General features: G+C 42.9%; 5 protein-coding genes and 1 pseudogene across 12 annotated transcripts in view; 4 read left to right on the forward strand and 2 right to left on the reverse strand.

The window, feature by feature from the left end:
* Window positions 1–16,176, forward strand: part of TMEM59 (transmembrane protein 59) — a 26,437-nt gene extending 10,261 nt beyond the window's left edge. The window contains exons 4-8 of one of the 2 annotated variants that reach the window (XM_039237830.1): window positions 598–750; window positions 2,301–2,382; window positions 3,197–3,281; window positions 6,454–6,562; window positions 15,538–16,176. In XM_039237830.1, the coding sequence (XP_039093761.1) occupies window positions 598–750; window positions 2,301–2,382; window positions 3,197–3,281; window positions 6,454–6,562; window positions 15,538–15,693 (585 nt within the window). In that variant the 3' untranslated portion in view covers window positions 15,694–16,176. The remainder of the gene's footprint in view (window positions 1–597; window positions 751–2,300; window positions 2,383–3,196; window positions 3,282–6,453; window positions 6,563–15,537) is intronic. The other variant, XM_039237838.1, reaches the window with a different exon arrangement.
* Window positions 11,038–14,574, forward strand: LOC120236230 (annotated as a pseudogene).
* An 8,500-nt stretch (window positions 16,177–24,676) lies between the features above and the next one.
* LDLRAD1 (low density lipoprotein receptor class A domain containing 1) lies at window positions 24,677–33,702 on the forward strand. 3 transcript variants are annotated; one of them, XM_039237905.1, is made up of 6 exons: window positions 24,677–24,697; window positions 25,379–25,439; window positions 28,245–28,370; window positions 30,368–30,505; window positions 32,214–32,342; window positions 33,554–33,702. In XM_039237905.1, exons 1-6 carry the CDS (start codon window positions 24,677–24,679, stop codon window positions 33,700–33,702), a joined length of 624 nt encoding a protein of 207 aa, XP_039093836.1. The 3 variants fall into 3 exon arrangements, with proteins under 3 accessions (XP_039093836.1, XP_039093845.1, XP_039093854.1); XM_039237914.1 differs by lacking the exon at window positions 28,245–28,370; XM_039237923.1 differs by lacking the exons at window positions 28,245–28,370; window positions 30,368–30,505.
* Window positions 33,703–48,932: 15,230 nt separating this feature from the next.
* LRRC42 (leucine rich repeat containing 42) lies at window positions 48,933–71,030 on the reverse strand. Its single transcript, XM_039239087.1, has 8 exons — window positions 70,849–71,030; window positions 64,821–65,307; window positions 59,195–59,326; window positions 57,910–58,028; window positions 56,263–56,351; window positions 55,979–56,092; window positions 52,417–52,501; window positions 48,933–49,431 (listed from the first exon to the last, which is right to left on the reverse strand). Exons 2-8 carry the CDS (start codon window positions 65,291–65,293, stop codon window positions 49,157–49,159), a joined length of 1,287 nt encoding a protein of 428 aa, XP_039095018.1. The 5' UTR covers window positions 65,294–65,307; window positions 70,849–71,030; the 3' UTR covers window positions 48,933–49,156.
* An 81-nt stretch (window positions 71,031–71,111) lies between these two features.
* On the forward strand, window positions 71,112–98,981 carry HSPB11 (heat shock protein family B (small) member 11). Of its 3 annotated transcripts, none has more exons than XM_039239110.1 (6): window positions 71,112–71,190; window positions 81,719–81,831; window positions 90,808–90,914; window positions 92,566–92,634; window positions 96,540–96,583; window positions 98,761–98,981. In XM_039239110.1, the coding sequence occupies exons 2-6, from the start codon at window positions 81,734–81,736 to the stop codon at window positions 98,872–98,874; spliced, it is 432 nt and encodes a 143-aa protein (XP_039095041.1). In that variant the 5' UTR covers window positions 71,112–71,190; window positions 81,719–81,733; the 3' UTR covers window positions 98,875–98,981. The 3 variants fall into 3 exon arrangements, with proteins under 3 accessions (XP_039095041.1, XP_039095032.1, XP_039095049.1); XM_039239101.1 differs by lacking the exon at window positions 71,112–71,190 and adding an exon at window positions 71,654–71,711; XM_039239118.1 differs by lacking the exon at window positions 71,112–71,190 and adding an exon at window positions 80,097–80,404.
* A 7,935-nt stretch (window positions 98,982–106,916) lies between these two features.
* The window catches only part of DIO1 (iodothyronine deiodinase 1), a 17,384-nt gene continuing 9,046 nt past the window's right edge, over window positions 106,917–115,254 (reverse strand). For all 3 annotated transcript variants that reach the window (XM_039239020.1, XM_039239011.1, XM_039239005.1), the window contains 2 exons: window positions 109,652–109,851; window positions 106,917–107,657 (listed from right to left, as the gene is read on the reverse strand). In XM_039239020.1, coding sequence (XP_039094951.1) covers window positions 107,589–107,657; window positions 109,652–109,851 — 269 coding nt within the window. In that variant the 3' untranslated portion in view covers window positions 106,917–107,588. The remainder of the gene's footprint in view (window positions 107,658–109,651; window positions 109,852–115,254) is intronic.

Raw genomic sequence — 115,254 nt, forward strand, 5'->3', positions numbered from 1 at the left:
CCTTTATTTTTCAGAGAGAGCGCACGCGCGTGCATGCGAGCGTGAGGGAGGGGCAGAGAGAGAGGGAGACACAGAGTCTGAAGCAGGCTCCAGGCTCTTAGCTATCAGCAGAGAGCCCGATGTGGGGCTCAACCACACAAACAGTGAGATCATGACCTGAGCTGAAGTCAGATGCTTAACTGACTGAGCCACCCAGATGTCCCTAGAATGATTTATTTTACATGAAAACATCAAAGATGAGGATGGTATAATTTGTCCCTCCCCCCTTCTACCTCTTGAGGCCTTGTTAATCCTTATTTACTCAAATCTTAAGATTCTCTACCTTTTTGGACCTGATTCAAAAGCCTGATAGAAGTGACAAGTAGTTTATATGTGTGTTTGGTGGCAAATTAAGGTAGCTTGGGATCTTAAGCTTTATCAGAGTTAATTTGCATAGATAACTATGTTTAATGCTAGTGATTGTGGTAGACTCACTAACTTTATTCTCTGTCTCAGTCAGGATCTGAGGCATCTTGATTAAGTTTGTTCTCTTGAATATACATATATAAAAATAATGTATTTCTTATGGTTTTTTTGTTTTGTTTTATTTTTTTTAAGCTCATGTCCCTGATGCCAAAAATGCATCTACTCTTCCCTCTAACTCTGGTAAGGTCATTCTGGAGTGACATGATGGACTCTGCACAGAGCTTCATAACCTCTTCATGGACTTTTTATCTTCAAGCTGATGATGGAAAAATTGTGATATTCCAGGTAATAACTGTGCTCCATAGATTCACCTAAATACTGACAACAGTAAATGTACATGTCTTAAATGAACGTCTTGGCATAGAGCCATATACATCATCGAATAATAATTACTGATTTGACCTACGTTAAAACATTGGGCATCAGGACACAGTGTGACTTACTCTTCCCTCTGCCCACTGGAAGCCTGTGGAAGCCCCATTGATCCTTATCTAATAAGAACTCTGAGTCTTCTAAATTTTTTTGTGGTAGATGAAATGAAACCACTAGATATGAGAGATCAGAATAATAAATATTCTTTAAATATAAATAATGGCATGTGTATATGTATCACATACAGATATTAAAGAAAAAATATGACACAATTTTTGATTTTTTGTAGTGTTTTTTCTCATAATTCTTATAAAATCTTGTTGAAGAAGCATATTGCCTCCTAGAGAAGTAACTTTTCTCCTACCTCATTATTTACCATGTGATGTGATGATTGTAACTGCTTTTCTTGAAGGTTCTTAGGTACTAGGCATTTACACATGTTATCTCAGATCTTTACATGCCTTCAAGAGGTTGTATTATCCCTACTATATTGATGAGGAAACTAAGAGTCTAATTTTTAAGATCACCCTGCCAGGAAGTAACAGAATTAGGCTTCAGACAGGTCACTTTTCACTCCCAAGCACATATCCCACAACCATGCTATCATGCTTTTAATCTGGTAGTTAAATTCCTCAAATGTACCACAAACTATGTTGTGGCACTTTATCCCAGGTAATAATTAAAGTAAACCTTTTAATATTGCTAATAGAATGGCTCACTGTAAGGCTAGTATGTGGTTTTTAGCACTATCCTGAGTCTTGGGTCCTCTGTACATAATTTGGTAATAAGTAAAATACAGAAGGACTTTTTTCTCTTTTAAATTCGTGAATAAGTTCTGTGTCCTAAAGCTAATTAGCTTAAAGTTTGAGTTGACTCTGAGAGTGGAGCCCTCATTCATTCCTGATTAGATGTGGGATTAGCTTTGTTTCTCTCTTTGTATCAATTTTAGTGTAACTAGAATGGAGAAACCCCCACTCCAGAGGGTCTGTGCTAGAGGATGTAATGGAGTATTTAGCTATAATGTATGAATTACTCATACTGAGGGAAGAATGGAATGTTTCAGATGAGAAAAATAGAGATAATACGTGTTTAGCCTGAAATTTCAGCAGTCTGCTAAAGTATTCTTTTTTCAACTAGAATTAGAACTCATTTTTGCAGGGTATGATATTTAATGCAGTGTGTTATCATTTGTCCCTGCTTTTTAATTTTTTTAATGTTATCAGAAAGTTAAACTGACTAAATACTTGACGATGCCAGAAATCTGTCTCTTTTGCAAGGCACTGGATCTGATGTTTAGGAAGTGCAATTAAAATATATTGTAGTTAATGTGTTTTATTTTTTATACCATACTTCTGTTACTTTTTCTCAATTCGAATGTTTATACAGATGATGTGTTATAGAACTCGTTACTAAGAAAAGCATAAGAAGGACAAATGGCTTAATTGCTTTCATTATCATTTTAGTCTAAGCCAGAAATCCAGTATGCACCACAGTTGGAGCAGGAACCTACAAATCTGAAAGAATCGTCACTAAGCAAAATGTCCTGTAAGTTTTATTTCCAGTAGCTCAGCAACAACATTAGCAAATCTGGTTGTGGGCTGAAATTGGTTGTATGATCATTCTTACACTAAGAGAAAGTGAACAAATAATTCCTAAACAGTGGTTCTCAAACTCTAGCCCGCATTAGGTTCTGGAGAGCTTGTTAGAACAGATTTCTGAGCCCCACTTCCTGAGTTTCCAATTTACTAGATCTGGGATAGGACCCGAGAATTTGCATTACTAACAAGTTCCCAGATTTTGTTGATGGTGCTGCTCAGGGAATCACACTTTGAAAACCAGTAGTTATAAAAACAAACATGTAGCTTACTTTGCAAACATAATATTTTGACTATGAACTAGTAAGATATTCTGATATTTCCTAATATGCTAACCAAATAGTGAAACTACCTCAAAAGTGTGAGTTCCTGTTCTATTTACTTATATACTAGAAATAAATTTTAACTTACAGGAATATAAAACATCCACCTAAAGCTGAGCTCACCTTTTAAAATATACTAGTTCAGACCTTATTTTAGATACTGATTTAATTAACTTTCTAATTATTTTGTAATTAGAATTAAACAGAATGTAATTAGAAAGCAATGTCAATAAGAATTTGAAAATAAAATAGGAAATCCATAATGTGGTGGAATGTCCATTTGGTTTTTAATGTGCCAGAGGAACTTGTATTCATTATCAGTGCATCAGATTACACTTACAAAAGCAACTGGGTGTCTGTACAGTGAATATATCTAGGAATAGTCATCTGAGACCAGCTTTTGGAATATAGGATATCATCAATTGTACCTTGTTATTTCAGCAGATCTGCAAATGAGAAGTTCACAAACACATAGGAATTATCTTGAAGATGGAGAAAGTGATGGCTTTTTGAGATGTCTTTCTCTGTATGTATTCCTCTTCATTTATATGTATAGGAGATAAAAGCTGGCTTGTATCAGAGAGAAGCATTCCTTTTTATTATTTTGAAATTATATTAGGGGTCCCTGGGGGCTCAGTCAATTAAGTGTCTGATTCTTGATTGCAGCTCAGGTCATGATCTCATAGTTCGAGAGATCGAGCCCCACATTGGGCCCTGTGCTGACAGCACAGAGCCTGCTTGGGATTTTCTGTCCCTCTGCCTCTGCTCCTCCCCCACTTATATGCACGGGCATATACTCTCCTTCTCTCTAAAAATAAATAAACAAAATATGAAAAAATAAAATTATATAAGATGCTCAAAAGTAAAAAACTTTTTAAACCTTTTAAAACTTTTGTTTTGATCTACATAGCCACACAGGCTAGTGAAAGTAGATAAGGGGTGCAGATTAAAGAGGACTTCGTGTTCTGTACTAAGGAATGTCAGCTCTGTGCCAAGGATCCTTAAAGATGGCTCGGGAAAGTGGGCAGGTGGGAGTAATGGGGACCTTATGCCCTCCTAGGAAGGAATATTATGCCTTCTGCAGATAAGGAGGGTTTTATTAAAATATGTCCCTTCTCCTCCAAAGAGTTCTGATAAGAGCTCTCCCCTATACCCACCTCTACCTCTCCAAAAAAAAAAAAAAAAAAAAAGAAGAGAAAGAGGCCCATAGCACTTACTGATAATTATGTACTGTGTCAGACAGCAGGCCAAGCATTTGAGTGAAGGTGATAAGCCACTGCTCGCCCTCACCCTCACAGCATGTATACTCGAGTACGCCGTTCTGTCTTAAGGGTAACAGTGCACGAGTCCAAACTGCCCTGTCATTTCTTACAATAGAAATAGTTTCTCGACAGGTTTTATCAGGTATCAGTAGGGCTGTTTGGCACCTAAAAATTAATACCTTTTACCAAATTCTTTAAAGACTGGGTAAGAAAATGAGGATTTAACTTTAAATATCCCCTTCCTTTCATCTCTAAACCTGCTTTTGACCTTGGCAGAATACGGACAGTTTTTCCTCTCTCTAATGTTTAGGATCTGTGTTGTAGTTTGCTGGTCTTATGAGACCTTAGTTATCACCTGACCTTGAGTTACAGTTTATCCTCACTAGTATACTACCTGGCAGCTTATTGGTGACTTATTACCCTTCAGCATTTTGTCATTATATTTTATGTTGTTCTATTAAATCTAACATTTTAGAAGTAATTGTTTATGTACGTAATTGTTTAATTTAGGAAATAAGTAACTTTATAACTAGAATTTTAATGCCTAGAAGTTTCTGTCCACAAACATGAATTATAATAGTATTCTACATTTTAATAAAAAATACTTTTTTTTAAATGCTTTTTTCCCCTCAGTGAGCTCATTTGGCTCTTAGAACAGTACACTGTGATAAGTAGGTGAATCAGACGTGAATTGCCCACCCCTGAGGTTATATACATCCACCAAGTTAAAGTTCAAACCTCGCTTTTCTAAGTCTGCATCTTTTACTCATCCTGCCCTGCTGCAGCTGTCTCTTCTAAAGGGTCACGAGTTTTTCATGATGACACGCAAGATTCCCTGACCAGTCAGTGGAATCTGGCTCTTAACTGCAGTGCTTTTTATTGTGCTGTGTAGCTGTTCTGCAGGTACCCTCAGCTTCTAGAATGGAAATTGAGGTCAACTCATTTTTTCACTTGCCATTTCTTCTCAAGGAGTCTATTATGTGCCAAGAACCGTGTTAGGGACTTGGGACCTAAAGAAAGAATTTCATTCTCTGCGTCTGTGGAGTTGTCAGGTCTAATATGGTAGAGATAGACATACAAACAGTGAACAAACAATGCTGATTGCTGCATGTCATACACACACCCCTCCTGTACAGAATAAAAGGAGTATACCATCAAAGGGAGGACAGACAGAGGAATAGAAATGAGTCTTAAATAATGAATAGAGAGTTTTGCCAGTTGTAGCAGTTTTAATTTTTTTCTCAGTTATGCTGGCTTCCTACTAAATACCTTAAGTATATTACTATGTGTGGAGAATCAGGAGATTCAGAAATTTGACCAAACCAGGTAGACAAGAACTAGATAGGAGCAGGCAGGTAATCAAATCTAAGTATTAGGGAGAGGCCTCTATGTGAAGGATAGATCAGATTGGAGAGCTGTGGGAACTCCTGCAGGCAAATATGAGGTCTGAATGAGGCGGTTGGACAAGGAGAACAGGAGAGAACAGAGATATTTGGGAATCTGTAGGATTGTTTTGTTGTGGAAGTTGAAGCAGCAGATTGACTCTATACTGAGGCCCGGTTTTCTGGCTTAACTAGTTGTCACTGGAATCCAGATATCAAATATATTCTTCTCATTTCGTGGAACGAAGTTCCTTAGTACTCGGGTTAGGAATAGCTAAAGTGGGTGGGATTTTTTTTCATGAAAAATAGTGTTTACTGTTACCTTTCTAAATTGGTATACTTAAAACATCATCTAGGAGTTCCCTGCTTTTAGATGCAGTGCATTTTCCAATGTCCACCTCTTTTTCTGGGAGACAAACGGTGACTCTGCATACCTTTTCTTTAGCATGTTCAAGTGTTGGCAGACCATCAAGTGAATGGGTTATAGTGGTAAGTAGAGACCTTTTATTAGGCCGTATTGGATGAGCACAGATGTGGAAATCAGACTACCTGCCTTGAGTATCAGTTTTTCAGAACTGGACTACTAGATATTTAAAAATAGCTTGACTTTTTTTTTTTTTTATTATTTGGCAAACAATAGGTCAATTACAGAAAAAACTCCAGTTGCTAATTCTTGTAACTGGACAACTTTATGATATTTTAAACATAAGAAGAATTTATCACTTTAAGATATGCTATAATGGGTACAGAATGCCTCATAATAGATGCGCTCTTGTAAATTGGTTCATGGGTTCGAGCCTGGCGTCTGGCTCTGTGCTGACAGCTCAGAGCCTAGAGCCTGCTTCGGATTCTGTGTCTCCCTTTCTCTCTGGCCCTCCCCCACTCATGCTCTGTCTCTCAATAGTAAATAAATGTTAAAAAAATTTTTTTTAAATAGTTCTAAAGGTAGTACACGTGAAGTATTAAACTAAATATGTAAGGTTGATTGCTTTATTAAGAATCTCCTTTTTATATGTATATTAGGAGATTTTAATGTGACTGACTTGTTTTTTAGTAACTCTGGGTGGATTCTAACCACGACTCTCGTCCTCTCGGTGATGGTGCTGCTCTGGATTTGTTGTGCAACTGTTGCTACCGCTGTGGAGCAGTATGTTCCCTCTGAGGTAAATTTAATTCTAACCCATTGGCCATTTGAAGTCTGAGACATGTGATTTACTGTTTTAAATGCCTTATTTGTTAACTAGAGAAACAAGGCCTCTTGTTTTATTAATGGAATGAGAGAAGATTAGGTGGTTTTAATCCTACAGATGGGGGTTGGCACACATGAAATGGCAGGTTTGTGTAAGGTGTCTCTCTCTTTCCCTGGTTTTTTGATCATAAAGAGAACCTGGTGATACTGATTTCTAAGGTGATATGTAAGAAGGAAGACTTGTAGAACTACTTAAAATTTTAAATTAATTGCCCCAGCCGTTAAGAAGGAGTTGCTGCTTTAGAAATGACATGGCTGGAGTATTTGATTTTGAGTTAATGTGTGCTGTTATCTAACCCTGAGAGAGAGGGAAGAATATTGAGACTTCCTTGGTAATTAAAATTTAACTGGCCCAAGAAACCTAACTGTGTAAAGGATTTTTGTTTGTGGAAAAGGCTATACTTTGATGACTCAACTTAGCTCTGAAGAAAAGAAAGTTATTTATGTAACTGTATAGAGAATAATAATGTCTATTGATATCAAATCCATTTGTACTCTTGTGCCTCCAAAGTGTAGTAGAAAAAGACTTAAAAGAAGACAGTGAAATTAAAATAGAATCTAACAAATAGTTAGCATGTGCCTAGCATGGTGCTTGAACAATAATAGTCTTATATGAATAGACTATAAAGATAGATTTTAAAATAAGGCTATACATGAGTAATGATTATGATATTATATTTCATATTTTTAATTAAGATATGTGACACAAGCAGCTAGAAACTGGGACAGGATAATGTTGGTAACTAACATTTGTGGGGTTCTTTAAAATGTACAAAATAGGGGCGCCTGGGTGGCTCAGTCGGTTAAGTGTCCGACTTCGGCTCAGGTCATGATCTCACGGTTCGTGGGTTCGAGCCCTGCGTCGGGCTCTGTGCCAACAGCCACCTCAGAGCCTGGAGCTTGTTTCAGATTCCGGGTCTCCCTCTCCCTCTGACCCTCCCCTGCTCACGCTGTGTCTCTGTCTCTCAGAAATAAATAAAAAAATATTTAAAAAATAAAATAAAATGTACAAAATATTTTCGTGTATCTTCTATGTCTAGCAATACTCTGGAGCAGGTTTTCTTACCCATTTTATAGACTAGTAAATAGGCTTACAAAGCCTAGGTAATTTTCCTGAGTTTGCACAGCTATGAAAATATTGAGGCTGGGATTCAGCTCATGTCTTTTGACTTGCAGCTCTTGTTTTGTTTCCCCTGTATATATAACATCTTTCCTGTGGCTAATAAGGTGGCACAAATAATGAACAGATAAAGTGTTAAGGAAAGCAGAGTCTGTATGTGGAGATGGTCAGGGAGGGCTTTTGGATAATGGGGTTCTTGACCTGAATTTTGAAAATGGCTGGTAAGATACAGACTAGCAGAGAGAGGAGGTTGGATAATTTTCCCAAGTACAGGCAAGAATAAGCTATCAGTGAAGGACTGTAAGGAATTGACTTGATTAAAAGAACTTAGGAAATGAAACAAAATGAATACAGTTAGACAGGATTAGGAAGAACCTTGAATAACACCCTCTGGCTACATTATCTGCTTGTGTTCTTGTTTAGTCTGATGTCCATATTTTAATTATTTTATTATTCCTGATAAAACTGAAATTATTTATCTAACATAGGAATGCCTTGGCCTGTTACTTCCTTTTGAGCTGCCCTATGCTCTCTCTAAACCCTCATGACAACAAAGCTACAAACCTCTATTACTAAACCTTTGTTGATCCCCACCCACCCTGTAGCACTTCGTTCCTTGCTTTCTGTATGTCAGCACGGCTCCTCCTTACTCCCCAGACTCCCCTTGTAAAAGAAAGATTCCATAGAGACTGGTCTGGATATTGCCAGAGAGAGTTTACTTTGTATGTCCAGCACCACCTGGGTCCTGGTCCCCGGGCCTGACTGACGTTGAGCACTTTCTCGCAGACACCCTTCTAAGCATTTTACCTGAATTGGCAGATGGGGTCCATTCAGAACTCTATGAGATGGCTGCTATTATCATCCCCATTGTCCAGGTAGGAAGATTGCAAAAGAGTGTTTCATTTCTCCAGTGTCACCTACCAGTAGTGGTAGAACCAGAATTTGAACCCAGGTAATCTGACTCCAAAGCCAATACCCTGAAGTTTCTTTAGTTAGCCTGAAATCGCAAGTAGTAGAGATGATTATGTGATTCATCTCAGGACTGATCTCCCATGTGCCCTCTTTGACACCAGAAAGATAGAGCCCACCCAGACCGCGTGGTTCGTGTTTTTGAGCCAGGATCCTCAAATTCCCTCTTATCCAAACAGTTCTTTTTTTTTTTTTTTTTTTAAATAGTTTATTGTCAAATTATTTTCCACATAACACTCAGTGCTCATCCCCAAAGTGCCCTCCTCCATGCCCATCCCCCCTCCCACCCACATCCATCAGTCCTCAGTTTTTGTCAGCATTCAAGAGTCTCTCATGGTTTGCCACTCTCCCTTTCCCCCACCATTTCCGCCCTTCTTCTCCCCCTTGTTCCTCCGTCAAGTTCCTCCTAATCCTCCTATACGTGCAAACATATGATATTTGTCCTTCTCTGCTTGACTTATTTCGCTCAGCATAACACCCTCAAGGTCCATCCATGTTGCTACACAATATCCAAACAGTTCTTAGGTGGACACTTCACGGTTTTTCCTCTCTAAGCCTTACTTGACTTAGTGGAGATGACTGCTTCTCATTGTGGCTTTGGTTATATCTTACAGACCAAGGGATCCTTCCCTCCCTTTCAGATGACTCTTGACCTTCTCTTCTGTTGAGATGTTGTCTCTGCTCTGATAAATTTTGTTTTGATTCTATAGCTTTAATTCTGTGAGAAATTCTCTCTCCTCTTTTCCAAGTTCTTCGGGGAAACACCTGGTATACGTGGGAAACACATATACCCCCACACCCTTGTGGCCATAAAGCCTAAGTCATCAGCACTATGCACAGAGCCCTGTGGGCAACTGTTATATTCCCCCCAGATACCTGCCAAATGGATGTTACTTTCTCACCCCTCTCTAGAACTCTACTGCGAATCCTTCACAATCAAAATTATGGCTGCATCCTCAAAAGACCTGTACTTTTCTAAGGAAATAGATTTTCTAGAAAAATGTATGGAAAACAGCCACTTAGATTCACAGCTTTTAGGTTTTACTTTGTAATGTGAAACCACACTTTGGCTAAGTAATAATGTTGTTTTAACTATTGTTTTTTCATTATAAAAATTGTATATATTTAGTGTAGAAATTTGTAAAGGACACATAAAGAAACAGAAAAAAATCACTCACCATCCAGAACTGTCGTGACGTTTCCATTTTAGCAGATTTCAGCATGACTTTTAATTCATATTATTAATATTTTGTTTCTTGTTTCAAAATGTATTGCAGTATAATACTCTGTCCCTGGTAATCTTTCCTCTATTTACTGTAAAAATAGCTGAAAACTTAGCATTAAAAAAGTTACTCGGTTTTCTTGGCCAAAAGCCACCTATTTTAAAGATTTACTTTCATAAAGCCTTTTCATTGACTTTATTATTGAAACACAAATTGTTTCTATCTCTTTTCCATAGTAACAGGAGATATCATTTTAAGTTCTACAGGTATAACTCTTGTGTAAGCAATGTTACTTATATTTTGTTACGTTACTTACAAATATTGTCCTGTGTGTAGGAAATTATAAGCCGGCTGAGAGTCTCTCGTCAGTACTGATCTGGTATCTGGGAGCTCAAACATGAAATATAAACAGCTTCGTTTTCGGTCACTACAAACAAAGCTTTAAATGATGGTAATAAATGTCAGAAGTGTGATCTTCGAAACTTATGAGCAGCTTTGTTTTTCTTATTTAGGAAATCTCTGTAATAATTGCGCATAGTAAGTACTCATCACTTATCATATGCTTTGCACATAGTAGGTACTCATCATTTATGTGACCAGAAAGAGTTGGCAAAAAATTTCATTTGTTTGGTTGATCTTAAAGCAATGTTTTTTATAAAGATTTTAATTGTCTTTTCTATACTTTTTTCCCTATTCTTTCACATTTTTTATGTCATTTTTGAAATTTCATGGGTGACGCTTTCTCTTGTTGAGCTATCCATTTAAGATGAAGAGTCATCATTCATAGTGATCCTTGTCGGGAAGGTCAAACTTGACATGTGAGAACAGGATGTAGCAGTATTGAATTATTCATTCCTAGAGATCAGGCAGAAATTTGCTATTGCAACAGATGGTGATATAGATGCTGTTCAGTGTTATCATTTGTGTGCTTCCTTTTTTCTTATTTGTCAAGATTGTAATCCTCTGGTTTCAAGTTAGCTCTCTTGAGCAACTCCCAGGCAGCCTTGTTGCAGAGTGAGCTAGACAAAAGTCACTGCCCACCCTGGTCGGTAGTGCTTGTAGCTTTTCTCCTTTCTGATGCCTGGGGAAGTGTACCATGGAGTGGAGAAGGTGGAGACTTTTGCCTTCCAGGCAGAAATTGTCCAATTCTTATTTCTTGTTATCAATACTTTTTATTCCAACAAGGAAATTTTCCTTCGAGAGTTGATCAGTAATGCTTCTGATACTTTGAACAAGATTCACTGTGAGAGCCTGACTGGCCCTTCCAAGTTAAAAAGCTGAAAATTTTCATCCCCAATCCCAAGGATGCACCCTGACTCTGGTGGACACAGGTGTTGGCATAACCAAAGCTGACCTTCTATGTAATATGGGAACCATTGCCAAGTCAGGCACTAACGCATCAATGGAGGCTTTTTAGGCTGGTGCAGACAGCCATGATTGGACAGTTTGGTGTGGGCTTTTCTTTGGCCTCCCACCCCTGGTGGTAGAGAAGGTGGTTGTGAGCACAAAGCTCAATGATGATGAGCAATATGCTCGGGAACCTTCTGCTGGAGACTCCTTCCCTCTACATGCAGACCATGGTGAGCCCATCGGCTGGGCTACTGAAGTGATCCTCCACCTTCAAGACCAGACACAGTACTTGGGAGAGGCAGGTCAAAGAAGTGAAGAAGCACTCACAGTTCATAAGTTATGCTATCACCCTCTATTTGGGGAAGGAACAGAGAAAGAAATCATTGATAATGAGGCAGAGGAAGAGAAAGGTGAGAAAGAAGAAGATAAGGATAATGAGGAGAAGCCAAAGACTGAAGATGTGGGCTCAGATGAGGAGGATGATAGCAGGAAGGACAACAAAAAGAAAACAGAAGAGTAAGGAGAAATCTATTTGTCAGGAAGAACTGAACAAGACTAAGTCCATTTGGACCAGAAACCTGATGATATCACCCAGGAGGAATATGGAGAGTTCTACAAGAGCCTTACCAATGAATGGGAAGACTACTTGGTAGTCAACCTCTAGAAGATGAGTTGGAATTCAGAGCATTGCTATTCATCCCCCATTGGGCTCCTTTTTACCTCCAAAAGCAAGAGTGAAAAGAAAAACCTCAGGCTCTCCATCTGCCATCTGTTCATTACGGACAGCTGCGATGAGCTGATACGCAAGTATCTCAGCTTCATCCATGGTTGTGGTTGCCTCTGAGTACTTGCCCCTGAACATCTCCTGAGAAACGCTGCAGCAGAACCAAATTTTGAAGGTCATTTGCAAGAACATTGTCAGTAATAAATGCCTTAAGTTCTTCTCTAAGCTGGCAGAAGACAAGGAGAATTATAAGAAATTGTATGAGCCAATCTCTAAAAACTTGGAATCCATCAGGACTCGCCTAATTGGCAACTCCTTTCTGAGCTGCTGCACTGTCACACCTCCCAGTCCAGAGACGAGGGGAGTTCTCTCTCACTGAAGGGGAGCCAGAAGTCCATCCGTGCAGAGCCTGCTTGCGATTCTTCCTCTCTGTGCCCCTCCCCTGGTTGTGCTTTCTCTAAAAGTAAATAAACTCTAAATAACCCCACAAAACTGTAATAAGCATTATTTTCTTTATCTTAAAAGAAAAAGACCTTAAAAAACCTTGCGGTTCTGAAGTGTTAAGTCTGATAAGAGTCAGAAAATCAGAAAACAGTGTAAGTGCCACAGCTTTTGTGCAAATTCTGTTAAGAAACTAAGTTTTAGAGATTTAAGTAACTCATCCAAGATCACATTAACTGGTTAATGACAGAGCCAGGCCTAAAGCCCGAATATATTATTAATTTACTTTTTAACTTGTAGAAGTAATAATGCTTGTGACTTAAATTGTCTTTCTTTTCTTCACTTCTCAGATAAACAAGTTAATAGTTTAAACAATTTTTCAAGTAGCTACTGCTTTTTAATTTTATCTTCCATTTAATTTTATTCTTATCTTCGATCTATTTTATCTTCTGTGTTTTGTTTTATCACCTTTAGACATTATCTAAGGTCTTCCTACTGAAGAATGAGGAACTTGGCTCACTTATACTGTCTCCCACCTCACCTTCATCTCTTCATGCTCTGGTTTTTGTAATATAAATTTTGTATACTTTTCGTGATTTAGTTGAATTCCTCATTACTTTCTTACCTTCTCCTTTCTTCCCATACTCTCTCAATTTTCATTAGTTATTATGACCCTTAACCAAAAAAAATGTAAATGTTAATTATTTATACATCCTTCCATGCTTTTCTAATAAATTGGTTTAAAAAATTAAAATCCAGGGGTGCCTGGGTGGCTCAGTCACTTAAGTGTTCGATTTTGGCTTAGGTCATGATCTCACGGTTGGTAAACCCCACATCAGGCTCTCTGTCAGTGCAGAGGCTGCTTCAAATCCTCTGTCCCCCTCTCTCTCTGCCTCTCCTTCCGCCCACCACCCACCCCTGCATGTGTGTGCGCTTGCTCTCTCTCTCTCTCTCTCAAAAATAAAAATAGGAGGGCCTGGGTGGCTCAGTCAGTTAAGCATCCAACTCTTGATTTCAGCTCAGGTCATGATCTCACAGTTTGTGAGTTTGCATCAGACTGCTGACAGCAGAGAGCCTGCTTGGGATTCTCCTTTCTCCCTCTCTCTCTGCCCCTCCCTCGATCATACTCTCTCTGTCTCTCAAAATACATCAATAAAAACTTTAAAAAATATTTAAAAACATTATAATCCAATAGATAACATTTACAATATAATTCTATAAATGTTCAAAGTAGAACCAAATCCAGTGCTGACTAGAGTCACATAAAAGCAATTGTGAACCTGAATAACTTAAAGTTTTCCCAGGAGAATCTTCCAAATAGCTCTGCTTAATGGAACCTTTTATTGTTTTGTTCTAGCTTTCTTCTCATTTTCTAAGTCCTCTCAACTGCTGCTGTTTCTTGTATTTCTGTGTGTTTTGCTTTCTTGAATTCCTTTTTATTTTGCTGGAGTACTTTCTTAAATAGTTGTTTTCATAAAGGATACTTGGGTGGTAAACGTACCAAGTTAACACTTTTAAAAAGATCTCTCTTGTACCCATATATTTAACTGGAATTTGAGAATGTGCATGCAGTAGTCAGAAAATCAGTACACATACTCGCTACAGATTGTCCATACGCTCCCATTCATTTCTCTCCACACATTTCACACTTTCTCCCTGTTCTAGGTAGCTTCTTCCATGTGGATGTTTGAGGTCACTGAAACAGGTCCTGGTCACTGCTTCAAGGTCTAACTGCCGTTCCATAGAGTCGTGAAAGCAGCTCTGTCGCCGTGCCCCAGAGCAAATTAGCGCCTGTTAGTTCTGGGGTTTAAGGAGGCCACAGCATGTCAGATTTATGTCCAGTCCACCAACCACTGAGTCTGTCTGGAAGATACTCTCTTACTGGAAAAGTATAAGGTACCAGGTTGCCTCCTTGTTGTAGAATAGTTGTTGCACCAGTAGGCAGCAGGCTACATCTGAAACATGTCCAAGTAAACAACCATTGTGACAGTCTCTTGTAGAACATTTTCATCACTCCGAAAAGAAACCTCGTACTTGTTAGTTGTCGCTCCTTACTGCTTCCCAAGCACCGCTACTACCGCCACCACCCTGAGCCATAGACACTCAAAATGTGGTCTCTTATGAATGACCTCTTTCACCTAGCATAATGTTTTCAGGGCTCCTCTGTGTCATAGCATGTAGTAGTATTCATAGATACTTAACCTCTTGAAAGTGCTCTTTATTCAGCATCTTTTAAAAGAAACTTTCCAACATCAAGTACTTCTAGGTGGTTTTGCTCAGCAAGCTCATCAATTTCCCTGTCAATGGTGTCAGCACTTCAATTTTTAACTGAAAGATTCAGAGATTTGTTGCTGTATGAGTTAAAAAAATCTACCCATTTCTTAGTAAAAACTTTTTGCTTTGCTTTTCTGCCTTTAGGAGATAGACATAATCTAAATAGACCTACTTTCAAAAGATATTAGACATTGCCGTTATACTCCAGTGAGTTTTATGATATTTACATTGATCCTGTTTTATGCTTTCATTCTTTTGTTGCAGTATCTTCTTGAATATGATAGTAGTAATTTGAGGAGCTTTTTATATATTTCTGAAGACCTTTCTATCATTGTTAAAGTGTTTCATGTATATCCTTTGTTCTACTCCCAGCTTTTTACAATATTCTTTTCCAATGTGTCAAGTTAAAACTTACCCCACATCATTTGATCACTCATTCAGAGAGCTAAGACTTAAAGAATTGATCACCTGACATGTCAAATACCCAGAATCAGTGCTCTTGGTTTGACCACAATAATTCCATTGAAGCCTGAGCAATTTTTCTTGATAGTCAGTTGCTATGCCTCTACATATTTTAAACTGGGACATATGGAAACGTTTTCTTTGGCCATCTATTGGGAGCTGAATCACTATCAATAACACTGAGTAAAAGCATTCTCCATTCTGGAGGAAGTCCGTTGAGTCTTTGTTTTTGTCTTACCAAATACCCATAGATTAAGTTATTATTTGAAGTGTACTCGGGTTCTTAACTTTCCAAATTACTAATATGCATTGCTTTTCTTTTGCAGAAGCTGAGTATCTATGGAGACTTGGAATTTGTGAACGAACAAAAGCTAAACAGATATCCAGCCTCCTCCCTTGTGGTTGTTAGATCTAAAGCTGAAGACCATGAAGAAGCAGGGCCTCTACCTGCAAAAGTGAATCTTGCTCATTCAAAAATTTAAGCTTTTTTTTCTTTTTTAAAGTAAAGGGTAATAGGCATCTAAATTTCCATTCCTCATAGAGCTTTTAAAAATGGTTTCATTGGATATAGGGCTTAAAATCACTATAAAGTACAAATAAAGTTACCCAAATCTGTGAAGACTGTATTTGCTGTAACTTTATCTGTAATTTCTTTCCTAGTAATTTAAGAGATGGATATTTGGGATTGCATTTTTATTTTACTAATATCTGTAGCTATTTTATTATTTACATTGTTTTTGTTTGTTTTCTTTCTTAGCCAGATTGTGTGAGCTGATCATTGCTCTTCCCCTCCTCCTACCATGATACTGTCATCTTAGTTAATAAACTGAATACTCTGTAGGATTTGATGCTTCTGCTCAGAAATGGCCCATAAGCCGTATTTTGAAATTTAGCAGGAAATGCCCGTTTATGACACTACATTTTCAGTTGTATGGACTGAAATCATTAAAACTTTATTTGAATAATTATGTGCCAAAATTTGAGTTAATATACTCCTGATTTTCCAGATCTTCTGTTTCACCCCAACCCAACCTAGAAAAGAATTACAAAATGTTCTATGTCTAATGCTGTATAATAGGATGATCTGAGAACAAACTGAAGCAGAAATGACTCTCTCGGAAGTTCATTTTATGTTATTCTGCATAGGCTGTAGAGTTTTTGCTGGATGCGTCTTTCCAAAAAACTATTTTTCTCTGTTAGAAAGCATATCAAGTATAAGTTTCAGAGAAAACCTTTCACGTTGATGGTAAGAATTCGGCCTTTGGGATGCAGGATTGAATATAGATTCCACTTGTCAGAGATTGTTGTTATTATCATTCCTTTAACCTACAATAATGCAGATTTAAAAATAAGAGTGACGTTAGGTGACATAGTCCACCACGGTCAGAACATGATTCCGTGTCACTGTACCCTGGAACGTTAATGAACTTCGCAAACCAGTACTTTCCTTACAGGGCCTTGCTGGCACCTGCAGAAGTGTTGTGTGGCTGCAGAGTGAGTCCCACGCTTACCTTCCGGCTGAGTCATCAGCTTGCTCTGAGTCAGAGGAAAATGCAGCTAACTAATCAAGTGACACTTTGGTTATAAAATGATAGGTTTTATTTTTTAAAATAGTTTGTCCAGATTTGGAAGATAGAGGGTTTGAAAGTATGCGAACACATCCAGATGGGGAAGAAGGAAGGAATTACTAAGCAATTGTCACACATTGTTTCTTCTTTTTGGTAGAAAACAGTTGAAAACCATGAGGAATAGACTGGAGTTCCCTTTAAACACACACGCTGGTCTTATTTTCCCACCCATGGCACATACTTACTGCTCCTTCGTCAGGCACAGGTCTAATTGTGACGCCTCCAGTGAGGCCCGCTGAGAGGGAGCTACACCAAATGCTGCGACTTTGCAGTCGCCTGAGAGCCCCCTGGTAGGGAGGGCCTCCCTTATAAAGCCCTACAAAGGAATGTGTGGATAAGAAGGAGCAACTGGATAATTGTCCTATGTTCTTCCAGCCTCTCTCGGTCTTGTTTCTCTTTGCTTCTCGAACAGGGTACCCCTGAGACACCCTCCTCTTGAAAGCATCGATCCAAGTTTAGATAAACTTTCCCCTCTTGTTTATGAGCCATTTCCATATATGTGGAGATACCCAGTCATTCCTGTTATTGAGCTGACTTGCAAATATTTGTGTTCTGCCCTTTTATTTTAGTATGAAACCAGAAAGATGTTCTCAAAATACACACAGCATAAAAAGGTTTGACTTGAAATTCCAAAAGAAGCAACAAAACCAGTTCCTTCTTTTAAAGTTAGCCCTTGTGGGGGCACTGGAGTGGCTCGGTTGATTAAGCCTCCGACTCTTGATTTCGGCTCAGGTCATGATCTCTCATAGGTTCACGGGTTTGAGCCCCACGTCGGGCTCCATGCTATCAGGGTAGAGCCTGCATGGGATTCTCTCTCCCTCTCTCTCTGCCCCCCTCTGTCTCAAATAAATTTTAAAAAATAAATCAATAAAGTTTAGCCCTTGTTGAATGGCCCATCTTCACTTGTTGCCATGAGACAGGCAGCACCTTCTTTCCTACCACACGGCATCTTCTTGAGAATCTTGTCTTGGCCCTGGGCAAATGATCCAGACCCTTGAGTCTATGACTCAAACCTTCCAGACCCCAAAAATCCTTGGATCAGGTCCCTGGTCTAAGAGACATACTAATTCAGGCAGTTACAGAGACAGTAGTGATCACTATAGTGAGTGATGTAGGCCCCAGGAATCCCAATCTTTTCATAAAACTTTATGGACATCTTTTGTTTAGGATATTTTTTTTTTTCAGAAAGTCTGAAATGACCAGATTATCTGGCCTATCAGTCCTGTCTCAGAAATTCCTATGATACATTACCAGCCAACCTGAGCTTTTGATCATCATGTGAAACCTATTTTACTCTGAGCTGATATTCCAACCAAAAGCAAACAGCTTTATCCTTTGTTACCGGTCTGGCTTTAATTCAGACACATGTGCCGTTTCCATTATGATTTGTGCAATAATAAAATAGCTCTGTTAGGATTCTTATGAGCTCTTGAGTATCTTAGGGCACATATTGGGAATCATTGATCTAGAGGTTTCTTCTAGACCTTTTCTGATGAAACTAACCAGCCCCCCCCACTTTTGGAGCACTCTGTAAAACAGTCTCATCCGAGTCCCTACCCTACCGCCCCACAGCAGTGATTTTGCACAGGGACCCTGTTCCAGATGCACAGCTTTACCACCCAACAACCGCCGGAGAGCCTGAGTGTCGGGCCCTATGCCAGGTGATAGGACTTGAGCAACAAACGACTGGTGGCTCAAAGGCTGGGGAAGGAGACGACTTTAATGTGATAAGGGCTATGAGCAGAAAGGCATAGAGTACTACGGGGGGACCCCTAACCCTAACTTGTGGGAGGAAGTGGCATCCCATCTTAAACCTGGGGGAGAAAGGAAAGCCAGACAAAGAAGGATGCCAGGCAGCGGGAGCAGTGAGCACAGAGACCTGGACACGTGAGGGCTGCACATTGGTCGGCAGGCTGAGCCAGAGCATGCGGAAGCATGGCAATAGACGGGGCTGGGCAGGCAAGATAATAAAGGAACTTATTCAACCTGGACGTGATCCTGGGCATGGTAGAAAGCCACAGGAAGGTTTTAAGCAAGAGAGTTACGGTGTTTTAGAACAGATTAACTTGATGACAATGTTGAGGATAGACCAGAAGGGCAAGTTCAGAAGCCACCAATGTCAGTTCTGTAGTAAACCTCCAAGGTCTGTAAAATTACGTACTTACTCGGCCACACCAAAATGGGGAATTCCATTCCCTTCCCAGAGTTCTGTTTTTTATGCCTAATAATCCCATTTCATTTTACTTCACATATATTTTTGAGTCCTTATCTATACGTCTCTGCCCCTCCACACTACTCTTGGGATGGTAACCCCTAGGACTGGTCCCTGGGTCCCGGTCACAATCTAAATTGTTACCAAGCCAACTGAGAAGGCTGTTCCATGAAGCTCAAGCTTCTTGCCAGACTTCCGTTGGGCTAAATTTTTAAACTACAATGCTAGGTCAACTTACTGCCATCCTCAAATTCCAGTTTGCCAACCCAGTCTTTTCCAACCCAGTGCGCTCCTGAGCCCCTCCCACAAGCTTTCCAGTTGCTAAGATCGTCGTGTTTACATTTGAGTATCATCAACATATCATCTTTCTTTCCTTGACTATTTGTTCTAGAGTGGGGGTAGAGGTATGTACAGTAGTAGAGAAGATTGAAATAGTGGGAAATGCAGACTTCTATGAGAAGCTAGATTGTACAATGAATGCATTTTCTGACTCCTTGCAGCCATTCTGTTAGGAGGCACAGTTTATATACCTTTCCTGAAATTTGTGATTGTTGAAGTCAGCTCCATATATTTTGAGATTAAGCATTCTCTTCCTGAGGTGTTCATGACCTACTTGTTCAGAGCAGGTGTTCTTAATCCTGGTAGGCCATGGACCTTTTTGGCGATCTGGTGAAATATGGACTCCTTAGAACAATGTTTTCAAATGCTTAAAACTAAATATGAAGGACTGCAAAGGAAACTAATGATGTTAAAATATAGTTATTAACAGAGTTTTTAAATGTTGTGGTTGTGTATATAGGTACTTCTTTAGTAACACATAAATTAAGGTCTAGTGGTGATTCTAAAACTTCTGTAATTTCAATTGTGAATTATTATTTTGAAATATCTGCAGCAACTGTAATATGATCTCTAAATGTCTGTGATTTCCATTGGTGACAAAGTCACAGGTACTTCTCATATAGTGTCGATTGTTGCCTGTATTTCATAACTGAAGGAAATGAGAGATTTCAGTTAGAAGTTAGTGAAAATAAAGATTTCATTTTTTTCCCATTCAAGTTCACTGAATCCCTGGTTTAAAGGATGTCTAACTTTTGTCGTTTTTTTAAAGATTTTATTGAAATTCCAATTAGCTCACCTACTGTTTTACTTTGTCATTTTAGGAGCAAAATATTTTTGTTCGCTTATTCAATTCTAAATTATTTGGGCTTTTTTTTTTTTTTTTTTTTTTTACTGTTTCCTGTGTGCTTTTTATACTTGAATTGTTCTGCAACATTGGAACAGCAATAATTGAAGGCTTGGGCAGAAAGAAAACAGCGACTGATTAGAAATGAGAGGTTTCCACAAAAGCTCAATAATGTTACCTCAAGATGGACCATCATGCAGTCATTCCTGGCGCCCCACATCTGTTGATTCATGATGCTTTAGTATGTAAACTTCAATAAAATGAGGACTATCTTCATTAAACTCTATTATAATGCTATGTTGGAAAAGTGTCTGCCGAGGTCTATCACGATGGCGTTTGTCCGTGATGTCTGCCAAAGCCCTTCAGAGCGGTCTCACTATCCCCTTAAATGGGTGCTTGCAACATTCCTCTTGGAAAGCAGCCTGGGGCCTACTATTTCCACTCTAGCCTCAAGTACACAGTCTCCGAGCGGAGAGCCGGCCAGCCAGTGCCCCCCAGGTTATAGGGGAGGAATGATAAATTCTCTAGGTGGATCTGGAAGATCTCAGGTCCCTGGGTCCACGTAATGGTGGGACCCATTAGCATTCTGCAACTCAGAGTTGGACCCTGGACTAAGAAGCAGTCCCAGCAGATCTCTCTGTAACCGTAAACTAAACACACCAAGGCCTCCAGAAACAATACTGCACCCTCAGAGGGAGCAGAACTCTTCTCACATACGGGCCCTTACTTCATATTAGTCATAGTCCTTTGAGGTAAGTGTTCTTATCTCCATCCTTCAGATGAGGAAAGATTTCAAGAGGTTGGGACTTGCCACCTTAAATGAGATAGTATTAGTTTTACAGAGTTGGGATTAAACCCCAGGTCTGTCCGACAAGCTGAGGTTTACTGATCTCATGTCCAGAGGGTTTCCCCTAGACACAGCCAGGCTAAGACAGAGCCTCCCCCACCCCCCGCCCCTCCCAGGTAAGGTATATTGGGAAAGGTAAATCCAGGAGGAGGGAGAGTGAAGACTCCATGAAGTGAGGTTTTCACCTGGTTCTGGGCGCAAAAGGTGGATTTAGAAAGGCAGAAGGATGGGCCGCCTGGGTGGCTCAGTCAGTTGAGTGGTTGAACATCCAACACTTGATTTCAGCTCAGGTCATGATCTCACAGTTCACGGGTTTGAGCCCCCTCTCGGACTCTGTGCTGGCAGTGTGGAACCTTGGGGTTCTCTCTCTCTCTCTCTGCTCCTCCCTTGCTTGCACGCGTGCTCTCTCAAAGTAAATAAACTTTTAAAAAAATCTTAAACAAAAAAGAAAGGCAGAGGGAGCCAGCAGAAGTCACTCTAAGCAAGTGACAAGCTATAGTCTGGAGAGAGACATATAGCCCATGTAACAGGTTACTCAAATCCGGCATAAAGAAATCCACAAATCAATAAGAAAACGACAAACCACCCATAGAAAAATGAACGACAGATAGGAAAATGCAATACGCCAGGGAGGAAACCATACGACCGATGTACAAAGAAGAGCAGCACAGCGCAGGGTCAGGGAAGGCTTTCCAAATTCAATGTGCTTTTGAATCTTCTGAGGTTCCTGTAAGATGCAGGGTCTGGTTTGGAGGGGCTGGGGTGAGACCCCAGTTCTATCCAGCTCTCAGGCGATGCAGATGCTGTGTTGAGAAGTGAGGGTGTGGGTACAGGTAGAGTGTGAACTTTTCAGCCAGCCAGTTCTGTATCTTGGTCCCACCTCTTTTCAGCTGCGAACCTTGGGCAAGGAACTTAATGTCGCTGTGCCTCAGTGTCCTCATCTGTAAAAAGGACATAATAGTCCCCACATGCTGCGGTGGGGAGGACTAAATAATCAACATACATAAAGCATGTAGTATGGTGTGTGGCAAAAGTGAATGCTCACTATTGTCAGTGATTGGTGGTAGCAGTAGTAATCGCTAGAGATGAACAAATTAAACCACCCAGAGACACCACTTTGAACCTACCGGACAGACCCAGGTGTCAGAAAGTCTGACCATTTCAAGGCTGGGGAGACGAGAGGCAGAAACTCTCACAAACTGCTAATGGGCATGCAAATGGGCATCTGGAAGAGTAGTTGGGCAAATTCTGGTGAAACTGAGGTGCCTTTACCATGTGATTGTGTGTGTGTGTGTGTGTGTGTGTCTAAAGCAGCAGCATTGTAAAAAATCAGCCCCTGGAAACATACACGACATAATCTGGAAACTGATGGACTCCGGGTAGGGAAGGAAGGGAATAAACACAACTGGGGAGAAAAGATGCCTTTGATTTTGCCAAACTTAATAGAAAAAAATGTCTGAAGCAAAAACTACTCAATGTTACTATTAGTTAACTCTAGGGGTAGGCACCTGGTTGTTACATGATTCTTCCTACTTTTCTGTGATATGTTTTGGAGACTCTTTTTTTCCAGGGGAGGAAAGAGGGGAAGAAAGGAGAGGTTAGAGGAAATAGGGAGAGGTATTGGGTGTTGAGTGGGGAGGACAGCGAGGTCCCTTTTCTGGGGCCCCACGTTTCTTCAGGAATGAATGGACAGGACGCTTAGAGACGTAGATGAGAACGCTGAAGTTCAGAGAGGTTAGGTAACCGGCCTACCAGAGGTCACACAGCTAGTGTGCGACCATTTGGACTATCAGCTCCAAAGTTTCTATTCTTGCTAGACGTTTACCCAGGTGTGGCTCCAGCAGCCTCAGGGAGGTCAGCAGGGTTGCCCAAGGGAACCCATGGTAGATGTCTCTGGTCAGTCATAAAACCCTGAGTCCTGGCCTCAGAATCCTTGTGAACCCCGTTTTCAGGCATCACTCCCAATGAAGCCTATTTGCCTTTTAGTCTGGTCTTATGGTCTGATTATAGGAGTCCCCAAACTAAGATGCCCCCTTCATCTAGTCTAAGCCTTTCATCTTCCAGACGAGGGAATTGAGGCTCAGCAAAGGGGAGCAACTTGCGCACAGCAGCGCTGGTGGCAGAGCCCTCAAGAGAACCTGCCCAGGGCTGCTGCCTCCGGAAGGCTGCCCACCGCATCCAGTAGTTTACATCCCAGTGCAACAGAGAAGGTCAGTCACAGGCTAGACAGCCCCTGGGTATCAGACGCAGGCCACAGAGGGACCTTCCCTGGGGGCCCCATGCTCCATTCTGAGGTGGACACCTCTCTTCCCTTGGTCCTCCAACCAGTCCCTTGAGCTCCCAGAGCCTTGGTCTCCCCAACAGTGGGATGAGGCTGCCACCCATGGGGTGGGGTAGCAGGGGTTATTCAAGTGAGTGACCTGCCCACCCCTCCCCCCTCACAGGCCCCATCTCCAGAAAGACGAAACCGTATGTGGTGGGGCGCCTGGGTGGCTCAGCAGGTTAAGCACCAACTCTTGATTTCAGTTCAGGTCATGAGCTCATGGTTCATGAGATTGAGCCCCATGTCAGGCTGACAGTGCACAGCCTGCTTGAGATTCTCTCTTTCTCTCTGCCCCTCCCTCCCTCCCTCTCTCAAATAAACATTTACAAGAAAAGAACAAGGCACCTGGGTGGCTCAGTTGGTTAAGCGTCCAACTCTTGATTTCGGCTCAGATTATGACCCCAAGATTCTTGAGTTTGAGCCCCCCATCGGGCTGACTGCTGTCAGTGCTGGCCCACTTGGATACTCCGTCCCCCTCTCTCTGCCCCTCCTGGGCTTGTGCTCGCTTTCTCTCAAAAATAAACATGAAAAGTTAAAAAAAAGGGAAGGAAAGGAAAGGTATATGAGCACTTTTTTAAATAAAATAATTTAAAATTATATTGTCTGGGTGCCTGGGTGGTTTAGTGGGTTAAGCGTCAGAATTTGGCTCAGGTCATGATCTTGCAGTTTGTGAGTTCAAGGCCCATGTTGGGCTCTATGCTGACAGCTTGGAACCTGGAGCCTGCTTCGGGTTCTGTGTCTCCCTCTCTCTCTGCCCCTCCCTCACTCGTGCTCTCTCTCTCAAGAATAAACATTAAAAATTTTTTTAATAAATTAAAATTATATTTGCTTTATAATTTTAGTTGGAAATGCATATTCTTTCCACATAGATAACCTATTAAATTGAATAGAAGAACAATAAGAAAATGACTCCTGTTTTCTAGCCCTAGAAAATTAATTCTGGGTATTTCTGCCTGCATCTTTATGCAGCCGAGTGGCCTGAGGAACCCCCCCACCCCCACCCTGCCTCATCACTGATGAGGAAAAAGCAGGTCCGAGCCCCCGTAACACGGGCAGGAGGATTCCAACCTGAGAGTGTCCCATCAGACTGCAGGGTGGGGACAGGCCAGGCAGGAGCCTGGCAGGGGACTGCCCACAGGGAGGGTGTGGCCAGGTGAGCCCTCACACCCTCCCTCCTCCAGGCTGCCCCTGGTGACAGGGCAGAAACCTGCAAGTTCTCTGCAAGGGGCCTCCAGCGCCGGGAGCTGGAGCTGGGAGCTAGAGGCTGGAGAAATGAACAAAATCTTCCCCCAGGTAAGGGCTGCTTTATTTATTTTTTTTTTCAAATTTCATTTCAGAGAGAAAGAGAGAGTATGAGCAGGAGAGAGAGGCAGAATCTCAAGCAGGCTCCATGCTCAGCGCAGAGCCCAACATGGGGCTTGATCCTACAATCCTGGGATCATGACCTGAGTGGAAATCAAGAGTCAGCTGTTCAACCAACTGAGCTGAGTCACCCAGGTGCCCCAAGAGCTGCTTTAAAATGGTTCCTGGCCTGGGGAAGTCCACCCTGAGTCAAGGAGTGGGCAGTCAAGTGGTGAGGTGCTGAGGTGGCCCAGGTCCCCCGTGCTCTCTGGAGGCTCCCTCCCAGATTGTAGGGGCCTCACCAGGTGAAGCAGCTGCGCAGTTTGGGTGGTGAGTGCTAGAAGGGGGACAGAGGGGCCACGGGGGACAGGAGCCAGGGGAGGGGGCCGTCAACATTATGGGAGAGGGCATCAAGGAAAGCCTTCATCCAGGGAGGAGCCTAAGCCAGTTTGAAGGCGGAACGTTTGCCAAGTGCACAGTGGAGAGAAAGGCACTGCAGGCAAGGAACGCAGTCTAGCGTGGGTGTGGATCGTGAAGCAGGTCTGAGGCACTCAGCACACTGACGGTGGGGGGCCTGAGGTTCCATGGAAGACTCTCCGAGACCCTTCTGAAAACCTGTCTTCTCTTGGGCAGGGCGATGGCGATGGCAATGGCAATGCTGCTGCTGGAACCAAAGCCCTCCCTGGAGGGGAAGGTAAAGGACTGAGGGCCCCCAGGCGGGGCTCCCTTGAGGCTGGGCTGAGGCTCCAGATGAATGAAGAGGGCTCCCCAGGGCTCCCACTGTCCCTCAGACCTCTGCCCCCATGCTGATGTTGTCCCCTCCCAGCTGCCTGGCCAGCCTTGCTGACGGTCACCTGCTTAAGAGGTTTGTTCTTTCTCTCCATGCATTTGTTGAGGGCCTACTGTGTGCTGCCTATCACAGACCCTGCACCACATACAGCGCCCACTGTAACCTATAGAGGGAAGAACTCTGCAGCCAGAGCCCAGTGGGTGACTTGGCCATGCTCTTTACCTCTGAGAGATAAAGTGGGCAGGGTCACACACTTAGCCCCTCCCATGTGACACTGACTCCCAGTGTACCCAGTATAGGTGGCTTTGCCTTTATGCAGTAAAGGGAGGAAGGAACACACATCTATTGAGCCCTGTCTTGGCTCACGTTTGTTAGTAAGGAAACAGAACCAGAGAGATAGATGATAATAGTAACAGCTATAAAGAATCAACCCCCTAGTATGTGCCTGGCTATGAACGGGCTCTTTTAATCCCGAGACCAGTCCGAGAAGGGGTCCTGTTTGGGGCAATAGCAAGATGGGGCAGTTGGGCAAAGGGAATTTGGGGAGCTTGGCCAAATCGGGATCCCACACAGCTGGGAGGTGGAGTTAAAATTCGAACTGGGGTTCCTCTGGCAGCAAAGCCCCTGTGTCCCTGTCGCTCAACGGGGGCAGTTTGTTTATTTCCCAGAGCGGCTCTCGGTGGGCGTGGCTGTGGAAAGGGCGGGGCCTCCTTTTCCCACCCTCGTGTCCCGGAAGGATTGGCGCCCCAGGGCAGTTGTAGCTTTTTTTTTTTTTTTTTTAATGTTTTTTATTTATTTCTAGGAGAGAGAGAGACAGCGTGAGCAGGGGAGGGTCAGAGAGAGAGGGAGCCACAGACTCTGAAACAGGCTCCAGGCTCTGAGCTGGCTGTCAGCACAAAGCCCGACGCGGGGCTCGAACCCACAAATCGTGAGATCATGTCCTAAGCGAAAGTCGGACGCTTAACCGACTAAGCCACCCAGGCGCCCCAGTTGTAGCTTTGAAGAGCGGCATCTTCACCTGGGCTTGGGCTCTGGTGCTGCCAACGTGTCTCAAACGTCTCCGGTGACACCCCCGCCCGCAGCCTGTGCTGCACAAATATTTGAGGAGCAGCTGCTTGGCTGACCAGACTCCACGCTGTCTCCCCGGTTACCTGGGTTTACTCTGTGTCTGCCGCCAACCAGGACTGTGGGGGTTGCGGGTTTTCAGTTCCTGCTGCATCCCCTGCTCTTATCTCCTCTCCCAGTGCACACCCAGCCGGGGCTCCAGCCACCCCAGGCCGCTTGCCCTTCCCCACGTGCCCTCCCCCAAGCCTTTACTCTTACACTCTCTACTAGGGATGCCTTCTTGCACCCTCCCCTCACCTGCCTGTGGAAATCCCACCTGTGCTTCCCACACCCCTCCTTCCAGTAGCCATGGCATCTTGCTCACGCCTTCTTGACACTCAGCACCTGGCACTAGAGCTGCCGTGTCCAGGTGCAGGTCTGCCGGACAGGCAAGCACAGAGCAGGCACTCCTGGAAATGTGAGTGGATTGGAGAGAAGTGATGTGAACTCACCTGAACTGGGGGCCCTCCTGTGTCTCTGGGATCTCTAGGTCAGAGTAATCACAAAGCGCCTACTGTGTGCCCCGCCTCTTGGCTCGACCCTGGAGGCACAGAGATGCCTAAGACCTGTCCTGCCCCCTTTTCTGAGCTAACTGTGGCGCAGAGAACAGGACAGCAGTGGGCACCCACACTCTTCCTTTTCCCCATCCATGCCTTGTTCTTTAAGTATAACAACACGCTTTTGGGGTATAAGGACCAGAGCTGTGACTACTGGTTTTTTGTCCTTTACAGAGCAGGGCACCTTGTAGGTCCTTAATAACACTTTCTTTCATTATTTTCACGAGGAAGCAAAAATTAAAGGAGCAAAGTAAGTTATAGGAGCAGAATTTTCCTCTCACTGTTATTTCCACAGTGCTTAGGATACAACTTGGCACATAGTAGGTGCTCAATAAGGAATAATAATAGCTAAAGCCTTTAGAACACTTACTATGTGCCAAGCACCTTTCTAATCTGTTAACTAGCTTAGCCTAACCCTCTCAACAACCCTAAGGTAGGTATTATGACCCGCTTTTTCCACATGAGGAAATAGGCATAGAAAAGTAAGGTGACTTCTCAGTATGGTCCAGTTGGGATTCTAACCTGCATCCTGGCTGGCTCCAGAATGGACACTCAGCTGGCATCGTGCCAAGGGCATAGGCTTTGGTGTCGACTCATGTCCCAGCTCTGCACAAGGTGACCTGGACCTTTTCTTCTCTGAGCCTCAGTTTCCTCATCTATAAAATAAAGGTTGTTTTTGAAAAATCAATGACTACGAAGGGTCTGCTCTAGTTTTTCCCCAGGCAAGTTCTCACCACGCAGATGTCCATCTCTCTTGGCCTCCTGAGGAGAAGTCCTCGAGGGAAGCCATCTGGGTGAGGGCGGTGGAGTAGTGACTGGGATGTTTATCCTGATTGCCGCTGACCAGCTGCTGGCCGGGGTGAGGGATGGGTGCTTGGTGAAGGTGGGCCCACAGGCAGGACCGAGAGCATCATGGAAGGCTCAGGAGCCCCCTCCTCCAGGAAGCCCTTCCTGCCCCCACACCCCCATGAGGGGAGGTGCACCTGCAGGGGCCAGGGAGTGGGATCCCCAGCTGCTTGGTCACTGGCTTCCCACCCACACGTCGTAGGCCACGGCCCCTTCTGCTGCTCGCGCCAAGGCATCTGCCTCTCGGCCTTCTTGCTGCTCCTGCTAGTGACTCTCGCAGCCCTGATCACCCTGGTCACCATCCTCGGACTCCCACGACGCACACCAGGTCAGTGTGGTCAAGAAAGGGTGGGCTGGACTTACTAGGAGGGGATCCGGGCACAGAGAGATGAGGAATCCTAATGCCGCTGACTTCTCCACAATCAGGCTTTAGGACAATTCCTAGGCTGTGTGCACACAGACACGACATGCACACACACACATGCCAGAGCTGCCATTTGCACATCTGTGATACGAGTTATTGAGAGGACCCAGCTCTGATGTCACCTTCCTCAGGAACCCTCCCTGGACCCTAGGCTAGGCCATGTGCCTCGGCCCCCACAGCCCCACATACTTTCTCTTCCCCTGGCCTCGCTGTCCTGGGAGGTGCCGTCCACCTGGGTGTCTGCCTCCTCCACAAAGGACAGGGACGTGTCTGGTACATCCCTGCAGCCCTGACTTCAGGGCCGAACCCCAACACAGTCCCTGCCCCATGGAGCTCGTGGTTTGGAGATTAATGGATATTAACCAAATAAGTACATTAAGGCAGTGTTAATGGGAGCTCTGCGAGTCTGGAACAGGGGCTCTGACCCAGGCTAGGAGTCAGGTGGGCACCCCGAGAGGTGAAAGGGAGCTGAGCTATGAAGAAAAAGTGGGAAATGGTTACTGGACGGGGCGGCAGGAGAAAGGTCCTGGGCACAGGCAACCCCATGTGCAGAGTCCCTGGGTGAGAGGCAACATGGGGGGAAGAGACTGCAGGAGGCCAGTGGACACCCAAGGCAAGAGCAGTGGGCGGGGCAGGTGCCGGGGCCTCAGGGCTATGCTGGGGAGGGGTCACCATCCAGAGACCATGGGGAGGGGCTTAAGCTGGGGGTGGGGTGTCATTTCTGAGAGATGTCTCTGGAGCCAGGTGGGGGACGATGTGGGGGTGGGGGGTAAAACCCACAGTACTCTACGTGCCTGTGCAAGATCATGGGCACTGACGGTAGAGGTGAACATGTGAGTAGCTACACTCGTGTGCCCATGTGTGCACACATGTGTCTCTGTGTGCATCAGCGTGTGTGCAAGTGTCTATGTGTATATGCGTATACACACGCACCTGTGTGTGCACGTGTCTGTGTGTGTGCACGTGTGTCACTGTGTGTATGTATGTGTGACAACGCGGGTATCTCTGCGAGCCAGTCTCTCTCCTAGTAGCCAGGCTAGCTCCGGGAGGTGAGGTGTGGTTCATGGGTGCCCGAACACACGTGCACAGCCCCAGTCCCATCTCCAACCTGCACGCACGTGTATACACACACACTCATGGCCTGTGGGGCCAGGGTGACCCCCTATGTGTCCGCCAGTCTCTCTCCTTTAATTCTCTGGAGCAGCCCTGGGATGGGTGTTCCCCCCAGTGGGATGAGAAGACTCCTAGCCGGACACTGGGGAGCCAGCCCCAGCACTGGGCCTTGCATCTGTCTGGGCCTTACTTTTCTCATCTGTAAAGTGGGGCTAATGAGGACACCTCACAGGGCTATTTGGGGAAACAGTAGAGTACAAATGTGAAAGGATTCTGCAGCCCATGAAGGTGTGCCCAGATGTAAGGGACTGTGGCAAAATGGTCCCCAGCAAGCCCCACTAGATTGCTCCTGCCGACCTGACCCGGCACCAGGAGCTCCACCCTTAAAACCACTTCACGGACTGGAACCCTGTCCTTGGGAGTTTCCACGGGACTGTCCAGAAGCTCTCAGTAAAGGAGGCAACCATGACTCACTCCTCATGTTCTCTGGTGTAGGGTTATTCACCCAAAAGCTTTCACGTGATCTCTCCAGAGTCCTATGGGGTTTGTGTCACTGTACAGACAAGGAATCTGAGGCTCAGAGAGATCAAGTCATCTGCCCAAGGTCACACAGCTGGGAAACGGTAGAGTGGGGGCTTGGACCTCATCTCCATCACCACCCAGCCCGGCACCATCCTGGCTGCCCCCGGGTCCTTGGGCAAGCTCAGTGTAAAGCTCAGCTTTAGGAACTCGTGATGTCCTTATAAGCACCACTCTTGAGCCTCCAGGGTCTCTCCCTGCCAACTCAGGGGCCCAGACCTGCATGACGCTGATGAACAGGACAGGCTTCCTGTGCCACGACCGGAGGAGCTGCCTCCCAGCCAGCAGGGTCTGTGACGGCGTCCGCGCCTGTGCCCAGGGCGAGGATGAAGATGAGGCCATGTGCCGTGAGTACCTGCTCAGTCCTGCCCTGCCCCGAGTGGGGCCCTCCAGAACCCATGTGGGGTTGCCCCCGACTCCAGTTCTCCCTGCAGCCATACTGAAGCTCTGGCGTCTCCAGTCTCCCAGGCACCTGCGTGTCCCGCGGTCGTTGCTTGTATGGTACCCTCAGCGAGCAGCACCTGTCCTTACCCCGTGCCAGGCACGTGCACACATATGCGCCCACACTAGGAGAGCCTTCGCTCTGTGCGTCTCCAGTCCCTGAGAACCTGTATTCATCTTTCAAGGGAGAGTTCAAGTGTTAACTCCACCAGGAAGCCTTCCCTGACTCTCAAAGTAGGTTAAGTTCCCTCCCCTGGACTCTCATAGCCCCTGTGCTTCCCCCCGTCCTAGCCCTACTCACATCAGCACATTCGCCACCCCCACCAGACCATGAACCCCTCTGGGGCAGGCCTGGTCTACTTGGTCTGGGGACCCCGGTTCCTGGCAGAAGACTATATCTGGCATGATTTCCTGAAGGAATGATGGAATGAGTGAATGAATAAGAAGACCTGGTCCCAGAACTTAGGGACCTGATGTGCTCAGGAGAGAAAAGCCATGTGGACTGGGTACTTCCCATGTAGGAGGGAGAGGAGTGGGTGGGATGCGGGAGCGGATGGGGAAGGGTCACTATCTCTAGACTAGAGGTGATGTTAAAGGTCATCTAGGCCACACCCCAGCTGATGCTCAAATGCCCTCATCACAAACCCAAGCCTCTGCTTGCATACTTCCAGGATGGGGGCCTCACTACAGCCTGAGTCGCTGCTCCCCTCCTTCATCACATGGTTTCCTTGGGAATGTCTCCCTTGTACTGAGTCTGGAGCTGTTGCCCTGCGGCATCCTTGATTGGTTCCAACTCTGTTCTCTCATCTGAACCACATTTTGAACCATCATCTACCATCATGATGGTGGCACTGCATGGATTTGCAGATTGCTTTCTGGCCTCCCATGAGTGTCTCCTTCCTGGGGCCACACTCTGGACCCCTACAGCCACTCCCTCGTGTTGGTTTTCTCCAATGACCAGCACAACACAGGACACATCCTGGCTACCCTCGTCCCTCTTCCCGGTCAGAGGCACCCAGGGCATCTCTGGCTGGCCCTGGCTAGCCCAAGGAACAAAGGCTTTTCCCCTCCCAAAGGCCTCTTGTGATGGGGCCTGAGTTTGTGTTCATTTTTGTTAGCCCTTTCACACCGCTGTCTAACACAGAACCCATTTGCAAGAATGGTGCTCTGACTCCGTCTCACAAAGTATGTGAACCCACATCCTCTGAGATCTGGTGGCCAAGTGCAAGACTGCACATTTACTCTTGCTCTGCTCCTGTTGGAGAAGGCTTCCTGAGGTGAAGGAACATGAACCTGGACTTGAAAGTGGAATGGTTTTGGAGAGGTGTCAGAAAGGACATTTCTCGAGGAAGGAATAGTGCAGGCATTGGTGTGAGGTAGGCACTCAGCAGAGCTAAGGCGGCAGTGAGGAAGGGAGATGCCACTCTCTGAGCATCTTGGTGGGTAGACAGGCAAGAACACTCCTCTGCCCTTGACTTGACTTCTGCCTCAGGAAAACCTTCTCCTCCTGAGCCCGAGCTTGGCAACTGCCAAGGTGGTCAGGACAATCCACCTTCAGATAGGTGTCTAGAGGCTGAATGTGGACTTCCCCCGGCTTCATCTGTCCCACTGTAGGGGATGTGCCCCAGAGCCTCCCCGGCTTCCTCGTGGCCCGCTGTGGAGACCCATCTTCCTGGATCTACTCGGACCAAAAGTGTGATGGGATCAACAACTGTGGGGACTGCTCAGATGAACTGAGCCCAGGTAAGGGTCTGGGCACAGCTGGGCACAGGCTGGGCTGGGGCAGGTGACCAGGCAGTGGCCAAAGCGCAGATGTGGACCAGAGAATCTCAGAGGTTCCCCTGCCTCCCCTTCTCACATACCACGAAGAAGTTTTCCACCCCCTGCTCGAATGCTTCCAGTGGTGGGGTGCTCACTACCACTCCAAGTGACTCCTTCTGGAGGGTTATTCTTCTGTGGCGGGGAGCATACCCTCAAAGGCACATATGAGGAAACTGGGGCCCAGAGGGTGGTCACGCAAGGAGTATGTACATGGCTGAAATGGGGTGTGAACCCGAGTTTCTTTCATCTCCTCCTTACCTCAAAAAGCCCTGTGAGGAAAGCAGGGCAGGGATCACTGGCCTCAAATTTATATGTAGGTAAACTGAGGCCCAAGAAGGGACTTAATAGAATAAGTGATCGGAAAAAAGCATGGGTATAAACCCAGGTCTCCTGACTCCAAGTCTGAAGCTCTTTCACTGCCCAGACTTTCCTTTCAATCTCTTCCCCATTGTTCAATCAACAAACATGTTCTGAGCACTCTTAGGGGCTAGGCGTGGTGCCAGGTTCTGCTGAAGGATAGTCAGGAGTCAAACATGTGCCCTACCCCCACGACTAACATCAAGCTGATGCCAAGATGAAGGGCTGGGTTCCAAAAACCTTGGAGAGGGTTTGGGGTGACAGGTAAGAATCAAGGGAGACTTCTCGGAAGAGGCAGTGTTCAAGCAGATTTTAACAGGCAGCGGCTGAGTGTGCAGGGAAGCACACTGAAGGCCCAGGGTACAGGGCAAAGGAGGGAAATCTGTGAGGCATCCTCAGAAATCCACCATAAGTTGGCCGGTGTCACTGAGTCAGAGTCAGGGAGGGAGGGTAGGCTGTGGGAGACAATTATGCTCCCCTTAGTATCTGAACACTGACCATGGGCCGGGCACTTCGATTATCTTCCTTAATAATGACCTGAGCAGATGAGGAAACTGAGGCTCAGACAGGGTGAGAGACTTGCTCGCGGTCACACAGCCGATGCTTTGGGGAGTCTAGATTCTCTGTCCCACAGGGAAATAAGGCATGCAGGCAACCCGTGTTTGACAGGGTGGCGCTATGGGGAACTGTGGCAGATCTCAGAGCCAAGGGTGGCCGGGGGCCCAGGGCACTCCAGGACACAGCAGCGGCCCTTCTGCTGGCTCTTGTGCCCACAGTGACTGCATGCCCGCCCTGCGGCCCTGGCTGGTGGCGCTGCTCCTCCACTGTCTTCAAGTACTGTGGCTGCATCCCGAGGGTCCTGTGCCGGGACCACACGCAGCACTGCTCTGACTGGTCTGATGAATACTCCTGTCCTGGACCCTGACCGGGCTACCCAGGCCAGGCTAGGTGACTGGCTGGCACGGCACTCATACCCCTTCACACGAGCATCGCATCTAAGAAAACGCGGACAGGAAGGAGGCTGCAAGATCATCCAGTGGGATCTATGCACCATTGCCTGTGCACAAGAATTGCCTCTCCTGGGGGCCCCTGGGGGGCTCAGTCGATTAAGTCTCTGACTCTTGATTTCCGCTCAGGTCATGATCTCAGCATTGTGAGTTTGAGCCCTGCACCAGGCTCTGAGCTGAGCGTGGAGCCTGCTTGAGAATCTCTCTCTCCCTCTCTCTCTGCCCCTCCCCTGCTTGCTCTCTGTCTTTAAAAAAAAAAAAATTGCCTCTCCTGCTTTCAAGCTGTTCAGCCTCTTCTTGAATGCCTAGAGTGCCAGGGGCTCACTACCACAACAGGCAGCTCCTGAGATGAATGGAATCTGTTTCTGTGATTTGGGGCCTATTTCTGGGCCACAAAGGAGAAATATGTTCTTCTGCCCTAAGACAGGCTTGCAGATCCTGACCTTGTCACTGCTTAGGAAAAAGAGAAGTCTGGGACTTAAAAACCCAAGCTGAGGAGCTCAGCTCTCATGGATGGAACATATATGTGAAGTGTATGCCACGTTCTGCCCCTTTGCTACCTAAGACAGACCTGCTGGGTGCACATGCAGCCTTGGCAATTTTCTCAACTCAGTAATCCTAGTGGGCGCTACTGATTGATCACAAGAGATTGCACACGAGGCAGGGTACGGGCCATCCAGCCACTGGGAAGCTGTCCTCAGAGGCTCCAAGCTGGGGATTAGAGAGTCAGGAGAAAGGGCGGCTTGAGGAGCTGCTCACTGGCCCCTCTCCACCCTACCACTCCCCACCCTCTGTCCTGTGACCAGCTGCCCAGCCAAACAGCCCAGGTTTCCAGAAGTAGGCATTATATTTTGGTCCTGGAGCCTGAGTGAATGAGCTCTTTCTTTGAATACTTTCTGGTTTCACAACAGCCAGCCAGACAAGGATGGTATCCCCATTAAGCAGATGAGGAAACTGAGGCCCGGAGGAAGGAATGACTTGCTCAGGTCATACAACAAAGTCGGTGCTGGCACTGGAACTCAAGCATGGTCTCTGGTCTCTAGCCTCTGAATCCTGCTACCAATGTTATTATACCTTGGCCAGGAACAGACTCTCCATGGGGTATTTAAATAAGGTAGCTTGAAGGGCAGAATGTGACCCGCCCTTATTCCTAAAGAGAGACTTAGAATCCGGCCAACAAGAGGGTTCCTGTTGAAGAAGACAGACCTATCCCCCATTGGAAATTAATTGGTTTTATATAAAACTCACTCTTTTTTGAGTTTTGAGTTGAAAATGAGCATCTGAGAGATCGCCGAGCTCCAGTTCATTCTTTTACTCACTGAACAGCCTCTGTGCACCTGCTGTGGGCCAAGCGAGGGCCAGGCACCCAAGAGTGAAGAGAGCCGGAACCCAGCACATGAGGAGTACAGCCTCATGGCTGAGGCACCTCACATGTAGAGGCACGGGTGGGGGCAGCAGGAAATGCGGGGCTCAGGCCACCAAGGAGAGGCCATTGGGGAGTGAGCATACAATCATGTCCCCAACACTGAGGACCCGAGGACCGGCTCCTGGAACAAGGTGTCTCGGGGATGCTGGCTGAGGGACGGTCGGCCCAGGGCTCTGGCACACTTGGCTGAGCTCCCGTCCAACTACAGCACAGCTGAGGCTCTTCTGACGCCTGGTCCAGAGCAAGGACACTTGGGCTGGCTCCGGAGGGTAGGAGAATCTCCGGAGGTAGAGGTGGAGGAGAAGGGCATTCCCCGCTAAGGGGTCAGTGTGAATGAAAGTATGCGTGTGTGACAGGGCACAGCTCAGCCAAGGAATGCCCAGCAGGCGAGAGCAGCCAAAGCATTGGCTGGGGGCAGGAGACAGTAGGAGAGGAGGTGAGGAGATGAACAGGGATGTGATCCCACAGGACACAGCCTGTCACGCTTCATCCTAAGGGCAGTGGCCATCATCGGGACCAAGGAGCAAGGAAGTTTTCTAGACCTTCGATGAACTTTAATTACAATAGTCCAAGAGAGAGATGCCAGCACTTGGACCAAGGCAGAGGGGGCAGTCAAAGGCTACTGACTGGTGGGAACACAGGGGCCTTAGGGCCCTACGGAAGTGGGGGCAGGGGAGGGAGTGGGAAGGGGAAACGGAGGAGTCCAGAGGCCTGAGAAGGAGCACCAGTCCTCCGGCCCTGGGCCCTGCCTTCTCCACCAGGACACCAGTGTGCGGGGGAAGAGAGAACAAGGAACAGTCCAGAGGCGCATTCCAGCACTCAGATGTAATGGTTTCCAATGCCCTGAGCCCTGGCTGCTGACAACAAGGTCCTGGGAGGCCACGGGAATGCGCCCCTAGTGAGCTCACCCCAGCCGGCCCCAGTGGTTCCGGGAGCAGGAGAGTGCCCGGTGCCTGCCAGGACCACGTTTCCTGCTGGCGCCCTGGCTGGGCCCTGCAGGGGGGAGGCAGGTGGCACCCAGTGGTCATCCGGGCCTGGGCTTCCTCAGTGGCCTGCCGTTCTTTTCAGAAAGTGCCCGGAGGTACTGACACCACTGTCTGCACATCATTTTATCCTCCTTTCCCCCATCAACCCCATCTACGGGCCCCTAGAGATGAAGATGCTTCATTCCACAGGATGGAGAAACAAGGCTGGGACAAACTTGTCCCAGTCCTCAGCGTGCCAGTAGCAGGGCAAGGACTAAAAGCCAGGCTTCCAGGTGCACACAGCTGGTACTCGCTGAATGCTTACTATGAACCACACACTGTTCTAAGTGAGAGCTCAACCCTCCGACTGGTCAGGGGCAGTCAGGGGTCTGGGCACTCAGCTGTGGCAGTGCGCTGTTGAACGCTGGGTTTCAGGAGGCCTGGGAATGAAGTGTGCAGGGAGGGCACCTGGTGGCTGGGGGAACGTGAAACGGTACCCCTCGGCTGCAGCGTGAGAAAGAGCCTCCGAATCTGGGCTGCAGGGAGTAAACTTGACTCTGGAGACTGCCGGGCGCTGAAAGCAGGAGGGATGCATTTGATTCTTCCTTCTGAAGAGGGGCTGCAAAGAAGTCTCTCTTCTGTGCATCAGGAATCATGATGTCATCGTCAAACTATCTTGCAGGCTCACTGGGAAGAAAAAGTGAGATCCAGAATGTGAACGCCACTGGGAACCCTTAAAACTCTAGGCAGAAGAAAGGGCAGGGTCCGAAGCACTGTGCCAGAGGCTTTAGCGACTATTAAAAGGCAATATTGAGTCAGCACGTAGTATCTGCCAGGCAGTGTCACAAACTTATATATGTCTTGTCCCTTGTATCTCATTTCTCCTCATGTTCACAAACATTCCAGGAACCTGGCTTGGCTATTTGCACTTTACAGAGGCACAGAGAGATGAAGTTGCTGGCCTGAGATCATATGGCCAGGATGAAATGTTGAGAGGGCCAGATCCAGCGCCTGCTGCACCCCACCTCTCTTTCTCAGCCAGGATTCCCTGGAAAAGAAAATTCGAGCCTGGTCCAGGGGAGAGTGGCCTGTCAACAGCAGGTGGCCGGCACTGCCAGAATGGCATTTATTCTTTTCTTGTTTATTGGTACTTCCTTTCAGAAAGAGGCAGGTGTCACAGCTACCTCCCAGATGACACTCATATGCCAGGTCCAGAAAGACACAGAGCCCAGGGCAGCCAGCCAGGCCCCTCCCCGGGCTCACATGGGCAGAGCAGGGAATTTACAGCCACAGCCCCTGTCGAGAACCCAGGCAGCCAGCGTCAATATTGGCCATCTCCCTGGCCCTGAGCTTCCTGCAAACACAGTATGGGTGGATGGAATTTAAAGAGGCTCAGCCTTCGCAGCAGGGCTTGCCCTGGAAATCTGGTCTGCTTTAGTCCTCTGTGGTCACTGTTTGCCTGGGACTCTCTGTCTATCCCTAGACTCCCCAGACCACAGGTGCTAGAACTGGAGAGAAACTCAGAGCTCATCCGGGCTTTTGACAAGAGGACACTGGGACCAGCTCAACATGGCACTGTCTGTTGGCCGTCACTGGGATTCTGAAGGCTATCCAGCAACTACAGGTCAAGGTAGATTTCTCTGAATCCTCCTCAAAAAAAAAAAAAAAAATTATTGAGGTATAATTTACATGCAGTAAATGCATAGATCTTAAGTATATGTTAATAAGTTTTTAAAAGCAGCTTTATTACAGGGCGCCTGGGTGGCTCAGTAGGTTAAGCATCTGACTTCAGCTCAGGTCATGATCTCACGGTTCGTGAGTTCACGCCCATGTTGGGCTCTGTGTTGACAGCACAGAGCACGCTTTGGATCCTCTGTCTCTCTCTCTGTCCCTCCCCCTCTTTCTCTCTCAAAAATAAACATTTAAAAAAACTTACAAAAACAGCTTTATCGAGGTATAATTGACATACAATAAGTTACACATATTTTAAGTATACATATTCATAAGCTTGACATATGTATGTACCCATGAAACTATTACAGTCAAAATCGTGAACATATCCATCACTCTCAAGTGTCCTTGGGCCCCTCTGTAATCCTTCACCCTCACTCTCCCCCATCCTTACTCTCATATTCAGGCAGCCAGTGATTGTCTGTTAGTCTGTACTTTTTTTTTTTTTTTTTTTTACAATGTTATATGAATTGGCTGGGCTGGCTTCTTTGGCTCAGAATAACTATTACGAGGCTCACCCATGTCGTAGCCTGCCTGATCGGCCTTCCTTCCTAGTGGTGACTAGTATTCCCTTATATGAATCTCCTACATTAGAGCACTCCAGGCTGCAGAGAGGCACTCTTCACTGATGTGTTCAATTTGTTAATGGATTTTGGATTATTTCCAATTTTGGCTATTACAAGTGATGCCCCTATGATTATTTACATAAAAATCTTTGCATGGACACGGGACTTTCCTTTATCCTGGGGTAACACCTAGGAGTGAAAGGTTGGATGTTTACCTTTTTATGAAACTGCCTGATTTCCAAAGTGGTTGTATCATTTTATATTCCTGCCGTTGCAGGAGGAGGGTTCCCTTGCTCTGTATCCCTGCGGGCACTCAATACGGCCAGGCTTTTTTCATCGTAGCTGTTCTGATGGGGGTGTGGCAGCATCTCACTGTGATTTTGTGTTGCATTTCCTTAATGACTAATGATGTTGAGCATCTTTTCGTGTGCTTACTTGCCATCTATATTTCTTCCTTGGTGAAGGATTCCTTTGAATTCCTTACCCATTATATTTTATTACATTGCTTGTTTTTTCATTACTGGGCTTTGATGGTTTTTTATATACTCTGAACACATGTTTTTTTTTAATCAGATGTGTGATTTGCAAATATTTCTCCCAGTCTGTGGCTTGTGTTTTCATTTTTTAACAGTGCCTTTCCAAGAGCAGAATTTTTTTTTATTTTGATGAAGTCCAATTTATCAGATTTTTTCTTAAAAATTTTTTAAAAAATCTTTATTTATTCTTTTGAGAGAGAAAGAGAAACAGAGCACAAGCAGGGGAGGGGCAGAGAGAGAAAGGGAGACACAGAACTTGAAGCAGGCTCCAGGCTCTGAGTTGTCAGCAGAAAGCCCGATGCGAGGTTTGATCTCACAGACCATGAGATCATGATCTGAGCTGAAGCTGGACACGTAACCGACTGAGCCACCCCAGCGACCCCAGGTTTTTTCTTTTATGAATAATGCTTTTGATGTTGTATATATGAAATAATTGCCTAGCCCCTAGGTCACAAAGATTTTACCCTCTGTGTTCTCCTAGAAGGCTTATATTTTTGGTTTTACAATTAAGTCTGTGATCCATTTTGAGTTAATTTTTGTAGATGGTGCAAGGAATGAATCAATATGCTTTTTGTTTTGTTTTTGCACAATGGTATTGTTCCAGCGCTATTTGTTGGAAAGACAATCCTTTCTCTACTGAGTTACCTTTGCATCACTGTCAAAAATCAGTGATTTATAGGGACGCCTGGGTGGCTTAGTCGGTTGAGCATCCGACTCTTGATTTCGGCTCAGGTCATGATCTCACAGTTCATGGGACAGAGCCCTGCATCAGGCTTGGTGCTGACAGCATGGAGCTTGCTTGGGATTCTAACTCTCCCTCTCTCTCTCTCCACCCCTCCCCTGCACTTTCTCTCTTAAAAAAAAATAAACTTAAAAAAAATCAGTAATCTATATATTTGTGGTCTATTTCTTCCACTGATCTATTAGTCTATCCTGATCCCAATACCATACTGTCTTGATTCCTGTTGCTTTATACAAGCCCTGAAATCAGGCCGTACCAGTCCTCCTACTTTGTTCTTTTTCAAAGGTATTTTTTGGCTTTTCTATCTAGGTCCTTTGCATTTCCATATGAACTTTAAAATTAGTTTGCCAATTTCCATGGAAAAGTTCTGCTGGAATTTTGATTGAAATAGCATTGAAACTACAGACTAGTTTTGGGGAGAACTTACACCTTAACATTGCCAAGTGCTCTCAAAAATGATTACATTTATCTTTCTCTATTTACTGGTTCTCCTTTAATATTTCTCAGCAACGTGGCATGGTTTTCAGTGTACAGGTATGTATGTCCTTTGTCAGATTTATCTCTAAGCATTTTATAGTTTTTGATGTTAAGTGGCATTTACAAATTTTAATCTCTAATTTTTCACTGCTAGTATATAAAAATACAGTGAATTCTTATACACCAACCATATATACCTTTTGTACATCAACCATATCATATACCTTGATAAATTCTTTTATTAGTTCTAGATATTTTTTTGCAGATTCCATTAGACTTTCCATATAATCATATCACCTGTGAATAAATACAGTTTTATTTCTTTCTTTCCAATCTGGATGTCTTTCATTTTTCTCTCTCATTTCGGTGGTCACTTACAGTGTTGAACAGAAGCAGTGACAGTAGATATACTTGCCTTGTTCCTGATCTTGAGAAGAAAGCATTCAGTCTCAAGAATCATTACCCTTCATGATCTGATGTCCAGTGTTTTAAAATTGTTGCTTCATGTATCCTGCCTGGTTTTTTGTTTGTTCCAGGCAGAAAGGCAAAGCTGGTCCCATTATCACATCTTGGCTGCGTTCTGAATCCTTTGAGTAAGACAGAGGGAGGCACTTTGCTAGCATTTTCCAGCCCCAGCCACTTGCAGATTTGTTCTACCTCATTCATCAAGAAGCCAGTGTCCAATCATCGCTCTTTCATTGTACAGGCTGGGCGACTGAAGCAATGACTCAAGCCTCCTGGTCTCCACAGATGGAAGTGATGGGAATGAATGAGATTAAGTCCTGTAAAATTCCCCATTTAGCCAGCTCGGTATTGCGGGAGATACTGACTGGACCTGAGAGTCAGTCTGAGATCATACCCTGACTTTCCCCACAATTTCCCATCTGCACAGCACACGGAGATTTACAGAATACTTTGCTTAGGGAATCTCTGTCCTCGTGCCATTATCTTCATTGGTTTCCCAAAAAGGAGTCCTGGGAGCTGCCCCTGCAGATTCTGAGGGCAGGGCGAATGTTGCTTGATCAAAATGCAGGTTCCTGGGACCAACAAGCAATCGAGAATCAGAATGGAGTGGTAGAAGTTATCTGCACTTTTTTTTTTTTAACAGAGTCCTCAAGTGCAGGACTTGGGAACTTCTAGGAATCATTGATCCAACTCTAAGCCAGTGATTTGCATCCCAGGAGCTACAATACTTGCTAGATGTTCTAACTGAGGACTGATGGTGGGGGAGGGGGGGGTGCTGGGCGTGGAGGAGGGCACTTGTGGGGATGAGCACTGGGTGTTATATGGAAACCAATTTGACAACTATTATAAAAAAAAGTTATATCATCCCTTTCAACTCCTAACCTCATGAGCATTATTAGGTGGCATGATTTTTCTTTAATAAAATGAATCAAAATATCTTTTTTTCCCATTTTACAGAAACCTTTGAGATGATCAGGGAAAGCTGACAAACGTTAGAGATTGCCAAGCCTAGAGGGGACTTTCAAGTTCACCTATCCAACTCCCACCTGATGATTGGATTCTATGCACCAGCCTTGCCAAATAATCACTCAGCTGCTGTTTGCACACTTTTGAAGATGAGGACCTTGATACCTCTTCAGGTAGCTGTGAGTTTAGAAATTTTCTTCCATTGCTGAATTAAATCTATCTCTCTTTAAATTAGTTCTGGATGCAGAAAACCTATCTGTTCCCTCTGTCCCAGGGAAGCGCTTCATCTGAAAACAGCTAACCATCACCTCTTGAGGCTTCTCAAGCAGCACAACTCCCCAGTCATCGGCTATTCCTCCTGAGATCAAGGTTTTAAGTCTCCTGGACAAGCCTACTTGCCAAGCTGCACAGGGCTGCCTTCGTTCACCTGTCACCAGCTTCCTCTCATTCTGGATGAGCCACTGCTGTGCTAACACTGCTTTCCTGAAGGGGGGTGGGTACTGGTGCTGCTTGGGGCCCCAGTGGCCAGAGATGGCTCCCCTTCTCTCCTGGGGCATTGCTGTAGCATATAAATATGCATCATGTCTCAGTTCTCCCGATATGAAAACAGCCTGCTTGTATGCCAGGTTCTCCTCGGGCTGCCTTCTCAACTCCAAGTCCAATTGCTTGTATCTGTCTTCTCTGCACTCTGCACCAGGGAAATGCTCCTCTCTTGTGGTTTCCGTGATGGGGCACTGTTCAGGCTTCTTCCTCCTTTGACCATTTTTTCTCAGTGGACTTTTCCTCTGCTTCCCTTTTAAATGCTGCCACTCCCTAGGTCTCTATCTTTAGCAATCTGCTCACCCCACTTTATCTCAGCGGCTGGGGGGGGCATCCTTTGTCCTCTTTGAGAATGTGATGATGTCTCTGGAGTAAACACAGGGTGGGGGAAACCCAGATTTATCCAAACACAGAGCATTTTGCATACAATTCCAGGTTCCTAGCCTGAGGCCTGTTCTTCCTGCCAGATTTCATTCTGTTCCCCCCCCCCCTTCTTCCCAGTCTCTGTCCCAACTCCTCGGCCCCTCAGACTAACAGATCAATAATCTCCTGGACAGTTTCATCTGGTTGTCCTACCTCCAACTCAACAAACCCCAAACTGAACTTATCTGGCCCCCAAACTTGTTCCTTCTGCAGGGCTCCCCATCTGGGTGGTTACTGACCTCAGTCGAGGGACCTTGAAGTCTTTGACCACAGCTTCTCTTGTAGATCAACACCGCATCCTGCCAGTTCCCCCAGCAAGATCCACGGCAACAGTGTCTGTCTTCCTTACGGAACCCCGTCACCATCACTGCACAGAGTGCCTGGCTCATACGGATGCTCAACCAATGCTGTGTGAGTGAATGCAGCATCTCACCGCCGCCCCTCTGCGGTATCCTCCCTTGGCTCCTCGCTGACTCCCCCTACTGGACAGCTCCCACCCGGAAGCCAGAGGTCTCTTTCTAAACCATGAGTTTCTGTCATTCCTGTGTGGCTCCCGTGATTTTCAGGAAAAAGGCCTTCTCCAGAGTGGTCCCTGCTGACTGCTCCACCTTCATCTCTCCGCTCTCTCCAGCTCCCTCTGTCTCCAGCTCCAGAACTCCTGAGAGCCGCAGGTGGGCAGATGCTACCACCCTTGCTCCAAAGAGCTGGGAATGCCCAGCCCCTCTCTGATCTGCTAACCCACATGCATCCTTCAAAACTCATTCAGGTCTCATTATCTTTTGGGAAGCATCTGGGGCCTCACATTTTAGCGTTTCTTCACTGGGGACCCAAAGCTCCCAATGCAGACCCAAATCACAGTACTAACCACACAAAGCTGTAATTGGGAAGTCACTTGTCTGTTTCCTACTTGAGGACAGGGATCCTGTCTCATTTGTTCTGCCTACCAGAGCTCACAGTAGATGCCCAATATTGTTTGCCATATGAGTGAGAGGAGGAATGTATTAGCAAGCAGTCTGCAGAGAGGAAAAACAAATAGGCTCTGTGTGTGTGTGTGTGTGTGTGTGTGTGCGTGTGTGTATACATACAGAGGGAGAAACAGGAAGGTGGGGGAGAAAGAGGTTTATTCTAGGTATCTATCTTTTCTCTTAGACCTGCAACTGATTAGAGAGGCCCATCCACATTATGGAGCACAATCTCTTTATTTAAAACCTGCTTGTTTAAATATTACCCACCTTTATAAAAATACTTTCACAGCAACACCTAGATGGGCTTTTGACCAAACTCCCAGGCATCGTAGCCAAGCCAACTTAACATATGAAATTAACCACCCTAATGAATAAACTTCCCTCTGAGCTTCAGCTTCCTCATCTGTAAAATGAAGAGCTCTAATAATGTTCTAGGGTTCTAGAAATAAATAATTATAATTAGACAACATCAGGATTAGACTTTATAGTTCAAAGCACTCTCACTCACATTATATAATTTAATTCCTACAACAATCCTATCAGGCAAGTTAGTTCTCTTTACAGATGAGTGAATCAAGGGCCAGAGAGGAAGAGATTTCTTCTTCTTTTTTTTTTTTTTTTTTTTACAAATAGTTTATTGTCAAGTTGGTTTCCATATAAAACCCAGTGCTCATCCCCACAAGCGCACTGAGAGGAAAAGATTTCTTGGTGCAGAACATGGACTGGAGCCTGGGTTTTATGACTTCTAGTCTAGAGCTGATTCTTCACTGCCCAAAGAACCATATTTTCATAGTTGAAAGAGAGGAAGTTGCCAGGAATGAGAGGCAGAAGCAGGAGCAGAGGGAGAAATTTCGTTTCAGAAACTCAGAGTAAGATCATAATGGTTGGACATCAAAATCAGACCGGTCAGGACAATCCAGGAATTCCAGAATGGAATTTCTCTTCTCCAACTGAGAGAGTCCAGGTACAGCCAGGGCACAACACCTGGTGTGTTAAAAACTACTACCTTGGGGTTTAAAGATAAATTTCAAAAAGTAACGATGACAAAAGACGCATGCTAAAGGTGGCCAGGAAAGCTGGTCACTGCTCTTTATTGGCCAGAAGGCACACAGCATTTAATGTTGCCAGAATATTCTCTTACCAAATCTATTCCAAAGCTAGGCCTCTGTGTTTTTCCCCAGACCACAGAAAGACCTTCAGTGGAAGGACTAGAAAGAAAACAAAGCCTTCTGGTAACACGTTCTTTTTATTTTGACTTGGTATTACCTTTGTTTGCTTCCAGGATTCCAGGAGATCACAGCTAAGTTGGATAATAAGAAGACAGTGGGGAGCGGGACCAGGAGAAAACCGGTAAGCTTACTCTGCAAGTCTTGTCAAAAAGCCAAAAGTCCCAAGCACTTCTAGGGCTGGGAAAGCTAACTGCCTGCCCTTGTTTTGACACTTTCTCATTCTCTGTATTTTCCCTCTGCCTGAGGCTTCAGGGAAGACTTCATCTCCCTGCCTGTGCCAGTGATCAGAGGCCACCTGTATTCCTTTGCCACGAGGCGCCTTCCCTGTATCACTCCAGCCTCTTACTTCCATAAGCGTCCTGCTTCCCTCTTAAAAGGATCCTTGTGATTACATTGGGCCCACTCGATGCCCCAGTATAATCTCCCCATGTCAAGATTCTTAGCTCAATCACATCTGCAAAGTCCCTATTACATATTTGCAGGTTCTAGGGATTAAGACCTGGACATTTTTGGGGGGGTATCATTCAGCCCACCGCAATGGATAATGGGTACATGAGGGTTTGTTTCTATTCTCTCTACTTTTAAATATGCTTGAATAAAAGAAATGATGAAAGAAAACACTTCTTTGACCTCAATGCCCCAGTTACCATTGAATTTGGAACTTGTACTCCTTTACAGAGTACAACTTCTTGAATTCCTCTGTAGTTCTCTCCACTTCATCTCCCATTCTCTTTAATCTATTTCATTTCGTTTTTTAACATTGGCCTCTCCCCTCAACTCAATCAAGGCCACAATCTCCAGCTTGCTGAATTATCTGTTCTCATCCAACCTGAGCTCTCAGGGCGTTATCACGATCCACTACCCCCTTTTTTAAAAAATATTTTTATTTATTTCTAGGAGAGAGAGAGAGAGAGAGACAGCGTGAGCAGGGGAGGGTCAGAGAGAGAGGGAGTGACAGACTCTGAAACAGGCTCCAGGCTCTGAGCTGGCAGTCAGCACAGAGCCAGACGCGGGCCTCGAACCCACCAACCGCGAGATCATGACCTAAGCGAAAGTTGGACGCTCAACCGACTAAGCCACCCAGGTGCCCCTCCACTACCCCTTTCTTGTCTACGTTCCCACTCTAGGCTTATATTGTGCACACTCTCCTGGTTTTATCCCAACCTGCACACCCACTCCTCTTGTGCTTCATCTTAACTGTGGAGAGGCCCTGGGCCCTGTCTCAGTCCTCTTCCCAGTTCTGTCTACACCCTCCCTCGGTGATCTCGTGCAGTCATGGGCTCTATCAGCTCTACACGGTTGAGCCCCAACTTTTACTTATCTCCTAAGCACCAGACTCCTGTCCTAGAGCCTGCCTACTTAATGCATCACACACTCATCTGCAACAGAACTCTTGAGATTCCCAACCACCCTGAACCTGTTCCTCTCCTGTGCTGTCCAATCTTAGTAAACGGCCTCAGCGCTTGTGCAGTTGCCCAGGCAAAACCTTAGGAAGGAGTCATCTTTGAATTTATTCTTTCTGTTCCTTTCCTTTCTGACACCAGTTCATCACCATGACCTATCAGCTCTCCCTCCAAAACAGCCCCTGAATCCAGCCTCTTCCCATTGTCACTGTTGCTGCCTGTCTTGTGGCTGCCATCCTATCACCTGGACTTCTGTAAGGGTCCTGATGGGGACCCGTCACTCGTGCCCCCGCCATGATCCATACTCCACATATGGCGCCCGTTGAGCAGCAAGAGTTACTTAATCAAAATATAAGTCAGACGACATGTGATTTAGGTTTATATGGTGGCTTCCTGTTACACTGCAGTAAAATTCAAATTCCATGACCCACAAGGCCTAGGTGATCTGCTACTTGCTTCTCCTAAACTCATCTTTTACTACTTACTCATTATGTACCAGCCAACCACCCTTTCTTCTTTCTTCTGTCTAGAATGTGCCAAGCATTCACCATCAGCGACTTCTGCATTTGTTCTTTCTTTCCCTGAGACCCTCTTCACCCAGACCTTTGCATGATCATACCTTGTCGTACTTCTCAGCTCAACTGCCACTTCCTCAGAGACGCCTTCTATAACCCCCAAAATTAATTAGAAGTCTAAATGAACCCTCCCCAGGCCCCAATATCATATTATCCTGTTCCACTTTCTTTAAAGTACTTATCAATGTGAACTTAGCTTACTGACTTTCCGCCTATTTGCTTTCTTTTTGTCTCCTCACCTCACTTGCGTGTAAGCTCCTTGAAAGCAAGTGCTGGCCCTTGTATTGTTCACTACTGAACCCCAGCACCAGGTACATGTTAAATGTTCAATAGATACCTTTTCAAGTGAATAAATGAGTACTCGGCATCCTAAAAATATGAATGCATGAGAAGAAATGTTGGCCTAAGCTCGTTGTTATGTAATTCTAATAAACTAGAAGATTCTGATTCAGCAAATATGGTTGTGGCACAGGAAGTTTCATTTTAACAAATACCCCCTGAGATTCTGGGGCTGGGGTCTGCAGACCATACTTTTGAAGCTACTGATTTATTCATTCTCAAGAGTATTAGCAGATAGGCGGCCTATTTTTCAAGTGGTAAATGGAAGATTAGAACTGAGCCACTTGGCTAAGATTCATAAAGCGTTAGCAAGTGAATCCTAAGAAAATCAAGAAATTCAACTTAAAAACAGCTAATCTTCATAGGTAAACTGAACAAATACACAATTACCCCATCCATTTGATACTAGTCATAAATTCATGGCCTTGATTATTTGTTTCGATCATTTAAACAAAGCCTAGACTTTTGTAACTCCATCTGAATGACTACAGTGAATTGTTCAAATCGAGTGAGAAATATTTGTTTAAAGGAATCACCAGCAGAGGAAAACAAGATCCTTGAAAGAAAAAAAGGTTTAAAAAAATGAAATCTTAACTTCAAAAGTACACTGTATTTACGAAAGAGGACAGGTCAGAAGTTGCTTCCAAGATTTGCCTTCCAGAAGGACCAGAACAAGGTGGCTGTTTGGAGAGGAATTTCAGATGCACCTCTCTGAAGGCGCTGTACCACGGCAACAAGGGGGGGGGGGCGGGGGTGATGGTAGTGGGCGTGACCAGCAAATCAGACTCCAGTTTAACAATATAGGTTAAGTGTGACAAGTAAGGCTGTGTTTGTGCACCAGGAATTTGGCAAGGTGTGCTAGTGTCCACCCGAATGACAGTCCAAAACCCAACTTTACTTCTACAAAGAAAAGCAATCTGCACCTCATCTGCCTCTTTCATTTAACAAATTTTAGGACCAGAACTTATAAAAAAATTCTTGGTTCACTTCATCGACTTAATAGTTGGGATTTTAATAAACATTAATTATTATTTAAGAAGGTAATGCGAAGAGTGGGCTCTAGAGTTGGACGAAAAGGAGTATAAATTCTGGTTGTCACTTATGAGCTCTGTGACCTTAATCAACTCAAGTCAGGCTGAGTTTTCTTTCTTTATTGAGGTGGGTTTTTTTTTTTTCATCACAAGTGCCCTCCTTAGTACCCATTACACATCTAGCCCGTCTCTCACCCACCTCCCTCCGTCAACCCTCAGTTTGTTTTCTATCGTTAAGTGTCTTGTGGTTTGTTTTCCTCTCTTCTCTCCCCCACTGTTCCCATATGTTCATCTGTTTTGTTTCTTAAGTTCCACATATGAGTGAAATCATATGGTATTTGTCTTTCTCTGAATTATTTTCCTTAGCATAATATACTCTAGGTCCATCCATATTGTTGCAAGTGGCAAGATTTCATTCTTTTTGATGACTAAATAATATTCCACTGTAGGTGTAAGGGTGTATGTGTATATATACATACCACATCTCTATCCATTCATCAGTAAATGGACATTTGGGCTCTCTCCATAGTTTGGCTATGATGCTGACTTTTCTGAACTCTAAAGTGAGGCTAGTACCTATCTTCCATTGTTGCTATGAGGACAGGGCATGGTACATAGACATTCAGTAATGCTACACACACCCCCCTCCTGGCTGGGTCACCTTGTAGTAACAAATCATGCTAAGCTGCCTTGTTAATTTACTTGGCCTCCTATCCCAAACCAAAGTAGTGTTTCCTGTGGCTCCAGTCTACATTTCGCAAGCAGAACGTAAGGACAGCAAAAACGTTTATTTGAAAAAATTACTATGTATTGAAAATATACATTAGAAATTATTACATACTTCCATAGCATTCCCCTCCCCCACCACAAAAGTAGAAATATCCACTTGCTATGCTAATGCCAGAGGTAAAGTCAAACAAAAAGGAAAACACCATCAGCCCCCTTTCCTCATACATAAGCGTAGACGGAAAGAGGGCAACTCCTCTCTACCGATCAGTAGGAATTTAACAAGTCCCAGTCTTCCACAGCAAGACACACATATTTCTGCTTTGAAGACTGTGAAGAGTTGCTCTGTTCCTTCTCTGGCTCTTCAAAAGCTCTCTTCTTGCTCTTCTTTGACTCCTGGCTTGAGACGGCTTCACGCTTCAATAATGGCCCATGGCAGTCTGGGGCTTTCTCTTTATAGAACTGGAGTTTCTCAGAAGAGTTCATGTGGGTGTCTGCCAGGGCACACTTCACAGGGGCTTCTGTTCGAGCCCGCTTGCCGTCTGTGAGGGCGACAGAGGGAGGGGCAGTGAGTCGACTACGCTGGCGTGCTAATGCCCAAGTCCAGAGAGATGATCCAAAGAAAGCAACAGAGGCCCTAAGGGGCAGAGGTCGGGGTTAATTTTATTCTCTTTTGAATGCCCTAAAGAGGAACCGTGGCGTGTGCACTGGCACAGGGTGGAGGCGCATACTCACGCGGGAGCACGACAGATTTGGGTTCATATCCCAGCTCTGCCACTTCCTGGATAAGTGGCCTTGGGCAAGTAGCGTCTCAGGGATTCCGTTTTCTCAGCTTTATAAGGATATAAATCCTATTTCAGGAGGGTGACGTGAAGACAGATGAGATAACATATAAAGTGCCCAGCTTAATGTTTGGCACTGGGTAAAAGCTCAAAAAATGTTACCATTTATTCTTCAAAATCTGGACTTTGTCTTTTAAAAAGAGCTAAATTTGTGGCACACTCTAGCTAACGATACCACCTTATTCTATAGTTTTTGGTATGCCCTGAATTCTTACTTTGCTACCTTTATTTTTTCTTCATTTTGATTTCATTGCTTAACTTTTTAAAAAACTTATGGTTAAATATACGTAACATCAATTTACCACTTTTATAATTTTTAAGTGTATAGCTCTGTGGCATTGCATACATTCACTGTTGTGCAAACACCACCATCTTTCTTCAGAACTTTATCATCTTGCAAAATGAAATGATATACCTATTAAACAATAACTCCCTATTTTCCTCCCCCAGTCCCTGACAACCATTACTCTATTTTGTTTCTTTTTTTAAAATTTTTTAAATGTCTTATTTATTTCTGAGAGAGAGAGAGAGAGAGACAGAGAGAGACAGAGAGAGAGAGAGACAGCGTGAGCAGGGAGGGTCAGAGAGAGAAGGAGACACAGAATCTGAAGCAGGCTCCAGACTCTGAGCTGTCAGCACAGAGCCCAATGCGGGGCTCGAACCCACGAGCTGTGAGATCATGACCTGAGCCAAAGTTGGATGCTTAACCGATTAAGCCACCCAGGTGCCCCTCTATTTTCTGTTTCTATAAACTTGACTGTTTTAGGAACCTCTTATAAGAAGAATCATATAACATGTTTCTTTCTGACTGGCTTTTTCACTTAGCATGATTTCTTCAAATTCTATCCATGTGATAACATACGTCAAAATTTCCTTCCTTCTAAATGCTGAATTCATTGTATGGAAATATTACATGTTGTTTATCCAATTCAGCTTTCTTTTTCTTTTTTTTTTTTTTTTTTAGGTGGAGGTGATTTATTTTTTTATTTTTTTATTATTTTTTTAATGTTTTATTTTTTTATTTTTATTTTTTTTACAAATAGTTTATTGTCAAATTAGTTTCCACATAACACTCAGTGCTCATCTCCACAAGTGTCCTCCTCCATGCCCATCACAGCTTTCTTTTTTTATTTTTTTAAAAAATTAAAAATTTTTTTTTAAATAGTTTATTGTCAAGTTGGTTTCCAAATAACACCCAGTGCTCATCCCCATAAGTGCCCTCCTCCATTCCCATCACCCCCCTCCCCCACCCACACCCATCAGTCCTCAGTTTGTTCTCATCATTCAAGAGTCTCTCATGGTTTGCCTCTCTCCCTCTCCCCCACCATTTCCCCCTTTCTTCTCCCCCATGGTCCTCCGTTAAGTTCCTCCTATACGTGCAAACATATGGTATTTGTCTTTCTCTGCCTGACTTATTTCGCTCAGCATAACACCCTCAAGGTCCATCCAAGTTGCTACACAAGGCCAGATTTCATTATTTCTCAATGCCATGTAGTATTCCATNCGTATAGATAAACCACAACTTCTTGATCCATTCGTCAGTTGATGGACACTTAGGCTCTTTCCATGTTTTGGCTATTGTTGAGAGTGCTGCTATGAACACTGGGGTACATGTGCTCCTATGCATCAGCACTCCTGTATCCCTTGGGTAAATTCCTAGCAGTGCTATTGCTGGGTCATAGGGGAGTTCTATTGTTAGTTTCCTGAGGAACCTCCACACTGTTTTCCAGACGGGCTGCACCAGTTTACATTCCCACCAACAGTGTAGGAGGGTGCCCATTTCTCCACATCCTCACCAGCATCTAGAGTAAACTGATTTGCTCATTTTAGCCACTCTGACTGGCGTGAGGTGGTATCTCAGTGTGGTTTTGATGTGTGTTTCCCTGATGAGGAGGGATGCTGAGCATCGTTTAATGTGTCTGTTGGCCAAAAATTTTTAATGTTTTATTTATTTCTGAGAGAGACAGGGAGAGACAGTGTGACAGGGGAGGGTCAGAGACAGAGGGAGGAGTAGAATCTGAAACAGGCTCCAGGCTCTGAGTTAGCTGTCAGCACAGAGCCCGATGCGGGGCTCGAACTCCCGAACCGTGAGATCATGACCTGAGCCGAAGTTGGGTGTTTAACTGACTGAGCCAACCAGGCACCCCTCAGCTTTCTTTTTTTAAAGATTTTATTTTTGGGGTATTTTTTTAACATTCATTTTTGGGGTATTTTGGGGGGTATTTTTTTTAACATTTATTTTTGAGTAATCTCCATACCCAACGTGGGGCTCAAACTCACAACTCAGGGATCAAGAGTTGCGTGCTTCACCGACTGAGCCAGCCAGGCACCACTACCCATTCATCTTTTAATGGATACCTGGGTTGTTTCTATCTTTTGGCTACACTTAATTCCTTTTTAAATGTTCTGTATACTCCATCTACTTTTGTGCCACTGAAGATCTTTTTGAAACAAGATGGGATCTACACACATACACACACACATACATTTAATAAACTATTTTCCTGGTGTAGGTGCTTACTGCTAAGCGTGAACTTACGCCGTGGCACGTTGAGAGAATACAAGTTTTGATGATCTCTTTAAGTCAATACTATCATAATTATGTTTCCCACTGGGTTAAGACAGGCTAACTGTGGTAAGGGTACAAATAACCTAAGGGACTCCAAAGAAAAGGGAATTTCTTACAGAAGTGCTGAGCTGCTGTTCGAGGCTCCGTGGTTTCTCGTGGCTTCACAGCTTCTGAAGTCACACGCTCCCATTGCAGAACAATCTAAAACGTATTTGGAAAGATTTGAATCCAAACAAAATCTCAAGCTTTCCTTGTTTCCCTTAGCTCCCTTTCCAGAACCATAAATCCCTGTGGTAATCTTACTTCAGATGACAGGTGGTAAGGATAACCAAGTCAGGCCTAGATTTTCTGTTTTAACACAGAAGTTGATCAGAATACAAACATGTTGGATATATGTATTTCCAACACTCAGGAAAAATATATGAAGCTGATTCCATATTTTCATCTCTACTGCAAGCTAGAAAAAGTGCATATTCTTAAATTAAGTAATAAAATGTAAAACCTTAGTCATAATATTTTTCACGTTCCTAGACTCACTTTCATGCCTTAAAATATACCAAATACAATTCAAACTCTTGTATGTGTGTAAAATGCCCATGTTTCCATATTCTCACATTTCATGATCACTTTCCATTTTTTAAATCTGTCACAAAAGTATTTTATTATAAGCTACTAAAAATTCTTTTGGAAATTTGGCAGAGTGTAAACTATATTCACATATACCACAAGAAATAAGAACTTTTAATTTAATATTTATCATTGTAGTATGTAAGAAAACGATCCAAAAAACGTCAAGGAAACACTGCAGGACGCAGAGGCACGAAAGCACAGAGTTACTGCCTCCACTTACTGGCCAGGGTACCCTTAGCAAGTGATTTAATTCTTTAGTCTCAATGTCTTCACCTGTAAAATAGTAACAGTATGTACCACCCCAGGCTCCTGGGAAGATTACATGAGGGGTTTAGCAGTGTCTGGCACCCAGGAAGCACCCAGTAAATACTAAGTATCATCCCTTCCATGGTAACTTCCTGATTACGGAAAATGGGTCAGACCCAAGAGAATGCCAGGATAAACCAGGATAAATGCCTGATGACTCAGTGGACTATCAGGAAAATAGTGCTTCCACTAACACTAGTAAGAAGGTCAAGAGCAAGAGCTACTGCAGATAAGGAAGATGAAAATGAGCTTGGTTCCAGACACACTGAATCTGGGGTGCATGGTAGAAATTTATGGACAATATTTAGGAATGGGTCTGATGTCTGCAGTGTCAGAGAAGATAAAATCTTCCCTGCATGGACAGTTAAGGCTTTAAGAATGGCTAACCTCACCAGGAGAGTGACAGAAGGCAGAGGAGTGGTGGAGGAAGTGAGGAATCAGCAAGAGCTGCAGGGAGAAGTGAGTGGGAGTCAGGATAAAGGCCAGGAAAGGAATGCACATTCATACCAGTCCTGCGGAAAAGTGAGGAAGGTGCAGAGTGAGATCACACACCACCCTCAAGAAAACACCCACCACAGAGCCGTGGAGACCAGACCCACATTACAAAGGATGAAGAGCTGAGTGGGCAGTGAGGAGGTGGGCAAGATCATAGAAACCAATTCACAGCTGCATTAGGGGTGGATGAAGAACATGTTAGAAAGATGGCAACTCACGTTGATACACAGCAAGAAGACAGCCAACAAAGCATGAGACTGAAGGCTGAAAGGTGGGGCAGCAGAGGTAATAATTATTAGGGACATATCCCAGAGAAAGCTGGGGATCTGTGGGACTGTAACTGAAAAACAAACACTGGCATTTTTCACTGGAATAAAATGGCAGACCCGACCCCTTGGATAGGAGGGAAGTGGAATATGGTTGAAAATATTTTGAGACACTGATAGGGCAGGAAGGGGACTCCTGTTACCTGGCCTCATTTTTCTTGGTCACCTGGGGAGAGAATGAGGCAGGAGGAGACTGGAGTCAGCCTGAAACATTTCAATGGGGATTAGCAAGAGATGGGTAAAACGCTGCAGCCGCGCTAGGGGCCTACTCAGAGTATGTGGTCTGAAGCTGTGTGCATGAAGGAGCCCCCACCAACTCACTGGCATGCCCCTCTCTGCTGAGCTTTGCTTTATTACACTAAGCAGATACTGTGTTTTTTATGAACTAAAGGATTGTGGCAATCCTGTGTAAAGTGAGTCTTGACATCATTTTTCCAACAGCATCTGTTCACTGCACATCGCTGTGTCACATTTTGGTAATGGTCATAACATGTCAAGTTTTTTCATTATATTTGTTACGGTCATTAGTGATAATGACTCACTGAAAGCTCAGGGCATGACGGCTAGCATTTTTTAGCAATAAAATATTTTTAATTAATGTACATACCTTATTTTTTTAGACACGACGCTATGACACACTTAACAGACTATAGTATAAACAGAAATCTTCTATGCACTGGGAAACCAAAAAATTTATTTGACTTGTTTTGTTGAAATATTTGCTTTCTTACAATATTCGCTTCACTGAGGTGGTCTGAACCAAACCCACAATATCTCTGTGGTCCACCCGTACTTCAGACCAGGATGCTAGCTATTTTAATTCATCCTTACTAAGCTCTTTAAGAGGTTTCTGCATTTTACAGATGAAGCAGCAGCGACTCCAAGTTGCCTTAAATCATGTAGCTATTGGGCTGTTCAGTCAGGATCCCAAACTTTTGTCTCTTTGACATAGCCTATGCTCACTCTACCATGTCATATGCTACCAAACTTCATCAAACCTTTGTCTGACCATCACACCTGCCCCACATCCACTGGATATATAGAGGATTCATTCGTGCTACAAACCGTCTGGCAATGCACTGTTGTAATCATTTCAGCATCACATTTTCTGGACAAATGTCAAAGCACTCCTAATATACTGATTCGACCCCCCTTCTCAATTCCTTACAGGGAGGTGATGTTATAATTAGGCAGCTGGACAGGTCCACCATCATGCAGTATAGTGGAGCCAAGGAGGAATCTAGAACAAAACAGTCTGGTGGGTCCTCTAGGCCTCCACCAAGAAACACTAGTGTAAAGGGTGTGAAGAAGAAAGGCACAAGCCACAAGCAAGCTACTCAGTTACCTTCTAACTTCCTATCTAGGTCTGTACTTTACCAAGTGAGGAAGACCACAGAGAGGACATGAGAGAATCAAAGCCAAGTTGAAAATGGGAGGGTCTGCTAAGTGAGAGGACAAAAAAGATGCTTCCTCACTAAGACTCTAAGAGTTAAGAATTTGCCCAAACTAAGGAGAAGGGTCAGATCTGAATCCTTAACAGTGTAAGTTATTCTCTTTCCAGCATCCATCTACATGTTAAGAAAATCTGTCCTGAAGTTAGGTCTTATTAGTTTTTTTGCATAGCAAGCCAGAATTCGTTTCTTTTCTGAGCCTTTATAAGACGGCATTTTCTCCCAGGGGCGAATAAGGATGAGACCCAAGCCAGTGACCAGAGCAAGAGATGTAAGGATCAGCACCTTGCCGTAAGTAGCTGGGTCAGTTATAGGCCGTTAGTGTCTCCGATTAGACCTGAAGAAGACCATTCGGTCGGACTGTCAAGAGGATTAATGTTTGTTCAAAGTATTGATTTAGGCACTTGGACTTAAAAAGCCATGTTCGCTGTGTGTGTTTAGGGGGTGGGGGGGGGGGCAATCTGCAGTACCTGGTCAGCCCAGCCCTCGGTCTTGCAGTTACTGTGATCAAATTCCTTCAAAGGCACTTTGGAGTGGACAAGGCCGATGTGGGTCTGGAGCTTGTGTTTTATGGCTTTGATGTCCTATGAAGGAAAGAACAAGAATGCACACACATCTAATCAATTCCTGCTTGCTTTCACCAGGGAATAAGCATTCTCATAATTACCAGGTCTTTCTAAACACCAATTAGCAGGAGCAACAAAATATCTAATTGTGAGTCTGGAGAAATAAGAGAAGGGAGCAAATGTCTTACCTTGAGCCCTGTCCCAGAAATATCTAAGCAGTTTAGTTTTCTAAAAGAGAAGAGGTATCCAATTCCCGCATCTGTGATCTCAGGATTACCTAGATGTCAGAAGCATAGGTTGTATTACAATCTACAGTAGAACTACTGCTAACATCTAACAACAAGCTCAGGAAAAAGGCCAAATAATGATAAAATATAAAATACTGAGTGAGCAAACTTTTCAGAGAAAACCAATATAAGGATCTTATCTTTATCCTGTCTGTAATATGGAAAAGCCACACTAGATGACCCTTAAGATCCTTTATAGCCCTGACTTTCTAGGAGTTGGGGATTAGCAGAAAAATAAATGAACCACGAAGTTATCCCAAAGGGTTTAATTTGGAGTCTTATAAAAACAGCATTCATCAATATGTATTAAAATGGTTTATCAGATTTTGTGCATGGCTATTTCACCTCCAAAATAAAAAGATTTATTTTAAAAATAAATGTATTTTTAAGCTATAAACATTTCTTTCTTTTTTAATGTTTTTATTTTTTGTTTTAGAGGGAGAGAGAGAGAGCGTGCCAATGCACGCAAGCATGAGCAGGGGAGCGGCAGAGAGAAACGGGGACAGAGAAGCCCAATGTGGGGCTCAATCTAATGAACAGCAAGATCATGACCTGAGCCTAAGTCGGACACCTAACTGACTGAGCCACCCAGATGCCCCTTTAAAAAGTTTTTCAAAGGTATTTAGACACAGGGACAACCACTACTCACTAACTTGCACTGTTTTTAGACTTTCTCACATATTACCTTCTCAAATCAGAGACTAGTACTTGAGTCCTCAAGGCCATGAACACAATGCCTGGCACATTCTAGATGTTCAAAAACCATTTACTGAGTAAATACGCTTTCCTGGGAGGGAGACTGGACATTCACTATTGTCTTCGTTTTACAGAAGCCAAGGCTCAGAGAGATTAAATAACTTGCTCAAGGGTACATGGCTGCTAAAAATGTAGCAGAGCAAGGACTGTCCTCTGACCTTAACCCTGTTCCTTTTATTCTTTTGACACCACACCATCCTGCTATATATTCAACGGATGCTCTGTTACATTGTAAATGGTCTCTAGCAATTTTCTACCACTGAAGTCAATAGCTGGCTAATCCCGAGAAAGTTACCACAGCTGTGAATTCATCCAGATTTTCATCAAGCAAATACTGGTTTAAAAGAGACCTAGGTGACAGACACCATGGATCAGCAGCTCAAAGAAAGATGAGCCAAATGTCCTTTACATAGGACATGAAGATGATGAAAGGCTGTTCTGTCGGCACACAGCAAGTGGCCCAGATGAATGTGGAAAGGCTTTTCCTATTCCTTTTTCAGGATTGCTTTGGCTACTTGGGGTCTTCTGTAGTTCCACATGAATTTCAGGATAGTCTGTTCTGGCTCTGCAAAAGGCTTTTCCTATCCTAAAGAGGTGGCAGCATATAGAAAAGGTATATGGTCAGGAGTCAAGAGCCTCTGGCTTCAGTTCTGCTCTGCCACTAACTTGCTGTGGCATCAGGAAAGGTCACCTCCCCTTCACCTTGTCATCTCTAAAATGATGGGCAAGAACCAGATGATTTCTAAGGCCATTTTTCCAACATTACGTACTATATTTTCTAAAAAAACTTACAAGATAAGTCTAATAACGTTAGATTTTCAAGGCCTCTTTTCATCACTCGAACCGGTGCTGTCATTTTCCGCACGCCGGCATCAGATAAACAATTATCCTTCAGGTGGAGCTGAGTTACACTAGGAAACAAAGTCCATAAGTAAATCACTTAAACAGAGTTTGAGAAAAATCCATGTACAAGAACATGCTTTCATAAATTTCATCTAAAAATACAAATTATTCTCTACCTCCTGTTATTTCACACCCAATACATTTAGCAGCTACAAAGCTTTTGTTACTATTCACTGAGGGTTAACTCAGGGATCATCGTGTCATGTAGCACTAACCTCAGATGGCAGAGGGCACTAATAGTATATGGTCAAATGAGGTAAACAGGGACTTCATGAAGGAGATACACATACCTCGTTTAACACAAAAGCTGCCTTCATGACAAATCCTATGTGAAAACCAAAAACACTCTCTGTCAGGAAAGTCTATTAAAGAATTCCTATGAGAATTCATTCTGCAAAGCAAATAATCCTCTAATTTTAACTAGCTTTATAAACCTAGATTTCAGATTGGGTTTTTAGGTATACCCATAACCAATTCATCCAGCTATCCTGAAATTGTGTATTAATTTGCTCCACTGTCCCCCACACAAGAAGTCTGAACCTTTACTAACCTCACACAAAAATACCTTTGTATGGGGCTGTGTGTGGTGTTGCTGTCTGAGGCAGGCCCCAGGAAGCTGGCTCGACTCAACTTTGTAATGCTGTTACCCTTCTGGATGTTTATTAAACCGCAAAGAAATCCATCTCGCCTCCTCTCTGCTGGCCAGACTAACTGGGGATCAGTTGGTCTATTTGTGAATGGTATAAACTGGGCAATTTTTTAAAATTATGGTTCTTGAAAAGGATTAGGCAGTCTTTAATAGTTTACATTTTAAGTAATTTATAGTTCAATGATAGTTAAAATAAAAGAGAATGATTGTAAATACCTGTAGAAGTATCTCATGCTAGAATAAACCGAGACTGGATAAACTGAGAGCAAAATTACTTCACCTCTGGCAGTTTCGTGTATTACATGTTTAAATAAAAGTTATTTACAAAATGAACCAGGTGACTTACTTTCCTAAGACCCGTCCGATCTGTATTGCTTATGCTCAGTAAACTGAAAATGTTTTAGAAAATAAAAATTAACAAATAAACACAGGATTAGGATATAACTGGCATTCTTCAAGATGATCCCATTGAACATCCTTTAAAAAAATAAAACAATTCATCTACAAGTAGGGGCAGGTAAGTACCTAGACAGGGCCTCATTGGTGAGATGTTCTAGAAGTTCATGCTCATCTCCAAGCTTGCAACAGGAAAGATCCAGGCAGGTCAGCTCCCGGAAAGACTTAATCTCCTCAAGTTTTTCTGAAATCACCAGGTATCTGTGGGGGCATGGAGAGCAATCAATAATTTTTCTTTTCCTGCTTTTAAAACATTACCATTTGTGTCTTTGTCAACAGCCAACACTCCATCAGGACAAGGTCATATATAATAAGCAGACTTCACCAACTCCTATGCGGGCACAGGTTGAGTTTATAAATTAGTAAATATCTTGAGAGTCTTTCTACATGAAGTGGAATAAAATCTTTAAATAAATGTGTACGAGCAAAGGCAAGACACAGGAGACAAGGTCTCTCAGAAGACAGACCTTGGTGTTGGTGTTGGGCCCTTATGGGAGCATTTCCAAACTTTAGGATACTCATATTCATTCTTTTGAAGTTGCCTTTTACTTTATGCTCAGGATCTACTAGTTTGAAGACAGGAATACAACCTGGAGCTCTGGGTTCCAATCTCTGCACATCCCAAAGAATATACCAAAAAATATTTGGCAGATCACATTTTATCATTCCTATTCAAACACATGCTTCAGTAGCTGCTCACTCCACTGTGCCTATTAACTTTACTCCAGAAGCATGTACAGCATGACAGACTCCAAAGGCTCAGAGATGGCTAATCGAGATGGCTAAGACAAACCTGTGAGCACAAACAATTTAATTACACTGGAGCACCTTGCCAAACTATTATCAGGAAGCATCAGGGAGGCCTCTGGAGAGGAAAAGGAGATCAAAAGGGCATTTCACAGCCCAGGCTGGGGACTCCACCCTGCTTTGTAGTTGTTCATCTATTTCAGATGATGTCAGGGGGAAAAATCGAAAAGGGATTAGGTGTGACAGGAAACAGAGGGGAGGATCCTAAAAGAACAGGGAAACTGACTTGTGGCAAGAGCATGCCTTTCTTATCCATTCTCCTCATGAGTATATAAAGTTTCGACAGCAAAGTGTATGCCAGGATCAGTGAAATTACACTTAATAGTGCTCACTTCTCTCTTCTGTCAATAGGATCATAAATTCCCAAAAAACAAGATGGAATACTCTGAGGGCAAGAGGGGAATTATATCTCTTTTCTTCCTATTTCCAATCAAAATAAGATTGCTGAAGCTGATCACTGTCCTGACTGCTAAGTACAGATGGCCTGGGGCATTGATACCCTCTCTAAGCTGCCTGGTGACAGAGCTCAGCTGGGTACACAATTGAGCCTTATTTACTTAGACATATTTTAATTGCACTGTAAATAAAGCTGCTGTTTTCCATCTTCCAATCACAGAGTTGAAGTGGGTTAATGGGGATTTGGGGGATTACTGGCAATCAGAGAAAGGAAAACACACATCCTTTGATCAATTAACCAAAAGATTTTCAGTAATTCTGAAACAAGGGTTATCTGCAAAGGACCTAACAATGTATACTTTGATTAACAAACATTACTAAAATCAAGGCTGAGAAACCAACATACAAAGGCACAGACACCACTAGATGTTTATGTAAGACATGATTAAAGCTCTAGGGTCTTGCTCAACACTGGTCTTCCAATTTGCCTTTAAAGAGTTCAGAATAGTGTAACGGAGAAGCAACATAAAGAACACAGACTTATTTTAGTGTCAGATACATCTGAATTTGGATTGTAACAATCCTATCTACTTGTGTGACTACAGAAAGTTACTTAACCTCCCTCTCTGATCCTCAATTTCTCCAGCCAGAAAATGGGGCAAATAATTACTTTTAAGGATTACTAAGAAAATTAGAAACAATATTCCACAAACACATGTCATCTCATAGAACTTCACTGAATGGTAGTTATTTATTTACTGGAGACAGAGAGCACGCATGCATATGTGAGCAGAGAAAGGAGCAGAGAGAGAGAGAGAGAGAGATAGAGAGAGGGAGAATATCCCAAGCAGGCTCTGCACCGTCAACCACAGAGCCCAATGCGAGACTTGACCTCACAAACTGTGAGATCATGACCTGAGTCGAAATCAAGAGTCAGCCTCTTAACCCACCACTTAACCCACTGAGCTACCTACGAGCCCCAGGGTGACATTTTAATTTTGAGGAAAACATACTTGCCTACCTGTGACCATCAGTGGGTTTAAAAATCATTAGGCTTTTGGGGCACCTGGTTGGCTCTAGTTGGTTAAGCATCTAAGTCTTGATTTTGGCTCTGGTCGTGATATCAGTTTGTGGAATCAGGCCCTGCACTGGGCTCTGGTCTGATGGCATGGAGCTAGCTTGGGATTCTCTCCTTCTCTCTGCCCCTCCCCTACTCATGCTTGCATGCAGACACACACGCTCTCTCCCTCTCAAAATAAATAAACTTAAAAAAAAAATCACTGGGCTTTCAACACAAGGAGGAAATAGTCTTATAGGGTTGGGACCCAGTCACAAAGACACGGACTTTTCCTTCTGACAAGCAGTTTTGTGAACTATATCAAAACAGCAAGTGATTGAATCTCCCCAATTATCTTATTTTCAATAATTTTCTCAGTCTCCTTCTCTTTGAACTCCTTTGTGCAGGTAAAACCTCTGCTGCTGCAGCATCAGCCCTGGATTGTAAATGCAAACCCAAATCTCTTGTCCATTTCCTATTTTTCCTTTGGGGATTCTAAAGGACAGGGGAAGTTTGGGATCATAATTGATAATCTTACTCTTGTATCTGAGTAAGACAGCAAAGTTTAGAATTGTTGCACTAAATCATGAGTCAAAAAAATCACATTAAAAATGTTTCTATTTTTCTGATTATAAAGATAATACATGTTCTTTGTAGAAAAAATTAAGATAATTTGAAAAATTATAAAGAAAATTAACACCAATTGCAATCTCACTAGTGTATATTTTAGAAAGTTTTTCTTTCTCTATATGCAATACATATAAAAATTCCTGTTTTTCTTTAAAATTGGATCACATGATATATGTAATTTTAAACCTTTTAGATGTAGTATATATGAACATTTCACACCATTTTAAATGACCTCTGAATATAATCTTAATAGTTATATAATACTTTAGTGTATGAATGTACTGTAATTACCTTAACTAATTTTCTATTGCTGGATACTCAACTTTCAGGTTTTCACTATTACAGTGTTATAATGAACACCTTTATATAAAAATATTTGTTCCTGTATCTGATTATTACATTAAAAATTAGGATTCCCAATAAATGGAATGAGCCACACAAATGGTGAGGAAATTGTTAAGACTCTTGACACATGTTGCCAAGTTACTTTCCAGAAATGCTACTAATTTTTGTGCTCATCAAATATGAATTAAAGTGCTACTTTCATCCAGTCTGACCACCAGAAGGGTATACAGACATCACAAACGGATAAAAAGTATTTTTGGTATCATAATATGTTAGCTATAATGGTAGGCGGAGGAAAAAACAGAATACAAGTTAGAGTATATTTCCAAATGTATATTTGAAAATGATCACCACATATAGTGGCATTATGAATTTCTTAAAATTATAGCTTTATGTATTTCCCAAATATGCACCACCTTTATAAAATAATTTGAAGACAAGGTATCTATCGTAAATTTATTTTTCACTGTTCTAATTTTTCCACAACGAGCATAAATAACTTGGAACAAAACATGAAGGAATAAAATGTATTTTCAATACATGAGCTACAGTGAAGTACTGCTTGCCTTTTTCATTTGGGCAAGGTAATTCTTTTTTCTGCTGGCACCAGTCCCAGGCTCGGCTTTGACTGACCACAGCACAGAGACAGAGCTTTTACAATGTGCCTGCTCAGTTCCTAAGTCCACAGCTCCACTCTCATCTGCATGTGTTTAGGCCTTGTCTTTTTATAGTACAATGTTTGGACTGGGGTGAAACCATTAATTCTGTGAGCCAATTAAATAAAGACTGCTTCTTTTTTGTTTTTGTAAGCATATGAGTTTAGCTTATGCTTTCTGGTATGACTTTCTCCTCCTACATGCTCTTTTCTTAGCCTTGTTTTAACGGTTATACTGATGGTGCATCTTAATAGTAAGCTACCTTTCACATTTACCAATCACAAGAAAAGTTCACACTGTGGCACACTACAGTTATTTTTTAAATCTACAGGTGTTGATGGCAGATATTTTCAAAATCCATAAAGAAAGCAAAGTGTGTAACAGTGAAAGCTATGCTGCCACTTGTATGACAAAGGGGAGAGCACGTACGTGTGTGAGATATCTCTGGAATGACGTAAAAAATTGTGAACTGTAGCTGCTTCTGGAAAGATAGGAGGTAAAAATGGGAGGGAGGCTATGTTTCACTTTATATCTTTTTGTGTTGGTGTCTGAATTTTCCATGCGCATTTTAAAAGTTTTTTTTAATTAATAAATGCTCATTTTATGTGACGATGAAATAAAACCATTAAATGAATCCATAAAAGCATCCGAGCAAAGGCAAGTCACAAGGGTTGCTGTTGGGACCTGTGAAAATGAGTCACAGGAAGCCTCACTAAAATGAAGTAGGGAGTTTTCAGCAGGGGGAGCTCTTAAGTCCTACCACTAGTAGTCAACAGCAGACCCAACAGGAAGAGCCAGGTTTGACCTTAAATGGACTTGACCTTTCACATAAACCCTATTCTACTACTCCCAGCCAATGAAGAAACTATTTTCTTCATCATCCGCACCCCTCACAATAGCTTCACCAATGAAAAGCCACCACACTTTGAACTCCTAGCTTACTCCAATGGACTTTTAGTTCATAACCTTCCCACCTTCCTTCTTTTCTCCTTAAAAGAGTATCCCTTTGGACACCTGGGTGGCTCACTCAGTTGAACTTCTGATTCTTGATTTCAGCTCAGGTCATGATCTCATGGTTCGTGAGTTTGAGCCCTGTGTCACACTCTGCACTGACAGGGTGGAGCCTGCTTGGAATTCTCTCTGCTGTCTCTCAAAATAAATAAACTAAAAAAAAAAAAAAAAAGTATGCCTCTCCTTTGTTCTCCTGGACTTGCCTATGGTTTTGCCATAGCTTATTTGTCCCAGATTGCAATTCTCTTTTATTCCTAAATAAGCCCATCTTCTGCTGGTAAAATAATTGGTAGTTTCTATTTTTAAGGTGAACAGACCTTATTAGAAAATTTCCAAACTTTAGGATACTTGAAATTTTACTCACTATTTGAAAGTTGCTTTTTATCTAATGTTCAATAGCTAAAGATCTGAGAACTGGAACAGAGCCCAGAACTTTGGTTACTAATCTTCACATCCCCAAGAGCATACCAAGAGATATTTGGCAGATCACATTCTTTGTCTTTTCTATTTTCTCATATTAGAAAAGCTGGGGGGAAAAAGTTGGTAGATGAGTTATTTTTTTAATGAATGGAAGAGTGGTGGCAGTCAAGTAGTAGCAAAGTGGTTTCAAAATAAAGATAAGTGTTTTCTGGTGGGGGTGGGGAGCTAGAAAGACAGTGATTTTTCTCAAAATGGTCTGCCACCTGGTGTTTGGAAGTTTTAAACTGAACTGCTATTTGATGGAGGAAGCCTGAGAACTAGACAGAATTAACACGCCCAATAAAATACTCAATATTCCAATCAGAACACCCACCTGTTTCTCAAACATAGGGAACAAAGCACCAGACTTCCATAGGCCTCAGTGAATTTCTGTAAAGCCCTCAGCCCCGCACCTGGTTCTGTGAATTTCTGTCTGGCTTCTGCAGCAGAGAACAGCTTTTCAGCAATCTGCTCAGGAAAGCCAATAAGGGAATCAATATGATCAACATTGTCGGAGATAAAGCCCAGGACGAGGCTGAAGAGAGATTTGGCAGAGTACCGAAGATTCCCCTCCCGGGTGTATGTGAAGATGAAATGATCAGTCTTCTCTTTCTGTGCAGTATCATCTTCCCTGTTCATGCAAAGCTCCACAGAGAAGCCTTTGGGAAACAGTCTGAAAGGTCTTGGTTTCTGCAGGCTACTCCTGACACCATCCAAGGCCAGATTGACCATGTGTAGCTGACCATTTTCTCGTACATAGATGGGTCCTGGGTCCAGGTGATTTTCTGAGTTGAGGTAGTAAGACATTGCCTTGGTTGCAACTGTAAAAGCAAGGCACAAAGGAAGCAAATCCAATTAAAATGCCATTTGTAACATGTAACTTCATATGGCTGTGCCCGGAGCTTTATGAGCCTACCAGGAAGGCCCTGTGGTTAGTTTGAGGAAACAAAGCTTACCAGTTGCCTATGAACTCTGGCAGTGAAGGTTGCCTCTACTGCCACTATCTGGAATGCTGTTTCCTACTTTCCCCCTTTTTCTTTGTACCTGGTGCACTCCTACTTGTCTTTCAAAAGCCAGCTCAAATCTTATTTCTAAAATCCACCCTGAGGAAGTTACTGAAGCACGCAGTCACTAAGGAAAGTCATGGCAGCTCAGTTGATAATAGCAAAACAACTGGAAACAACCTAAATGTCCAACAACAGGGGTGTTATTAAGTAAGTTATGATACATTCCTACCATGGAATGTATGCAGTCATTAAAATCCTAAATTTGTTACTGATTTGCAAGTTACAAACAGTTCATAAGGATTTTACTATTTCTGTTTTTAAAAATATATTTATACACAAAACAAAGACCAGAAACTAACAATTCCCTTGCTACCCTGGCACCTTCCACATCTTTGTTTACTCAGTGTTCTGGTACTGATTTATTTCTGGGCCTGTGTTCCACTGGTTCGAGCTCCTTGAGGAGAGGGGCCATGTTTAATTCATCTAGACTCTCTAACACAGTGCCCTGGCATATAACAGTCTCTGGGCAGATATTTGTGGAACTAAAGGTTACTTATTTGCTCAGCCTTACATAGACCATGAGCAATAGTGTTTTTGGATCTACAAAGAAAGACCTCCATCACAAGAACTAAAAAAAAAAAAAAAGCTATTCTACTCCTTGGAAACATCATTAGCTCTTAAGGCTCTCTTAGGATACTTTTGAGCTAAGGCAAAATACCAAAACAGTGGGCATTCATGCAATCTTCTGGGTGACATTTTGTGCTTGAGCACCAATCGGAATATTTGTTTTCCTGAGAAACTGTAAGATTCAAAAAATACACGAGAAATTGCTATGTTAAATGAAAATATTTGATTATTTCCACAACAACTTAAAGAGGGAGAAAAAATTTCATGTATGTCAAATAGCTGTTATTATATTTAAAAGACTCTCTCGGTGCATGGGTAGCTCAGCTGGTTAAGCTAAGCGGCAGACTTTTGATTTCACCTCATGTCATGATCCCAGGGTCATGGGATCAAGCCCTGCATCCGGCTTCACACTGTGCATGGAGCCTGCTTAAGACTCTCTCTCTCTCTAAAACAAATAAAAGACTCTGACTTTTAAAGTGAGCTAACCCAGCATCTTCTGCATCCATGCAGGCCTGGGATGGAGCTCTGATGCCACGTAAAAGTGTCACCAAACAATCAAGTCAGTGATCAAAAATGCTGAGTCTCTGGAGATCCAACAGCGATCCTGCCTGTGGGCATCAGTGCGATCCATGTTTCTCCAGAGGGTAATTATGTGTATAAAAGCACATCAGAAAGAAGCGCCCTGCGTAGCCTGAAAGCCTCACCCTTTCCTGCCCATCTTCTTATGCCCTACTCTTCAGCCAGGCCATAGGACCCAGGTAAGTTGGCTGTGCTCTCTTGTCCCACTGGTCTGTGCCCATTCTACTCCCTTTGGTTGGAACATCCTTCTTTGCTTTTCTGACCTTGTTAATCCTTACTCTTCACTACTGAGCTCAGCCACCACTGCTCTCCTGGGAAACCTTCACTAAGCCCTGCTCCAGTGCGTGCCTGTCTGATTCTGCCAGAGCACCACTGTCTCCTCTATGCACAGCACTTAGCACTGTGTACTACATCTGCTTACTTGCTAATGTTCTCAGAGCTAGGAGCTCTTTGAAGGCAAGGCACTTAGTGGATTCATCTTTTTCCTAGGCCCAACACAGCGCCTAGTACTGAGTAAGCCCTCAACAGATACTTGCTGAACTGATGAAAGGAAGGGTGAGATCTCAAAGGGATGGGCTCAGTGCACTGAGCTGCAGGGCCTGCTGATACTGTTGCTAGGAGCCAGCTCCTCTTCTAGGCAACAGCTGCAGGCTCCTCCCCCACTTGCCAGACCCTTCTGCAGGTGGCAGAAGCAAAGCAGTCGATGGGAGTATACTGCTACTGGTACTACCAGGGGAAAAAAATCTAAAACCCAGAAAAAAAAATTCCTGTCAGTGTGCCAGGTCTTATAATCCATACTCTTGCCAGTATTCAGTGCCTGCTGCTAAGGAGATGCCTCACGTATTCTAAGCTTTTCATCCTGTAGAGGTAAGCATTCAGCCCCTTCAACCTCACAAACTTTAATCTTGAAGATGAGGAGATAAAGCAGAGCCCATCGGTCTTTATCCCTGGATTTGGACATTCAGAGTCCTACTCTACCTATGGATCAGAAATTAGTCACCAGGTATGGCCCTAAAAAGGAATGACTTGATTTTGTAATAACAGAAAGGCAAATCCTATGGAAGATAACATATTATAATTAATCAGTAAGCGCCCTGACAATGAAACAGGCTGTGCCCATCTGTATTACCCTCTCACCTCAGTAGTGTGTTCCAAAAACTTTGGAGTCAAATGGACAAATGGATGAATGCCCACTTCGAGTGAAAATGAGAAAAGTCTGATTCCATCCAGCAGAGGGCACAAGCAGCTTGGGATCAGGGTAAGGATGCTAACCGAGGCTGCCCCAGATCCTGGCAGCTTCTCTTTGCATGGGTCACTTTCAAAAAGGACACAGTTCTGGCTATATTTTGCCTCTATTACTTATCAAATGCTAGTTATCTTTCTAAATGATGAAAAAAAATCCAGTACTTCCTGAAAAGTAAACCTACATTACCTGTCCAGAAGCCCCAAGGCTCCTCTGCGCTTCAATGACAGTACTTGAGTAACTAACCTTGGTTCAGGAAGTCCAGGTAACCTTTGATTTCTACTACTAACTCTGTGCATCTTGTACTCTCCCAATAAGAAGCATCCGGAGACTCTGAGGTACTATGGAATGAGCTAAGAATTAATGTTTAAACCTTTTAAGGTTAAGAACCATAAAGACAAGAGAATTCTACACAGCTTTTGTACTTGGCTTTGCTTATGCCTGGCTATTATACACGGTGGTCTATTATAAATGGGCCCTCAAGCAACAAGGCCTATTGTACACCATAGCAGAAATCCCACATGAACTGAAAAATTAAAATAATTAGTATCCGTAAGAATGCCTAGTTGAGATCTGTATTGACTATGTCTAATATTAGATTAACAGAGTCACAGAGCACTTTGATGGTCTCCCAGCTGGTCTCCAGAGAGGCAGTTTTGTAAACCATACAACCTCATAGAAAAATATTATGGGGCACCTGGATGACTTAGTCAATTAAGCATCCGACTCTTGATTATGGCTCAAGTCATGATCTCACAGTTCACGAGTTCGAGGCCCATGTTGGGCTCTGTGCTGACAGCTCAGAGCCTGCTTGGGTTCTGTCTCTCTCCCTCTTTCTCTCTGGCCCTCCATTACTCAGTCACTCTCTTTCAAACTAAACAAACTTTAGAGAAATTTAAATATTACGACAGCGTTCTACTATTTGGGCACCACAAATGAGCCAAAGTTATCACAAAGCATATGTCATCAAATGAAAAAAATGTAACTTTGCTACATTGAGAACTCAGTTCTTTACAGCCTCTTTAAATAAGAGGCAAACCCCAAAAATAACTGATAACTAAACATGACAGCTTTTTAGAACTTGAAGCCAGTTTACCAAGCAAAAAAGCAGGACCATCCCAGTCAACTGGACTGGAGGGAAGGAATCAGAGAGGCCACAGGATAAAAAATGTGAGCTGAGTCTATGGCTCTCTAATTTGAAGGAAAAACTTTCCTTAATTTTAGTAGGTCAAGTAACAACCCCTGATGATGATGATGATGATGATGATGATGATGATGATGGGTGTGATAGCGACCATTTATGAAGCACCTACCAGCTGGCCAAGAATGTGCTAGGTACTCTATTAAGTGGTCTCATGTAACCCTCAACAATCCTTTGAGATCAGAATTGCCATTTAACCCGTAAAGAGGCTCAGAGAAATAAAGTAACTTACTTAGGGAACAGAGCTAGTAAATAGCAGAGCCAGAATTCAATCTCAAGTCTGTATTACTCCAAAGCTCAAGCTCTTTCCACTGCATGACGCTGTCTCTCAAGAATAAAAATATGACATCAGCCTTAAGGATTAAAAGAAGATGTTAAAAATTAAGCTCACCCACCTGTTTGATCCTTCTGGTATTCAATGGCTTAAGCTTGGGGGGTGGGGTGGGCAGTGAGGAGATTTAAAAAAAAAGTGGACATCTGAGGAAAGGACTGGTGGGAACAGAGCCAGGGCAGAGCTACACTGAGGCCTCCCTTCCTCCCTCTGCCAGGGCAGAAATTACCCACATCCACACACCAGGAAAACATCTGTCAACCCATGGCCTTCATCCCAAGGCTGCAGACATCCTTGGTCTATTTGAAAATGCAGTATTCTTGAGAAAATTTCCACACAAAAATTTCAACAGAAACTAGTTCCAAACCACCAATAAGCAACTAACAGGCTTACCTGCATTGTTCTGTGTCACCACCATTATTCAATTTTCACCTCCTCTCATTTTCCCTCCCCAAAGAGGGCACTTTCCTCTCCTCCTTCTCACTTGTACACTTTCCTCCCGCAAGCTCCAGAGGGTCACCCCACACCCAGCTCGCTCCCTACGTCCCTCCAGGAGCAAGCTACATCCTGACACTCTTACAGCAGTTCTACCTGCCCACTCGACAGCTATTCACACACAACCCAATCTCTACGACCCAAATCCTCACCTCACTCCTTTCATCCACTCCCAGCACCCCTGCCCTCACACCTCAGGCCCTTCCAATCCTTCCATGGCCCTTCGGAAATGAAGTTCTCGGTCCCAAACACCCAATTCCACCTCCACCTGCCTCTCCTTCTTTCCCCACACTGTTCACCCCATCGATTCCCCTGTCCTTCACCAAGTATTCTTCCCTTCCTCCCTTCCTCCCACTCTCTGGGATTCCCTCTCCTAGGACGCCGATCTCTCCATCCCTTTTCTGGTCTGTCGATAACCTTCAAAATCCCCTTCCCTCACGCCTCACAACGCCCAACTTCACAATCCAGAGCCCCAACTTTTCTCCCCTACCCCCAAGACCCCACCCCTTCTATTCTAATCCTGGATCCTTTCCTTCTTATAATCCTCAAATACCACTTCGTTTTCCCCTTCCCCAGTACCGCAGTTCTCCACTCCTCCCTCAATTCCCACGCATGCCCCTCCCCGAGCCCGCCCAAACTGACCCAGGTCCCTTCTCCCACCTAGCCCCCAATTACCCTACCGCGGCACCCCGCCCCCACCCTTAAGCCCGTCTCCCACACCCCTATATCCTCATCCTCTCACCTCTCACCCAAACCACACCCCAACCCCGTCCCTCCCGGCCCACCCCTCCCCCAGTCCGCCCCTCCCTCACACCCCGCCCCCGCCCCCACTCGCAGCCCCGGGCTGCGTGAGCGGCCCAGCCCGCGGCCGCCGCCTACCTGTGCCCCTGGCTGGGGCTGCGAGCGGCAGCTTCTCGGTGGCGGCTCCCTCCTCCAGAGGCGCGGCTGTTGGGGGAAGCGGCTCGGCGCCCCGGGCACAAAGCTAGGGACGGTGGGACCGAGAGAGGTTGGGAAGAGGGAGGGGGCTGGGGGCGACCCGGCGCCGTGGGACCGCGGGGCTGGCGGGGGCGGGGGAGAAGGCTGGGCTGGAGAGACGCGCGTGCGCGGGACCCGGCATGAGAGGCGGGGCCGGGCTGGAGGCGGGGCCGGGCCCGGGGCTGGAGACCTGAGGGTGGAGGGCCCGGATCCGGGAGAGGTGGGGGACTGCGCGTGCGTCCCCACGTAAGGGCGGTCCCCTGGGTCCTACAAGCCCCTGGGATTGATATGGTTTGAGGGAGGGTAGGCGGCGCGGGCTCGGGCACCAGCTTGGGGAAAGGCCCTAGGGTGGGGCTACGTAGTTTAGCCTCAAAGTAAGGGAGAGCCCGGAGGCGGGGCCTACTGGAGAGGTGGGGCAAAGAACCGAGAGTCGAGACGGGAGCGCGCACGGAGAGCGGAGCTTAGGGCCGGGTCGGACTACGTGGGGCGGGGCTCGTGGGCTGGTAGGAGGGAAGAGCCGGGAGTCCGGATCTGCGCGCGCCCCGCGGGGCTGGGCAGAGGGCCGGGACGGGCTTCGCGGGGCGGGGCCTGCGGTGGGTGGAGCTAAGATCCCGAGAAGAGAACTGCGCGCTCCCGGGAACTCCTTGGAGGCCTGGAGTAGGGGGCGGGGCTAGGGGCCGGGGCGCGCTGCGGCGGGGCGGGGCGGGACGGAAAGGAGATTCCCCAGCCTGGAATGTCTGCGCGCTCGGAGCCAACGGGAGGCTTAGGCGAGCGGCGCGGCGGCGCGGCGGGGCGGCGGGGCGGCGGGGCTGGTTGGGCTGGCACCGGGGTGGGCGGGAGTCTGGCTGGATGGAGGCACACCGAACGGGGAGCTGGTGGAGAGGCGGGCGGGCGAGAGTGGGGAGGGTTGCGAGGAGACGCGTAGCGAGGAGGGAGGGCGCTGAGGCGGCTCGTGAGGGGACCGGGATGGGGGAAGTCTGACGCAGTCACCAGTGGCAGTCCACGAACTTTTTTGAACCCCGAAATAATGTTTTCACTCTCAAAAGGGAAAAACAACTGCAAATCGAAATTAATAAGTCTACCACAATAAGTAATCTCTCAACTGGTACATAAGCCATAGATTATGAATTATAGTTGATGTAGGATGTGGGTTCAGTTAATATATTTTATATAATTTGGAGTGGAGCGATCAGGCCTGAGTGTTTAGTAGGACCCTCGGAGGTCCTGAAATGGCCTTGGACCGAGAAGGGTTTGGGATGGAGGCGAGGAGGTAGTGTCAGAGCTGATTTGCCTTTCTAGGGATACCAAGCCCAAGGCCTAGGCCTCTGAGAGTACCAAGTCAGGGACACCGCGAACTTGACCCTTCTAGGTTTTCACAGAGAAGGACGAGAAATGGCACATGAACTAGAGATGAAAGGGTGGCTAAGTGGCCTTGGATTTAGAGTACAGAATAAGGCATCAGGGAAGTCCAGGGTCAGTGACCTTAAAAAATGCAGAGGATGGCACCACAGAATGCATCCCCTTTAGTAAACTGAGCCCCTGAGGGAACACCTGTGTATTTAGAGTAAGGTGTCCCGGGCTGGAGTTTAGACTATGTCGCAAAGCAGTTCTCCCTCTTGGAGCTGAAAAAGAAAAATTCGAATCCTTTTTTTCATCTTTGAACACTTGTGATATTAATCACATTTCTCTCCAGTCTCTCTTTTGAAACGTTTACTAATTCTTCCAATTTTCTCCATGTGATAATTCATAGATCATTATGAACTTTTTGTTTTCCTCTGACAATATCAAGGCTGACAGTGTCCTACGAACTGAACACTTTTCTGGATGTAGATCACACTATTACGCATAACATATTATAGTATTTTTTGCCTGCTTGTCCCTCTTCCTTGACTCTGAGCTTGAAGACAAGAACCAAGTCTTAGTCACCGTCTTTGTCTTAGGTTGTAGTCATCTTTGCAAGCACAATTCCTTGTCCTTAGTTGGTATTCAAAAATTTTGATGGATATAGTTCTTCCTTACCTCTACTAATAGAATCTAAGATAGTATCCTTTATCTTTTTGGGGGCTGATATGCACACTCTTGCCTTAGAGTCTGACTTCATAATGAACCAAACCTATACGTTTTACACATCTAGATCAATGGTCGACAAACTTTTTCTGGAAAGGGCTAGATAATAATTATTTTCAACTTTATGAGCCTTATATTCTCTATGATTGCTACTATGTCACTATAACACAAAAGTAGCCATAGACAGTGTACCATGACCATATTCCGATGAAACTATTCATGGATACTGAAGTATGAGTTTCATATAATTTTCATGTATCACAAAATATTTTAATTTAAAAAAGTAATTAAAAATAAAAAGCATTCTCAGCTGATAGGCCATACAAAAGCAGAGGGCAAGCTAGATTTGGTTCATAGGCAGTAGTTTGCCAACCCCAATCTAGACCAGTCCTTCTGTGATTGATTTTTTAAGTCTGAGTATGGGCCTTTATTGTTATCCTTATTAAATGTATTATTCATCATATCCCATCTTTCTACCTTGCTCACATTTTTTTGTGTGCTAATTCTGTCATCCAGCATATTAGCTGACATTCGAGCTTTGTGTCATCTGCAAAATTGATAAGCATACTTTTTCCATCTTTAATTAATAAAAATGTTAAATGGCATAAAGACAGAGTTCTTTCATAGTTCATTCTGTTCTATTAATCATCATTCTTTGAGCATAGCCATTCAAAGAGTTATAAATATCTACCTAAAGGTATCTACCCACATTTCTGATCCATATGGTATCTTGAGAGGCTTTGTCTGAAGTTTTGTTGAAATGTTCAGAACATGTCCATAATTGGTAGTAACTCTGAAACAAACAAGAAATGTTTAGGTTTGGTATAATCTTTGTGAACTACTGCTTTCTCTCTTTCCTATTGTACTACTCTCTTGTTTATATTTTCAAGGCTCTCATTTCAATACTGAAATTTAATAATTTTAGAATTTTGTTGAAAATTAACACCCAAATTCATTGATCTGTATTTCTAGGAATTTATCATCTTTCTTCAAACTAAGTGCTTAATAGTGTTCATCTGACACTAGTTCTCTGGTATCGATAGTATTAAATGCAAGAAAAAAGCCAAGAAAAGAGGCACAGATAGAAAATGTTAGAACACATTCCTTTTTTCTTGACCAATCTCACCATGGCTTTCAACTCTATAATACTAGATTTTTAAATTTTTTAATGTTTATTTATTTTTGAGACAGAGCATGAGCAGGGGAGAGGTAGAGAGAGAGAGAGAGAGAGAGAGACAGAATCCGAAGCAGCCTCCAGGCTCTGAGCTGTTAGCACAGACCCCGACATGGGGCTCGAACCCATAGTTGTGAAATCATGACCTGAGCTGAAGTCAGACGCCTAACCAACTGAGCCACCCAGGAGCCCCTATGATACTAGATTTTTAAATTACAATAAAAATGAACTTTATGCCAATAAATATAAAAACAAGAAGAAATAGATAATATTTCTACAAAATAGAAATTTCAGAATTGACTCAAGATAGTGTGGAAAGCCTGAAGAGAACAATTGAATTTGAAATAGTAAAAACAAAAAATGTGCCTAGAAAGATTTTAGCAGGCTTACAGGATCAAATAAGCTCTGTTTTACACAGATTGCTCCAATAACTAGACAAAAGGGAAGCTCTCCAACTTGTTTATGTTGGGAGTACAGTGTTGATTTTAAAACCAGATAGGAACTGAATAACAAAGGAAAACTGTAAGCCAGTCTCACCTAGAAATAGATCTGTAAAAATGCTACATAAAATATTAGCAAACTGAATCCAACTATGGATAAAAATGGTAATCTAGCTTGGCATGTAGGTAGAGTTTATGCTAGGAACTGGGGATAGTGTAACATTAGAAAGCCTTGATTTAATTTATCACATTATCAATTTGCAGAAAAGTCTGCATGATCATCTTAGTAAATGTTAGAAGAGCATTTGATAACATTCAATGTTTATTTATGGAAACTAACAAACTAAAAAGCGAAGGAAATTTCTATAACCCAAAGAACAGCGTCCAACAAAAAACTGTCAGTGAGCATCACATTTAATGATGAAATCTTAGAAATATTCTTTGTATGGTAAAGAATAAGATTTTTTTAAAACAATGTTGCTTTTATAAAAATCCCGTTTACAATAGCAATAGAAACAATAACACATCTGAAAATAAACCTGACAAAATAGGTGAAGGTACGTGTAGGGAAAAGTAGAGAACAATTTCAGGACCTAAGAAGTCTTAAATGAAGAGATATGCTGGATCCATGGATTTGAAGACTCATAAACATGATATTCTCTCAGGGCGCCTGGGTGGCTTAGTCGGTTAAGCGTCCGACTTTCGCTTAGGTCATGATCTCGCAGTTCGTGGGTTCGAGCCCTGCGTTGGACTCTGTGCTGACTGCCAGCTCAGAGCCTGGAGCCTGTTTCAGGGTCTGTGACTCTCTCTCTCTCTGACCCTCCCCTGCTCACGCTGTCTCTCTTTCTCTCTCTCCTAGAAATAAATAAAACATTAAAAAAATTTTTTTAAAAACCCCAACATGATATTCTCTCTAAATTAATCTATAAATGGAATGGAATTACAGTCAACATCTCAAAAGATTTTTTCTGTAGTTTAAAAATCTTTCTGATAATAAAGGTACAAAGCACAGAACCAAGCCAGTTTTGAAAGTTAAGTAGAAGACTTAAGATATTAAGACTTATTATTCTATCCTACTTTCTGTCTAACCTTATATTTAGAAGGTATTCTGAAAAGGGTACCTATTATATTTAAAGGATTTACTGAAAAGAGTATCTAACTGTTTTTGTTTGCTTGTTTGTTTTTGAGAGGGGGTGGGAACAGAGTATCCAAAGCGGGCTGACTGAGAGCAGCCCCAGTGCAGCCCCAGTGCAGGGCTCAAACTCATGAACCAAGATCATGACCTGAGCCAAAGTCAGACACTCAACCAACTGAGCCACCCAGGTGCCCCATCTATTGGGTTTTTAAAAATTCAGTCCAATAATGTAGTGTTTAGTTTATTAACATTTAAAATGGAATAATCAGGGGCACCTGGGTGGCTCAGTTGGTTAAGCGTCCGACTTTGGCTCAGGTCATGATCTCACAGTTCATGGGTTCAAGCCCCGCATCAGGTTCTGTGCTGGCAGCTCAGTGCCTGGAGCCTGTTTCAGATTCTGTGTCTCCCCCTCTCTTTCTGTCCCTCCCCCGCTCGTCTTCTGTCTCTCTGTGTCTCAAAAAGAAATAAACCATTAAAAAAATAAAATAAAATAAATAAAATGGAATCATCAATGTATTTGTGTTTAAAACTATCTTCTTGCCATTTATTTTCTATTTACTGATTCTTCTTTTTGGCTTTCTTTCAGATTAAACAGATATTTTTGTAAAATCCCATTTTTTTCTTTTCTATTGGCCTTCTTCCTGTAACTTTTTGTTTTGTGGCTTTTAGTGATGAATTTATTCTAATCCTGGGATTACAACATGTATCCTTAACGTCCTAATCTACTTCGAATTAATAGTATATCACTTAATGTTCAACATAAGAACTTGACAAGGACTCTACAAAGAATAGTCTCATTTATTCTCCTTTTGCCTTTTATATTATTATTGTATTTATTATTTCTATATCTATTAAATCCCTGTCATTCATTGCTATTTTTAAAATTGTCAAGTCTTCTAAAGAAAGTTTTTAAATAGTCTTCTAAGTTAGCAATATATATATACTATTTTCCATGCTCTTCCTTCCCACATATCCAGGATTCAACCTGGAATCTTTTCCCTTCGGCCTGCAGCACTTCCTTTAATGTTTTTTTATAGCGTAGGTCTACTGATAAATTCTTTCAGCTTTTGTTTGCCTGAAAGTGTCTTTATTTTGCCTTCACTTTTGAAGGATATTTTTGCTGGATATAGAATTTTATATTTTGTCTGTTAGGACTTTAAAGATGTCATTTCATTGTCTTTTGGTTTCTTTTTTTTTTTTTAATATTTTTATTTATTTCTAGGAGAGAGAGAGAGAGACAGCGTGAGCAGGGGAGGGTCAGAGAGAGAGGGAGACACAGACTCCAAAATAGGCTCCAGGCTCTGAGCTGGCAGTCAGCACAGAGCCAGACGCAGGGCTTGAACCCACGAACCGCGAGATCATGACCTAAGTGAAAGTCGGACGCTTAACCGACTAAGCCACCCAGGCGCCCCTGTCTTTTGGTTTCTGTTGTTTCTGATGAAAAGTCAACTTTTATTCTTGTTCTCCCAAATGTGGTTTTTGTTGTTGTTGTTTTTTGTTTTTTGTTTTTTTTGCTTTGGGTACTGTTACTTTTTTATCTTTTCTTTCACTTTCAGCCATTAACTAAGATGCAGCTAGGTGGGGTTTTCTTTGTTGTGTTTACCCAACTTAGGATTCAAGAACTTCTTGGTTCTGGGATTTATGACTTTTATAGGTTTTGGAAAATTTTCAGCTATATCTTCTTAGATTTTTCTTCTATACTATTTTATTTTTCCTCTCCTGGGACTCCAGTTACATGTATTTCAGAATAGTTGGATAGTGTCTCACAGTTATCTGATGCTCTGTTCTGTTACTTTCATTTTTTCTCTGTATTTCATTTTGGATCATTTCTGTTGACCTATCTTTAAGTTCACTGACCCATTCTTATGTTGGGGATCCAATCTGTTGCTAAGTCCATCTAATGAATTCTTTATATGAGACACTGTACTTTTCAGTTCTGGAATTTTCATTTTGTTCTTTAGAGTTTCCATTTCTCTGCTAAAGTTCCTTTCTATGTACCCATTTTATCCATCTTTTCACTAAATTATTTAACAAATTTATAATAGCTATCTTTGGTAATTCCAGAACTTGGGTGGGTCATCTATAGATTGGCTGAAATGGTTTTGTATATTGGGTGATGTGTTTATTTATTTATTTATTTTTTAAATGTTTTATTATTTATTTTTGAGAGTGAGAGAGATAAGCACAAGCAGGGGAGGGGCAGAGACAGAGTGAGACACAGAATCTGAAGCGGGCTCCAGGTTTTGAGCTGTTAGCACAGAGCCTAACACGGGGCTCAAACTCATGAACTGTGAGATCATGACCAGAGCTGATGTCAGCCACTTAACTGACTGAGCCATCCAGGCGCCCCTATTGAGTGTATGTTTAAATTTTTTTTAATGTTTTATTTATTTCTGAGTGAGAGAGGCAGCATGATCAGGGAAGGGTCAGAGAGAGAGGGAGATACAGAATCTGAAATAGGCTCCAGGCTCCAAACTAGCTGTCAGCACAGAGCCCAACGTGGGACTCGAACCTACACACCATGAGATCATGACCTGAGCCAAAGTTGGATGCTTAACCAACTGAGCCACCCAGGCACCTCTTTAGTGTGTGTGTAAAAGAACAATAGACCCTGAAGTAGATAATGCCTTTTCCCAGAGAGAAGACCATTTTCTTTGCCCAGCAGCCAGGATAAGGGGCAGATCATTTCAGTCTACCTTGGGATTGGACTGAGTTGTAATTTTATTTAAATAGTTCCAGTTTATAGGGGCGCCTGGGTGGCTCAGTTGGGTAAGCATCTGACTTTCAGTTTTGGCTCAGGTCATGATCTCGCAATTTCATGAGTTTAAGCCCCTCATCAGGCTCTGTGCTGACACTGCAGAACCTGCTTGGGATTCTCTCTCTCTCCCTCTCTCTGCTCTTCCCTTGCTCACACTGTCTCTGTCTCAAAATAAATAAACTTAAAAAAATAAATAGTTTCAATTTACCTCTAATTTCAGGTACTTAGGAGTGAGATCAGTTCCCTCCATCAGGGCTTTGGGATCTAAGTACCCAAGGTCACAGAAATCTTTCTTTGCTTTTCAGTTCATATCCAGTTTCCTGTGAAGCTCCACTTAGGGATGATTTCTTTGATATTATTAGGGGTTGTGCTGTGTTGGGGCTGGATTGCAGCTTTAGTTAGTTGCACTTCAACTCTGTGACACAATAATATGGCGAAGTCTCTACAAAAATGTAATGATGAAAGAAGCCAGATACAAATGAGTACAAACTGTATGATTCTATGTGTATAAATTTCAGGCAAAATTAATGTAAGAAATAAGGACCATACTTACCTTGGGAAGGTGGGGAGGGTAATGATTGGGAAGGGGCATGCAGAGGGCTTCTCAAGTGCTGGTAATATTCTGTTTCTTCACCTGGGTGGTGGTTACCTGGGTGTGTTAACTTTATGAAAATTTATTGCTCTACATCTGATTCGCATTCTCTTCTGTATATATGTTATAGTTCAGTAATTTAAAAACATTTTGTGTGGGGGTAGGGAAACTCTTGCACACACACACACACACACAAAAACAAAGTAAAAAGTAAAATCAAGCTACAGAGTAGATGATATTTACAGCAAATATAACAAAGGATTTGTATCCAGAATATTTTATTTTAAAAATCCCCATAAGTCAAAGAGCAAAGGACAAAAAGTTTTAAAAAGCAACACAATAGAAAAATGAACAAAGGATAAGGAAAAGCAAATAACAGAAGGAGGCCTGAATGGCTCTTGATCACATGAAACAGTGTTCAACCTCACTAATAATAGAAATATGAATTATAACCTTATTGAGATACTATTTCACACCGATGAGATTGGCTAAAGCCAAAATACCTAACAATACCAAGTTGGTGAGAATATGAGGTAGCAGAAAGTCTCACATACTGCTGATGGTAATGTAAATTGTTAAAACTGAGAGATAAAGTTGATCAATTATGGACTTGAAGATATGCTGATTCTTAGTTTCTGCCATTATACTTCTGCGAAGAGACTCTTTTATCATAAAGACTTTCCCCCACATGTGCTAAGGACACATAAACAAAGATATGCATTTCAAATTTGTTTATAATAGCAAAAAATTGGAAACTTACCTAAATATATATCATTAGAGACATGGAGAAAGACTTGACAGCAGTTGAAGTGAATAAAGTAGATTTATGTATATTGACATGATTAAAACCTTGAATGAAAAAAGCAAGTAGCATAAGGATATATATATACTGAGAAAGCATCTAAGTTTTGAAAGAGCAATACATATCATTTAAGGATACATGTATGGTAAAAGTATAAAAATATAGTAAGGAGGCATATTTATCAACTTCAGAATAGCTGTTTCCTCTGGGCAAGGAAGGAAGAGGGCAAAAATGTTAACATTTATTAAATCTGGACAGTGGATACATAGTTATTTAACATATGTGATATTCTCTGTAATTTGTTGATTGCTTATTTGAAATAGTTTCATTTAAAAAAAAAATTAGTCTGAGGCCAGGATACGAAGGGAATTGGAAGCTCTTCTCCTTTTTCCAAACACTCTTTGTCTTTAAATTCTTTATAGATTCAGCTTCATAGTCACTTTGCATCTACACATTGGTTTGTGCCCTGTCACCACCAGATCAAGGAGGAAGGTGAGTAAGATCTGATAGAATCTTTTCTTGTCTTCTTCTGTCTTATCCACCAGAGTCCATAGAAGAGCTCAATGATACCTTTCCAGGATACTTTCATTGAACTTAAAATATTACCATACAATAGAAATATCTTGGAATCTATGACCTAAGTGACTGACTTAGAATTTAAAAATAAGCAAAAGCTTGTCTTCTCTCTTATTTTACATTCTGTTCCAAAAAATAGTGATGGTAAGATACCTTTTAAGATGTGAATAATATAGTTTCCTCTTTTCAACTGGTAAACGTATGGGTAAACAGTCACAAAAACATCTGCTTATATGTTCCAGATTTTTTTTTTAAATTTCAGAAATATGGGGCGTGTGGGTGGCTCAGTCGGTGAAGTGTCTTGGTTTCAGCTCGTCATGATCTCATGGTTCACGGGTTTGAGCCCCACATCGGGCTCTGCACTGATGGTGCAAGCCTGCTTGAGATTCTCCCTCTCCCTCTCTCTCTGCCCCTTCCCCACTCACTCTCTCTGTCTCTCTCTCTCAAAATAAATAAATAAACTTAAAAAAATAAATTTCAGAAGTATAACAATATAAATAATTTTTAAAAATTTACCCATTAATTTGATGAAAAAGAATGAAATCTTGCCACTTGCAACAATGTGGATGGAACTGAGCGAAATAAGTCAGTTGGAGAAAGACAAATATCACATGATTTTACTCATGTGGAATTTGAGAAACCTAACAGATGATCATAGAGGAAGGGTACGAAAAATAAATTAAAAACAGAGAGAGAGGCAAACCATAAGAAACTCTTAAGTACAGAGAACAAACTGAGGGTTGATGGGGATGGAGAAAATGGGTGACGGGCATTAAGGAGGGCACTTGTTGGGATGAACACTGGGTGTTATATGTAAATATGAATCTCTGGATTCTACTGAATCTATTGAAGCCAAGACTTCATGCATGTTAACTAATTAGAGAATAAATTTTTTAAAATTTTACCCATTAATTCATGCCACTTTAGCTTGTTAATTGTTTCTATTTCATTATTGAGGACTTTTAATTTTAGATTCAAAGAAATGATGTTAGTTAGAGTAGTCAGAGTCTTGTTTGTGGAGTTAGAGTAGTAGAAATAATCCATTTACAGATTACTCCTGGGAGAAGTTAGAAGTTTACTTATGTAAATAAACATTAGAGTCTCTCCCACTTGTTGAATAGCTTGGTTGTTAAGCTGTGTGCTAGGCAACAGGCTTTCTCTCTCTTCCTTCTCTAAGATCAAGTTCAGAGAATCAGGAATTTACTTTTGTTATTATTGTTTTATTTGCAGATTAAATACTTTAAGATGAGAAAAATTGACCTGTGTTTGAGCTCTGAGGGGGCGGAAGTGATTTTAGCTACATCAAGTGATGAAAAACACCCTCCTGAAAATATGATTGATGGGTAAGAGTTACTATTTTTTTTCTTTAAAGTCTTGATAGTAAATCAGTGCTGGGACTGTGCTTTACAACAATGAGAACTTTTAAACACAGTTTAATAAATGTTTGGTGAAGTATATTACTTGACAATATTTACCTTTGATACCATTCCTGAAACCAATTCAGTTGTGTTTATTTAGGTTTCCAAGCCTTTCTTTATAATTCTTAAACCAATCTTTTATAGAAATAGTTTTTTATGAAGCGGCTTAACAAGGCAAAACTTCAAACAAACAACTACCTCAAATTATGGAAGAGTACATTTTATTCCAAGTTTTTTAGTAAATAGGAATAAAAACATTGTAATTTCTCATATTGCCTCTTTCCTTAGTGGTCTAAGCAATGTCTTTGCCAAACTGAATGCTTAACTTCCTGCTATCCACATGCATTATACAGTTATCAGCCTCTTGATATCATTCCAATTTCCTCTCTTCACTGTGTTAGAGCTTATTCTAGGTAGAGATAAATATAATTCTCAGGCTTTTGAATTCTAAGAAAAAGTAGTTAGTGGGAAAACTCCTTTTTTTAATAGTTGTGACCATTTTATTACTCTCTTGAGTTCTCTTTCTTCATATCTGTACAATGACCAGAGTTTGACTCATAGAATCATATTATTTTAGAGCTGGAAGGACTTAGGAATTTATCTTATCTAAACTTTTCATTTTTTAGAGTTGTGGTAAGAGACATCTGAAGAGGTCAAGTACTAGTTTTAATTATTGAAGGCAGAGCCAGTTATAAAACAAGTCTTGTGGGGTTTTTTGTGTGTTCTATTGTGAACCCCATGTATCTGGATAAAATTCTAGCAACTCAGTCTTTTCCTTTAAGCCTAGTTATTATCTCCTCTCTGATATCTTTCTCTTTGCCCTCATGTAGGAATAGTTTACCTTTTTGTTGGACTCTAAAAGAATTTGGTATATACTTCTATTACTCTATATTATTCTTTTATATATAATCATTCATTTTTAATGTGTGTCCTCTCATTATTAACTATGAATTCCTACAAGTTAGAGACTATGACTTACTCAACTTCGGCTCCACAGCATCTTAAAATAGTTGTTGAGTAGCTTGTTGAATTAGACTATCAAATATCAAACTCAAATTATATTGGAAAGTAGCTGAGTACACACACACACGCATCTATTACTTTATACTTGCATAAGGCTTTATAGTTTCATGGATGTGATATCATTTGACCCTCACCATAAGCTTGGGAAATAAGAGGCAAGATATTTTACAAACGTATTTTCAATCCATTGTAAAGATGAGGAAAAGGATAATCAGAGGTAAAGATGACTTGTTCAAAATTACACCGATAACCAAGTGGTGGAATCAAAATTAACACTCATGTCCTCTAACTGCTAGTTTGAGGTTCTTTGTACTATACTATCATAACTCAAACTTTAGGTTTGAATCCAAAACTTAGTATCTGTTTTTTGCCAGTGCCTCTTAATCCTTCATCTTTTACTTCCTAAAATTCAGGTAATAGTTATTTATCCCACTCTGCCTTAATGACTGCTGTGAGGATACACAGACATAAGAAGATTTCCCTTAAGTTGTTTTCAGAAATAGAGCTCTTTCCAAATATCAGTCCATATTAATGAATGATTAAGGACATAATATTTAGATTAGACAAAACCCTTAGTATAGAAAACTATATGGAATGAAAGTAGTTACTGGACCTGATAATTGAGCAGAACACATCAGAGACTTTTAATGCGTATGCATTTCCAATAAATCCTATTAGATTTTATACAGTAGATGTTAAAAATTGTTCTGCTCATGGGTTGGTTTGTCTAAATGGTAGTAACCATAGAATTATTTGGAGAAAACAGTGCTGTAAATTTGCCCCCATTAGGTATTTCTCCCAACTCTCAATTTCCGCAAGACTGAGTGTTAAAGAAATTGATAATATTTCTACTTGCCTTTGACTCTACTTTTGCCCTCTGATATTTAATATGTCCATAAAAAAGGAGAAAGGAAGTTCACTGCATGTTTTATTTTTTTTCCTTAAAATATTTTTTTAATGTTTATGTTTTGGGAGACAGAGAATGAGTGGGGGAGGGACAGAGAGAGACGGGGAGTCACAGATTCCAAAGCAGGCTCCAGGCTCTGAGCTGTCAGCACAGAGCCCAGTGTGGGGCTTGAACTTACGAACCGTGAGATCATGACCTGAGCTGAAGTCAGATGCTTAACTGACTGAGCCACCCAGGCACCCCTCATTTACATGTTTTTACATTTCACCCATGTTACAGCAGGTATCAGTGTTTCATTCATTTTTATTGCCAAAAAATATTCCACTGTTATGTTTATAGCACATTTTATTTATCCATTCATCAGCTGGTGGATATTCAAGTTGTTTCTACTTTTAGGCTGAATTTTCTCCAATCTTATTAAAAAATGCCAACTTACAAATCCAAGAAACTCAGCAAACCCCAAACAAGGTAATTACAAAGAGACCATACTGCAGTCTGCTGAAAAATAAGAAAAATATTTTTTAAGTAACTGCAGGAAAAAATATGTTAACTACAAGGGAACAATAGTACCAGTGAGGGCTGACTTTGCATCACAAACAGTGGAATGCAGGTGACAGTGGAACAATATCTTAAATGCTGAAAAAAGAAGCAACAACAAAAAAACCCTATCAGATCAGAATTCTGTATCTAGCTAATATATCCTTCAAAAACCAGGGTGAAATAGAGACGTTTTTATTCATCACAAGTAGCTCTGCATCACAGGAAATGCTAAAGGAAGTTCTGCATGTTGAAGTGTTATAATACTAAATGGAAATTCAAACCTACAGGAAAAAATTCGGTACATTGGAAATGGTAAATATTTGGGTAGATATAAAAACTATCCTTTTTCTTTTAATTTTTTAAGAAGTCAACTGACCACACAATGGGAAAAATTGTACTGCGGTACTTATTATATACGTATAGTAGTAAATGTTATATATGTGAATGTAAAATAATTGAAAATAATGACGCACAAGTGGAATTTAATGTAAATTAACTATCATAAGGCTATTATGACCCTGAGAATAGCCACACAACAAAAAAAGAGGTATAAAACCAATAGGAAATTGAATGGAATTTTAGAGGATTTTTAGTCAGCCAAAAGTAGATAGGAAAGGAGAAATAGAACAAGAAAAAAGTAGATGGGAGGGACAAATAGAAAATGAATAGCAAGATGGTAGATTTAAACCCAATCATATTAATAATTATATTAAATGCCAATGGGCTAGCCACTTTAATTAAATGACAGAAATTGTCAAACTGGAAGGGTACCTGGGTGGCTCATTTGATTGAGTGTCTGACTTCAGCTCAGGCCATGATCTCATGGTTCATGGGTTCAAGCCCTGCATCAGGCTCTGTGCTGACAGCTCAGACCCTGGATTCTGCTTTGGATTCTGTGTCTCCCATCTTTGTCTCTCTCTCTGCCCCTCCCTTCCTTGTGCTCTGTCTCTGTCCCTCTCTCAAAAATAAATAAACATTTAAAAAAATTAAAATTATCAGACTGGATAAAAGTACATGACCCATGTAGGTACTGTGTGCAAGAAATGTACTTTGAATATAAAGTCACAAATAGGTTGAACATAAAAGGATGAAAAAGATGTATTCTATAAAAAATAAACATAAGAAAGTAACTGGCTATATTCATATCAAAGTAGAATGTGAAAAAGGAGAATTACCAGAGGTAAAAGGGACATTTTATAAGGTGTGAGCATCTTTTCATCAGGAAGAGATAATAATCCTAAATGTATACACACCTAATAATAGATCTTCTAAATTTATAAAGCAGAAACTGACAGATGAAAGAGAGAAGTAGACAAATCCATAATCATACTTGGAGATTTTAACACCTTTTAGTAATGGTAAAGCAGCCAGATGAAAAATCTAAAGATACAGATAGTAAAGACATAGTGAAGATAGAATGCTCTGCACAATACTGTCAGTCACATTGAATGAACTGACGTTTATACAACACTATAATCAGCTATGGCACATGAAACAGATATATGTTAAACATTCACTAAAATGTACTGGACCATGAAGTCTCAATAAATGTCAAAAGGTTGAGATTGTAAGGAATATATTCTCAAAAATATGGTAAATGTGAGATGATGATTATGTTAACTAACTTTATTGTGGTCATGATTTCACAACATATACATGTATCAAATGGTCATGTTGTATACCTTAAACTTGTATAATGTTGTTATGTTGAATATACTGCATTAAAGCTGGAGAAAAAAGAATTCATTCTCTGACCACTATGTAATTAAATTACAAGTAAATGTTAAAATGACATCTGGAAAAATATCCCTGAAACTTAGATATTAAACATGCCACTTCTAAATAACCCATGGGTCAAAGAAGAAATCACAAGGGATATTAGAAAATATTTGTAACTGAATGATGATGAAAACACAATATATTTACATTTGTGGATGTAGGTAAAGTGATGTTTCCAGGGAAATTTATAGCCTAAATATTTTATATTATAAAGAAGAATTTTTAAGAACCAGCAAATGTATTTCCACCTTAGGAAGCTAGATAAAGAAGAGCAAATTATACCCAAAGAAAGTAGAAGAAAATAAATTATAAAGAATAGAAATCAATGAAATAGAAAATAGACAATTAGAAAAAATTAACAAAACCAAAATTGATTATCTGAAAGGATTAATAAAAGTTATAAACCATTAGCAAGACTGACCAAGAAAGAATGGAGAAACTGTTAATTGCTAGTACCAGCAATGAAAGAAGCAATATTGGGGCGCCTGGGTGGCTCAGTCGCTTAAGCATCCAACTTGGGCTCAGGTCATGATCTTAACAGTTTGTGGGTTCAAGCCCCATGTTGGGCTCTGTGCTGACAGCTCAGAGCCTGGAGCCTGCTTCGGAATCTGTGTTTCCCTCTTTCTCTGCCCCTCCCATGCTCGTTCTCTCTCTCTCTCAAAAATAAATAAACATTAAAAAACTTTTTTTAAAAAGCAGTATCACTACAGCTTCTAAAATATTAATAAGTCACTATCAAGGACAAATTGAAGATACCAAATCATTATGTTGTATATGTGAAATTAATATGTTAGATGTCAGTTATACTTCAATTTTAAAATATTTTTAATTAGGGGCACCTGGGTGGTTCAGTTGGTTAGGCATCCAGCTTCCACTCAGGTCATGATTCACAGTTCATGGGCTCTGCATCAGGCTCTATGCTGACAGCTAAGAGCCTGGAGCCTCCTTTGGAGTCTCTCTCTCCATCTCTCTCTGCCCCTCCCTTGCTTGTGCTCTGTCTCTCTCTTTAATTAAAAAATATTTTTAATTAAAAAGACAAATTTAGACTAATATATTTGACAACTTAAATGGACAGATTCCTTGAAAAACTCAACCTATAAAAATGACAAAAGATGAAAGAATATTTGAATAGCCATGTATCTATTGTATAAATTCTATCAGATATTTTGTGGAAAAAAATATAAATCTTTCAAAAATAGAGGAGGAAACATTTCTCAAATTGTTTTTTATGAGAACAGTGTAACCCTGAAACTAAAATCTGATAAAGACATTACAAGGAAAGGAAGGAAAGGAAACAAGAAATGAAAAGTAAAGACCAATATCCTTTATGAACATAGACACATAAATCCTTATAAATTGAATCCAGCAAATGGAATTAATCCTGGGAATTCAAGGTTGGCATATTTACCACTTTATCATAGGAATACAAGGTTGGGTGTGATTCAGCACATTGCCAGCACAAGGAAGAAAAATCATATGATCATCCCAGTAGATGAAGAAAAGGCATTTGACAAAATCCAGCATTCATTCATGATAACAGTTCTTAGCAAACAAAGAAAAGAAGGGAACTTTCTCAATCTGATAAAGCCATCTAGTAAACACGTTCAGCTTAGTGCTGAAATAATAAATGCTTTCTCCCTGAGATTAGAAACGGACCAAGAATGTTTGCTCTCACCATTTCTATTCAGCATTGCCCTGGAGATTTTAAACCATACAATACGGAAAAAAAAAAGACATAAAAAGCATAAATATTAGAAAGAAGGAATAAAATTGTCTTTGTTCACAAATTGCATTGTTTCATCTGAATCTACAAAAAATAAGGAATCTGCAAAGAAAGGCTACTAGAGCTAATAAGTAAATTTAGCAAGGTCAATATATAAAAATCAGTTGTATTACTATATAATGACAGGAAACAGTTGGAAATTGAAATTTTAAAAAATTCCATTTATGATAGCAGTTAAAATGTAAAAGAGTTAAGAATAAATTTAATAAGATAGGCAAGACATTTACACTGAAAACTATAAAATGTTGCTGAGAAAAATTAAGTAGTTGAAATTCACTACATTAATAATTAGAAAACCTCATATTGTTAGGATGCATGCAATTTCTCCCTAAAATAACCTAAAATAACCTATCAATTCAGCACACTGTCAATTAAAATCTCAACTGACTTTTTACATTAAAAAATTGATTTTAAATGGTATATGGAAATGCAAGGGCCTAGTCTAGTCAAAACAATCTTGAAAAAGAAGAAAGTTTTAGCACTTATGTGATTTGATTTCAAGACTTAAAAATAACTTACAAAAATCAAAACAGCATGATATTTTTATAAAAATAGGTATGTATATCAGTGGAACAGAATAGAAAGCCCAGAAATAGAGTCACTTATACAAGGGCAATTAATTTTCTTTTTTTTTTTAAGATTTTTTAAAATGTTTATTTATTTTTGAAAGAGAGAAGGAGAGAGAGTACGAGCAGGGGAGGGGCAGAGAGTGAGGGAGACACAGAATCTCACACAGGCTCCAGGCTCTGAGCCGACATGGGGCTTGAACTCACAGACCGTGAGATCATGACTTGAGCCAAAGTTGGACACAACGTACTGAGCCACCCAGGTGCCCCAAGATCAACTAATTTTCAACAGAAGACTAAGGATGCAGAAACAGAAGAAAACAATAAAATGGAAGAGGCAGAAATAGATCTACCCATATATAGACATTTTAGGCAAAGATGTCAAGGCAATTCAATAAGAAAAGGAAAGTCTTTTTTTTTTCATTTTTATTTTTTTATTTTTTTTATTTTTTATTTCTAGGAGAGAGACAGCGTGAGCAGGGGAGGGTCAGAGAGAGAGGGAAATACAGACTCTGAAATAGGCTTCAGGCTCTGAGCTGACAGTCAGCACAGAGCCCGACGCGGGGCTCGAACCCACGAACCGCGAGATCATGACCTAAGCGAAAGCCGGACGCTTAACCGACTAAGCCACCCAGGCGCCCCAGAAAAGGAAAGTCTTTTAATACATAGTGCTGGAACAGCTGAATAAACATACAGATAAAAATGAACATCTACCCATACCTCATACCAAACACAAAAGTTAATTCAAGATGGATCATAGATCTCCACTGAGTTAAAATTACTAAGCTTTGAGAAGAAAACTTCAGAATGTACCTTCATGACAATGGGATAGGCAAGATTTCTTAGGACATAAAAATCACTTAACCATAGAATAAAAAAGTAGTAAAACTGGACTTCTACTCATTGAAGGACACAAGGAAGAAAAGGCAAAGGCAAAGTACAGACTGGGAGAAAATATACACAATACATATCATCTCACAAAGGAGGCCTACAAAAATTTATAGTAAAGCACAGTTGACCTTTGAACAACATAGGTTTGAGCTGCATGGGATTTTTCCCAAAAAGTATATATACAGTGGTGTAAATGTATTTTCTCTTCCTGTAGATTTTTAAAAATATATTTTATTGTCAAGTTGGCTTCCATATAACACCCAGTGCTCATCCTAACAAGTACCCTCCTCCATGCACATCACCCATTTTCCCCTCTCCCTCACCTGCCATCAACCCTCAGTTTGTTCTCAGTATTTAAGAGTCTCTTGTGGTTTGCCTCCCTCCCTCTCCTTAACTATTTTTCTCCCTTCTCCTCCCCTATGTCCTCTGTTAAGTTTCTCCTGTTCCACATATGAGTGAAAGTATATGGTATCTTCCTTCTCTGCCTAACTCATTTCACTCAGCATAATACCCTCAGGTTCCATCCATGTTGCTACACATGGCCAGATTTCATTCTTTCTCATTGCCATGTAGTATTCCATTGCATAGATAAACCACATCTTCTTGATCCACTCGTCAGTTGAACCTGCAGATTTTTCTTAACATGTTCTTTACTCTAGCTTACTTTAATTATATATATATAACATAAAATTGAGTGCATTTTTTTCTCAACACACATCTATTCTGTGTCTACTATGGGTCAGCCATTGTGATAGTTACTGGGATACAAAGATAAGTAAGAGAAAGTGGTTGGACTCAGAGAACTCAGCATATAGCAGGAGGCATAGAAACACAAGAAATAAGTACCAATGCAAAAATGGATGCTGAGTTTAAAGGAGGCCTGAGGAAGTGATTCTGATTTATTGGGGTTGAGAAATGGAACCAAAAAGTGAATGAACTTTTTTTGTAAGGGGAAAAAAGGCTTTCAGGTCAAGAGAACCTCGTGAACTAAGTAAGGCACAGAAACATGAGCCTGTATGACGTGTTTGCAGAATCTTAATTGGCCCAATGTGACTATGGTAATGGGAGAGGATATGTGATGGGAGATGGTGTACTTTAATAATGGACCAGATTGTACAGGGCCGTAAAATGCCATACTACACAGCCATATTTATGGGCAAGAAGTGACCACTGAAAGCTTTTAGACCACAGAGTGATATCAGTTCTGTTTCTGGGTTTTTAAAAAATAGATCTGCTAAGAGTAAAGACGAATTATTAAAGTTGGGGAGAGATTAGAGGCAGAAGGAAGAGATAGAAAGGGATAAGAAGAATCCAGGGTCAATTATTTTTTAAAATACTTATTCACTAGAATTTTGTGATTAAATATTTTTATCTGGCTCTTTCTTTCTCTTTTTCTTTAAAATTAACAACAGGAATCCAGAAACATTTTGGACCACAACAGGAATGTTTCCCCAAGAGTTCATTATTTGTTTTCACAAACATGTAAGGATTGAAAGACTTGTAATCCAAAGTTACTTTGGTAAGCATATCATATGTGATTATTCATCCTCTTTTAATTTTCCCACAGACAGGGGGCACATATGCAAACTTTTGGCAAACCAAGTAAACTTTTTGGCAGAACACTAACTTTTTTGCAGTTTTATGACTGGGGTGGGAGAGTGAGGAATATGGGTTAACTGCCTTGAGCACAGATAGCTTCTCTAAAATTGCGAATTTGAAACCCTTCCAGAGCACATAATAATTTCCATGCAATTTACTATGCGAAAATCTTTGGCAAAGGACCTATTATGAATATAAGAAGCCAGCTTGCCAGAACACTAAGTTCTTCAACATCTTTATTCCAGATTCATTTGGCTTAGGGTTCTCTGTCAAATTCTTTGTGAAAATCTGATAACCCTGATTATTTGCATTGGATAGTTTTGACTCTTCTATTAATAATGGTATTTTCTGAGGTTTAGGAGGAGACTCTCCCATTGGAACATCATTCTAATCCTGCCTTATGTTTATTTAAGGATAAAGTATTTCAGACAAAGTCATGGCAGGAAACAGTATATCCCAGATGGTTCAAATGAAAAGACTGTATTGATGGGATTACTTACAAAATTATGGTTCTGGATAAGGGAACAAACCAGGGATGGTGAGAACGCCCCAAAACCGGCCACAGCAGTAAATCATTACCACCCCTGGGCTAAGGGACAGAAGCAGCATTACCAGAGCCCAGTGGGAGCTGGAGCCTGTGGCCCAGCAGCAGCTGTAGTCATGAAGGGACCCAACCACTGTGAAAGACATGGCATGGAAGCTGGAAGGAAGTGAAAAAACAGCTTGATCTCATTTCACCACTGCCCTCCAGATTTCTCCCAGTGCCTCCCATTAGCCAAACCTGACCAGTAGTCACTGGTGCATTCCACAGGGGTCCTCCCCCTAGGGCACAGAGAAGAGAAGAGTGGTTCTGGGTAGCAGGATCTGGGTTAGCAGTAATGGAGAAAAATCAACGCAGAAGAAAGATGCCTACCTTCTGGTTAAAAGTCTCTTCTGTCATTAATTGTAGAGGCTCTGGAGTCAGACACACCTAAAGTTTGAATACCACTTCTGGTCCCTACTGGCTGTGTATCATTGAACACTTTGCCTTACTTCTCTAGGGTGCCTGATTTCTCTAAGGCTGTTTTCCTCATCAGTAAAGTGGATTGGGAATATTTTTTTCTCATAAGATTATGGTCAAGAGTGAATGAGTAAATATGTCTGATTCACAGTAGTTTCTCCATAAAGGTTTACGACCAAGACCACTAATAATAATAATAATAATATCATCATTATTAATAATTGATACTATCAGAAGGCACAAAATAATTAATTAAAAAATAATAATATATTATTATTACCAGTATTCAAAAAACCCTGGATGATACCAAATTCAAAGACTCTACTAACTTTGTGTTATGTGCTCGCAAACATTTATAAGTTGACAGTGACACAAGACCGCATTTTACCTTTGAGCCCTACAGAAAAACAGAGTATGTGAATGATTTTCAATGGTGTTTCTGATCCCAGTATTTTGTGCAGTCCCACCAGTGGTTGACATTTTGTGACAGGAAAAAAGGAATATGGGGACAGCAACATAAAATCAGGTAGGTAATTAACACTTTATTCATTTTGTTTACTTACAATGTCAGTGAGGACGTTGAGGATTGAAAAGAGCACATCTAAAGAGCCAGTGGATTTTGAGCTATGGATTGAAAGAGGTATGTGCTTGTTTTACCGGCAGTGTTCTGATCATGAAGAAGTATTGTGCTTTGGCTCTATATTTCCAGTTCGAGTGCATTTTCGTGGAAAAAGATGACTCTTGTGACTTATTGAGAGCCTAGAAAAACCCATGTTTGAATACAAGACTGCCTTTTCACTTACTGGTTATGTAACTGTTAGCATGTTAATACTTAATTTTTTCGGGTTTCAGAATCCTGATCTGAAAAATGGAGACGGTAACCTACCAATTAAGGTTTTTGTGAATTTAATATCTGGCATATGGTAGACAGTAAATATTAGTTTCTGGTCTTTCCTTCTTTCCTAATTAGTGGTACTATTTAAATATCATCAGCAGAATTGCCTCTAGTTAAACAAAACATACTGCTTTCATGTGTCTATTTCTTTTCCTTCCATGAAAATATCATGAAAATAATAGTAAAGAAATAAAAGGAATCAGGGCACCTGGGTGGCTTACTCAGTTGAGCATCTGACTTTGGCTTAGGTCATGATTTCATGGGGCTCTTGGCTGTCAGCGTGGAGCCCACTTTAGATCCTTTGCCCACCTCTCTGCCCCTCCCTCGCCGATGCAAGCACATTCTCTCTCTCAAAAATAAATAAAAAATAAGAAAAAAAGAAAATGAGGCATAAACCTACAAGAGAAAAAATAAAAGTAAACAAAAAACACAGGAGACCAAAGTAGATGTGAGAGATGGATATTATGGAAGAGAGGATACAAATGGAAGAGAAGTAACTTATGTAGCTGAATGGAGTAGGTTATAACCCAAGTGCCCATCAAGGAGAATATCAATGTGAAGCAAGCCAGTTTGCTCAAACAGAACCCTAGAAAGATCTAGAATTTGAATGTAAGAGGTACCATGGAAAGTGCAAGTGAGACAGGGGCCAGAAAAAAAGGGTGAGTAGTTGAATATCTATATATAGGGTGTTTGGACCCTAGGTAAGTTCTCCTATCCCACAATGCTGGACTACAGACCACCTGCCAGGCATGACTAGAATCACTGAATGTTGAGGCTTAGAACTCAGCGAGACCAGGCATAGTAGAAAAAGTGAGGCATGGAGTTGAAACCAGGATTCAAGTGGAAGCCTGTGTATTGAATGGTGGGAACTCCTCTGTGCTCTACTATTTATGACGGCCACCAAGAATATAGCCCTGGCCAGGAGATTGAATGATTCATTTTTGTAGAAACTGAATGGCTGCAGAAAAAAGACCTATGGATGCTGACAAAGGCTAGTTCGTTCCTGGTCACTTATTGAAATCCACTAGTCAGTGAGCCTGGTTGATGCACACAATTTTCAAGTGGTTTATTATAAGTAACCAAAGACAGAGGCGCCTGGGTGTCTTAGACGGTTTGCCGTCCGACTTTGGCTCAGGTCACGATCTTACGGTTCGTGGGTTTGAGCCCTGCGTCTGGCTTTGTGCTGACAGCTCAGAGCCTGGAGCCTGCTTCAGATTCTGTGTCTCCCTTTCTCTCTGCTCCTCCCCCACTCATATTCTGTCTCTCTCTCTCTCAAATATAAACATTTAAAAAAAAAGTAAAAAAAAAAAAAAGATAACAAAAGACAGCCAAAGATGACAAAGACATTTGATGAAGGCCTCAAACCCCTAATATAATGAAGCCTTTAGTTCTAATTCTAGTAAATAGGAAACAGAGGATAGAGGAACAAATTTAATGAAACCACGAAGAGACAAGATGACAATATGTGTGTCATTCTACATTCTGGTCTCATCAGTAAGTCTGACATGGAAAAAATGGGGGGGTTATCAGAGATTAAAAGATTTTAAATCAAATTCTGATTTGAATAAAGCAACTATAAAATGACATTTTGAGAATAGTTGGGAGATTTGAATGTTGATTGGCTATTATATGCTATTAAAGCATTTAAAAAACTTTTTTTAGTGTTTATTTTTGAGAAAGAGAGAGCACAAGCAGGGGAGAGGCAGAGAGAGAGGGAGATACAGAAACTGAAGCAGGCTCCAGCCTCCAGCTGTCAGCACAGAGACTGACGTGGGGCTCAAGCCTACAAATTGGAAGATCCTGACCTGAGCTGAAGTCAGACGCTTAACCAGCTAAGCCACCCAGGTGCCCCTAAAGCTTTTTTTAATGTTAGTATGATAATAGTATTATGGTTACATAAGAAAATACTCTTATTATTTAGAGATAGATAACCAAATATTTGGAGGTGAAATGTCATGTTGTCTTAGAATGTGCTTTAAAATACTTGAGCAAAAAAATTCCATAAATCAAGTACACTGAAATGTTAGTAATTATAAAATCAAAATGATACGTGTATACAGGAATTATATCCTGTCTTCTTTTATGTATGTGAGATTTTCCAACTTTTCATCATTATAAAAGTAAACAAATCAAAGAAGAGCTTATTATTAACTCCTGGTGGAGGAGGAATTGTATAAGAAAGAAAATAGGATTGTGGTCCATTACTCATTTCAGCAGTAAATAACATTTATATAGGCAATAATGGAACCATCAAGTATTGACTTCAAAATTGAGAGGATGGCAGGAGGGAAAAGTTACAGGAGGAAGAAGAAGAGAATATTGGTGTAAGAGACCTAAACTTTCTCCTACCGTAATATAAAGTCAGTAAACATTTATAAATTGAGAAGAGGAATATAAACATGTTACAATTCCAGGAAAAAAAAAAGCTTAAGGAGTTGAAAACATGACCTCTCAGGAGCAGGACTGGAGGAGAAAGAAAGGGTCAAGCAGGGGATTACTGTTCATTACCTCAGAGAGAGGTTAGGAGACAGTCATGCACCATCTTACTTCCCAGAGACTACTCTGTTTGTAGCATGTGCCTTGGAAAATTGTGTATACTAACTATTCTGATACAGATAAAATTAATTTCTCAATAATGTCAATATTTATCATTATATCAATCAAATACTTCATGTTTCCAGGGTGCCTGGGTGGCTCAGTCGGCTAAGCATCCAACTTCGGCTCAGGTCATGATCTCACTGTTCATGAGTTTGAGCCTGGCGTCAGGCTCTGTGCTGACACCTCAGAGCATGGAGCCAGCTTTGGATTCTGTGTCTCCCTCTCTCTCTGCCCCTCCCCAACTCACACCCTGTCTCTGTCTCTCAAAGATAAATAAACATTAAAAAAATTTCAAATATTTCCAAAAAATGTTTGATATGATTAACTTGTGACCAACTAAGTTAATGTTTTGAAATTGCATAAGTAAAGGTTTTTTAAGTTAGATACCTGAAAAGACCAATTGATGGGCAGCATAATTCAACATCCCAGTAAAAATTTAGTGTGAGAAATCGAGCTGTAGTCATTACCTGTGAGAGTGGCAATAAGATGGCTCCTTTCAAGGGGTACCTGGGTGGTGGCTCAGTTGGTTAACCGTCCAACTTTTGATTTCAGCTCGGGTCATGATTTAGTGGTTCATGAGTTCAAGCCCTGCATCAGCTCCACACTAACAGCATGGAGTCTGCTTGAGGCTTGAGATTCTCTCTCTGCTCCTTCCCCACTCTCTCTCCACTCTGTCTCTGTCTCTCAAAATAAATAAACTTAAAAAAAAATGGCTCCTTTTAGGCCTGTAATAACTGTTAGTAGTTTGATCTTTAAAAGGGATTTCCACATTTTATCCATTCCTTACTTTATATTCCTTTACTGTAATTTACATTTCCTTTTGTTTATACTTACTATAGATGTTCTAGAGCTCACAGTCTATCGTTCATGCCTTTTGTATCACATATTCCTATTTTGAAATTGAATTTTAACCCCCAAACCCTGATAAGTCTGATCTAACTATAGTTTACCAGACATCATGTTTTGCTGAGCATAAACTTCAGTAGGTTTTGTATTTTGATGTATTTTCATGTATTTTGATCCCTAACTCATTTCTGTTAAATTTGTTTTAGATCTAGTCCACACAGAGGGGCAGCTTCAAAATGAAGAAGTTATGGTAAGTAAATATAGTTGTAGAGATAAACATTATCTTTAGCCAGCACAATGTATTTAAAATTTAAATCTATCTCTTTAGTCATAAAGTTAATAAATACCTTCATGATCTGTTATTGGTTCTACATCCAGTCAACCAACAGAGAAGTTATTCTCAGTAATACTATAATCTAAATATAGCATTCATAAACTAGGCTCTTTTCTAGTAGAATGACAGCAAGGATAAAGCAGTTCACTTATTTATCTTTATTGTGTTCATTGATTTGACGTATTTACTTGCTTTGCTTTCTTTCGTTTGATTCCCTAGGCCTTTTAGAATAGGAATCAGAAAAGGTTGAGATGCCAAAATCGGGTGTTAATTTAAGCATGAAAGGACAAGGGAGATTCACATAAGGGGAACTGGAGCATAGGATCAGCAACAAATAGGCCAAAGAGAGATGAGGTGGAAAGAGAACCAGCATTTTTCGACAACATTCCACTGGGCTCTGCCTGTCAAGTGGAATGAATGCCCGTTGATGAAGCTGCTGCCTCATCAGGGGTTTCTCTGTTCCTGCTAGTTTATCAGGCCCCGGTTTCAGACAAACACAAAAAAAGTGAAACAACTAAATGTGTGGTTTTTGTTTTGTTTTTTTTAAGATGGTAGTTTTGTTTAATTAAGGTTTCTCTAAATGAGGCTTAAAGTCTTTTAAGTTTCCTTCTTCATGACATACTGGGCACAGCATTTCAAAGGATTCTGTAGGAAGTTTTTGAATCCTATTAATTATCTTCTCTACCACCCACATGTGTCCAACGACCCGGGAGGCCAGTGGGGGCCAGAAAAATGATTAATTAGACTGAATTTTATCACCCGTTTTTGTCTATGTTTACTAATGGGTTATGATTAGTAAGCTTCTGCTAAGTATTTTGTTTCAGGACTCACTGTGAATCAAGGAGCATTGCATAATTATATGGAACATTTGGGAAATAGTAAGGGGGAACGGGAAGCTGGAAATCACCCATGATTTTATTAGCCTGCCACAACAGCTTTTACTACACTTTTTTTCTTCTTGTTGTCAGTATGCATCGCATAGTTATCAAATGAAGTTTGTATCTTTTTAAACAATATTATATTACAGCTTTCATAATTAATGTATGAAAATAGGCAAATGTGTACTAATTTCAATTTTCCTCCCTCTGTCATTGCAAGTAATATACAGGGGTCACGTTCTGCATGTTCTTGCTACCATGATCATCACCTTGTAAATTATTCTTTAAGATTAAATTTCAAGGAAGAGAAATTTAATTGTGTCCATCAGTGTAGACATGTTTATAGTTACTTATGTATATTGTCAATTTGCTTTCCAGAGAAATTATATAAATGTGAAAGTATAATAATGTTGCAGGGTATATAGTCAGAGGAATCATAAAACGAGGGAGATCGCCTAAGATGCAAAATACTTCAGAAAGACACTTTTGAAAAAAATGTTTATTTTTGAGAGAGAGAGTGCAAGCAGGGGAGGGAAGAGGGGGAGGATATGAAGGATCTGAAGTGGCTGTGCCTACAGCATCAAGCCTGCCAGATATGGGACAGCATCAAGCCTGCCAGATATGGGACAGCATCAAGCCCGAAGGAGGGCTTGAACTCTTGAACCATGAGATCATGGCCTGAGCTGAAGTTGGAGGTTCAACTGACTGAGCCACCCAGGCGCCCCATAGAAAGACACTTAAAAAAATAAATCAGATAGGGCGCCTGGGTGACTCAGTCGGTTAAGCGTCAGACTTCAGCTCAGATCATGATCTCACGGTTCATAAGTTCAAGCCCCGTGTTGGGCTCTGTGCTGACAGCTCAGAGCCTGGAGCTCCTTTGGATTCTGTGTCTCTGTCTCTCTCTGCCCCTCTCCTGCTCATGATCTGTCTCTCTCTCAAAAATAAAAATATTTTTTAAAAATGAATCAGAAATGTAAAGTTGCAATTGTTAGCTCCACCTGCTTTTATTCATCAAATCAATGCTGGTATTTGCCTGCTAATACATCAGAGCAACTATACTGTTATATGCAGCTGGCTTCTCTTCTGAGTGTTACACCTTATATATTATTATATGTTTAGGATATCATTCTTGCATCAAACCCTTTCCTCTGCTAGCTGCCATTCAACAGTTAACTGGAGTCGCTAAAAGCATTCATATTGATTTCTCCGTCACAGGCCCGGGATGGCCACGCCACCTACTTGAGATTCATTATTATGTCCGCCTTTGATCATTTTGCATCCGTGCACAGCGTCTCTGCAGAGGGAATGGCAGTCTCAAATCTTTCTTAGTCGGTATAACAAAATACACTTGCATGATTTTTTAACAATATGTTTTATTTAAACACAAAGTTGTCGAAGTTGTCGTTGATACACTTTATTAAAGGGATTTGTATCAATCTGTTTCAGCTTTTATTTTCTCTTCAACATTTTGTGCAAAGGAATTGGTTTCTTCATCAGGAGTGCTGGCCTCCATGTAGGCTGTAAGAAAGCTGTCACTTCAATATACAGCTTAATAAAGGAAATGACTATCTGTGAAAACTTAACTGATGGTATTGTGTACTCACAACATCTAACAGGGTACCCTTCAGGTCTCAGTGCATTAATTTTCTTTAGGTTTGGTGCATTAATTTTTTAACTGATTGTTGAAAAGGGCTATGTGAGCAATATAGACACAGAATGTATAAGTTCAGAAAAGAGAAAGTACTTATGGGAAGGTTTAATGGAGGTGACATGAGTTGGGCCTTGTAGGACAAGTAATTTTATTTCTCTTAATTTTATTTTGTCCTGATTTGAAAATCTCAGAGAATTAGGAAAAACAGCATTGGATTTCCCATAAACAACCATTACGGGATATTATTTGATTTTTTGTATATGTTGGAGAGGTAAGGAACAGTATAGGACAGATGGGAGGGAAATAAAACTTCTCTGAATGTACTTCATTATATAGCTTGACTTTGAAAACATAAATAACTACTATAGCCAAGAATTAAAATTTTAAAAATCCAGAATATCGAAAACAAACAAATGCACGAAACTAACTTTATCTCGGATTGATAAACACACAGAAACAATGGCATTACAACATAGCATTTTGCCTGTGAGGTTCAGACTCGTTTCTTGGGGCTGCCATAATTACTACAAATTTGGTGGTTGAAAACAATAGAAATTTAGTCTCTCACAGTTCTAGAGGCTACAAGTCAGGTGTGAAGGTATTGACAGTGTTTGTTCTTTTTTTTTTTTTTTTTTTTTCTAGGAGAGAGAGAGAGAGACAGCATGAGCAGGGGAGGGTCAGAGAGAGAGGGAGACACAGACTCCGAAATAGGCTCCAGGCTCAGAGATGGCAGTCAGCACAGAGCCTGACGTGGGGCTTGAACCCACGAACCGCGAGATCATGACCTAAGTGAAAGTCGGACGCTTAACCGACTAAGCCACCCAGGTGCCCCGACAGTGTTTGTTCTTACTGGAGGTTCTGAGGGAGACTGTTCTATGCCTTTCTCCCAGGTTCTGGTGTTGCTGGAAACCGTTGACTTGTAGCATCATAGCTCCACTCGGCCTCTGTCATCATGTGGCATTCTCTCTGTGTGTCTTCACATCTTCCCCCTGGGCAGATCTGTTTCTGTGTATCTTCTCTTCTTATGAGGACATGAGTCATATTGAATTAGGGCCCATCCTACTCCAGTAGGACCTCATCTTTTTTTTTTTTTTTTTTTTTTAAAGTTTTATGTATTTCTGAGAGAGAGAGAGAGACAGCATGAGCCGGGAGGGTCAGAGAGAGAGGGAGACACAGAATCTGAAACAGGCTCCAGGCTCTGAGATGGCTGTCAGCACAGAGCCTGACATGGGGCTCAAACCCATGAACTGTGAGATCATGACCCGAGCCGAAGTCGGACGCTTAACCGACTAAGCCACCCAGGCGCCCCAGAACGACCTCATCTTAACTAATTACATCTGCAACTATTTTCAAGTAAAGTCACAATCAGGGATTAAGTCTTCAACAACATGTCAGGGTGCCTGGGTGGCTCAGTCGGTTGAGTGTCCAGCTTTAGCTCAGGTCATGATCTCACCGTTCCCAAGTTCGAGCCCTGCATCGGGCTCTGTGCTGACAGCTCAGAGCCTGGACCCTGCTTCTCTGTCTTTCTCTTTCTCTGCTCCTTCCCTATTCACACTGTCTGTCTCAGGAATAAATTAAAAAAAAAAATTTTATTTTAAAGACTTCAACATGTCTTTTTAGAGACAGTTCAACTCACAATACAATCTTAGTGAAGTATTTTTGTGATAGTTAATTTTATGTGTTGTATTGACTGGGCCACAATGCCCAGATATTTGTTCAAACATTCTGAATGTTTATGGGGGGGGGGGGGGTTCTTGGATGAGATCAACATTTTAATTGGTGGACTTTGCATAAAGCAGGTTGCCCTCTATAATGTGGGGGGACCTCATCCAATCAGTTGAAGACCTCAGTAGGACAAAGACTGACCTTTCCCAGGCAAAAAGGAATTCTGCCAGTGGACAGCTTTCAGACTTGTACTACAACATCAGCTCTTCCTTGGGTCTCCAGACTGTCAACCAAGCCCACAGACTGTGGACTTGCCAAACTTCATAAGCATAGGAGCCAACTTCTTAAAATCAATCTCTCTCCCTCCCTCTCTCTCTCTCCCATTCTGTCTCTCTCTCAGTGTATGTATGTGTGTGTGTATATATATATGTACACGCACACACGTGCACACACACACACATGATGGAAGGAGAGGAAGGCAGTGGCTATCACTTCTATAAGCTACTAGTTACACACTCCTGATGTGATGCAGCATGAGGCACACAGGCCAGCCTCTGAAGTCCTCGTGCCAGAATCACTGAGTCTAAATTGAATCAAGTTCTAGAGTTCACTTCCATTTTCAGGGAATACAAGGGATGGAAAAACAAGTAAAATGACACCACAAGGATGCAAATGGATTAGAAGCCATTTTGTAGCTCACTGAAATGTGCAGACCTGTGCCTTCCCTGTGCATGGTAAGATATACTTCTTGGCCACCTTTGTTTGGGTAGGGCCATGTGACCAAGTGTGAGTAATGAGATGAGGGGAAGGTGATTGCTAGGCTGACTGTTTAATTGCCTGCATAAGACACTTCAAACCTCTTTCCTTTCTCTGTCAGAATGACCAGCAATGATGCTCTACACAATAACTATTTCATCAGTCTGGGTCTGGAAGTGAACCTGGTGATGGCAGGTAGCAGGCCTCTCAGCCACTGTGAGATGGACGTACAGAAGAAAAATGGGAATTAATTAAGGGAGAGGAGCCACTCTAGATTCAAAAAGGAATGAGAGCCCCAATAACTTCATGCCATGTGTGGATCTTACTTGGATCTGATTTGAGCAAACCAACTGAAAATACGACATTTTAAAGATAGTTGGGGAAATACACTTACAGATTGGGTGTTACTGTTCATTTTGCTAGGTGTGTTACTGGCATTAAGCTTAGGCAAGAAAATGCTCATATTTTTCAAAGAGGTGTATAGAAGTAAATAGGGGTAAAATGACATAACCGGAATTTGCTTTAAAATACTTAAGTGGATTTTTTTAAGGAAAAAAGTTGAAACAAATATGGCAAATTGTTAGATCTGGGTGGTGGATGTATGGGGGGGGCTTCACTGTACCCATCCCTTTATCTTTGTGTATGCCTGACATTCTTCACAATAGAAAAATAAAAATCAACAATGGTACCGAGGGTATCTTTGTGCTGCCCCTCAGATGATTTCCTTTCCAGAGGGAACTGGTCGAAGTTAGGAACAGTTTTAAGGCTCTTAATACTTTTTGCTAAACTACTTACCAAGATTTGTTGCACAGAGTTACTCTTAGGTAAGTTTTAAATAAATGGAGGAGAGTAGGAAAGGTATTTCAAGAGCAATGCTGGTGTGATTGGAGATGTGAAGATGGGTCCTCTTTGATCACACGCATTTGGAGAGCGATGAATATTTAAGTCTGACTAGGGCAAAGAAGACGAAAACCATATATCACAGCCAGATCACAGAGAGCCTTTAATACTTTCAGATAGTTTCCCTTAACACTGGAGCCATTTAAGGTTTTTGAGAAGGAAGGTGACGTAGAGCAATTGTGTTCATGTTCAATAAAATAAAGTGCTAAGGATTTTCTTTCGGCCAACTTCCTAAACTGAAATGTCAGTGGTTCTTTGTGTAAGAAAGGCTCACAGATTTCTGGAAGGGATGTCCAGGGTTTGTCTGATTGCTCTTTTTGGCACAGGCCTAGTAAATGATCTCTAAGCCTTTTTTCTCTGTTTCTGCCTTCTGCGGCTGCAGAGAACAAATTATCAGTGTTAGTGCTTGTCATACCACTTTATGATACTTAAAAACAGCATTCTTTAACCTGCATTTTCCTGGGCTTTAAAAACTTATTTCACCCTTATAAAACCCTCTCCAGGCTTCAAGCAGTAGCTATAACAATATGTGGCTTTATCTTTTTTTCTCCTCATTGCTGAACCCCATCATCTTTTCAAAGTCTCATCTGTCCCCAGTTGGCTTCCTCCATCCCCCTCATCCCTCATTTGGATTTATCACCACCGCCACTGACTCCTGCCTCGCATTGTGCTGTGTGTGCTATGTGATTTAGACCTTTGAGTCTGCCTTCTCTTTCCTGAGGTGTCTGTACAGCTAGCTTCCTCGGCTACTTCAGGTCCTTACACAAAGTGTAGTCAGGCCTTCCCTGGCCTCCGGTACCTAAAATTATCGTCTCTCATCCTCCCGGCCGCCTCCCACCCGCACACACCACCGCAACGTGAACACATTCAGTCTTCCTTCCCTGTTGTTTTTCTCCCGTGTTCTGGGACAAGCCACCCTGTGTCCTGTGTTTCAGGGGTTCTGGTACCTTATTCCTCTTTTCTCACTAAAATTCAACTTAGATCCCGCCCCCCCCCCCCCCCCCCCCCCGTCCCCCCCATCATAGCCCAAGCAGGCTTTGAAAGGAAGGCAATCTCCATTGATTGAATTGCCCTTGGCTCTGACAGGGATGGCTCTACCTATTACTATGCAATTTTTTCTTTCTTTCTTTCTTTTTTAAGTTTATTTACTTATTTTGAGAGAGACCGAGAGAGCAGGGGAGGGGCAGAGAGAGAGAGGGAGAGGGAATCCCAAGCCGGCTCTGTATGGTCAGCCCAATGGGGGCTTAAACTCATTAACTGTGAAATCGTGACCTGAGCAAAAACCAGTTTAAAAAATAGTAAGAATTAAATCTTAGGACCAGAAGAGGGGGTTGTATGTGCCTTAGTTGCTTAGACTACTGTAACAAGAATGCCATACACTGGGTGGCTTATAGACAACAGAAATTTATTTCTTACAGTTCCAGAGCCCGGAAGTCTGAGATCAGGGTGTCAGCAAGGTCGGGTGAGGGCCCTCTTCTGGGTTTGCAGACTTCTTGTGTCCTCACGTGGTGGAGGGAGACAGCTGGCTCTCTGGGGCCTCTTTAATAAAAGCGCTAATCTCATCCATAAGGGGTCCCTCCATTCCTCCCCTGATACTCTCATGTTGTGCTTCAGGATTTAGCATGTGAATCTGGGGAGGGACATGAATATTCAGACTATAGTGGCATTCCAGGCATTTTGATATTAGAACATTCACCCCTGGACTATATCTTGGTGAAGTTACTGAACCTCAAGTATAAAGAAAGAGTCTGATGGGTTTCTGGGCACAATAAAGCAATTCAAGCAGTGCTAGGGGTGATCAGTTAGGCTGGCCTGACTTTTCCTCTCAGGACTTCTAGACACCTGCAGGTGTCCTGCAGGCTTACAGACCATAGATGGGCGGTTGCAAGCATGTAAGACTTCAGGGAATACAAGATCCATGTGCTCTTCTTGAGAAAACTACTTGAGACTTTTTTTTTTTTTTTTTTTTTTTGAGAGAGCAAGCGTTAGCAGGGGAGAGAGGCAGAGGGAGAGAGAATATCCCAAGCAGACTCCACATTCATGCGGAGCCCAATGTGAGGTTCAATCCCACTACCCTGGGATCCTGACCTGAGCTGAAATCAGGAGTCAGACACTCAGCTGACTGAGCCACCCAGGCACCCCGAGGTTTCTCCACTTTAATACGCCTTACCCTTCCCGCGTTCTCCAGGTTCCCATCGCAGAATACAGAAGGCCTGGGTCCCCTTGAGGACCAAGCCCAAATGCCCCCACCTCCGATAGGCCTTTCCAGGCCCACCCAGCTCCGAGGAATTGCTCTGTACTTTTGTCTTTATCTCAGCTGTCCCCATCGTGTTTGCTTTGAGTTATGGTCATTGCCATGTATGCCTAGTCCCCCACGAGGTTAAGCTGCTGGATAATGATAGCTGGACCTCGTCCAAGTATGCATTTCTTAGCACCCAGGGAAGAAGAATCCGTGCTCAATTAATGTCTGAAGCATTAAACTGAAGAGAATTGAATTGGAACGCTTGGGGTTTATTTTAACATTCTAAAACCTCCTCTGTTCCAGCCACTATTACTTATTGAAAGCTGGGACTTACTGTGCATTTATAGGCATGAATCGGGGACCATCCGAGAAGTGGTTCAGAGGAGCATGGTCTTAGCTGCTGTCTCCTTTTGTGGAACTTGGCACTTAGGAAGGACAGTGCTCGGCTGTGCCTTAGCCGCGCTGTTTCCCCAGCTACTCATTCTCGGAATGACCTCACAAACTCATGCCAGCACTGCTTCGGCAGGATGAAAAATTTTCATTCCGTGTCCCTACTGTCCTGCCTCCCCTCCTTCCCCCACTTCCTAAAAAGGCCCAAAGAGGCAGTTGTGAAACAATAATAATAGCCAACACATCCCTGGCATTTTCTCCAAGGCAGGCGCCATGCTTTACTCTTTCTGAGAGTAGCACTTTCTGAGTGCTTTACTCATGAATCCAATATGCAGCAGGCACTACTGATACCCCGTTTTATAGTTCAAGATGCCATGTGGCTAGTGGGGAGCAGAGCCGGGACTCTGGCTTGAAGTTAGAGATGGGGGGTGAATCTCTGCGTGTTACTTGCTAGTTCTGAGACCTTCCACAAGTTACTTCTCTCTGAGCCTTGATTTCCTCATCTATAAAATGAGATCATAATCTCTTCTTTGAAATATATTAAGGTTAGATGAGTTCACATATCTGAAAATGGGTACCTGGTAGATGATTAATGATAACTTTTTTTGAAAAAGAATGAAATAGCAACACTAATGGTATTAACATTGTGGCAACTAAGGCAGAGCCAAGAGTTAGTTTTCGTTGTTAGAAAAATGTCTCCCAGGGCACCTGGGTGGCTCAGTCCGTTGGGCGTCTGACTTCGGCTCAGGTCATGATCTCACTGCTCGTGGGTTCGAGCCCCACATTGGGCTCTGTGCTGACAGCTCAGAGCTTGGAGCCTGCTTCGCATTCTGTGTCTTCCTCCCCTGCTCATACTCTCTTTCTCTCTCTCAAAAATAAATAAAACATTTAAAAATTTTTAAAAGAAAAGAAAAATGTCTCCCAAATGCATTCTTTTGTCATGTTGAGAAGGTAGGTTGATCCCAATGTGAATCAAAATTTGTTTTTTCTTTAAAGGCAACGGCCACTGAAGGCTCTGCCCGATTTTTATTTTTAAGTTTATGTATTTTGAGAGGGAGAGCACATGTGGGGGAGGGGCAGAGAGGGAGGGAGAGAGAGAGAATCCCAAGCAGGTCCCATGCTGTCGGCACAGAGCCTGACTAGGCACTTGATCCCACAAACCGAACCGTGGGATCATGATCTGAGCTAAAATCAGATGGCAGACACTTAATGGACCGAGCCACCCAGGCGCCCCTCCAACGTGAAACATTCTTTAGCAAGAGTTCATGAGGCAAAGACACATTTGATACAGAACCCACAGGGAATGTTTTTCCCACCAAATGAGGCACTGCCAGCATATGGTATTTTTGCAGATCAGATTACAGTGGGCTATAATAAAAGATAAAACACACTTGTGGGGATGAGCACTGGGTGTTGTATGGAAACCAACATGACAATAAACTATTTAAAAAAAAAAAAAGATAGGGGCGCCCGGGTGGCGTAGTTGGTTGAACGTCCGACTTTCGCTCGGGTCATGATCTCGCGGTTCGTGGGTTCGAGCCCCGCATCGGGCTCTGTGCTGACTGCCAGCTCAGAGCCTGGAGCCTGTTTCAGTCTGTGACTTCCTCTCTCTCTGACCCTCCCCTGCTCACGCTGTCTCTCTCTCTCTCTCCTAGAAATAGATGAAACATTTTAAAAAAATAAATAAATAAATAAAAAGATAAAACAGGCTGACACACACTGGAAAAGAAAATGTAAAAGATCACACCGAAGCCGTCCCAGATTGCCTGCTATGTTTTAATCATTCTGTATTAGCTTGCTGCATCTTAAAACATTTTCTTTCAAGTCAGGTCACAGCTGTGTGTACTTTAGGCTGTGGCCGTCATAGACAAACATGAAAAGAAGCAGAGTTAAAACAGATGAATACTAATGGTTATCCCTTAGTGTGATGTAATCTAACACAAATGACCGTCAGGAGACTCACAAAGAAATGAGAGAAGCAATTTCAAAGACGAGCTTCTGCATAAATGAATGACAGCTCTCAACTCCTCATCTCTCTCTCTCTCTCTAAACAACAGGAGTTCTCCCCATGCTTGGTTCTAGAAACCAGTTTAGTGTCTTAGATGATCAATTCCATAAACGGCAAATTTGGTAAGACGGATTTACCTCACACAAGGACTGCCGTATCTAACCACTTGGAATCAGAGTGGCTAGAGTTGGGGACCACGTGCAATGAATGTGGTCTCTGCCGTGGGGGCAGCATTGACCTTTTGTACAGCCTTTACCCTTGCTGCTTCGTTTTCTGATTACAGTTGCTGGGATAGATCAGACAGATGTGAGCTAGTGGTTCAGCTTGGGGATACAGCTCAAGAGGTAAAAGCCACATGGGCTGGGTGGGGGGAGAGCCAGGACTTGAGGATCCCTCCTGTTGATCACCTAGGGCTGGGAGATCTGCCCAGACTAAGTGTGAAGCTTTTCCAGAACAGCACGAACTTCCTCTGGATGGTAGTTCCAAGGGCCAGGTTTACCCTGTAAGAGAAACAAATCAGCATTCCCAGATGTCCGACTCATAGGAATTAGTAGGTCTGGAGCTTAGCTGAGAGTACTGGGCTGGCAATAGCTACGTGGGGGTTGTCAGGATGGCGTAGACAATGACAGATGCAACCATAAAGCAGATGAGATCACCCAGGGAGAGGGTGTAGAGTGGCACTCACATTTAATGGACAGACTGGAGAGAGAAGTGCGAGGAGAACCAGCTGGGGTAAAGGGAATCGTTTCTAAAGGAGAAACCGGTCTTTACACATAAGCTGTTCTTCCATAATTAGACCTTCAGACAGGCCTTATCTTCTCTACACATCAGAACCACCTCTGCGTCTCCTGTCCCCTTGCTCTAGTTCAGCTTCTGCATCCCCTACTTGGGCAGGCACCCCACTTCCTGACTATCTGAAGTCCTCTGTCCCTGCCCCCTCCAGTCCACACCTCACCCAATAGCCACTGATCTTTCTAAAGTACAGATCCAATCATGCCTGTCTCCTGCTCAAAACCCATCCATGGCTCGCCTCTGCCCTAAGAAGGGGGCTGGATTCCTTGGCCCGGAATGAGACCCCAGTCACCTAAATGCCCCAACTCTCCATTCACATCCTGCCAACATGCCTCAGTGCCTTTGCTCACCTTCTTCCCTATATTTGCCACGATTTTCACTCACCATGCTCACGTGGCTGGCTTCCTAGCCTTCAAGGTCCAAGCAACTGTCACCACCTCCAAAGAGCCCACCCTTCCTCAGGGGTCGAGAAATTTACAGTCTGAGAGCCAAATCTGTCCTGATGCCTCACACTCTTCCAGTTACATATTGTCTGTGCTGTTTTTGTGCTAGCACAGCAGGATTGAATGGTTGTAACCGGGATTGTCTGGTCCACAAAGTCAAAAATATTTACAGTCTGGCCCTTTGCTGAAAAGGTGTGCTGATCCCTGCTCTGGAGTCTCACAGCCCTTGGGACACTGGACACTCGACTTGTCGTCCTCATCCTCCGGACTGTGAGCACCTCCAAGGAAGGGGTGAGCCATCTTCAAATTGTTTCCGTGTTGCCAGTACTTGTGCGGGGCCTAACCCTGCTGGCCTCGATCATGCCATCTCACAGCCGTGTCTCTGGGGAGGAGAAAGGCAGAAGAACCTGACTTCTTATGCTGTGACCCTTGGCACCCTGGAGATTGATCTGCAAATTGTTGCTCATTTTACCCGCATAAGCAGGGCTGGCAGCCGGCAGGGGAGTATCCACACGGCTGGGCTTCATGGGCTCTCCAAGGCTTGAAATCCCTTCGGCAGCTATGAACCGGTTTCTGCCCTCCCAGGGAAGGCCAACAGTGCCCGAGTGGTTGGAGGCTGTGCTTACATCCCCCACCCTGGCCAGGCTGGAAGCCCTAAGGCGGGACACAATCACCAGAAAGGAGGCTGGGACTCAATTCCTTCCTTGAATCCCTGCTTCTGCATTTCCAGCTCTTAACTACAGGGTTTGCTCTCTTCTCCCTCCTACACCACCCCCTCCCCTACCCCCTCACCCAGGTTCAGGCTTGCCTTGAGAGGAGCAGCTTCAGACCCTCCCACTCCTGGCCTCTCCCATTCAAAGGATTCAGAACTGAAATCAGAGCCTTGTGCAGGGTGACCTTGGGCAAGTCAATGTCCTTCTCTGAGTGTTGTTTATGAAATGGAAACTACATTTTCTCATTCAGCTTCAGACCGAACCAGGGCTGGGCCAGTCTTCCGGATTCGGAAGGCAGCCAGGAGGCTGTGGCTCCAGTCCAAATGCTAGGGACAAGAAAGTCCCATTATTTATTTCACCTCCCGTGAGGTGGGGGGCCAGAACCTCCATTTTGTAGAAGAGGAAAGGGAAACTCCGAGACAGGAAAGGACTTGCCCCTGGTCACATGCCCAGTAAACGGCTGGGCAACGACTTGAATGCACATCTGCTTGATACGAAGCCCTCTCCGCCCTCGCCCCTCCTGGGCCTCTTGCCCCTGGTCACCACCTTGTAGAGGATCCTGCCCTCCTGGAGCACATAGAGCCTCTCGGGCAGTGCTGCGTAGAGCCGGCTGCTTTGGTTCCTCATTGTGTCCACCACCACGGGGCACTGGGGGTGCCTGTCCAGCAGCAAGCGGGCCGCCTGCAGGCGGTCCTGGAGATCCCGATGATTCCTGATGTTCACGTTGTTCTTGAAGGCCCAGCCATCTGCAAAAGGAGGGACCGGCAGTGGGCCTCACAGGCATGGCACGTATTTCCCACGGATTAAATACCCCCATCCCCACATCCACCCCTTTGTAACAGAGGGTCCCACACAGAGGAGCCATTGGCCATAATTTGGCCCAGTTTCCTATTATGGGCGGATGCATGAGATCTCACAGGGAGGTACTGACAGATCCAAAGACGAAGCCTAGGGCTCCTGACTCCCAGACTTCGGCTCTTCAGCCTGCGAGAGTCCAGTAGGCCACTGCGTCTTGAACGTGAATGTGCATTTGATCCTCACAAGGACCTTGTTAAAGGAAGACCCTGAGACTGACTGGCAGTGGGGCCCACCGATCTGTTTTCACAGCCTTCCAAATGATTCTAACACACGCTGAAGTTTGAGAACTACTATACGAGAGTCTAGACAATCTCCCTCTTCTGATTATTCTCCACCAGAATGTTCTTTCCTAGCAGCGGTCTCCGTAGTATAGGGGTTATCACGTCACTTTTGCCCGACACCAGAATGTTCTTTCCAAAATGCAAATCTGACTGTGGCACTCTCCTGCCGTGGCTTTTGATGGCTCCCTGTCATCCTCAGGATAAATCGCAAGCTCCCCAGTGACCGGCCTGTGGGTGAAATACCTGGGACCCCTTGACTCACAACCCCCAAGCTGCCTCTCACTTCCACCCTCTTCACAGTGCTGCCTTCACCCACGGTGTGAGGGGAACAGGACCTTCTCTTTCCTACGACTTCTGGCACTGCTGCTGGTGTTAGCTGTTCAGACAGCCTCGGGGTGCCTGCCACTCAGGGTGAACCCACAGCCAAGTACAACTGCAGGCCTGGCAGTGACCCTTACTTTCAACCCCTCCTAAGAAGTATTCCTGCCTCCTGATGGTGCTTCTCTGAAGATCTCTGACAACGCTCCTACCACAAAACGTAATCAGATTTTTTTCTCTGCCTACAAACCAGTTACAGAACCAGCTCCTTGGCACAGCACGTAATGATCCTTACCATCTCTCTCCACATGTACTTCCAGTCACGGCTCCTGGTCTTTCCACATCTAGCCGAAGTGACTTCTCCTCAAATGATGCCGACCCCTCTCTTCCCTGTTTCCTTACCATCCCTTCCACATTTGAGATCCTATCTGTCCTTTTAAGGCTCGCCTTGGAGCGCCTGGGTGGCTCGGTCGGTTAAGCGTCCAACTTCCACTCAGGTTATCATCTCACAGCTCGTGAGTTCAAGCCCTGCATCAGGCTCTGTGCTGACAGCTCAGAGCCTGGAACCTGCTTCAGATTCTGTGTCTCCCTCTTTCTCTGCCCTTCCCCCACTCAGTCTCTCTCTCCTTCAAAAAAATAAACATAAAAAAATTAAAAGGCTCCCGTCTACCACAGGGCTTCTCACCATTGGGACTACTGACGTTCGGGGGCGGGGGGGGCTGCCATCCTGAGTGTGCCCCCATGTTGAGCAGTATCTTTGCACTCTGCTCACTAGATGTCAGTAGCATGGCTCTGACAATTTGTGACAACCAAAAACGTCTCCAGACATTGCCAAATACCCCTTGGGGGACAAAATCACCCTCAGCTGAGAACCACTGCTCTAACACCCTCTCCTCTAGGAAGCTTTCCCTGACATGCTCAGCTGTGTGATATTGGGCAGGATCTTGAAATCTCTTAAAAAAATTTTTTTAAATGTTTATTTACTTTGGATATATATAGAGAGAGACAGATCACGAGCAAGTGAGGTGGCAGGGAGAGAGGGAGACAGAATCCAAAGCAGGCTCCATGCGCTGAGCTGTCAGCACAGAGCCTGATGTGGGGCTCGAACTCACAAGCTATGAGATCATGACCTGAGCCGAAGTTGGATGCTCAACCAACTGAGCCACCCAGGTGCCCCTGAAATCTCTTTAAATTCTCAGTTTCCCCATCTGCTGTGGGAATATTAGAATCTATGTTGCAGAGGGCTGGTGTAACGGCTTGGATGACATAACTTGCATGGAAACCCCTTAATAGAAGCTGCTTGAAAAATGTTGGTTTATTCTGCCCGTCTGCTCTAAGTAGTGGACAGGTGGGAAAGAACCCAGTTTTTATTCTGTACCGCAGAATATGGCTACTTTGCTCTAGAGATGCATTTTAGGCTGCTTAACTTTAAATAGAAGGGGATTTTCAGTTGGCCTCATTTGCCAAGGTGTCCCTCTGCCTACTTACAGGAAGTGGTACTCATTAGTTAATGGGCCCACGGGTTGAAAAAAAACAACCGCAAAGTGCTACTGGCCTTGCCCTTCTACTTGCCTCATTTCTGGGGAGTCTGGGACCCAGGTAATGTGGTCATGGGTTCCTTCGGAAGCCACATGGCCCGTGTTTATGGGAATGGCTGCCTCCTCGGGTAATATAAGGTGATTAAGTCTATCAGCAGAAATGGCTCTACCTCCTCAGGGCTTCAAGGGAAGCTTGCTCCAAGAAAAACCAGCTCTCAGGAGAAATTCACACCAAGATACAAGTGCCTGGCCGTAGTTTAAGGTAATTATTACCTGCCCCAAGACATCGAAATTTTGTAGATGACAATAACACCAGCCTACATTGGTCTCATGTCCAGGCAGTCAGTCTTGTGCAACAATCAGCTCCTCGGGGCTTCACAACAGCCACTTACAGGAGCTGAGGCGGGATTCACGTTCTTGTCCTGAAGCTGAGAACATGGAGGCCCGGGGAGGAGCAGTGATGTGCTTCCCCAGCTCTAACAGGGAGTTCCTGAGAGGCAGGAACTGTGTGTATCGTTTGTCTCAATATCTCTGGGCCCAGCCCAGGGCTGGCAAGGAGCAGGTATTCCTTAAATATTGTCGAGTGAGTGTGAGGTTGCTGTTGTCATCCTATTTCAGTGTCGCAGAAGTGGGCATGGAAGGGAAGCTGTCCACGGTCACGTGGCCAGCATGTGATGGAGCCAGGAGCCATACTCCGGTCTGAAGCTCCAAAGTCCGTGTTCTTCCCATCAGGCCTCATGCCTCCCTGTAACTTACCTGGACAAACATGTGGCGTGTGGAGGAAAAGGAAGCCAACTGATTTGGGCCACAGACCCCAGACCTGGCGGGATGGGTGGACAGTGGCTCTGTGCACTTTAATTCTGCGGTTCAGGCCATACTCACTTCTGTCTGGTTGACAGAAACAAGTGCGCCGGGTGCCAGGAGCCGAACTTCATCACCCACCTGATGACACAGCCCAGGGGGTCGACAAGAGAAGACTGCACAGTGGTTCTCTGGAAGCGAAGCTACTGATATCTCTTCTGCTATTCAATCAGCTTATTTTTCATACTGGGCATTTCCCTACGACTTGGCAGTTAGTTGATCATTAAAGGCACTTTAAAGAAAGCATGTCCCTGTAAAAGGTTACAGTAAGGGTAGATACTAAGAAAGCCGTCACGCTTCAATTTCTCTAAAGAATAGGCTCTACTTATCTCAGCTATAACACATGAAACTAGCAATATAGAAAACAGAATTAGCCCTTTAGCTTGTTAGGCATAGAAATAGTAAGATTAGAGATTAAATCTGAAAGTAAAAGAGCAGAAACGCAAGGAAATAACCCAAAAGTTTCCTCACGGATGAATGTCCTGGAAGACATTCTGAGAATAAGAACAGAAGCTTGACACAAACACATAGGAAGTAGAAAGCATATATAAGCCTGCTGAAGAATCAATAAACTGTCCAGACTGGTTCACTCGAGCTGTCTGTGTCCATTCTTTCAGGCCGATGCGGTCCATCCTTCAGGGACCCCTGGACCAGCCAGGGCAGGATTCTAGCAGCTGGGGAAGGAGATGGGGAGGAGGAAGAAATGCCTGAACGAGGAGTGCCAAAGCACAGAAGCAAGAGAACGGTCTGTGTCAGACCAGGGTCAGGAAGTCCTTCCTCAAAGACTTGAGGTTCTGGAAGGGTCAAACCTGCTGGGGCTGACTCCAGGAGAAACAGGACAGGTACCAGGACCAGGAACAATTTCTGTGACGGTCCACCCTTCTTGTCACAGTTTACAGTTTGTTCCTCTAGAGACAAAAGCTGGATCCTCCATGACCTTGGCACTACAAGTATGGTCCCTGCATCGGCAGCCTCCACCTCACCTGGGAGCTCACTGCAGCAGCGCTGCGCCAGAACCCGCTAAGGTCCCCAGGTCGCTGACGCCCATGGTCAAGTTTGACAAGTGCTGCCCCAGCTTTTTAAATCAGCTTTGGCTGAGCTTCGACTGTCAGCTGTGATGACATCAGGTCAGTGTCTCCTCTCAGCCATGGAGACCACAGGCACCTGAAGGCACCCAAATTCCTCCCTGGAACTCCTGGCCGCTGCTCTTCCAAAGACGCGTTTGACACGGAGACACACTGCGCTTCCATTTGCTCTCCTGTTACTTATACTCCTTTAGATTACGTTACGGAAAAATTTGAAAGCACAGACAAATAGAACAGTGTGATGAACCTCTGTGTACCTGTTCCCCTGTGCTAATATTTCAGGTTGCCCCAAACCCTTAATGAGAACAGAAGCTGCCAGTTAAGTGAACATAGTATTAAGTTGAAAGAAGTTCTCAAACCTTTGGGTGCAATAAATCAGGATGCAGTGGGCCTGGGGTGGGGTCCTGGAATATCCTTAAAAAATTTTTTTTTGAGGTTTATTTATTTTTGAGAGAGAGAGAGAGAGAGAAAGAGAGAGAGAGAACATGAGCAGGGGAGGGGCAGGGAGGGGCAGAGAGAGCAGGAGACACAGAATCCGAGGCAGGCTCCTGTCTCTGAGCTGTCAGCACAGAGCCCGACGTGGGTCTTGAACCCACGAACCGCGAGATCATGACCTGAGCCGAAGTCAGACTCTTAGCCAACTAAGCCACCCAGGCGCCCCTGGAATATCCATTTTTAACAAGCAACCCACAGAGCTCTGACATCAGGGATCCAGGGACCATATTGGAGAAAGCACTTCTGGACCAAGTTCGCTGATAATTCAGAGCAACCTGCACTTGACAGCACAGGGATAAACCAGCAAGGCTAATACTGGCCTAAGTACACTCATTCACCCAACTTTTGCTGAGCTCTGATCCTGCGACATGCGCTCTGCCAGGTGCTGGGAGACAGACGAATCATGTGGGAGATGGGCGAGTAAATGACACTTGTCCCACTTGCCTTCTTCAGTCTTTGGGTTTGAGAGTTGGGCCACACTCACAGGTTCAATCCCCTTGAAAATCGGGGGACAGGGGATGTGTCTGACCATTTTGTAAAGTTCAAAGGGCTTAGACCACTAGCTTTGGAATTTCCGGGAGAGCTCTCCCGGACAGAGCTGCCCAGGAAAGGAACGAGATTAAACGTGAAGTAATGAAGATGTGTGACCCCCTGTTAGGGGCTGAAGAAAGAATGGCTGCCCCCAGATGAAAGTTAGCCTTGGAGTAGTGGTT

This window comes from Hyaena hyaena, unplaced genomic scaffold, assembly GCF_003009895.1.
Source record: "Hyaena hyaena isolate Hyena2069 unplaced genomic scaffold, ASM300989v1 scaffold_5, whole genome shotgun sequence".
NCBI classification, from domain to species: domain Eukaryota; kingdom Metazoa; phylum Chordata; class Mammalia; order Carnivora; family Hyaenidae; genus Hyaena; species Hyaena hyaena.

Bases quoted from the DNA above. Each gene is read 5' to 3' on its own strand.
- LDLRAD1 (XM_039237905.1), top strand. From the start codon at position 24,677: ATGAACAAAATCTTCCCCCAG. The intron at 25,440-28,244 runs GTAAAGGACTGA...CACACGTCGTAG, and splicing joins AGCCCTCCCTGGAGGGGAAG to GCCACGGCCCCTTCTGCTGC. The intron at 32,343-33,553 runs GTAAGGGTCTGG...TTGTGCCCACAG, and splicing joins CTCAGATGAACTGAGCCCAG to TGACTGCATGCCCGCCCTGC.
- LRRC42 (XM_039239087.1), bottom strand. From the start codon at position 65,293: ATGTCTTACTACCTCAACTCAGAAAATCACCTGGACCCAGGACCCATC. The intron at 56,352-57,909 runs GTAAGTTTTTTT...TCTGACATCTAG, and splicing joins AACGTTATTAGACTTATCTT to GTAATCCTGAGATCACAGAT. The intron at 49,432-52,416 runs GTAAGAAATTCC...TCGCCCTCACAG, and splicing joins AACAGCAGCTCAGCACTTCT to ACGGCAAGCGGGCTCGAACA.
- HSPB11 (XM_039239110.1), top strand. From the start codon at position 81,734: ATGAGAAAAATTGACCTGTGTTTGAGCTCTGAGGGGGCGGAAGTGATT. The intron at 81,832-90,807 runs GTAAGAGTTACT...AATTAACAACAG, and splicing joins CCTGAAAATATGATTGATGG to GAATCCAGAAACATTTTGGA. The intron at 96,584-98,760 runs GTAAGTAAATAT...TCTCCGTCACAG, and splicing joins TTCAAAATGAAGAAGTTATG to GCCCGGGATGGCCACGCCAC.